The following is a 144,179-nucleotide window of genomic DNA, read 5'->3' on the forward strand; positions in this document are numbered from 1 at the left end:
TTCTATGTCAAATAAATCGAAGATCGAGAAAACTAAATGCTAGACTAACCATTCCATAGGATTGTCAGCATGATATCTAACAGAGGACTGTACGGTCCCTTATCTAAAGGACAAGATTGATTAGATCAGAGTTGACAGCGTCTTTGAGAGCTACGATTGCAAACCGTATTATACTTGTATAGTTACTAGACACATCCAAGTGGGAGACTGTTGGAATAGTGTCTAAGGCTATAACTATATTCGGTGGTGCATGGTCCTTTTGGGTTGCCTTCACCATAGCAACTTGAAGGATGATTTGTTAAGAGAGAGTAAATATTATAAGGAATAATATTTAGCTATTTGATTAATATAAGTCATAAATTAATTGGTATTAATTTGGTGACTTAAAGAGATTAATTAAATAAGAGGGTATAAACTGTCAATTGTTTGATAGTTAGACTTTAGACTATAAATCCATTAGGATGGACTTTGGACGGATTCTAAGAGCTTTAGGGTAGCTCAAAATCGTCCATAAGGATATCTATGGAATGGATTTGGATAGCCTTAAGTGAAGATTATCCAATTAGGGTTTAGGGTGAAACCCTTAAGGAGTCTAAAGGTATAAATAGGCCCTTGGGATGTGGAATTCGTGTACAACCTTTCAGAACCTAAAGCAAGGAACCACTGGTCGAATTCCATCCCCTCTCCTCTCTCCTAAATCATCTTGCTTGCTATTGGTGTTTGTAAGCCATTAGAGGAGTGACAATTGTGACTCTAGAAGCTCCAAGACAAGAAGATCAACAATGAACTCAAAGGTATGATTCTAGATCTATTTTAATGTTGTTGTTTAACCTAATTAGCCATTAGAAGTCTTGGATTCAAAAGCATGTTTATTAGAAATCCTAGATCCGAGCAATAGGGTTTTGCATGCGCACATAGGAAAGTTCTTATGGCTAAAACCCAACACATTTACTAAGAGTACATTGTCGAAAACACTACGAGTACATTTTCGAACATACTAGGAGTACACTGTCAAACACACTAGGGATACATCATCATATAACAAACGTTTCTTTCAAATTTGTTCAGTAAAGAGTCTGTTACTATCATTCGTCATGAATTGGGGTGGTCCTAACCATACTAAGTTCATATGTTTCCATCGCCTCGACCTTCAAGTTCTAGAAGCCTTCGTCATTTGTTTCGACAATATGGCCTAAACCTCAATTTGTCTTTCGTAGTCTAAACCCCGAAGTACTTGTGCGAAGGGTACTTTGTCCTCCGAAGCCTTATCACCGTATGTTCCATCGACCGTCACGAAATACCACTCGTCTAGCAGACTAAGTTCGAGCACAGAGGCTGCGGATGAATACAGCCCACCTATTACTATGTAGTGTATACGCGAGGGTGGTATATAATTATGATTACGCAGATTTAGTGTGTGTGCTTCCGCCCTATCTCCTGCTCCTTGTTTCGTTGTGGACCTAGGGCAGAGTCGCACATCCGACAACCTTACTAATCCTAATTATATGCAACTTGTATACATGAGGTAATGATAGATGGACCGAGTGTGAGTCCTATCATGAACACTAGGGCAAAGTTTCCAGGTCTACGACTGGGTATTCAGCAAATCAGAGGAGCGCAACCCTAGTAGTACTTCTAAGAAAACTAATTTCGGGGAGAAATTCCATCTAACGGGGGGGGGGGGGGGGTGATGTGACAACCCGAAACTTCTATCAAGGTTAAACTCAACTTCGTCACCTTTTAACACCATTTAAGTGTTCTAAGCTTGAGTACAACCAAGGTTGAGATTAGGGATGAGCTATAAAGTTGTAAAGTAGCAAAATTGGGACATACACCATCTTGGGAGGAGTGCGCGGCCGCACACCCACCCCTCAATCATCCACCAAGGGTGGTGGGTCACCCACCCCTATAAATATGAGGAGACCCCCCCCCCCTCATTCATTATTTTCTTCTTTTGGCCGCACTACTACTTTCTCTCTCTAGAATCTTCATTCAAGAACCCTCCAAAGGCATAAAAAAACATAAGTAATTCATCCCTTAGCTTGTTATGCTTGAAAGACCACTTGCTTCTTCGTGTTTTAGGCCTTGTTCTTCATCCTTTGAAGTTGTACGGCCACATACCTTCATAAGGGTGACTGTACACACCTTAAAGCCCCTCCAAAGTGAGAATTTGGCCTATATCTTCTAGTTGGAAATGACCCTAGCCTTGATTCTCCTGAAAAATCGACATTTTGGGCAAGGATGAAGAGTGTATGGCTGTACACACCTCCCAGAACCGTAAACACCCACTTTGATGTTTATATTTGACCTTAAACTTGAAAAAACACTAAGTATGGGACCTAGAACACTCCTTGGATGCTTGTAGAACCTTGGAAACACCTCAAAACACCCATCTTCATGAGTGTACGGTGGTACACTCATGGGCCACACAGCCATGGCCGTACACACCCTAAAGGTGGCCATACACCTCCCTCGCTCAATCAGATCTGATTTTTACACTTAGTTCAAGTGTATCCAAGCCCCTAGATTGGTTTCCTATCACTTCTAGTCATAAAATACCCTAATTTGAATCATATATGTGTCATTACATGTTAAATAGGGTCTAATTGTGCTCAAGGCTTCAGTTGACACTCAGCATCCATACTGATCTTCCGTTCGTATCCTAAGTCAAAACGGTGAGTTCATACCCCTACGTTTTTCTGAGTTTTTCATGTTTTCATTGGGGGGGGGGGGGGATATACAAGTAAAAGTACAAGGAAACTTGTGATCAAAATATATTGTTTTGTCTAAGATAATTATATTTTCAGTGTGCTTTTAATGTGAGAAACTGTTTTACCGAACGATTAAGAAAATCAACTCGTAGAAACAGTTTTCAAAACTAGGGTAACTAACTTGTGAATCGTGTGGTAAATTATACTATTTTATAAGGGATTCATGAAAATCATAAACAGGATTTTCAGTATTATTACTTGTGAATTTGTTAGTCTGAAGTTGGAGACACGTCCTTGGTAACACCCCCACAGAATTTGGGAGTAGGATTAGCACTTGTAACCAGAATCTCTTGTAGGGAGAGCGTGACTGTTGTGTATAGATCTATATGGGACTGACTATCTCGCACCTTACTGCTAGCTATAGTTGGACCGTCAAGACCAGGGGTGACAAAGTCATAAAAAGATACGGGCCCCGTTACGTGCAATATGAAGTCTAAGTACGCTTATGACACTCGCCACCTAGATAACAGTAATTTACTTTTGTAATAATGAAACAAGTGAACTAACCTCAAAGTAATAACTGATTTAATTACTAGAGGGTATTAATAATACATGTAGGATTTAATTCACCACGTATTTATTAGTTTTATTTATGTAATAAGACTAATACACCTCACAGGGAGCAAATAGGGTTTTTCAAGAAAACTACGTCTAACGATATAAGTATGGTAGATACTTGTACACCTCGAACTAGAATAGATAACCAACCATCAACTTTTAAGGAAAATAGAGGATTTCCCCAGGATAACTCAACTTTTCATAAACGGATTGTTTAACAAGTAACTAACAAACTATCATTATTAATTCCATGATTACTTAGTTTATGCATTCAGGTTACGCGTGAAGAATATCCGATAGAATGTGGAATGTGTGGTTTCCGCCTCATTCCCTATTCCTTGTTTAGTTGTGGGTTTAGGGCAGATCCACACAATTAATGGTCTATCCGATGTTGGTTTATACATAACTAGTATGAACTAATTGGTCATAGAAGGAATTGGTTAATCATACCTTTCATAAGAAAATAAGGGATTTTCTTGAGAATCAATAGCATCAGATCAATACCGGATAACGTTGTAAGAACCTAGTGGATACTTCAGGATTATGTACATGAGAATCTGACAACCAGTGGAATGCGTGGACTCTACCTCTTTTCCTGTTCCTTGTTTGGTTGTGGGTTTGGGGCAAAACCACACATTCGATTGTTTGTTCGATTTCAATTGTATATGAATTGTGTACACTAAGTGCTCGCAAGATGAACTAGCAGAAATCGATTTTTACCTAACCTTTACTATATCAGAATATGTAAGGTTTCATGGATAAAAAAATAACGTACCTTTCGAAAGAACAAAGAACAGTTATTTCCAAATCAAAATGCTTATGAACTCACCAACTTTATGCTGATACTCTTTCAAAATCTACTTGTATTCTCAAGTCATTAGTAGGTACGTACGCGCACCGGGTTCAAGAAGATGGAGTTTAGCATCTTCGAGTCTTTACTTGTTATTTACTTTTGGTGTCTATTATGTATCACTTAAATGAAATGTAAACACTATACTACTAATTCAATGGTTGTTGTTGCTTTGATTACTATTATTCAATTGTTGTGATACTACATATGACGTCCTCCACCCCCAAACATTTCCGCCGTTTCGGTTTGGGGTGTGACATCGGGCCATTAACTTATGATATATAGGAAGACCATAGGTAGCCCTTGTCATTAGTATGAAAGACTCGGAGGTGGCTCCTGGAAAACTATATGCAAGACCAGGGATCGAACCCTGGCAAATAGATAGATAGTTTATGTGTATAAATAGTATACTAGTTGTCTTTGTGATGCTTGCATAGAAGACCAGGAGGTGGCTCTTGGTACTTGTCTGTAAGACCCAGGGTTTTGACTCCCGACCTGGCAAGGAAACACCATGATACACCTCATGGCATAATGGAAAGACTATGGTTGGCACATAACATTCTCTATTGTATGTATGGTATGTGGTATTTTGTGAAACTCACTAAGATTTGTGCTTACGACTTATTGTTCATGGTTTCAGGTACTTCCGGTTCAAAAGGGAAGGGGCCAACATGACTGCACTGCATCTACCCATGTTTCCGCATATGATTATTTTGGGATTGTACTTTGATAACCATTTTTTTATAAATTACCTTTGAATATTTAGAAAAAGGATAACGGATGTTGAATAAAAGATAATTAGTGTTTTCCTTCAATTAAAATTGAAAATTTTACCTTATGATTTTCGGGACGTTACACCCAGTTTGTTAGCTTCCGCACAGAGCAGGATTGCCTCAACCAGACCATACCATGTCTACATATACATAATAAATAACATGTATCCAACCAACATAAAATCATATAACTAGTCAAGAGACTAACATGCAGATCTACAAGTCACTACCGCATAGAAACATCTTATACACCTGGATACAGATCTAACAAATCACTACTGCATAACAACACCCTATATACCAGAATACAAAATTCGGTTGGCTGGCATTGAGGCGTTTGACCCAATAGTAAAGTGAGGAAAAGTTACCCGAGTCGAAGAACTCTTACACACTGTGATACAATCCTTTTTTTCTTCACTTCTTGCACCTGTGAATCCACTAACACTGGAACTAGATAAAATCTTAATCAATAGTCCAAAATCCTCAAGTTTGACCCAAAGTCAAACTGGGTCAAAAGTCAACAATCAACGAAAATCAATAACAACCAAAGTCAAAGGCAGTTGAGTACGCCTAACGTATGTGATTCAGGGCCAATATGCGGAGTGTACTCTCAAGTACGCCCGGTGCATGTACGTCATAGATAATTCCTTCCTTTAGTTCTTAATCCCTTAAAACCTTTCGTCTAGAGCTCAGATCTAGGCTCATAACATCAACTTCATTCATAAAGTTTCCACCTTTATGACTTTCCTTGGCTATAAAAGGTTCAAAAGTTAAAACCCTAACTTATTTATCTATTAAGACATCTTAAATATTGCATGGAATGTGTAGAAGGACCAATATCACATTTTTATGGTTCCTAACAGGTCCATAACGAATAAAGTTTCCAACTTTATCCATTACAATGGTCCAAGCAACCAAGATCTAGTCTTTTAAGTTTCAAAGGGACCAAAAGTGCATTTTTTTCAACTTAATCCATTTAGTCCAAGTCTCCAACCTTCAAATCGGAATCAATATGATGTTTAGATGGATAAAGTTTCAACTTTATTCATAACAAGGTCACAAACTTTCAAGATCTAAACTTTGTGCACTAAAGTGACCAAAAACTAATAACACCCAAGACTAGCTAGATCTATCAAGTACGTCATCAAGATTCAACCTTTATACCTTTAGAAGAAAGATCAAGGTGAACAAAGTCTTGATCGACAAACTCCAATACAACCAAAAATTCTCCATAGATCTCCTTCTTCTCCAAGATGCACCAAGAACACTCCAAAGCACTCAAGCACACGTTCTTTTGCTCAAAAGGCCCAAACTAGGGTTTGGATTTTCAAGGGAGAGTGTTGGAGAAGTGGAGGATGAGAGTGGAATGGGTTTAGGGATGTTAATGTAATGCCCCGAATTTCAACCCAAATTTTCAATTAAAATTTTAAGTGTTTATTCAAAGAACAACTACAAAATCTTAAATAGAACCATTTAATCTTAAAATATTTATCGGAGTATCGTCAAAAGTTATCACGTGCACAAGTCTCCCATGGATGTGATGCAGTCGAGCCATAGCCCTCCTTTATTATAATAAAACTTGAAAACATTTAAACCACAAATCGTAAGCACAAAGTTTAGTGAGTTCCCCAAAATACCACACACAACACATCACAAATATATAACTATGGGTTATCAGCAACCCTGGAGACTACCCGAAGTCTCAATAGGAAAAGAACATGCCTTATGGGTTATCAGCAACCTTACAGACTACTCAATGTCTCAGCATACATAGTATCACATAAAATAATAGCAATAAATAAGACACAATAGGTTAGCATGTATATACACATACAATCGTACATACACAAGTTAGTGGGTCAACATTGGTGCCTTCCACACACAAGCGCAGTGAGAAAACTCACCTGAGTTGAAGAACTCTAAAACACTAAGATGCGATCCATTTTCTTCACTGCTTGCACCCACGAATCAACTAACACCAGATCCATATAAACTCCTAATTAATAGCCTAAAATCCTCAAGTTTCACCCACAATCAAAGTTGGTCAAAAGTCAACAGTCAATGAAAATCAAACTTTAGGCTGAGTACGCCTAGCGTACTCAGATCGTACGTATGGCGTACTCACCATCCATAATCGAGACCCCATACGATTACATGCAACATACTCAAAGATACACCCATCATACTTGTCATAACTAGCAAATTAGGGTTAGGATTTCTAGCTTGTGCTCAATAGTTTCTTTGTAAAATCTTGTAACCCTACAATTGGTATAAATCAAAATTCAGTATCATACAACATATGCATCCAAAATTTTTGTTCTAGTCAAAACTTCCTCGTGTAAGCCCAAAATATAACCCAATAAGCTATACTCACTCAACTATGGGCCTTAAACCAAACATTCTTGGTCCAAACCTTCTAGTAGACCAAGACTCTCTTATTGGGCCCTTCATGGGCCAAAAGCCCTAGTTAACCTAATTATGGGCCAAGAACTCATATTTTGGCCATAGTTGGGCCAAAAGTTTAAGTAACTTAATTTTGGGCCTTATTGGGTCGTGAACACTTTTCCTAGATCATTATGTGCCATAATTTGCTATTGGAACTTCTATTGGGCCAAAATATCTAATGGGCCAACCCTTTGGCTGAAAACCTTCTAATGGGCCCTATTGGGTCGAAAACTCTTCCGTGTAACCTTATTAGGCTGAGCTCATTTATTTTGGGCCTAATAATGGACCGAGATCATCCTTGGGCCCGAACCAAGCCCAAAATCGCATAAAACATAAACGGGCCAAGGTGTTCTCGGCTATCCTTCAAGCCCAAGAATCTTTTCTTCCTCCCCTCTCCTATTGGGTCAATCGGATTTAAAAAACAAAAAATAAATAATAGAGGTTGACTTTATGTGCCACCTCAAGTTTGTATAACATACATCTAGGTGGTTACCTAGCATGTATCTAGAAATTGATTTATTGTCAATCATATAACATGGAGCGATCTTCCCTCTCCTTTCCCTACTTTCGGCCGAAACCACCATCACCTCTCTCATTTCTCTTTTCAAACTCACCTACAATTATCTCATTTCCCTCTTAATCCTGAAGAAAATTCTCTCACTCTTCCATTCTTGCTCCCAAAACAGTGGGTTTTCTATGTATGCATCAAGAAGTTTTCTTCATGCCTTACACTCTTGGTATGTTTATATAACATTCAAGTTGTTTTAAATTCCAATTTACACTAAGATCATTCCTTTTACAATACCATTTTTGTGATTATGATCCTAAAACACCAAAACTCCACAAATCTCTTCAAAGAAGCTAGATAAGGTCGAAAACTCACTCCATTCTTCATCTTTAAAACCAAAAAAGCCCAAGGTGAACTTTATACCCCTTTGTTTTCATGATTTTCTATCTTTAGGGGATAATAAAAGCTTAGTTATGTGTAAAATCTTAGTATTTATGCTTGCATGTGTATATTTTCATGTTATGGTGTGTGAAATGTTATGAAATCTTGATAAACACCCATGAACTTGAGATTTCATCCATGTTTTGAAGTTTTTAGGAAAAAAGTTACCTTATGTAACTTCTTAAGAGGGTTGGATATGTTAAACATGTTTATAAATTTACCATGAAACTAAAGAAGATATAAAAAGGGACCATATTTGACAATAGAGATAAAACTGGGCCTTTTATGACATTTTCGGTATTAATGGGTTAAAATGGTTATTTTTGATAAAAATGGGCCTTTTATGACATTTTCGGTATTAATGGGTTAAAATGGTCATTTTTTATAAAAATGGGCCTTTTATGACATTTTCGGTATTAATGGGTTAAAATGGTCACTTTTGATAAAAAAGGGCGTTTTTTGACATTTTCGGTATTAATGAGTTAAAATGGACCTTTTTGATAAAAATTGTCCTTTTAGGACATTTTCGGTATTAATGGGCTAAAATTGACTTTTTAATAAAAATGGACCGTTTATGACATTTCTATTTAAAAAGGGCTGAAAATGAACTATTTAACAAACTTAGGCCAAATGTGCATTTTTATTTAAAATGGGCCGAAAATGGACTATTTACCAAACATGGGCCATTTTTGAACACTTTTGTAAAAATGGGCCTTAAATGAATATTTTAGTAAAAATGGCACATTGTCGACAGTTTTGGCATTTTTGGGCCATTCTCGACATTCATGGTAATAATGGGCCATTAATGACCTTTTGGTTAATGTTGGGCCATTTGTGAACATTTTAGTAAAAACGGGCCACTTATAACAATTTGGGTAAAAATTGGACTGTTCGTGACAATTTTAGAAAAATTGGAACTTTCATGACAATTCCAGTTACAATGTGCTATTTTCGACAACAACAGTAAAAACATGTTACTTTTACGCGTTCGGTAAAAATGATTATATTTTTATTACCTATGGTTTGTAGTATAAAATATACACTCGTAACATTATTTATATCGTTAAATAATGAAATTCAACGTTTGCGTAAATTTCCGTTAAGGCTCTTGTGAGACATTCCTTCACTCGTTCCTACCTAGCGTACATACAAAGTCTTGTAGTTATAAGTAGAGTCTCCTAGAGGGAAAGCGGGAATTGTGTATAGATCTATACGGGGTTGACACCCCACACCTGAGCTGTTCGATACAGCTAGATAGGCCAGTCTACGGTGACAATTACCTTTAGAAACTGACGCCTGAAGAACGTCAAGACAGACGCTCTCGTCATACTAGCATGGTTATAACGACTCACATAGAGAACAACAATACTACCAATTTACGCAATACACATACTCTACTCATGTTCCGAAGTACGAACTATGCATTCACTATTTTTCATTTAATTCAACCACTCGTGTCTTAGGGCTAAGACCACACTTTTTCATAAAGTAGAAAATACAGGATTTTCTGGGAACCACTCTCTATACACTATCAACAAGAATACACATATTCAAATTTTAATTTTTTTTTTCGGTTTGGTTTAAGACTAAACCGAATTGTAAATTTGGTTTTTGGTTCGAGTTTCGGTCTGATGAAGTTTAAATCAAACCGAACCGAAAAACCGAATTTCATAAATCAATTAATTAAAAAATATATTTTATATTTTATATTAAATAAAGTATTAATTATAAAGTAAAACTCTTTTAACCCATTTACTCGTTGGATCATTTTGTATGAAACATTAGATCTTTCTGTTTGTAACTTTAGGTTTCCATGTTAAAAACATTTTAATTTATGTTTGAAATTTTGTTAAGTTAATATTTGGTTGCCTTCGGTTCTCAAACCGAATTAGAATTCGGTTTTTGGTTTGGTCTAGAGAATTTGAATTTGATTTGGTTCGGTTTTCAAACTGGACAAAAAAATAAATAAATAAACCGAGGAAACCAATACAAGGAAACCAAAAAACCAATCTGATTCCCATCCCTAGAAGGAATACAAGGTTCAAGATCACATTTGTATGGATCCTAATAGTTCCATAATGGATAATGTTTCCAACTTTATCCATTAGAATGGTCCAAACCACCAACATCTAGTTTTTAAGTCTCACATGGACCAAAATAGCATCTATTTTAACTTAATCCATTAAGTCTAAGTCTCCACCCTTTAGATTTGAATCAATATGATGTTTAGATGGATTAATTTTTCAACTTTATCAATTACAAGGTCACAAACTTTCAAGATCTAAAATTTAGGCATTAAAGTGACCAAAAGCTCATAACACCCAAGACTAGCTAGATCTATCAAATGCATCATCAAGATTCAAACTATAAACCTCTCGAAGAAAGATCAAGGTGAACAAAGTTTGGATCTACAAGCTTTAATATGACCAACACTTCTACAAAGAGTTCATTCTTCTTCAAGATGCACTAAGAGCACTCCAAAGCACTCAAGATCACATTATTCTACAACCCTATATAATGATTTTTCACTTAAAAACATTGAACCAAAATCCATAATTCATAAAAGAAGTCTAAAACACTACTTTTCCTATTTTACGCTTTGACTCCAAAGCAAAAACCAAACTCTTGGATCACATAGTCTACATTACCTACATCTGAATGGGTCTAAACCCCTATTTCATAAAGCCTGAAGCCTTATGATACTTGATCTTCGGGTAACGGCCCCGGATTATGAAACGATTCCCATACTTAAATTAGATTTTGTCCTCGAAATCATTCCTTACTATCTCCTCTTCCGAACCAAATGATCCTGATTGAACTCCCTGAATCACGAAGATGACTAGGAAAGTCACCTCACTCCGATAACCACCCAACCTTACTACTGTCAAATCCAAAATAACGGATATCACAAGCTCTAATGAAGAATGCACCTGAAATTTGCTCTAAGGCCACAAGTGTCCAATTGCTACGCCTGAAACTAAAAACCTTAATCGATGTCTGACTAATAGGAAGACAAAAACATTCCCACAATGAATCAACCTCATAACCCGAACCGCACAAACCTATCTGTACTGAATAAATTTACGTATACCTGAAACATATACGCCCTGACCACTTACCTGTACCGAAAAATCCTTATTGAAAACAAAATTAGCTCCCGAATCAAAAATTGAACAGGTATAGGGGGTCCTAGTGTATCTGCCAACAAGACTCCATCATTTATTCACTCCTAATGAAGGAAAACTTAACCAACCAATGATCGAAGGATCACCAAGTGCACTTAACCCTAGTGATGGCTACAAATTGAACCGAATACTCACATCACATTTGGCCCAAACGAAGCCTACGATTTCCCAAGTATTAAAAATGTTGAGCCCCAGTCGCAACCCTTTACCCAACCCTGTGATGATCTAAAGCATATTAAAGAATGCCACGAGCCAAGTCATAGACTTCCATCACTGTTACCACCGCCTACCAACCTAGTGAATGTTACGGTTGCTCCACAGTCTTATAACACTTCCACAACCATGTGGTAAAACCTATTATGAGTATATATTAAATTATGTGAAACACTAAAAGAAATTATGATATTTAATTGAATTGTTGCTGAATTAAACAATATAATTGTTTTTTGTAGTGATTACACAACATTTTGTTGGAGTTACCCACTAAGCTCTTGTAGCTTACTTTTATTGCTGTTTGGCTTTCAGGTAGGGATGAGTAGTTTGTCCCAAATCCTGATCCCGTACCAGTACAGTACGTTGTACTGTACTGAATTGGTATCGAACCTTACTTCAAATAAACAAAATTTGGAATTTGGTACCGTCGGTACCTATACTTGTACTGAAAACTGATACCATTCTCGGTACCGGTATCAGTAATGTTAATTCGGTTCGATACTCGGGATTGACTTTTGATCAAATTCGGTTTTCAAGAAATCGGGGATGGTACAGATCAGTGTTGGTTCTGTCACACGCTTATCCGTACTTTTAGGTTTAGGTAAACATGTAGGTTGGTTGTGTCCCACACTTATCCGTACTTTTAGGTTTAGGTAAACATGTAGGTTATAAAGCTGATCGCTAAGAGATAGCAAGACTATAGAAGGATGCTAATGCTTGATTTGGATCTTCGTATTACTATTTTTGTATACGATCATTTTAATAACTTCTTATATTTAACTAGTTAGTATAAGTGCACACCAAGTTGTTTTATAAAATTAAAAAAGTTAGATGTATCTTTTATTGATTTGTTGGGCGTTACATGTCAGCCTTCTTGGCTATTGTTCAAAAGAAAATGTATTCTTAACTTAATTTTTAGACCTCAAACTCTCATAATCCTACCTAGTATGAATACACATATTCATGCAAGAAAAGTTCTTTGTCACGACTTTAGTTTTTGCTTAACTCAAAAATTCTTAAGAAATACATTTCATGAATGCAAAAAGAAGTGCATATAATATAACAAATAGAACACAAAGTTTTACAGAAAGCAAAAACTATTCTCAATACAGCACAAAATCATATATAGGGACCCATATATATGGGTAGAAACTAAACTGATGGTCAACTAAAAGGACAACACTACTTTCTAGTTACGTCGTCTTGCCTTGAAATGTCAAAACCTTTACATTATATCCTCGTTCACCGATTTCTTCTATGAGACCAAACATATAAATTCATATACATATTAAAAATATTATTTCTATTATACCTTAATTTAGTTATTACGCTCATTAATACATATCTTTTTAATTAGTTGGTCCACATAATAAGATCAAACTAAATAGTTACCATCCAGTGAATTTATTAAATTTATTGGTCAACTAAATAAATGATCATGTTAATAAGCCCATATGAATATTCTTATGATATGTTTTATATATTCTCACTATGATGACTAAAAATAAGTTAAATTAGATTCTTTTATAATTTGTACATGGAACATATATTATGGTATCGACTTAGACGTCTACGCACGGATATATGTAGAAAAATTAACATTTAGCAATTATTCAAAGGGCTAATGCCATAAAAGTCCTTAAATTTTTAAGAAATATTTGGTTTTACCCTTTGAGTACTTTTAGGTTCAGTAATGCCTAAAGTTTACATAATTCTTTGCGTTTTCACCCTTTTAGGCGGTTTCCCGGGTTTCCAACCTTTTGTCTGCACATGTGGTGCGCCACATTAGCGCTAGATGGGCTCTTTTCGCTGACATGGTGCTGCCTTGGTGTAACAATTGAGTTTTTGTTAAGTTTACATTTTAGCCTGTTATGCAAAAGGTTTACATTTTGCCCCTTTAGCTAGTACGTGGGGTGTACTCTAGAGTATGTTTGGCGTACTAGCCTAATCTGGATCGGGGGACTCATCCACGTACGTCGGGCATACGTGGTGCAGAGGCAAACCCTAATTTTTATTGTTTGCACCCTATTTATACATCTTAAACCCACCTCTTAAACATTATTGATATGCCTCCATCTCCCTTTACCTTTAAAACGAAACCCTAAGAGCTTTTGGTAAGATTTGAGCTTGAAAGTGATTTGTTAGTGTTTTGTGGTGAAGCAGAAGAAAAGGGAACCTTGGAGGACTAGCTTGAGCTTGTAGATCTAAAATTACCTTCTTATTTGCAAGATTTTTGATGTAAAACCTCCCACCATGATGATCATTTGTGTTAAACCTTTTTATGGAGTCTTGTGTGCGTTTTGAAGTCTTTTGTATTAAACTTGAGCTTTTGATCTACTCCAGAAGCCATGGATGTTAGATCTTAGCTCCAATAAGGCTCATAATTAATACAATGCAAACTTTATGGATGTTATTGTTCCATGCAAGTATTAAGACCTTTATTAAGCTCTTTTTGATCCTTGAGTCCCATTAAGCCATGCATGGGTGTAAAGTTGCCAACTTTACGTGAAAAGTCACCCTTTAGGACCTGATCTGAGAGTTTGGCTTAACCGATTAAGTGCTTAATGGAGTGCGTTGCCAATCTGGAGTGTATGCTAGGCATACCTAGCTGATACGCTGTGCGTACTGACCCCGGAAGGAGCATGCCTTGCATACTCAATAGATGGATTTTGGGCTTGACGTTCTCGATATTGGGCCGTGTTTTGGACTTTGAAGTTTGCACCTTGTTGGGCCATTAGACTTCTGATTTTACGTTGTTGCTAGTATTTTGGGTTCCTTTGGATTTAGGCCCATGATGGGTTTGGGCCGAATTTAGAAGATTGGGCCATATTGGGCCTTGGGTTGCAACTTAGGATTTGGGCCAAGTGAGAAAAAGGGTAAAATGGTCTTTTACCCTGGTTATGGGTTAAGTAGCTTAGATTCTTGGTTGGATCGAGATCCAATTATTAATTGGAGTGGGTTGTCAATTTGGAGAGTACGCTAGGCATACCTAGCTGGTACGCTGCATGTACCGACCCCGGAAGGAGTACGCCTCGCGTAGTCAGCCGATGGATTTTGGGCTTGACGTTTTTGGTATTGGGCCATGTTTTGGAATTTGAAGTTTGCGCCTTGTTGGGCCATTAGACTTCTGATTTTAGGTTGTTGCTAAGATTTTGGGCTCCTTTGGATTTAGGCCCATGATGGGTTTGGGCTTGATTTAGAAGATTGGGCCATATTGGGCCTTGGGTTGCTACTTAGGATTTGGGCCTTGGCTTTGGGCCAAGTGAGAATAAGGGTAAAATGGTCTTTTATCCTGGTTGTGGGTTAAGTAGCTTAGATTCTTGGTTGGGTTGAGATCCAATTATTAATTGGATATTATTTTGATGATGATAGCGTGGGATCTTCCGAACCAGTAGATAGAGATTCATTTGAGTGTTTCTGCAGCTAGAGGTGAGTTTCCTCACTGTTTTTAGTGGGTCCGAAGGCACCAATGTCGGACCATGGTTTGATATGTTAGGATGCTAGTTGTTTGCGTGACTCTTGCATGTGATATGTGTTTATATGTTTACCAGGCAAGGTCGGATGCTGGGCGGGGCCCGATGACCATCCTGTATGCTATTTATCTTTGTGATTATTCCATGTGCTATATGTTTATATGCTTTTATGTTTATATGTATATGGGGCGGGGCTCGATGTCAGGTGGGGCGTGATGACTGACAAATCTATATGTTGGGCGAGGCCCACCAATTACATGAGAAGACATGGATCGAAAAGCAAGTCATGGGTTTTCTCAGTTAAGGTATTGATCACAAAGTAACACAAAAATTGATGAACTCTGCAATAATTTTGCTTTCAGAAAAGACAACTCATGAAGATTATTTGTATCTTTTTCAATTTTGGTTCTTAAGAATGAAAATTAAGAAATGCTATTATCCAAATAACCAATGAAAAAATAGAGATTCAAATGAGGTGTGTATGTTGACAGAGTGTCACCAATTTACAAAGCATTTAGATAATTAGATTGTTTTTGCTAGCTTGCTTCCTCTTCTACGTGCTTTACAGAAGTTCCAGTGACAATCTGTTGTTGATGATATGATTGGAATGGTATGTCATGAAATATTGATTTCATGGCATTATATTTACAAATGCTAATGAAATATGCTTACTAAGTTCCATTTATATATGAAAATTATAATATGGAACTTTTTAACGGATAATAATTGTTATATGAAATCCAAATGTTCTACAAGAAAGTTTAACATGAGTAATTATACAAGGAAACAGCAAAATGTCCAATGAGAAAGGCCTGTGTGTTATATGAACTTATAAAATTGAGTAAGGCTCCGTTTGATAGTGAGCTGATTGGGTCCAATCAGCAATTTTGGCTGACTCCGGCTGGATCCGCTCGTTTGCTAAAGCCCCAAAATGTCCGACTCGGTCAGCAATGATTGACCTACCTCCTTACTCGGTCCACGATTGAAAGAGAGCTGATCGAGTCCGTCCTTCATCTTTCTCATTTATGCCCTTCGCGTTGCTTCCTTCGTACTATGCCAAGAGTTCAAGAACGCAGGTTCCCTTCAATCGATCGCATAGTTTCTCCCATAGTCACCAGGATCGACAAACTACATACACGACCTGGAACGTGAAATGTGTCGATCCCAATTTTGTATCTGATTCAATTTGGCATCGAGAGTTGATCGACTCCGGAACACGAATTGGTCAAATTTGGATCATAAACCGGTATGATTGGAACTCAAATTGGTCTCCGACTGATTTAATTGAAATCCGATTTTCTTCTCTGTGGTGTGATTACGATAATTTGACAAATCGATTGCTTACATATGTGCAGATCGTTGTCCACTGTTTTGAGTTAATGGCTTCAGTTTTTGAAATTCTCGATTTGTTGCTGGGATTTTTTGTTGTTGTTTGTTGTGCTAGTTTACTGTGCTCGTTGCTGTTGATTGTTCAGTTTTTTTTTTTTGTTATTGTTTGTGACAAAAGGTTCCAATGATAATCTCTTGTTGACTATCAATTTGAAAAAGGAAACAAGAGAACAAAAACGATGACGTTGTGTGTCTGTTGTATAATCAAACAGAATCAACAAGTCTTTTCTCTCATTCACATGAACCAAATCAACAAAACAACAAAAGTAATAAAAACAACATTACGACTTATATCATATTCCTTACATATGGTATTAACTAACTAAAAAACCATTCATATTGTTTTCCCCTGTTTTTGGCATTCAAAGATACAACTATCAAAACAAAAACAGAAAAAGATAAATCATTACTAGAGGTGACAACAAGCAAACCAACTTAATTCTTCCAGAAAAAATTAGGATATAACTCACTGAGTTTCAAATTCAGACAGTAATTCAACATCTCCTTCTCAAGCATTTTCATTTGAAGTGTGGGACCTAGAAGATTCCCCCTCGCCCTATGAATAAAGGAAAAGAAAAAAAATTATAAAATCTCACAAAGTATATGCACAATATAATACAAAATGCTATGAAAACGAATACATCAATTTTAAAGCATTAGCTACAGAGTCACTAACTGAAACCCTTGACTTGTGTAGTATGCTTGTTAGCAAGTTGAAAAGGCTTCACGTGAATAAAAAGAGAGAAAAATTTAATTATATGTCTAGTCTAGGAGGTCAAACAGTGAGAATTGTAATCTAAACATCTAAAGATTTTATCAATTTATCAATACATGAGGACGTAACGAAAACTGATTGTTCAAAGTGCAACACAATGTGGTGGATAATTGCCATTGATTAGAGGGAACTCATAGATCTCTAGTAGTTAAATAATAGTTCAACATTATATAAAGTTTATTGGAGGAAATACAAACTATGAAGCAAACCCCAGTGCATTTGTGGCAAATTAACCAGAGATAGAAGCTGAGGAAAGTTGAGTTCCAAAACATGTGATGAAATTTTGGATTTTCTAAAAAAACAAGTTCCACAAATTCATAAAGAATCCAAACAAAGGAAATTATCTTTTAGAAAAGATTAAAAACAACAACCTCCAGCTAACACCTTCCAGAATGCTAGCCCATAGTATAAACCTCCAAATATGAAGATCTATGAAAGCTCAACTGGCCAGTGATGAGGTTGTTAAGTTTCACAGATATGGTAGAGAAAAATACCATTTTTTCAATGATTTCAATGCAAAAAAAAAAGTGGTGAAGCATGGATCATATAAATTCTAGAAATATCAAGAAAAGCTGAGACGAATGAGAAAGTGCAGATGGGAAAAATGTGGTGAAGAAATATCAACTGAAGCGGAGATCTGGTCATCATCTGATGGGAAAAATGTTAACTTCTTCCTTAGGGTCGCTAATCAGATATCAAGAACTCATCAAAGGATCAAGTATTTGATTTTTGATTTTTTCCAACTCTAATATTTCTATTAATGAACTCAAAGAGCATCTTGAAAATGTTCCCTCTAAACAAGTAGAGAAATCGACTCAAATTCAAAAAGTAGAGGAAAATGAATTGGTGGAAGTTCAGAATGAGAAAGAGGCCCTTCAGGCAAAGACTAAGACTGTAGTAATGAAGTACAATAGAGGCAATATTGTATAAGATTTTGAGGGAAGAGAGAACTGAATTAAATAAAAACCAGAAGACCTTGATAACAACCAAAAAAACGGAATTTAGAGCCCTGAATGAAGGAATTAGTTATCCATGGATGGTCTGATGCGTTATCCGGTTGATGGGTAGGCATGGGTGTCAAAAATATGATACATATATATATATATATATATATATATATATATAGATGTGTATGCCTTTATTCATGTGATGAGAGAAAGGTTTGGGTGTCAAAAAAGTATACCTCAGATGCACGACCATGACCAAGTATGTTAGGTTTCCTCTTCCTGGGGGATAAAGCTCTAAACCAACACTTTTCCTTTTGTGCTGAAAACAGATAAACAGTTATGTGTTAATTATTACTCACAAATATCCACTTGGAAAAAGTAGTTTGTACTGGTCTCGATATATTTATGTGACCCAACATATCAAGACTTAACATTGACGCATTCAGACAGATCATTACTTGGGTCGATTCATTTAAAAGTTACAAGTAGAAATTTTATTTTTCATATTTTATTAAAACAAACTCTTATAGTAGAGGTCAATAAAATCAATGTTAAATGGGTCGATTTGGGTTATAAGAAACTCTTATAGTAGACATCATGGGTTACCTTGAAAGTTTGGGCCATCCGGAACGAATTGACGATGATATGGATACAAAATAATCCCATAATAAAAAAATCGCTTGTTGTTTAGGAGGTATTGTCCTGTTGTTGTTTGAAAAGGAGAGAGATCTCCACCAATTATGTGATTCCATGACTTGTAATAACCCAATGCATCTTCTTCTTTTTTTTCTTCCCCTTCATCATACACAAGACTCACCCCACACTCCTTTACAACTTCATTATCTAGATTTGTAACAGTAATGGTAACCAGGTCACCTCCTTCCATCTCATTCATCCCAAACATCCAATGACTTAACACCACCCTATAATTTTGATTTGGACTAAATTCATCCCTGTAACGTTCGTACATCCATATGTAGTTCTTTGTTATATTACTAATTGTGATCATTGGCGTAAGGTTGAATGGAGGCAGCTCATCCAAAACTTGCCTTGTCTGCACAGAGCAGAAGTTGAGTCCTATAAGGAGGTTGTTTGGAGATAATGATGGGATGGTAAATGATATTGATGACCCCAAGCTTCTATGCCTAAACCAACTCGGCATCTCCTCTGCCTCATACCTTGTGCTAAATATTCCAAATTCATAAATCATCACCTGCCAAATACAACCCACCTTAATTAATCACCATAACAATTATACTAGCATAAAGACAGACATTTAAGTTAACTAGACAAAACCTTAATTTCAGATTCTGAAGAATTAGTTACCATGCATCTTTCGTTAAGGAAGTCTAAATTACTCCAGCCCAAGCTATGTAATACCTTTTCCTCAACACTCACCATTGCTTGGATTTTCACCAAGCCTTCAATTTCATAAGAACCAAGTGCGTGAACTATCCAAGATGCGTAACCTATCCATCTTATTGATAACTGGAGTGGGGACATTTCAGGATCAAATACAACTTTTTCTATACGATACAAAACATGATCAGGATTAATAAACAACTCTCTTAGTGTACGTGGAGGATACTCAACTGACTTCAATTTTTTACACTTCCCCATACTAAGTATCTCAAGTCTAGGAAGAGATCTCACACAATTGGGCATGGAATTGATAGGATTGCCATCTAAATATAACTCCTTTAACATGGATAGGCAACTAAAGTCCATGGGAAAGGATTCATTAGACAACTTGTTCTTTGCAAGTGACAAACTTACTAAAGACCTTGGTAAAGACATTGCAATGGACTTCAAATCATGTGGTATAACACCCATAAAGGCATAGAAAGAGGTTCTTCTGTTTATACCAATGTTGTTAACAGTGCAAGTATCCAATAAATCCATATCCATATTCTTGATTCGAGATTCACCAAGATTACAGCCATCTAACAACATTGTTTTAACCTTCTTTAACATGCCTATAATTCTTGGAAGTTTTTCAAGCTTCTTGCAGTAGCTCAGATCAACTAGAACAAGTTTAACACAATGCCCAATTGATTCACAAACATCAAGCAAACCAATGCAATTTCTAAGCATCAACATCTCAAGCGCAGGGAGTTGATCAAAATCACCAACACTATGAAGTTGTTTGCAGTAACTTAAATTAAGAATCTTCAGTGAACCAAATAACATTTTCTCTTTGAAGAAGAATCCATCCAACTTCAAAAAGGAGATAAGTTAGTACAGTATTGAATTTTATCTATCAACTCACATGCATGAATAACAAATGAAGATAAGTTTACCTTTTTCCTCTTCTCAAGTCGTTGTGGATTACTATAACAACTGACAAATGATTCAATATTGCTATATGACATGTCAAGAGCAACAAGATTCTCTATAGGTAAGTTTAAAGGTATAGACATTAAAGGAAACCCATGCATACACAGGCATCTTAATTCCCCTGGAAAGTTCTCATAAGACCCATGCATGTGCACATAATTGAGTTGTAGTAGCATAAGATTATCCATGTTACTCAATGCATCTGTTTTAAGCTCATATGATGCTCCCAACTTCTCTTTCTCAAGCATGCGCATGTCAAGGGAAAGGCCTAGAAGATTTCCCTTACCCTAAGAAGAAACAAAAACAGAATGAAAATAAACAAATTAGGTAATACAAAGTATTTTGGATATGCATGCTACTAAAAGCATAATGGCTTCTTACCTTTTTTTGTTTCAACACTCTAAATGACTCCTTATGACACCATAATTGACTTCTCTTCCATGGCTTGTTAGGTGACTCTTGACCTACTTCAAATCTTCCCATCTCTTGAACCAATTGATGCATCTTCAATTCATTATTCCATCCAATACTAAGAAGACATTTATCAATGAGATTCGTAATTCCGGATCTTGTGTTTATATCACATGCCTCTAATATTGTTTCGCTAACATATCTATCTATTCCAACAAAAAAACAAGCAATATGCTTAAACAAGTCCTTATCGTTTTTAGATGGCAAAGAATCGAAACTCATTCTCAAGACATTATTTACAGGGGAACTAACTTCTTTCTTTAGCCCTTCAATGAACCCTTCCCAGTAAGCCATATCCCGATTATGCAGAGACTTGCCCAAAACTTCAAGAGCCAATGGATGTCCCTGACAATACTTCACAAGCTTATCGAAAACCTCTTCATAACCTGCCTTGGGATGGTTACAAGTGAATGCATGTGAAAACAAAAGTTGTCGTGATTCACTCTCATGTAATCCTTCAAGGAAGTGTTCTACATGCTTGGGTTTAATGTTTGTTTTGAATAGTGCACAACTCTCTGTCAGCCATCTGTCCTTTGTTGTTATTATAACTTTGCTTCCAGGATGAAAACCTTTGCTTCCAAGTAATGCATCCAACTGAACAAGATTACTAATATCATCAAGAACAAGAAACACCCTTTTACGGGCCAATGCATTCTCTATCTTTGAGGTATATATTGAAACATCATGAACTTTAATTGAACTTGCTTTTGAAATGTCATTGCATAGTTGTTCTTGTAAATCAAGCAACCCATTAAACTTTCCATCACATATCCTACTGATATCTTCAATACAACTGCATTTGTGGAATTCACGAGAATATATCTCATAGACGTGTTTTGCTAAAGATGTCTTACCGATCCCTCCTATACCATAAATAGTGAGTATGTCTGCCGTGTGTGAGGATCCATCTTTCAACCATGAGGTGATGAAGTTAATGGAATAGTCCATACCAATAAGTATTGGTCGAACACTCTGTAAGGGTACATGTAATCTACGGTAGATGTCCTTTATAATTTCTTCAATAAACTTCGTCTCAAACCTGAAACTTGATTTAATAAGAACTACAAAACACAATCCACAAAACTAATAAACAAGATTTGTAGATTTCATTTATATAAAGATCCATATAAAAAATATATCACAAGTGCTAGTGTTAGATATATGTAGAATAGAGTTTATTTGCTTATTTGCTTTTCCATTATTACTTTATTTCTCTTTCCTGTTTTAGGTACTAGTTTGTGTATAAATGAGGGCTTAAATGCCTCTTTATCAATGACAAGATAATATTCCAGAAATTTGATTCCTTCACAACAACTATTAGTTTTAAACTTTTAATTAAGTTCTTCACCTCAAACCATATTGTCTTTTCATTTGAACCCTATACATATCTAATGTGTAAGGTCATAAATATTTATGTATAATAAGACCAAAACTACAATGTAATACAAGTTTTCACTAATGGGCCTTGTAACTTCACTGTGTTTCTACAAGACCATCAAACTTAACTACCAATGTTGCGAGTCCTAAAAAAAATGTCAGTAGGTTATCCTTTACTACTTACAACCGAAATTAGTTATCATAAAAGACACTATGATTTGAAGGTAGCATGATATAACTAAGAGTAGATGTATAGCAACCTACTTAAAATTTGGTTTTAATAAAAGGGTTAATTAGTTATTTATGCAACAACATTTTGTCTTTTTTTCCCAATTTATGCAACAATCTTATATTTATACAAAATATACGACAGTTTGTCTTTTTCCCGATTTATGCAACAATGTTATATTTATACAAAATATGTATCTTAGTTATCCTACTGTATCAAATATATGTCTATTTGATAATATTAAAAAAGAACATACCGAAATGTGTAGGGTGAAGATAATATTGACATGTTTCGTATGGGTGAATATGTGGGTACCTGCCATTTACGTCATTTCCTTTTAAATTAGCAACTTCGATAAGTGCTTTATTCCATCTCTCTATCTTTTGAGCCCATTGACTTTTTTTACTTTCATCTGTCTCTTCATCCATTTTCTGTTTATGCTTAGACATTGCATCTCCAAAGCTACTTTGTTGTTTCCTAACATGGGTGGGCTCCACATGATAAAAGATGGGCATGACAATATGGTTTGATGTCACACGCTGCTCAAGGATCAGCACCAATTCATCGAGGCACCATGTTGAAGAAGCGTAATTCTTAGACAAGATGATAATAGAAGCCCGAGATGCCTTAATTGCACTTTCCAATTCTGGTTTCAGATCTTCCCCTGTTTCAATCTCTTCATCATCCAAGAAGGTAGTGATGTTTGCATCAATAAGGGCCTCATAAAGATAATTAGTAAAACTAAGACGAGTGTCAACACCTCTAAAACTTAAAAATACATCATATCTATGATCTTGAGTTGATGAATCATGACCATGAGTTAGTGAACTATGGCCATGAATTGATGAAAGAGACGAAGATCCTTCTGGAAGTTCAGAGAGAACAACCTTTATGAGTTATGTGTTGATGACTCTTTACCCTTCCCACGATTTTGAGTATTTATTTGAACTTAAGGGTGTATCTAAGTAAGCTTTGAAACTCCCCCACAGATTATTGATAATGTAAGTCGGTTTCACTGGCTTTCCTCACTTGTGCTTCAATGTCAGGATCTCAGCACATAATGCCTCTACAAAAAAAATCCAAATTATTAGTATTTACAATATGCAACGTAACTCTCATCAAAGAATTTAAACCTCAATAATGCTAATAGGAATAATAATAATAATAATATTAATACCTTTGAATTCTTCAAAATAACACTTTTAGCTAATTAAAATACAATACATATGCATCTCCAAACTTTTCCTTGTGAACTAATACGCCTAGAAAATGTTTAAATCTCATTATATAAACTCTAATTGTGTTAATATGCCAATATTTTTCCCCAAACCTTGAGTTTAGAGTTGATGTTGGAGCTATATATTGCATAATTTTTATATGTGTTTTTTAAACCTCGATTTAATTTTTTGTGTTCAGAGGCCATTCATAGTTTAATTAGTGCTAAACTCGGTTATTTTGTGTGCATGTTCCTATTTTGATTTAATTAACTCACAAATCAACACAAAATACCATTCTCCATAAAACTACAAGATCCACAATTGCCTCCCATGAAAGGCGTTGCATAAGATATAGGCAATTTCAAGCTTTCACTAAATATCAACAACCAAGTAATTTGAAGATCCAAACGGCAAAAAAAAGCTTTTAGAGATACAGGTCCCCAAAATTAGCAACAACCTTTTTAAATTTAAAATTTTCTATTACTAGATCTAGTATCATCATATTTGAAGGATTTCAACTAAAATTCGTAGGTTTGTTAATATGATATGTTTATGAAACTAACAAAAGGGTTCAATTTCAAACTCTATATTAGATGAAAGTTCAAAGTTAAACACCCATTTTGAAAAATCGAATACTAATTGAAGCTTGTTCATTATGAAGGTCTAGCTTACAATTATGAATCAGATAACATCCTTTAAAAAGAATTAAATGAAAAGAAATTGTGTTTATAAATTAGAAAATATAAAGGAATTTAGGAGGCAATTTTGGAGGGTTGAAGAATTTCCCACTGTGCAAGAACTTTTGTTCATCATTCTGCACTAGTGGAAATTGTCAAACAACATCTGAAACTAACTTATAAGAATGTGCCTTCATAGTTACCTGCCTACAGGAAGAAAAGGAGACCTGAAGCAGCGATGATATATAGAGGATGAACCAACAGTGACGAAGCTGAGAAAGAAGATGACTGAAATCTACAGATCAAGTGGTTTCAGGAATCAGGGGTGTTGCTTTTCCTTTTATTCTTTCGAGTAAACATATTTGGAGAAGAAGTCAATTGAAAAAGCCAGTGCAAATTTTATAATAGGGTTAATATTAAAGGGCAAATTTTATAATAGGGTCAATTGAAAAAGTCTGCAGCATGTCCCGCATAGAAAGTCAAAGTGAGCTGACAGCGACTTAGAGGACGTTGCAGAACCCTGTGATTATCCATCCGCTTACTAACAAATCTAAAAATTATTATGAAAATGTAGGGAAATGTGTTTTTGACTTTTTGTTTTTCTACCAACTATCACAGCTCACATCTGGATTTTATATTTTTTAGCTTAGGTTTTAAATTTTGTTAGGAATCCTCCAAACTTTGAATTATTATTATTATTATTATTTTCCTTTTATTTTTTATGAATATAATCCAAACATTTTTATGTTATAAATTCGCTAATAATTTTTTTTTTTTTTCGCATCTGGGTAACTATATTTTTTTTGTACATATCTAGGTAACAAACTTATTGGAAGTGTTCACATATGACCATTATGACCTGCTATAGCAGGTTAAATCCTAGATGTGAACGTTTTCAACAAGTTCTTTACCTATATGTGTACAAAAAAAATAGTTACCCAAATATGAACAAAACAATAAGTAAAAATTAAATTACACGAATGGTCCCTGTGGTTTGGGGGAATTTTTTTTTTTTTTTGTCTCTATCTTATTTTTTTTAACTTAAATGGTCCCTACTGTTTATTTTTGTTGCGCGTTTGGTTCTGTGTTACTTAAAAAGACTATTTTGCCCTTATTAATTTATTTTTTAATTAATTTTCTTATTTATGTATTTACTTTTTACATATTTAAAAAAATTAATAGACCACACTTATTAGTGTGGTCTATTAATTTTTTTAAATATGTAAAAAGTAAATACATAAATAAGAAAATTAATTAAAAAATAAATTAATAAGGGCATAATAGTCTTTTAGGTAAAACACAGGCCAAACGCACAACAAAAATAAACAGTAGGGACCATCAAAGTTAAAAAAATAAGTTAGGGACTAAAAACACAAATTCCCCCAAACCATAGGGACCATTCATATAATTTAATTTTTACTTTTCGTTTTGTTCATATGTGGGTAATTTTTTTTTGTACACATCTAGGTAACGAACTTGTTGAAAGCGTTCACATCTAGGATTTAATCTGCTATAACAGGTCATAATGGTCATATGTGAACACTTCCAACAAATTTGTTACATAGATGTGTACAAAAAAAGATAGTTACCCAGATGTAAACATACCGAAAAATAATTACCTTAATAAGTCTTATTCCCACTTTTTTATAATCTTCTATTACTTAAAAAAATAAAATATAAAACATCTTTTTATGTTTTTTTCTAAATGTTTTAACACTTTCATACAACTTCCAAATAACTTTTTAAAAATAATTTATTTTAAATATTACATATTCAAAACGTTTATAAACACACCACAATAGAACAGACGTTCACCCACAACCCTATAAGTGGGTAATGGTCTTTACTCATAGATTTTCCCTGAAACCAGATTCGTGCAGCCCTTGGGTAATTTTTTCCCACAGATTACCCTCAGAATTACTCACGGATTATACATGTACATATTAATCAATAGATTTACCAGAGACACTTGACCCACAAAATTACCCATAGTTTATTAATGGACAAGTTACACACAACTTATCCACTACTAGATTACCCACGGAGTATCCACAAAAAGTATTCCCACAACTTTTCAACAGCTCTGTTATTACCACCGACAGTATTTCCACGGATGTTTACCCACAAATTTTCTACATAATTGTTTCCCACGGATCTTACACATATTTTATCCGCAGAATATTACCCACGGATTTCCACAAATATTCTTTTTTGGGTGATTCTGTGGATAGTTTACGGGTAACATAACAGATTTCAAAAATTATATATTTAGAAATTACATATAATCAAAATTTTTGCAGCTAGTTAAAAAAAAAGTATAATATGACCAACAAAGTTTGAACCAAATCCATAAACTTAATCTAGAAAGTTTCAAATATCAAATCCACAAAAGTTTCATTTATCAAATCCATACACTTAATCTACGGGAAGATTCAAATACCAATAACTATAAACATAACCCTAATTGTCTGTCATGAATTTACTCCAAAGTTCTTCCTTACGTTTTTGCATAGTTTCTTGACGTGCTTTGGATTCCTCACGTTGTGTAACATCCGATTCGAGGTATCTTTCATTTTGAGCCTTGGTGTGAATATAGTTTGCAAATTTGGTGTCTAGAGGCATTATTGTAATTTTTGCAAAGGATGCACGTACGTTGGGAGTACTTCTAGTACGCATGACGTACGTGATCAGGGGACAAACCCTAATTTTAGGGTTTGGACTATATTTAAGCAACCTTATGCCCAAGATTTTCTCATTACCAACCTCCTTAGCCTCTTTTGGAGTCCCATTTCGAAACCTTAACCCATTTCAAGAGAGAGTTGATATTTATGGATGTTTTGGTGTGTATTTGGTGTTTCTTCAAGAGAAGAAGCTTGTTGAGGAGGATTGATCAAGGAGGAGCTTGTAGATCCAGATTGCATTCATCATTTTCAGCTTCATAAAGGTTTAAAGCTTTGACCTTGCTCATTCTATGCTTGGATCTAGATCTAGTAGAGTTTTGGCCAGTTTTTGGTCTCATGAATGAGATCTAGTTGGAATTTTCCATTCCATAAGTTATGAGTTGCTCCTCTTGATGTTTCTGAGATGCCTAGTCCATAAAGTTTGCACCTTGATGGTTCAGGATCAACTATGCATGAGTATATGTCCATTTGGTGAAAGTAGGATGTTAAATCTAAGGTTTGAGTCCATTTAAGCCATGTAAAGGCACCAAGTTAGTAACTTTATGGATTAAGACGTTCCCCAAGGCCTGGATCTCAAAAATAGACATTTGGTCTTAAAGCATTAAGTGCTTAATGAGGTTTTGGTGATTAGAGGTGTATGGCGGGCGTACTATAGCATACGCGGATGAGACTTTGTAATTTTGGTCGCAAGATAGTATTTTGCGTGTACTCTGGTTGTATGCTAAGCATACTCAATCTTGGGACTGATGGGCTTTTTTGATTTGGGCCCATATTGAGTCTTGAGTATCTTTTAGGATTTGGGCCATTATTGGGCTTTTTGTGCCTTTGAGTTTGGGCCACAGACATTGGGCCAACTAAGTGAAGGGTAAAACGGTATTTTACCCTGGGAGTTGGGAATAGTTTATTAAAGTCCTAATTATGGTTATGACCTGATTATTAATTAGGGTTTTAGTTGATTGATTAATGTGGGGTTCTCCGATTTAGTAGCCCAAGCATCTATTCGATTGTCAGTGGACTGAGGTGAGTTTGCTCACTATACTATAGGACACTAAGGATTGTATGTGCTTGTAGTCCTTTTGGCTCCTGTTGTATGTGTCGTATGCATGTGTGCCTGTTTGCTATATGTATGTAGGGTGAAATAGACCTAGTATAGCCTAACATATTAGTTGAAATAGACTCGGGGGTGAATTAGAACCAGGGGTGAAATAGACCCGGTATAGCCTTGGGATGATATATGAGTTAAAATAGACTCGTGGCTAAAATAGACCCGGTACAGACTTTAGCTGACATATGTGTATGGTATACGGTATATTGGGGAACTCGCTAAACTTTGTGCTTGTGGTTTTTAGTTTATGTTTCAGGTGCTTCTGGTTCGAAGGGGAAGAGCTCAGGATGATCACATTGCACAAACCATAATTTTCTGCTTTATTGACTCTGACATATTTTTGGAATGTTTATGGATACTCTCTGAATACTTTTGGTTTTGACAAACATGTTTGGTTGATGGTTTATTTAATATAAAAACAAAAATCTTTGGTTCTGAGTTTTGGGACGTTACATGTTCTTTGGGACATAATATATCATCCATAGTTAGCGTTACAAATAAAATTTATGTGTAAAAAATAACACATTCGTATGTCTTATTAAGTACTTGTTTTGTTGGTGATCATATTGACAGTAAAAATAAGTTTCTCATTCTTATTAGTATTTTTTTTTACCAAAACCAGTGCCACTAGCTTTAAACTTGACACTTAACATGATATATATTATGTAGTTGGCATTACAAAATAAAATTTATACATAAAAAATAACATATAAGTATGGTCTCTTGGTCTTTGTTGAAATTAGGGCCTAACTTTTGACCCAAGTAAAATGTAAACAAAGCTTATTAAAAAATTCTTATAAGTCAACGAAGTCTATGCCATAAAACGGATCAGAATACTTATTTCTATTACCGAAACTCCTCCAAACATTCATTCCTCTACATTTTGAGTATTTTAAGTGAATAACACACAACTATATACATATACCACAACCATAACTGAAAACTAAGCTTTAGAAAATCAACTTAACATCCTCCGGTGGCTCTTACAGATCTGGAGATGTAACTCACATCGAAGACTCTAAAATCAACATCGATATGAACAATAAATTGTCAAACGCATGACCTGTTAACTGATCTCCTTGTCCTTGTAAGTTCTAGCAACTGCTAGCATTATCTTCCATCTATAATTCAAAATTCAACTCCTTTTGTGTGTTCAAAAACACCTTTAACTTCTTGGGTAACTGAATGACTTGGAATTGATAATATAACATGTTAGCTTCTTAGGGTTCAAAGGATGTATGTCATTGTTACTATAAGATGTAGGGAAAGGACTATCTTCATTAAAAAGGAAAAAAAATCTTTTGCTATTTGTATGAGTGCTTGAGAAACTAAATACCACGATCTAAATTGGTTGTTGAGTGCAAATTTAGATCTTCCGGAGGTCAATGGTTATGAGCTATGGGTGCTTTTTATATCATGGATTTAGCTGGTTTTGGGTGAGTATTCATAGGTTTGTATACACACTAATGGGTCCCACAACCAAAATAGGGAAGGTAAATCACAAAGTCCCCAAGGCAAGGAATGTGATGCTCAGACTTGAACTTGTGACCTTCTTAACCACTAAGGTTAGCATGTGGAAGTGTTTTATAACAAGTATACACAATAAATTTTGTCTACTTTTACAAACACTTGTGATGTATTTTAGTTTGTGTATTGAACTCATGGTTATTTCTTTATATGTTTAAAAAACACCTATATATATATATATATATATATATATATATATATATATATATATATATATATATAGGGTATCAAGGAGTCAAAGGCATGGTTTTTGTGTAAAACCAAGTGGCACGAAATGACCATAAGGAGGTTGTGACGTAATAGGTTGAAATTGATGAACACATCCAAGAGGGTCTGTCACGACGTGACAAGAGGATGGTTACATTGTGAAGATGGTTACAGCCCAAGCCCTAAAATTTTAGGATATATTCCATATTTAAGGATCTTAAATCATGACCTAAGGTATCCTATCAGCCTCCACTCATTTCTTATGAAACCCTAGCTCCATTAATGAGTTCTTAAGCCTTTGGTGGTATCTAGGTGAATTGAAGGAGAAGGGATTATCTTTGGAGCATAGATTTAGCTTGCAAGCCTCATTAGCATCTTCTAAAAAGTCCTATAGACCTTTGTGAGTATTCAACCTTCAAGTTTTATGGTTTCTTGTTGCTATATCTAGAGTTTTATGCATTATTTTCCATGATTAGATTAGTTAGAGTGTTGTGATTCCATAAAGTTGGGAACTTTATGGGTCCTTAGAATCCCTTGGTGGTTAGTTGTGCTAGATTTGAAGTTTGGTAAAGTTTAATCCCTTGAGGTTTTGACCTCCTTTTTCTTCATTAGTGGCCTAATTTGAGCTCAAAACTTGTAGTGTGCATGTAATACCTTAAATCATCGATTTTTATGGCTTTTGGGGTGCATGGAATCCTTCTGGAGGAGATGAGTTCGTAGCTTAATGGATTAAGGGCTTACGCCAGGAAGCTACCCTTCAGGCAGTTCTCACGGCATGACAAGGTGCATGTAATGTCGTGACGACTAAAGACTTGTGACTATTTTGTCTTTAGATGGCCACGATGTGACCAAGAGATTATTACATCATGAAAAGCTGTTGACCGTTCACTTTTGTTGACTGTTGACCATTGACTTTTTTGACCAGTTTGACTTTGAGTCAAACTTGACGGGTTTGGACTGTTGATTAATATTTTACCATGTTTGGGTGCTAGTAGGTTCATGGGAGCAATCACTGCCGAAAGGGAGCATGTCACAGTGTTTCTAGTTCTTCGATTTAGGTGAGTTTCTTCACTATACCCATGGGCTGAAGGCACTAATGTCGGCCTACTAGATTTGGTTATTTAGCGTTGTGTATAGGATGTTGTTGTGTGTATTAGTAGGCTGGTTATCATCTAGTGAAATGCCCTAGGGGTTGTATGTATTCACATAAGATAGCCTATGAACTCTTGATCTAGGATTTTTTTCATGGTCCTTGGTTGGTTATGGCTCTAGATTAGGATCATCTACTTAGGTGACTATCTCATCTCTGGTTAATATGGCTATGAATTCCTTGGGGATTTGTTGGTAGTGAAGCAGTGTGCTGTGAGGGCCTAGTAGGCGGTAGTGATCTGTTCGACAGGTGGACTCATAGTTGCATGTGGTTATGTGCCTCCTTGATTCTTGTTTTCTTATATTTCGACATATTGTGATGGGTTATGTTGCAGCGATCCTGCTTTGTGCTGTAAACCAAGATCCCAGGTGTTGACCGGTTATAAGACATAGACATGAAGGCTCGAGAGGAGCAGTTGGGTTGAGGCAGCATGCCAACAAACTTGAAATCAATCCAGAATTTATGGATGTGGGCCCAGGGGCAACCTAATATTTGAGATTGTGGGCCCAGTGTGCATGCATTGTATGTGTGTTATGGTGTGTGGTATTTTGGGAGAACTCACTAAGCTTCGTGCTTTCCCAGTTGTTTATGTTTTTCAGGTATCATTAGCTTTCATGGGAAGGTGAAGACATGACTGTACAAATTCATAAGTAGTAATGAATATTTCATGTTTACTATATTACTCTGATTTTAAACAATGTAATTTGGAAAAAATGGTTTTCTTAACATGGGTTCTAAATATGTGAACATTTACCTTTATTAAAAAATGAAAAATTTTGATGTGAAAATGAGACGTTACAAGTTGGTATTAGAGCCTTGGTTTGAGGGATTTGGAGGAACACTTGTGTGAATCCAAACCCAAGCTAGGATCCGAGAATTTTCACAAAACGTTTCGCAAAAGAAGTTCATAATAAAAAGGTTGGGTTAAGGAAATGGGATTGGTCTCTTTTCATGTTCTTGTTTGATTCTTGGCTTGGGATTAGGAACATAGGCCTCTGACTTAACCTTGGTTTTACAGGAATGTGTGATGTGTACAGTCAGACAGATCCCGAACAAGAAAGTGATTTCAAAAATACCCATACTTGTTACATATGCAACACTTGAACTTGGTGATATGTGAACTGTTAGAAATGCATGCTAGTGGATAGGCTAAGGATTTCTTCAGGAACTATATGATAGTATTGCCTGATTCATGTGATGACTTATAGTATAGGAAAGAGCTCATTATATGTCATTTGATTACGTGATTTGCTAGGTGTATGTTGTATAGTTTTATACGGTTAGGATTACATAGCCTGGTGATTGACTTAGCCTTTATTTCTTGTTCCTTGTTTGGTTATGGACTTAGGGTAGAGTAAACTATTCGACAATCTATGTTATCATGTATTGTGTACAATTAGCATGCACAAGCCAACCAACAGAGCGGTATCATAATCGAGGAAAATCCTTGGGAGAGTGCCTAAGAAATTATTTGTTGCTCTTAGGATTAGATGGGTGTTAGTACACCTAGGAATAGTTTAGTTCAATGACTTAGGACTTTGAGATGAATTTTGAATTGACTATGGATAGGTGTGGAAGGTAGTATGGGCTCATACTACTGAAAGCATAAGATACGTATGAAAGTCAAGAGGGATCTCGAGGCAACTAAGGAACTAATAAGTGGAGGCCTGGTGTGCTGAGTAATGTGTTTTGATCTTAACCTTTTCCATTGTATATTTCGGTATGGTGGCTATCAGAGGTTCAGGATCGGATGCTGGAGGCACTGAGAGGATGGCTCCGAGAGATGAGGAGATATACGGGATCATTGTTTCCAAAGTGGCTGTGGTGATCATTGAGGCAATTCTAGAGTTGTTTAGGTCGGTTAAGGTAGCATTGATCATAGAGTTTGATAGGTGTTATTTCGCTATCAGGTAGGCTGCTACTATCGTAGCCACTGCAATCGTCACCGTTGTAGGACTTCAGAGAGGCGAGACGATGCAATACCGGTACTTGAATTATATGAAGCCTCCAAAATGGTGGAGGGAATCTCAGTCATTTTGATTGTTATGAGTTTGACATTGCAAATATGCTAAACCACTTCATAATACTCCCTTGAGAAGTTGGAGTGACCTTGTTGTTTTAGGTTGAGGTATGCTTCTGGTTGTATTGCATCAGATCATGTTTGTTACAAACTTTTTAGGGCTATTTATTTATTTATTATACCATCATACTTTCAGTTTCTTCGTATTGCAACATTGTAGCTTGAAAAACTTATTTGGTTAAAGAGTAATGTAATCCAAATACAAAGCAATCTTCAATTTTGTTATTGGAGATAATTATTATAGTATGACGTCTTAATTAGAAAAGAAAAAATAATACTAAAAGTACTATGCTAAATTTAGGTAGATCTGTCAAATTACAATGCCTGAATAAGAAAAATGAACATACACTGATGTACTAAAATGAGGACAAAGTTAATTAAATGGTCCCTATGGTTTACAAAAATCATAGATTTATTCCATCACTTTTTTCTTCATGCGAATGGCATCTGTTGTATCATTTTCGTGCATCATTGATCCTTGACTAATATAAAGTTACATTTATACCCTTTTTAATTTCATCCACCTTTTTTTAACTAACTTTAATTTAAGGTAGAAAAAATAACAAATAAAACCTCCCAACCTCCACCCCACCCTCCCTTCTTAATCATTGTTCTTCCTCCACCATCTTTCTCTATCTTAGTGGTTTTCCTCCTCTGTTTTTACACCATTACAAATTATTAGGGAACCGTTATGAGAAGATTTTTTTTGGGGCAATAGGCTTCTTGTTACGTAACTTTCATATGTAGAACATTACAAGATGGATTAATTAAAAATGTTAAGGGAAATCATAATGATTTATTATACTAGAAATATATATATATATATATATATATATATATATATATATATATATATATGAGGTAGGTTCAAATGTTTCTCACATCTATTGTGTGCTAGAATGCACCAATAGGAATTTAGTATTAATTATATGTATACTAAATGCTATCCATACTTATAACTCATTTTTATGGAAACTAATTAAATTCGTCATTAATGTCAACAATAATATTCTTTGAGAATGAATTCATATCTGGAAGATTGAGAGTGTATTTCAGCAGAATGAGAGTGTATTCTAGTAGAATACACTCTTGTTCTTCATATTTCATGCAACTTTATTGTATCTTAAGTGAGTGAGTCCTGAAACAAAAGACGAATTCATATATATAAATCTAGATGCGAATTTATTCTGAAAGAATGTTATTGTTGACATTAATGAAGGATTTAATTAGTTTCCATAAAAAGAGAATTATAAATATGGATATCATTTAATATACATATAATTATGGAAATCATTTAATATCTATATTTATTTAATTAAATAATTATTTAATTTTACTAAATTCCTATTGGTGCATTCTAGCACACAATAAATGTAAAAAACAAAATAACCTAGCCCATATATATATATATATATATATATATATATATATATATATATATATATATATATATATGTATATATATATGTATATATATATATATATATATATATATATATATATATATATAACCTTTAAGTGGGATAGATCTTTTCTTCATTAAAAGTAGACAAAATTGCAAGAATGGTCCCTATGTTATGTCATAACTCGCAAGTTTGGTCCAACAAACTTTTAACTCGTGCTAGTTTAGTCAAAAAAATTTAGAACTTTTTATAAAGACACATTTGCCCATGCTATTTTCCCCTTTTCAAATTTTTTTATTATAGAAAGAAAAAAAGAAAAAAAAAATCACCTCTCTCTCACTCTCATGAAGAATGGGGCAGAATATTTGTTATAACATAGTAAACACACACTCAAAAACGCGAGAGAGAGAGAGAGACAGAGAGAGAGAGAGATTTATTTTTAATTGTTTTTAATTATTGTAATAGAAAAAAAGGAAAATAGAATATTAAGGGGTAAATCTGTCATTATAAATTAATTAAAGTTAGATATTAGGGATTTATTTGTAGTTATCTAAGGTGGAAGGTCCGTATTGTAAATATTTGGTAGTTCGTTATTTCTGTTATTCGCTCCTTATCTAGATGGGAGATATAAAATGTAGTTGACTCAGTTTAATCAATTTGACGAATTCATTTCATATCTTTCTTGTTCTTAATATGGTATCAGAGCGTTGATTTTTGCTTCTATGATTTCTTTCCAAATATTTGTCAAATTCATCAATGAATTCATACTCTGTTTCTTTGATTTCGTTAATCATTGCAAATCAAAATGTTGTTTCTCCTCTTGATGAACGTTCTTCTCATTATTTCATCCATCATTTTGATAATCCTGGTTTCAGTGTTATTTCTCAACTATTGAATGGTGAGAATTATCGTTATGGAGTCGATCAATGTTAATTGCTCTTTCTGTTAAAAACAAAATCGGATTCATAGATAGATATATTCATGGGCATGATTCTACTGATACTGTTGATCGTAATCCATGGATGCGAAATAATAAACTCGTAATCTCATGGATTCTCAATTCAATTTCAAAGGAAATCTCCACGAGTATCATGTTCTTTGAATCTGCAAAGGAAATTTGTGAAGATCTTAAACTTCGATATCAACAAACTCGTGATCCAAACGGAGTTTATTTCACCAAGCTCATGCTCATGATCCAAACGCTTAGAGATTGTGAATCTTAGTCAAAATCATGATCCAAACGGAGTTATTAACCCAAACCACAACCTAATCACATCAATGTTAATATGTTCAATGAACAAATCAATTCGGATCATAATTCATCATCCTTTGTTAATGATGAATTGAGAAACATGTTTCGTTGTTTCTCTCCATCTCAGTGTCAATAAGTGATGTTTGCATTATCTAATCATATGATCTACTGAGAATTCTACAATAGGTAAATGCTATTCTTTAACCATTAATAATGGTTTAAAATCATACATGTGGATTTTAGATTGTGGTGCTTCTCAGCATGCATGTATGCCTTGACATTAACATGTTCATCAACAAAAGAAAAGTTTATCATCATACAATCACTCTTCTAAACAAGGTCATTTTACCAGTTCATATGATTGGAGATATTGAGATTGATTATTTGTTCACATTACAAAATGTTCTTTATGTCCGTAATTTTTATCTCAATCTCATATTAGTTAGTGCTCTAACTCTCACCAAAACACAACACCTCATTGTTCAATTTACATGTCATCATGCTTATATCCAGGATATCCACAACAAGAAGATGATTGGCAAGCTGATAATGTGCGAGATCTATATGTGATGAGCAATCCAGTTACGAAAGAAGTGCATAATACAAGAGTTACTGCGGTTTCAGTTGATTTGTGGCATAAAAGATTAGGACACCCTTCAAATAAAGTTCCTACTTCTATTAAGAACATTCTAGGAAATTCTATTGGTCAAAATAGTTATTCTCAACATTGTAATGTTTGCCCTTTGGCCAAACAAAAATAATTTCCATTTGAGTCTTTCAACAATATGTGCAATGAAACTTTTTCATTAGTACAATTTGATATATGGGGTCCTTATCAATCTTTCACTAATACTGGTCATCAATATTTTGCCACCATTGTGGATGATAAGAGCAAATATACTTTGGATTTATATGTTGAAATAAAATTCATATATTCAACTTACAAAGGTCAAGAAAGGAAGCCAAAAAGTTGGATGCTAGGTACCACATGAGGGTTCTTCTAATCGATTCTAGGCACTTCATTCATCGGTTAGTAATTTGTCTAAATGAATATATTCAAAATCGTAAAAGAAGAAGAGAATCAGAAGTGCAACAAGTTTGATTATGAACATCACCAACATAAACATCACCGGACTTTTTTATGAACACTTTAAAAAACAATCTTTTTTACAAAGACTAAAGACATGGAAAAATACTACTTGTTCACATCTTATTCAGCAAACATGGAAAAAGACCTAAGACATGGAAAAATACTACTTGTTCACATCTTATTCAGCAAACATGGAAAAAGACCTAAGACATTTTACCCTCATAAAAAACAAACACCACACAAGACTATAGTAAGAAGTACAACAGTGGCATTATATGAAATTTTGAGGGAAGGGAGAACTGAATTGTGTGATTAAATTCTCAACAACAAGAAAAGATAAATCGACTCGATAGTCTCAAACATTTTAATCGTAAATATTTTGAAACTTATCTTTGTTGATTGAAGAACTTTTTTAATTTGAAAGTTACAACTAGATGTCCTTATAAGGACGGTTCTATTTTGGTAGGTACGCCCAAATTTTTTTAATTCAAAATCAACTAAAAATAATTGACAAAATTGCTTAGGATATCATGTATTTTAGATAAAAACAAACATAAATAAATAAAACCAAAAGACCTTGATAACAACTAAAAACCATTTATTTAGGGCCCTAAATGGAGGAAATAGGGATCCATAATTCCTGACTCTAAGATTAAGTAGGTAGAGAAAATTAGAAAATTTTCCATCATATCAGCCCAACCACATTTTGATATTTCTATTTCCAAGCATCCGTTGCAAGATTATGACTCCTTTTATCTTTTTATATCCTAAACCAAAAAAAGATATGATATATAACATACTTGGATCTGTATGCCCTTTATTCATGTGACGAGAGAAAGGTTTGGGTGTCAAAAAGTATACCTCACATGCACAAGCAGGTATGTCAGCCTTCCCTGGGGATAAAGCTCTGAACCAATACTTTTCCTTTTGTTATGAACACAGATAAAAAGTTATGTGCTAATTATTATTCGCAACCATCAAGTTGGACAAAGTAGTTTGTATTGGGTCCTGATATATTATGTGATCCAACATATCAAGATTTAATTGGTTAACATAGACCCATTCAGACAGATCACTACTTGAGTCGATTCATTTAAAAGGCAGAAGTAGAAATTTTATTATGAAAACACTCTTATAGTGGAGGTCGATAACATCAACGATAAATGGGTGGATTTGAGCATCAAACACTTATTTATCTCCTAAAAAAATGGGTCGTTATCCATCTATTTAAAGAATAATTATCAAAAATTAATCACATCTACCTTAACAGTCAGGGTCGTGTGTAACGAATTTACGAAGATAGGCAAACACTCTAATGTCAGGAAGAAAAAATATGTCGTAGAAATTTTATTTGTCATATTTTGCAAGAACAAACTCTTATAGTGGAGGTCAATATAACCAATAATAAATGGGTGGGTGGGTGGTTTGGGTTATATGAAACCTTTATTTAACTACTAAATATAAATGGGTCATTATCCGTCTTTCTAAAGAAGTTGGGTCATGGGACGAATCATTACACATAAGACATGACAATAAAATATTTTAATAAATGACATCTACCTTGAAGGTAAGGGCCGCCTGGAACGAATGTATGAAGATATGAAGACACTATAACAACATCATCAAAAACGGGAAGTTGGTTAGGATGTATTGTCCTGTTGTTGTTTGAAAAGGAGAGAGGTCTCCACCAATTATGTGATTCCATGACTTGTAATAAGCTAACACATCTTCTTCTTCTCCATCAACATACACAAGACTCACCCCACACTCCTTTACGAGTTCATTATATGAATCAAGTTCATGCCACTGCGGTGTAACAGTGATAGTAATGTGGTCGCCATCCTCTATCTCATTCTTCCCAAACATCCAATGACCTAATATCACCCAACAATTCATAAGACAAGAAATAGCAACGTACTTTTATTTATTTGTTTATTATAGTATTTGTTTTTAATAAAGTTATACAAAGCAATTTTGGAAGCTGTTATCGGAGATTATGGTATAATGTTCTGATATGAAAAGAAAAAATGAAAGTACAATGCTATTATTAGGTAGATCTTTCAAAGTACAACGCCTTAAGTAGAAAAAAATGAAGTACAATGTTGTAATAAAAAAGAAAAAAATTGGATAAATGGTCCCCGTGGTTTACAAAAAATCATAGAGTTAGTCCCTAACCTTTTTCTTGACTTGAATGGTCCCTGTGGTTTCAATTTCTTGCATCTTTGATCCTTGACTCATATAAAATTAAATTTATACCCTTTTTAATTTCATTCACCTTTTCTTAACTAACTTTAATTAAAAAATAAATAAATAACCCCACTTCCCCCACCCTTTCTCCCCTCATCTTCACCATTGTTCTTCTTCTTCTTCACCATCTTTGTCTCTCACATGGTTCTCTTCCTTTGTCTTATCACCATTATGAATATTAAACGAGTGTTTATGAGAAGTTTTTTTTTAGGGTGATAGGATTCTTAATTGTTACATAGCTTTCATCTGTAAAACGTTACATGATGGATTAATTAACAGTGTCAAGGGAAAGCACAATGAGTTTGTATATAAGATTAGAAATATATATCTAACCTTTAAGTGGGACAAGTCTTTTCTCCATTACTTCCAGAAAGGACAACTCATGAAGATTATCTACATCTTTTTCGATTTTGGTTCTCAAGGATAATAAATAAATGAGCTATTCTCCAAATAACCAGTGAAAAAATAGAGACTCAAATAAGGGGTGTGTGTGTGTATCGACACTGTGAAAGGGAAGAGTCAGGTGAGACTTAGAGATGGGTTGAGGTGAGGTCATTAACGGATTTAGGGGAGGTCACCGATGGCACCAACAACCCCTAACTTTTCCGACCGCAATGGAAAATTTTTGAAATTTTTTAAAATTCTTATTTTTTCTACTATCTTGCAGCCCCTAAATTTCTTGTGCAACCCCTACTGTGAAATCATGCGTCTGCCCCTGGGTGAGCTTTGTGTCACCACTTTACAATGTAGATTTTTCTACCTTGCTTCCTGTTCTACGTGCTTTTCAAAAGTTCTAATGACAATCTATTGTTGATGATGCGATAGGAACGGTATGTCATGAAATATTAAGTTCTTGGTCTTATATTACAAATGCTAATGAAATATGTTTACTAAGTAGGTTAATTTCATTCTAGTCCAACTAATTTTCGAGTTTTGTTTTAAATGGTCCGTACCTCACATATTTTTTTTGTACAATAGGTCCTTAAAATTAGAATTGACCAATCAAAAAGGATATTAAATTTCATTTTCCTTGGTTTCACCGGTTAATTCTGGATTATGTGGCAATTTTACTTTTTGAGTAATAAAAAAAAAAAATTCAAACTGTGTGTGTGTTCACTTTCTGCATAATTAACGTATCAAGCTCTGTAGTTAATCTTTGTTTTGTATCATGCTAAATCATGAGTAATGATCTCTCTCCTGTCTTATTTTTTTTTTATCTCTTTCTGTGTTTCTATAACACAGAAAGAACATCAAAAAATTGAGTTTTTGAGCTTTTATGGTTTTACAAACGAACACACACATAACCACTTGCGTTATCCATGGATGACCACAAAGAGGTATGAAGAATTATAGATGAATTTAATGTCATCAAGGTTTATTGGGTTTCTGGGAAGAACATACTCAAATCATAGTCATATTCTTTCTACCCAAACAAAGATGAAAAGCGATGATACAAACTTACCTTCCATAAATGACATTAGGAGCTTATTTTTGGGCCATATTTGAATTATGTTCTTAAAAGAAAACACATCCAAAAAGCTTTACACCAACAAGGATAACAACGGAGTCATGTTTTTTTAGTTTAAAACTGATTTTGGTTTCAAGAGTTGAAAACGGGTTCATGGTGAAGCAAATATTTGAATTTTTTCATTTTCATTCGTGAATCTGGTTCTTGAGTTCCAAAGATGACCATTGGTGAGAGAAACCTATAAGGTCTATGTTTCATAGATTTATCATGGTTCACGTTCTTTTGAAACAACGTTCTATAGAAACAGATCAAGAAATGTTCATGTTTTTGATGACTAGATCTATACCTTCTTGACCATCCTTCTTCTTATCATAATAATAGCCATAATCAACATCATCATTTTTAACATTGTTGGTGATGGTATAGCTTGTTGGAGACGATGAAGCATCAGTGTTGCAATATCTGCGAAAGTTAGGAGCGACGTAGTGGTAGCTTAGGGTGACCGATGCTTGGATTTGGTGGCACCATGTGTACCGGAGCTCTAGGAAGCCATGAAGGGTGATGTAACATCCCAAAATTATGAGCCAAATATTTCATTTTTGATTAAGTAAATTATAAAAATGGTAGTTTGAAAACATCAACAATATCATCCAAATCATATTGCAGAAAATCATAGTGTCATCCAAATCAGAATGCGGAAAATCATAGGACAATCCCTAAAGATCTCATAATGCGAAAAATCATAGTGTGATGCGCAGCGATCATGTCAGCTCCTTTACTTTTGAAGAAGTACGTGAAACCAAAACTGAGAACCATAAGCACGAAGCTTAATGAGTTCCCCAATCATACCACATAACAACACACTACCAGGAATATATGGGTGCTCGGTCTACCCTGTTAGGCATATCTGGGTGCCCGATCTACCCTGCCGAGCATATCTGGGTGCTCGACCTACCTTGTCAGGTATAACTGGGTGCCCGACCTACCCTATGTTTTATTTCAACCGGTTACGGTGTCTATTTCACCCCTACCACTACCACATAAGAACATAGAATAAACATAAATCTCAACAGATAGTGGCATACCAGACAATTATCACAATGACAAACATATCTAATATAAAAAACTTCTAGTGGGCCGACATTAGTGCCTTCGACCCACTAATACAGGGAAGGTAACTCACCTCGAATACAGGAAAGTAGCTAAATAGTCCTCGGTCCCGAATATCAACCCAATTAATTCGCTAAACATAAAAGATTTCCCTAAGTACCATTTCATACTCATAACCCCTTAAGGGTCAACTTTGGTCAAAGTCATAGTCAAAGTCAACGTCAACACCCATGTCAAAGTCAAAGTCAACTCGCCGAGTTATCCTTCTACTCTCCGAGTTTCCATAAATCACAGAATCATGATATCGTGATCCAACTCGTCAAGTTTCCCCTACAACTCGTCGAGTCCCTCCTTTTTCCAATAGAGTCGGGACAATTCCGGACCAAATCGTCGAGTTCTCTCATGAACTCGTTGAGTTCATTAGTCTCTCAACCAAGTTAATGCATTAAGCCATTATTCTTCATACCCAAACCCAATATTCTAGGTCTAGACTGGAAATCCCTTAATAAGGGTAAAGTTTCAAACTTTACCCATTAATCCCCTCCATAAAGGAAATAAGCTCAAAACCTAATCCTAAAAGGCTTAAGTCTTAATCCAAAAACCACCAAGACTTCATGATAAATCATAAGAACATAGATCTGGGCCAGAGATGTTGGAAAAAATTAGGGTTTATGGTAGAGATCTGGATACCAACTTGGATCGTGAGAACACTTTCCGAACTAATATTTCTACCCTATGTCTGGGTTACAAGAAAGTCAGCCTAGGATAATCCAAGTCGACACTTACGATTCAAGGCACAAAAATTGTAAGCCAATATGCTAGAAAGATTCTGTTAAAGTTTGAAGAAAACGAGAGCTAAATCTGATATCCCCCTTCTAAGAAAGAAGAGTCGTTTATATAATAAACGAGATTAGGGTTTCATTAGGGTTGGGCCATATTTAGTTGCTTTGGTAGCAAGTCAAGGTAATCCCGATTTTAATGAGGATTTAGGGTTACCAAACCCCGCGGGGGCGCTGTCCATCGACCCCACCCGCTGACCTAGCAGCGTGACCCTAGTTGGGGGCTCTGTCCCTTGGATCCCGCTAGGGGCGCTGACCCTTGACCCCGCCAAAGGGGCACTGCCCCTTTGGAAACCCCGGACCCAGGGGTGCTGCCCCTAGACCCCCTGACTAGTTGTCGAACCGGCTTCTAATTTGATCTTATACATGTGTGCACTCCACACATACCCATACACATATTAGAGTACAAATTATGAAAGCGCTTTAGCTCACATGCTAATTCTAGTTACATAAAATGACATGGTGACACTAAAATCACCAACAATAGAGACTAAAAGATCACGTAAAGTTTTTAACTTTATCCACATGCATGGCCATTTGGAGCTTGAAAGCAAAAACAAGAGCTTAGGGGTTGCATGGAGCTCCTAAGGCCACAAAGTTGGCACCTTTATGCAATGAAAGCCCCTTAAGACCCTAGATCTGAAAGGGTTTTCCATTTGGGACGTCCATCTCTTAAGAACCACATCATTGGGTCAAAACCAAGCAAAAGACACTAATATGGAAATCTAACCAACTAAAAGCCAAGGTTGAGACTTTCTTACCAGAAAATGCTGAAAATGAAGCAAAGTTTCTAGATCCAACAGTTACTCCTTGTTCCTCCAAACTTCCTTTGCTACCAATGGCAGGAACCGGGAGTTACAGATGAGGATTGTCGGGCCTTTGACTTTTTTTTGCAATGTACATGTCTATTCCATTTACCCTTAGTGTTCTTTGTTTGATTCCTTCCATTGCTTACTCCATGTCCACAAAAGAAGAGGTTGTAGTCTGTGAATGGGGAGCAACAAAAAATCTTAGTGGAAGAAGCAAAAGAAGAGGATGGATGAGTATGTGAGTTGAATTTTAGTTTTATTTTTCTTTTAGTAAAAAAAATCCCCGTTATTAGGAAAACCTGAAATTACAATGCTATGTGGGTGAGATGTGCCCTTCAAATGTAGAGGTAGCATAAGGAACCATTTTTTTTTATAGGTGAAGAGGACCATTTAAACAGGTCAACACCCACTTTGTGACCCTAGAAAGCAAAAAATTAAGTTTAGGGATCATTTAAACCAAAACCAATAACTTGGTTGGGTCATAGTGACATTAACCCTTACTAAGTTCCATTTATATATGAAAATTATAATATCAAACTTTTTAATGGATGATATGTGTTATATGAAATCCAAGTGGTCTACTAGAAAGTTAAAGTTGAGTAATAATAGAAGGAAACGACAAAATGTGCAATGAGAAAGGCTTGTGTGTCACATGCATAAAGTTTATAACTTGAGTAATTATACAAGGAAATGATACTGTTCCAGTGACAATCTCTTATTGACTATCAACTTGAAAAAGGAAACAAGAGAACAAAAAGTTGTATTTGTCTGTTCTATAATCAAATAGTTTCAACAAGCATATGTTATAACCAGCAACACAGCGACACATTATAAAATTGGGGTATTTTATAGCCAAAAGAATAGCAAGCAAATGGACAAAGTTGTGGCTACAGAGTTGACTTTCCCAGTTATATAACTTCAAATTTCACCTTACTGAACAAGTAGCAGCAAAACATTCAACTGTGAGAATCATGACAACTAAGTCTTTTCTCTCAATCACATGAACCAAATCAACAAAATATATAAAGTAATTTAAAACAACATTACGACTTACATCATATTCCTTACATGTGTATTAATTAACTCAAAAATCATTCATATTGTTTTTGGCAATCAAATATACAACTATCAAAACAAAAACTGAAAAGATATATGGTTACTAGAGATGACAACAAGCAAACCGTTTTAATTATTCTGGAAAAAGTTTGGATATAACTCATGGAATTTCATGCAATTGAGTTACAATAGCATTTGGTCACCCATATTTTACTAAATGCATCTATTTTGAATTAGACAGCCTCTCTTTCTCATGCATTTTCATGTCAAGGATGAGATCTTGATGATTCCCCCTTACCCTATGGGTAAAGAAAAAGTACGAAAATTATAAAAATGTCACAAAGTATCTAGTCAATATAATACATAAAGCTATGAAATCAGATAGAAACTTGCAAGTATTTATATTATGTTTCCATGGCCTCTAAGATTCTTGATTAACATCTCTTCCAAACTCTTGAAGCAATCTATGGATTCTGAACATGTTGCTTGTTCTTATCCTAAGAAGGCCTCTATTAGTAAGACTCTTTAAAAACAAGTAACATGCTTAAACAATCCTTTATTGTTTTCTAGAGTGTGGTAGTTTGTTATTAACATGAAAGACCCATAAAAATCTATTATAAGTGATGCATGGAATGGTGAGAACTTGACCCTAGTGACTTTGACACATGATGGCAATACAATACAATACAACAAGATCTCTCTAAGATTGATTGTACATATATGTGAATTAGCTATATAACTGTGGGACATGTTAAAGAATAAAAATCAAAGATCAGAACATTTCCAGAAAAATAGACAACTACAACGCCTAAACGAATATAACAATTTCAAAGCATCAGCTACTGAGTCAGTAACTGAAACCATTGATTTGTATAGTAGGCTTATTAGCAAGTTGCAAAGACTTGAAGTGAAAAAAAGATAAATATTAAATTTATCAATACATGGAGAAGTAGCATAACACGAAAAGCTGATTGGTCAAAGTCCAATACATGTGGACCATTGCCATTGGTTAGAGGGAATTCGATGATGCAATGCAAAAAAAGTGGTGAAGCATGGATCATATTATTTCTAGAATTATCAAGAAGCTGAGATGAATGAGAAAGTGCAGATGGGACAAATGTGGTGGAGAAATATCAACTGAAGTGGACATCTGGTCATCATCGGATGAGGACTCTAATAAACAAGCCTACTTCTTCCTTAGGGTCGCTAATCATAGATAAAGAACTCATCAAAGGATCAAGTATTTGATTTTTCCAACTCTAATATTTCTATTAATGAACTCAAAAAGCATTTTGCAAATGTTGACTCTAAACATATGTAGAGAAATCGATTCAAATTCGAAAAGTGAAGGAAAATGAAATGTAGGGAATGAATTGGTGGAAGTTCAAAATGAGGAGGAGTTCCTTAAGGCAAAGACCAAGACTGTAGTAAAGAAGTACAATAGAGGCTGTTGGATTTTAATCTTGACATCTTGTTTTTAGTAGTAATTTAGTATTTATTTTATTTTAGTGAGTTAAATAAATGGTAGTAGATTGTGAGTTGAATGAGTTGTGTAGGACCGAGTACTAGGGAGTAGTAGAGAGTTGGGTTTCACCTGGAAAAGAGCGAACGTAGGTTTACTGTCTCCTACTAGGGTTAGCATGTATTGGCTATATAAATAGTCACCTATTACATGAATGTATGAAGAAGCTTTTGAGTGAAAAAAGAAGATTCCATCTGTTTTTCTTTGTTATTTGTTAACAGGGTTCACAAGGGGCTGAACCAACAAAGACATCATATGAGATTGAGGGTATAGAGAACTAAATTAAATAAAAACCAAAAGATCTTGATAACAACCAAAAACACTGAATTTAGAGCCCTAATTGATGGAATTTGGAATAGTTTAGGAGTAGTGTAGATTTGCTGTTCCAAAAAATATGGACTTAGGTATCAATCCATCATAACCCATCATATCAACCCCAACTATGTTTAGACGTTGTCTTTCTCAAGCAAGCATCCATTGCAAGGTTATGTTGGAATTAATTAGGTTTAGTTTTTGGATTTAAATTGAATAAGTTTGAGGTCTACGGTTTAATCCATTTTGCATGGCAGGAACTTGAAGAGAAAAAGCATTTGTTGTTAAGTTCATTTAGTAATTTATTTAAATAGTTGGTATTTGCTTTAGTATAGTACCACATGATCTTTAGGTAGAATTTGTCAAATATGATATAGTCCAGTAGGACCTATTATTTTGGCTAGTCTTTTGGTTAGTTGTTTAATAAAAAAAATAGCCTTTTGCGCATCTCACTTCTTTTACCCTCTGTATTCTTTTATCACCCAAATGTGAGAGTGATACTTATTTATTTTACAGTAAATTCATTACGTGAATTTACATAATAAAAAATTGTGAGGCTTTATCTCTAACAATAGGTACCAGAGAGGATATCGATTGAAGTAGGGCTGATTTCAGATCAATAAGTTGTTTTTTTCTGTTCTAGGGATTAAAAGGGTAGCGGAGATGAGTCGTGATTCCGGCCAAAATCAGCAGGCTTGTTAACCCAGTTTGATCGAAGAACATAGGAGGATCAAGAGCAACCAGAAGGTGTTAATCAAAGGGTGTAAATTATGTTAAAGACTGATTCAAAGTCAGTGAAATAAAGTGAAATAAGTGCTCTTGTGTGTGTCTTCATAACTGTTGAAGTCTTTCATATTTCCTGCTTTTACTTTTAGTCTTTTCGTGTTCCAGCATTTACTTTTTCAGTTGTAAGTGCTGCTATATATTGCAGCCTTCTGTTCCTTGTTTTTCACTGAATAATACACGAGAGCTTTTCAGCATTTTGCATTGTTCATTTGTTTTGAACCAACATTGTGGTATCAGAGCTTAGGTTGCATTCCTAAGTCTCTCTGGTTTGTTTTGATGGCACAGAACCTCAACACTATTAGCATGTCTCACCCTCAAATTCCAATCTTTAAGGGAGACTCCTACGAGTTCTGGAGTACCGAAATGAAGACTTTGTTCAAGTCACAAGATTTGTGGGATCTTGTTGAAAATGGGTATGCAGAAGCAAGCACAGATGAGACACGTCAGAAAGAAAATCAAAAGAAAGATGCAAAAGCCTTGTTTTTCATCCAACAAGCTGTTGATGAAACAATCTTTCCCAGAATTGCTGCAGCAGACACATCACGGGATGCCTGGAATATTCTCAAAACTGAATATCAAGGATCAGCAAAGGTGATCACAGTTAAACTCCAGTCCCTAAGAAGGCAGTTCGAGACCTTAAACATGAAACCAAGTGAAACCGTTCAAGAGTATCTTGCAAAAGCATCTTCGATTGTGATTCAGATGCGTGCTTATGGAGATAAAATCTCTGATGAAGTTGTTGTTGAAAAAGTACTGAGGAGTCTACCTTCTAAATTCGACCATGTTGTGGCGGCTATTGAAGAGTCAAAGGATCTTGCAACATTTTCCTTTGATGAACTGATGGGCTCACTACAATCACATGAAGCAAGAATCAACAGATCTCAGACTCAAGATGAAGAACGTGCATTTCAGATCCAAGGAGAACAAGGTAGATATTCCTTTGGTCGAGGAAGAGGCAGAGCATCATCTCGTGGTCGTGGTCGAGGGAGATCACAAGGGTCACTAGTTCAATGTGATCATTGTAAGAAGTTTGGTCATAAAGAAGAAGATTGTTGGACAAAGCAAAACCAAGCAAAGTACACTGAAGAGGAATTTGAAGAGAAGGAAGATTACTTGTTCATGACCCACATTCATCTGGTTGATGTTACAAATGAGATATGGTATATAGACAGTGCATGTTCTAATCATATAACCGGTGTACGTGACAAGTTCAAAAGCCTGAACACGACAGGAAAATCACGTGTTCGTCTCGGCAATGGCCAACCAGTTGCGATAGAAGGAATAGGAGCTGTGACGGTTTGCATCGACGGAAAGGATAAACTCATCAATGATGTTCATTTTGCACCAGGTCTGGCCCACAATCTGATAAGTGTAGGCCAGTTAATTGAAAATGAATTGAAGGTAGAATTTGAAAATGATGCTTGTGTGGTAAAGAAACAAAATGGTGAAGTTCTATTATACTCAAAAATGACTGGAAATAGGATGTTTCCAGTAGATTTTTCACGAAAAGAAGGATATATGATGATGAGTAGCGAGGATGATGAGTCAAGATTATGGCACTATCGATATGGTCATTTGTATGTAAAAGGTCTACAACTATTAACAAGCAAACAAATGGTGAACGGGCTGCCAACCATAAAAGATTCTACCCATGTGTGTGAAGGGTGTGTCTTGGGTAAGCAAACACGAAGATCCTTTCCGAAGGGGCAAGCAAGACGAGCAACAGAAAAACTGGAGATAGTATGTGCAGATATATGTGGTCCAATGAGGACAGAATCACACTTGGGGAGTAAGTACTTCTTGCTTTTTATTGATGATTTCACTCGTATGTGTTGGGTCTACTTCATCAAAGCGAAATCTGAAGCTTTTGAGCACTTCAAAAAATTCAAAGCCCTTGTCGAAAAACAAGGAAGCAATGTAATCAAGATTCTAAGAAAGGATAGAGGCGGTGAATTCATGTCAAAGGAATTTACTGCATTATGTGAAGAAGAAGGAATAAGAAGAGAATTGACAGCTCCTTATACACCTGAGCAAAACGGAATCACAGAGAGGAAGAAGAGGACTATTGTGGAGATGGCTCGATCAATGCTAAAAACAAGTAAGTTGTCTGACTCATTTTGGGCAGAAGCGGTAGCCACAGCTGTGTATCTCCTCAATCTATCACCCACCAAAGCAGTATGGAATAAAACACCTTTCGAAGCCTGGTATGAGTTCAAGCCCACTGTTGATCATTTGCGTGTTTTTGGCTGTTTATGCTATGCATTGGTCACCACAAATAGGCACAAGCTAGAAAGAGAAGTCCAAGAAATACATCTTTGTGGGCTATTGTACAATGTCAAAGGCCTACAGGTTATTCGATCCTATAAATAAGAATATTGTTATCAGCTGTGATGTGATTTTTGAAGAGTATTCAAGTTATGTGGATACATCGGTTCACACAAACTTAATGCCACAGCCAAATTCATTTGAAAATGTAGAAGATGAAGTGCATGATCATCTGATCAATACACCCATGTCTCCTCCATCAAGTCCGACACCGAGCTCTACTCACTTTGAATCATCTTCTGCTACGCCCTCGAAGACCACACCTGGCTCTTCTGATGTGTCGTCTCCAGATACTCCACCACTCAGATATAGGAACTTAAATGACATTTATGATAGCACTCTAGCCTTGTTCGCTGGTGATCCAGTCTCAGCAGATGTGGCACTTCAAGATGTTAACTGGAAGAAAGCAATGGAGGAAGAAATTATGGCGATCGAAAAGAACAAGACATGGGATCTGGTGGAACCTCAAGCTGGTAAGCATCCAATTCCTTTGAAATGGGTTTTTAAAAAAAAGTTCAATGCGGATGGTAGTCTCCAAAAACATAAAGCAAGATTAGTTGCTCGTGGTTTTCGACAAGAACAGGGTGTAGATTTCAATGAAACATTCTCACCGGTGGCAAGAATTGAGACAATAAGGTTAATTCTTGCATTAGCTGCACAACAACAATGGGAAGTTTACCAGTTCGATGTTAAGTCGGAATTCTTAAACGGGGACCTAAAAGAAGAAGTTTTTGTTCAACAACCCGAAGGATTTATTGTTCCTGGGCAAGAAGGGAAGATATATAGGTTGAAGAAGGCATTATATGGGCTTAAACAAGCTCCGCGTGCATGGTATAGCAAGATTGACAACTTCTTTCTCTCCAACGGTTTTCAGAAAAGTCCTAGTGAACCCACCATGTATTTCAGGAAGCAAGGTGATGCAGGGATCATGTTAGTCAGTCTCTATGTTGATGACATGATCTACACAGGGTCGTCTAAAGAGCTCATTTATCAATTTAAAATGGAGATGATGAAGACGTTTGAAATGACAGACCTTGGAAAGCTACATTATTTTCTTGGGATCGAAATAAAGCAAACAAACACTGGTATTTTTATTGCTCAAGAAAAATATGTATCAGACATGCTAAAGGGTCTCGACATGGAGAATATTGAACCAGTCATAACTCCTATGAACACCAATGAAAGGCTAACATGTGAAGATGGCACAGGAATGACAGATCCTCAAAATTACAGGAGCATAGTTGGGAGGTTAATCTACCTCACTCACACAAGACCATACATAAGTTTTGCAGTGGGAGTAGTCTCAAGATTCATGCACAAACCCACAAAACAACACTATGGAGCTGTCAAAAGAATTATTCGTTACTTAGCAGGTACCAAGCACTATGGTATCTGGTATTTGAACTCGAAAAGGTTTGTGCTAAAAGGATACAGTGACAGTGATTGGGCAGGATCACAAGAAGACAGGAAGAGTACAACAGGGAATTGTTTCAGTACTGGGTCTGGAATAATTTCATGGCAGTCAAAGAAGCAAGCAACGGTAGCTTTATCATCAACTGAGGCGGAATATGTGGCGGTCACAATTACCGCGTGTCAAGCTGTGTGGTTACGAAAACTTATGGGTGATCTTATGCAGGAACAAAGGGAACCAACTGTGATTTACTGCGACAATCAATCAACAGTTGCCATGACAAGAAACCCAGTTATGCATGGGCGTACCAAGCATATTGAAATTAGGCACCACTACATTCGAGACTTAGTGGCAGCAGGTGTAATATGGGTGGAGTTTTGTCCTACTGAAGAACAATTGGCCGACATGTTCACTAAGGCTCTTCCGCCTGCACGTTTTCAGCGTCTCCGAGCTTGTATTGGCATTGGAAGCTTTGAATCAAAGGGGGGTGTTAAAGACTGATTCAAAGTCAGTGAAATAAAGTGAAATAAGTGCTCTCGTGTGTGTCTTCATAACTGTTGAAGTCTTTCATATTTCCTGCTTTTACTTTTAGTCTTTTCGTGTTCCAGCATTTACTTTTTCAGTTGTAAGTGCTGCTATATATTGCAGCCTTCTGTTCCTTGTTTTTCACTGAATAATACACGAGAGCTTTTCAGCATTTTGCATTGTTCATTTGTTTTGAACCAACAAATTAAACAGTAGGTGAAAGGCAGCGAAAGGTGTTTGCAGGTAGCTCTTTCAAGCAGTGTTTTTTAGTTGATTATATAACCTTAGGAGTGCAGTAAATTGCAAGAATGGCTCCACCGAAGGATTAAACAGCAACCACAGTCACGGAGAGCAACATAATGTCTCTTCAATGTCCGGTGTTGTCATCAACAAATTACCAAAACGTTTTATTCATATGGTGGCTTCTATAGAATAGGTTGTAGACTTGAAGACCATCGGTTATGATGATGTTGTAGGCCGACTTAAAACTTATGAAGAAAGGATCAAAGTTGAGGAGATCCAACCCGAGCAAAATCAGCTTTTTTTACTTGTAAATTCTGATGAAAAAACAAAAGGAAAAGAGCATAGGTGTGAGCATTGTGTTGTGGAAACTCGAATGGGGAAGACTATGGACGTGGCTGAGGTGGAGGTCGGGGGTCCGAGAAATGTAGAGGAGATGGTCGAGTACAACGGGACAAGAGCCACGTGAAGTGTTACAAGTGTAATGAGACCGGACATTACATATCGGAGTGTCCATTGTGGCAGAAAATTAATAAGCTCAACTTAACCCGGTGCGAAGATGAGGAACTGGCACTGCTCTAAATGAGCAACCTAATTAAGGGGGTGATTGTTGGAATTAATCAGGTTTAGCTTTTGGATTTAAATTGAATGAGCATGGGTTCAAGGGTTTAATCCATTTTGCATGGCAGGAACTTGAAGAGCAAAAGCATTTGTTGTTAGGTTCATTTAGTAATTTATTTAAATAGTTGGTATTTGCTTTGTCAGTATAGTACCACGGGATCTTTACCTAGAATCAGTCAAATATGATATAGTCAAGTAGGACCTATTATTTTGGCTAGTCTTTTGGTTCACACGTTGTCTCTGAAGAGGCTATTTATAGCCATTAGTTGTTTAATAAAAAAAAAATAGCCTTCTGTGCATCTCACTTCTTTTCCCTCTGTATTCTTTTATCACCCAAATGTGAGAGTGATACTTATTTATTTTATAGTAAATTCATTACGTGAATTTACATAATCAAAATTTGTGAGGCTTTATCTCTAACAGGTTAACTTTGTTACATCCTAAACCAATCAAAGGTATGATATATAACATACTTGGATGTGTATGCCCTTTATTCATGTGATGAGAGAAAGGTTTGGGTGTCAAAAAGTATACCTCACATGCATGACCAAGTATGTCAAGATTCCTTGTGGATAAAGCTCTAAACCAACACTTTTCCTTTTGTGCTGAAAACAGATAAACAGTTATGTTAATTATTATTCACAAACATCAAATATATTTATGTGATCCAACATATCAAGACTTAATGAGTGACATAGACCCATTTAGACGGATTACTACTTGGGTAGATTCATTTAGGAGTTAGAAGTAGAAATTTTATTTTTCATATTTTATAAAAACTAACTCTAGTAGTAGAGGTCAATAAAATCAATGATAAATGAGTGGATTGATTTGGGTTAAATATGAAATATTTATTTATCTACTAAAATTAAATAGGTCATTATCCATCTTGCTTTGGGTCATGGGTCAGATCATTAAATAAATGACATCTACCTTGAAATTCAGGGCCATCTGGAACGAATTTACGATGATATGAACACACTCTAACAGCACAATGAAAAAACAGTCCATTGTCTAAAATGTATTGTCCTGTTGTAGTTTGAAAAGGAGAGAGATCTCCACCAATTATGTGATTCCATGACTTGTAATAACCCAACGCATCTTCTTCTTCATCCTTCTTCTCTCCATCTTCATACACAAGACTCACCCCACACTCCTTTATAACCTCACTCTCCTTCATTAGAAGTTCATGTCGTTGCGGTGTAACAGTGATGGTAATGTGGTCACCAGCCTCCATCTCATTCTTCCCAAACATCCAATGACTTAATATTACCCAACAATTCAGAGCTTCACTAAATCTGTCCACATAACGTTCGTATATCCACGTATGGTTTTTTGTTATATTACTAATTGTCATCATTGGTGTCCAAGGGAAAAGATTATCATCTGATAAATCCAACTCCTCATCAACAAGGTTTAATGAGTGCAGAGAGCAGAAGTTGAGCCCTGTAAGGAGGTTGTTTGGAGATGATGATGATGATGATGATGGGATGGTAAATGATATTATTGGCCCCACGCTTCTATGCCGAATCCAACTCGGCATCTCCTCAGCCTCATACAACATGCTGAATATTCCAAATTCATAAAACATCAGCTGCCAAATACAAACCACCATAATAATTACATTATATGTCTTCACATAAACACAGAAAGTTAAGTTAACTAGACAAAACCTGGATTTCAGATTCTGAAGAATTAGTTCTCATGCGCCGTTTGTTGAGGATGTCTAAATTAGTCCAGCCCAAGCTACGTAACACCTTTTCTTCAACAGTCATCATTTCTTGGATTTTGATCACACCTTCAAGTTCGTAATTGTTCAACCAAAGTGAATAAGATGTCCAGTCTAACGGGTCTATTGATAACTGGAGTGGGGACATTTCTGGAACAAATACAACTTTGTCTGTATGATACCCATAAGCAACATCAAGAAACAACTTTTTTAGTGTACGTGGAGGATACTCGACTGACTTCAAATTTTTACACATCTCCATACTAAGTATCTCAAGTCTAGGAAGGGTTCTCACACAACTAGGCATAGATTTGATAGGATTATCATCTAAATATAATTCCTTTAGCATGGATAGGCAACTAAAGTCCACGGGAAAGAATTCATGAGACAGATTATTATTTGCAAGTGACAACGTTACTAAAGATCTCGGTAAAGACATTGCAAAGGACTTCAAATCATGTGGTATAGAACCCACAAAGGCTCTGTTTATGCCAATGTTAGTAACCATGCACATTTCCAGTGAATCCATATCCATATTCTTGATTTGATATTCCCCAAGATTACAACCATCTAGCAACATTGTCTTAACCTTCTCTAACATGCCTATATTTCTTGGAAGTTTTTCAAGCTTCTTGCAGTAACTCAGATCGATGAGGATAAGTTCAACACATTGCCCAATCGATTCACAAACATCAACCAAACCAATGCAATTCCTAAGTATTAAACTTTCAAGTGCAGGGAGTTGGTCAAAGTCACCAACACTATGAAGTTGTTTGCAAAAACATAAAATAAGAATCTTTAGTGAGCCAAACAACCTTTTCTCTTTTAAGCATGATCCATCCACCTACATAAATGGAAATAAGTTAGTATCGTATTGAATTTCATCAACTCACATGCACAAACAATAAATGAAGACAACTTTACCCTTTGCCTCTTCTCAAGTCGTTGTGGATTACTATAACAACCAACAAATGATTCAATATTGCTATATGACATGTCAAGAGCAACAAGATTCTCTATAGGTAAGTTTAAAGGTATAGACTTTGAATGAAATCCATGCATACATAACCATCTTATTTCTTCTGGAAAGTTCTCATAAGACCCATGCATGTGTATATAATTGAGTTGTAGTATCATAAGATTATCCATGTTACTCAAGGTATCTGTTTTCAGCTCATACGATGCTCCTAACTTCTCTTTCTCAAGCATGCGCATGTCAAGGGCAAGGCCTAGAAGATTTCCCTTACCCTAGGAAGAAACAGAAACAGAATGCAAATAAACAAATTAGGCAATACAAAGTATTTTGGACATGCACGCTACAAAAAGCATAATGGTTTCTTACCTTTTTTTGGTTCAACACTCTGAATGACTCTTTATGACACCATAATCGACTTCGCTTCCATGGCTTATCAGGTGATTCTTGATGTATTTCAAATCTTCCCATCTCTTGAATCAACTGATGCATCTTCAATTCATTATTCCGACCAATACTAAGAAGACATCTATCAATGAGATTTGTGATTCCGGATCTCGTGTTTATATCACACGCCTCTAATATTGTTTCACTCACATCTCTATCTATTCCAACAAAAAAACAAGCAATATGCTTAAACAAGTCTTTGTCATTTTTGGATGGCAAAGAGTCGAAGCTCATTCTCAAGACATTGTTTATACGATCATTTGTTTCCTTCTTTAGCCCTTTCATGCACCCTTCCCAATACGCCACACCTCGATTATGAAGAAGTTTTCCCAAAACTTCAAGAGCCAATGGATGTCCTTGACAATACTCCAAAAGCTTACCTGACACCTCTTCATAACCTTCCATGGGATGGTTGCACATGAATGCATGGGAACACAAAAGTTGTTGTGATTCAGTCTCATTTAAGCCATGAAGAAAGTGTTTTGTATGTTTGGGTTTAATGTTTGTTTTGAATAGTGCACAACTCTCTGTCAACCATCTGTCCTTTGTTGTTATTATAACTTTGCTTCCTAGATGAAAGCCTTTGCTTCCAAGTAATGCATCCAACTGATCAATACTATTGATATCATCAAGAACAAGAAACGCCCTTTTTCGAGCTACTGCATTCTCTATCATTGATGTGTATTTTGAAACATCATAAACTTGAATTGGACTTGTTTTTAAAATGTCACCACAAAGTTGTTTTTGTATATCAAGCAGCCCATTATACTTTCCATCATATCTCCTACCAATATCTTCAATAAAGCTGCTTGTTTGGAACTCACGACAATATAACCCGTAAACATGTTTGGCTAAAGATGTCTTCCCGATCCCGCCAATACCCGAAATAGTGAGTATGTTTGTCGTAAGTGAGGATCCATCTTTCAACCATGAAGTGATGAAGTTAATGGAAGTCTTCATCCCAATAAGTAGTGGCTGGAAATTCCGTAATAAGGGTACATGTAATCTACGGTAGATGTCCTTCACAATTTCTTCAATAAACTCTATCTCAAACCTGAAACTTAATGTAGTAAGAATTACAAAATACAATCTAGAAAACTAACAAACCAGATTTGGAGATTTCTTTTATATAAAGATCCAAATAAATATTATGTGACAAGTGTTAGTGTCAGATATATGCATAATAGGATTTATTTGCTTTTAGGTTACTTTATTTGTATTTTATGTTTTAGTTAGACTAGTTGATTTATAAATGAGGATTTAACTTGTTTATCAATGACAATATAATATTCCGGAAATCTATTCCTTCAAAGCAACTATTAGTTTAAAACTTTTAATTAAGTTCTTGGCATCAAAACATATTGTCTTTATTCTAACCATATACATATCTAATTGTAAGCCCATAAATATTTATGTATAATAAGACCAAAACTACCAATATAATACAAGTTTTCATAATGGGCCTTGTAACTTCACTGTGTTTTTACAAGACCATCAAACTTAACTATCAATGATGCGAGTCTTAAAAAAAAGCCTGTAGGTTATCCTTTACTACTTACAACAGAAGTTATTTATCATAAAAGACGCTATGATTTAAAGGTAGTATGGTATAACTAATAGTAGATGTATAGAAACTTATTCAAAATTTGCTTTTAATAAAAGGGTACTATTTATTTATGCAACAACATTTCATCTTTTTCCTAATTTATGCAATAATGTTATATTTATACAAAACATACGACATTTCGTCCTTTTCCAAATTTATGCAACAATGTTATATTTATACAAAATATGCATCTTAGTTATCCTACTGTATCAAATGTATGTCTATTTGATAATATTAAAAAAGAACATACCGAAATGCATAGGGCAAAGATGATATTGACATTTTTCATATAGATGAATATGTGGTTACCTGCCATTTATGTCATTTCCTTTTAAATTAGCAACTTCGGTAAGTGCTTTCTTCCATCGGTCCATCTTTTGAGCCCATTGATTTCTTTTATTTTCATCCATCTCTTCATTCATTTTCTGTTTATGTTTAGTCATTGCCTCTCCAAAGCTACTTTGTTGCTTCTTGACGTGGGTGGGCTCCACATGATAAAATATGGGGATGACAATGTGGTTGGATGTCATACGCTTCTTAAGGATCAGCACCAATTCATCCAGACACCATGTTGAAGAAGCGTAGTTCTTAGACAACACAATAATAGAAGCCCGAGATGCCTTAATTGCACTCTCTAATTCCGGTTTAAGATCTTCCCCTGTTTCAATCTCTTCATCATCCAAGAAGGTATTGATATTGGCATCTATGAGGGCCTCATAAAGATAATTAGTAAAACTATGACGAGTGTCAACACCTCTAAAACTTAAAAATACATCATATCTATGATCTTGAGTTGATGAATTATGATCATGGGTTAGTGAACTATGACCATGAGTTGATGAAAAAGATGAAGATCCTTCTGGAAGTTCAGATAGAACAACCATTATGAGTTATGTGTTGATGATTCTTTGCTCTTCTCACGATTTTTAGTATTTATTTGAGCTTAAGGTTGTATTTAAGTAAGCATTGAAACTCCTCCACAGGTTATTGATGATGTAAGTTGGTTTCACCAGTTTTCCTCACTTGTGCTTCAATGTCAGGATCTAACAATATGCAACATAACTCTCATCAATGAATTTAAACCTAAAAAGATTAATACCTTTGAATTCTTCAAAATTAAACTTTTAAGTAACTTGCATCTCCAAACTTTTCCTTTTGAACTAATACGCCTAGAAAATATTTAAATCTTACTATATGAACTCTAGTTGTGTTAATATCCAATATTTAACCCCAAACTTTGAGTTTAGAGTTGATATTGGAGCTATATATAGCATAACGTTTATAAGTGTGTTTTAACCCTCGATTTCATTTTTTGTGTTCAGAGGCCATTCATAGGTTGTTTTGTGTGCAAGGGACATACGGGAATCAAGCAGAGAGAGTGAGAGAGAGACTGGTCTTATTTGAGTTGAACCAACTAATTCATTTAACCTACAAGATCCCTATTTTGATTTAATTAACCAACAATTCAACACCAAATACCATTCTGGATACAACTACAAGATTCACAATTGCCTCCCATTAAAAGCAGTGCATAAGATATAGGCAATCTCAAGCTTTCACTAAATATCAACAACCAGTAATTTGAAGATCCAAAAGGGAAAAAAAAAAGTTTTCTGACATACAGATCCCCCAAATTAGCAACAACCTTTACATATTTAAACTTTTCTATCACTAGATCTAGTATCATCATATCTGAAGGATTTCAACTAAAATCCATAGGTTTGTTCCATATAATATGTTTACCAAAGTAACAAACGGGTTCAAATTCAAACTCTATACTAGGTGAAATTTCAAATTTAAACACCCATTTTGTAAATCAAATATTGAAGCTTGTTCATTATGCAGGTCTAGCTTACAGTTAAGGATCAGATAACATCCTTTAAAAAGATTTAAATGTAAAAAATCCTGCTTATAAATTAGTAAATACAAAGGAATTGAGGAAACAATTTTGGAGGGTTGAAGAATTTTCAACTGTGCAAGGACTTCTGTTCATCATTCTGGACTAGTGGACGTGTACTATCCTAATGATGTCTAAAATTAAACAAAAGTAATTTAAACAAGCAAAAAAAAAAAAATCCAATCACCTCTTCACGAAATAAACAAATGATTATAATGTTATTTATGATTAATAAGATGAAATTGTCAAACAATATCTGAAACTAACTTATAAGAATGTGCCTTCATACTTACCTGCTAACAGGAAGACAAGGAGACCTGAAGCAGCAATGATATGTAGTGGATGAATCAACAGTGACGAAGCTGAAAAAGAAGATGACTGAAAGCTACAGATCAAGTGGTTTCAGGAATCAGCGGTGTTAGCTTTTCCTTTTATTCTTTCAAGTAAACATATTAGGAGAATAAGTCAATTGAAAAAGCCAGTGCAAATTTTATAATAGGGTTCATATTAAAGGGCTTAAATTGTTTTTGGAGAAAAAGTAAACTGAAAAAGTCTTCAGTTTGTCTCGCATAGAAAGTCCAAGTGAGCAGACAGCGACTTGGACGTTGCAGAACCCTGCGATTATCTATCAGTGTACTAACAAATTTAATTAAAAATTATAAAAATGTAGAGAACTGTGTTTTTGACTCTTTATTAGGAATCCTCGAAACTTTGAATTTTTTTACATCTTTGTTTAGACTTCTTTTCCAATCCTTTTAAAGACTATTTTTAAACTTTTAAAAAAAAATCTTATAGCTTTTTTATAATCTTCTATTACTTTTTACAAAAAAATAATAATAATAATAAAAACATATTTTATATTTTTTAATACAACATTCTAAATTTAGTTTACATTTTTCTAAACGTTTTAAAACATTCATACAACTTCCAAATAACTTTTTAAAAACAATTTTTTTAAATATTACAAATTCAAAACGTCTATGAATACTTTGGCTTAAAAAGTTGTTAAACTTGTTTTATAACTTTTTTCAAACACTTCCTTACACTTTACACTATTTTCATACAAGTTTTTTATATGAAGATGTTTTTAAATATTAGAAGTTTAAAACAATTAGAAATACTTTCATTTAAAAAAAAAAACTTAAAACAATTAGGTGTTACAATTAAATATAAAACATTTATAAATATTTCTTTTTTAAAAAATATTTAGAATCACTTTCGTTGTTTTCAATTGTGGCCCCAAAACTTTCAATATCTTCAGTGTTGGCCCACTTTTTTGTCAAACAAAAAAAAATATGGTTTTTAAAACACCTTTGGTCCCATCACCATTCATTGTTTCCAATTTTAACCCCAATCCTTTCGATACTCTTAATTTTTCGCCCCACCTTTTTTTAACCACATTTTTGAATATTCTTAGTTTTGGCCCGATTGTTATAGTAAACTTTTCTTCATACCATATATCTTTCAATATTTCACACAAGAGATTTGACTCACATCATCTTTTCCATATCGATGTGAGATGGGATGACATTCCTTCATACAACATGTTTTTCAGGATTTCAACAAGCAGGGATACGTTTCTCATTTTTATTAGTATTTTTTTAACAAAATTGGTGCCATTAGGTTTAAATCTGGAATCTAACATAATATATCATCCATAGTTAGCATTACAAATAAAAGTTATGCATAAAAATAAACATAATAGTATGTTTTATTTGGTATTTGTTTTGGTGGTGATCATGTTGATAGTAAAAACAAGTTTTTCATTCTTATTAGTATTTTTTCAATAAAACCAGTGCTACTAGCTTTAAACCCAAAACTTAACATAATATATCATTTGTTGTTAGCATTGCAAAATGAAAGTTATATGTAAAAAATAACATATTAGTATGGGCCCCTCGAGACCATACAAGGTCCGCCCCTAGTTGTTGCTATATATAATTAAATTTAATTCTATTATAAACTATGACATGCCTATTATACATCCATAATGGCAATAATATGTGCCTTTAAGTGGTTTTCTTATGTAAAAACTTACACAATTTATCAATGTTTCGTACAATGACCACAATAGTGGAAAAATATTCACAGGCTCGTTATGTGTGTCATCTCATGTAGTTGTTTCACTCTTTATATTTATTTCTTTTGTTTCTTTAAAAAGCTAACGAATTTTTAATTACTTCCCAAATTTCTTACAATCAAGTTTCTTGTTTTTTGCTTTATAACATGAACATTTGAGATGGTATGTATATGTTACAAGCATAATGAATCCAATCAAAGCCATTTAGGTTGTGTTTAGAATGTTGGGAGCGGTCCCATAGGAACTCATGGAGTGGGACAAAAAGTGTACTTGTACGTCTTCGCAACCAAATTTTTTATTTTTAAATTAGGTAAAACATTGTTTTCATAAAACCAAGTCAAGGAAAAACATGAGTATCAAATACAAGCATCCCAAAATCAAAGTTTCATAACAATCCAGAATCACAAAAAAAAAAAAAAATAAAAATAAAAATAAAAATAAAAATAAATTAAATTAAATTAAATAAAAAAAATTATCGATGAGAGTGTACAGTCAAGTCTTAGCCTTCTCACGATCACCTAAAGTATCTTAAACACATTTAAATCCACAAATGTAAGCGCAAAGCTTAGCAAATTTCCCAAAATATCACATACAACACAACATAATAAACAACTATGAGTTATGAACAACCCTAAGACTATTAGCAATTACACGGATGGTCCCTGTGGTTTAGGGTAATCTGCAAGCTTGATCCCTAACAATTTTTTTTAACTTGGACCGTCACTAATTTATATTTTTGTTGCACGTTTGGTCCCTGTCCGATATAATAAGACTATTTTACCCTTAATAATTTATTATTTATTACTTTACCTTTTTATATTAATAAAATATTTAAAAAATAAAATAAAATAAATCCCAAAAACCCTAAGCAATGTCTCCAATCCCTCATCGGCTCCCTCTTCACCCCTCGTCTTCCATCATCACAATATACCAGTTGCATCACTAATCAGCTGCATCTCCGGTGACTTCAACAACATCACACATGGCTGGTGAGAAAACACTTCATCTCCTTCCCCTCTTCACTCATGGGAGTAACCTGTCTCTCTACTATGCCACTCTTTATTTCATTTGAAAGCAAACGGCGCCTTAAACTCCAATTTCCTCACTCTCGTTTTCGTCTACCATCATCTATTTCCAGCACCACCAGAGAAGGTGGAGGTGATGCAGGCACTTGAATCTGACGAGACAATACAAACTTGAGCATTGGCCTATTTCTTTGTCTCGGATTGGAAAGCATGTTACCGAACCAGAAGTGACAAATACAATAGATTTCATGTTTGATTTCAATTTCGGTGCCCAAATCGACACTACAACACCGATTAGGTTTGATTTCAGGTTCAATTTTCAATTTAAGGTTTGTTCTAGGTTTGAATTAATTTCCGCATTCAATTTTTAGTTTTATTTCATGTTTGATTTCAGTTTCAAGTTTGAATTTAGATTTGATTTTGATTTTTGTGTTTGATTTCAGTTTCAGATTCGATTTTAGTTTCAAATTTAGGTTTGCATATTGGATTAATTTAAGGTTCAGGTTCCATTTGATTTTGTGTTTGATTTCAATATTCGACTGTAGTCGGCGAAGACAGTCGGGGGGGGGGGGGGGTGGAAGTTCAGCCAGAGAAGACATCGTTAATGTGTGAGATTTACGAGCGAGAGGAGTGAGATTTTCCAACGATTGAACACAAGGAGGGAAGGGAGGGGAGGAGGTTTCGGTTGACAAATATATTTTTTTAATTAATAGTTTTTCCATATTTAATTAATATTTTTTTAATTAATTGATAATTTAAAAAACGTAAAGGAAATCATGAAGGGTAAATTAGTCTTTTTAGAATGGTCAGGGACCAAACACGTAATGAAAATATAAATTAGGGAAGGTCCGAGTTAAAAAAATTTCTCAGTGACCAATCTAGCAGATTACCCTAAACCACAGGGACCATCCGTGTAATTTACCCTAGTTATAAGGACTATCACCAATCTAGTGGGCTCATAACAGCCCTATGGGTTATCAGTAACCCTATAGACTATCAACAGTCCTAGAGTTATCAGTAACTCAATAAACACATATAAAAAAAATAACAAATAAGACTCAATTAGTCTAGTATTTCCCTACTATGACATAGGTGATATAGCGAGAAGACTCACCTCGTGAATAACAAACTAACACAACAACTGACAGTGAATACAGGTACTAAGAATCACATATTCATCAGTATAAAAGCTCCCTCTTAGTCTACATTCTAAAACCCTCAAGTTTGCCAAAAGTCAACATTGTAAAAAAAGTCAACGGTGAACGTCAACCCCAACTGACCTTCCACGTCGTAGCAAGCCATAGGCCATGTCATGGCAGCTACACGTACGATAATATTGTTAAGTCTGATAATATGTTGTGTCAAATTCCGAAATGGGTATGTTCATGTTCGAAATCACTGTTAGTATTTGTCTATTTACAGCGTGCATGTAATCTTTTAGGGCTACACTTTTGAGAGGCAAGTACAGAGTAGTTCCTCCTTAAGAACTATTTTATTTTCGTGAATAATAATCATTCGACACTCTATTGATCATCATTGTGTCTCATCTTTAACTCATATTGCAAATATAGAATCTATCAACCTTGATTGTTTTCACAATTGGAATCAGAGCAGAAGATATTGTAATCGATTCACTATTCTTCTTTTGAATAAAGGGTTTTGCATTAGGTTTTAGGATTTTCTCATATCTGTTCTTGTTGTCATAATCTTCTCAATTGATTGTAGATTCCAAATCTAGATCACTAGTTTACCCTTGAACTCGATTCAAGTTTACACATCTGATTATATATCTTGTTTGCTTAAAATCATGTTAATATGCCAAATGACGATCCACACTTGCTTTCATTCAATCTATTAAGCAATATTTGTTCAAAAACAAGGATTCTTATCCTTTTTCCAAAAGATTATGAGGTATGTGCTCTTCACCTTGAAGATTACATTCTTGGAATTGAAGAACATGGTTCTGGAGTATGGCACGCAATGACGGAGGAGACGTACATGCATATGGGTACCAGAAAAGAATTCAAAACTCTGGTTGAATATAATGCTCTCATTATTGAACAAACTAACATTCCACATGATGAGAATGTAACATCCCAATATTTGTGATTTATGGTCCCTGGGGATAAAAGGATGAAGCCATGAAAGTGTAAGGGCTAAATTGCAATTATTGGGATTAGGAGGAGTACGTTCTGCGTACATAAGGGTACACCGAGCGTACTAGGCGCGCCCTTGTAAGCTGGGCGTACACTTGTGTATGTTGGGCGTACTCATGGCAGAAGGAAACCCTAATATTTAGGGTTTGGGGACTATATAAGTAACATTATGAGCACAAGACCTTTCCTTACCCCAGCCTCGACTGTAGTCGTTTTCCCCAAACCCTAGCCATTTCCTTGAGTGTATGAGCTTATTGAGTGTTTCTTGAGTGTTTTAAGAAGAAGGTGTTGCATAAAGGAGTTGGATAAGAAGATCAAGCTTGTAGATCTGAAGTTAGTTTGTGCCCTAGAAGCTCTAGAAGGTAAAAAGCTTCAAACTTTATGCTTGTATGATATAGGTCTAGCCATTCTAGCTTAATGAAACAATTCTTGTCACAAAAGTCCCTAAGTTGGTGCATGTTATGATTTGGACGAAATGAGTTGTCCTTCTAGACTCTTGAAGGGGTTTTGAGTTATAAAAATGAGGTCCCAATGGCTTAAGATGTCCCATTCTTAGAGTAGGAAGGTCTTAATGGATTAATACCAAGTATTAAGAGCTTTTTGGACATCCAAAGTGATAAAGTATGAGACTTTATAGTCGTATGTCACATTTGGTCGATGGATCTGGAGTTTGGACTTAAGTGCTTAAATCATTAAGCACTTATTAGGATTTTGGTGAAACCCCTCGTATGCCCAGCGTAAATCCAGTACACTCAGCATATTGGATCAACCACCCCAATGGTGGTCAACATTTGGACGATTACACCCCGCGTACAAGAGGAGTACGCCCCGCGTATGTCCTCTATTCGGCCTTTGACACTTGGGCTTCAGATTTTGGGCTGTTTATGGACTAGTTGGATTTGGGTCTTTGGTTGACTTTATGAATATAATCTTTTGGGCCAAGTTTTGATGATGGAACTTGGAGTGAGGCCCAATTACGGAGATGGGCCAATAATGGGTTTTGCTTAAGGGCTTTCAAGGTTATAGAATTGTCTTTGGGCCTTGGGCTAACAAAGAGAATGGACATGATGGATTGTGTGGACCCGCTAGTTAAGATTGTTATGTTGTGTAATGACTTGGTATTTATTATTTGGATAGTTCAAGATTTTGGTGAGGCAGCGATTCAAGAGTTTGATTCTTCAGTTCAGATCGGCATTGCGAGGTGAGTTATCCTCACTATATTCAAGGGTCTAAGGCACCAATTGATACTGCTATGATATGTTATTCAGAATTGATACTGCTATGATATGTTAGATCGGTATCCAGGTAGATAGGATGGTTATATGTTGGTATGCTATGATTATATTGGTATCCTAGTAGATAGGATGGTTATATGTTGGTATGCTCTGTTAGATCGGTATCCTGGTAGATAGGATGTGGCTATGCTTAGAGGCATGTATTTGGTATGATTGTCTGTATGTTGGTAGGACATTACCTGTTATATGTGCACATGATTGATTGGTAGTTGAGGGTATTCCATCCCAAGGATGATAGGACTCTAGTATGTTGTCTCTATAGTATGTTATATGATTATCTGATATAGGTGCACATGTTTGATTGGTTATGAGCATTCGAACCCAATGGTTGTGGGCCGTGAGTATTCCATCCCGAGGATGATTGGACTCATAGTATGTGGACATTCCAAACCGATGGTTATGGGTCTAGGGTAGTCCATCCTGATGGATGATTGGACACATAGTATCTGTTATATATGTATTGTGTGTGGGCATTCCAACCCGATGGTTGTGGGCCGAGATTATTCCATCCCGAGGATGATTGGGCTCGTAGCAGGTGGGTATTCCAACCCGATGGTTGTGGGCCTTGGGTATTCCAACCCGATGGTTGATTGGACCCATAGTATGTTGGCATTCCAACCCGATGGTTGAGGGGCCTGGGGTATTCCATCCCGACGGATGATTGGAACCATACTATGGTGTTTGTTATTGTATGTGTATTGTTGTGTGTATGATTATTTTAGGGGTGACTCACTAAGCTTTCGGGTTTACAGTTTCAGTTTACTGTTTCAGGTTCAGCGGATGACTGCGGGAAGGCAAAGGCGTGATCGTACACTTCCTCGATTTATGATTATGATTTCTAAGAACTCTGATGCTTAAACTATTTTGAAAACAAATTGTAATAACTGAATGGTTTTATATGATTTAAAAATTTTTAAATTGGCTCGAATTTTATGGATGTTACAGAGAAGGATAAGCTGATGTGCAATACAAAAGCAATGAGAATCATTCGATTTGCTCTTCCTCGTGACACTTTTCATATTCTTAGTGCATACGATACTACAAAAGGTATTTGGGATGGGTTGAAGGAATTGTATTCTGGAGATGCTGATTTGGAACATCCTTTACAAATGTCTTTATTCTTAGAGTTTGGATCATTTGTACAAAAACCAAAAGAGAAGTTAGATCAGACATTCAATCGCTTTAATCACTTGCTAAGTAGAATGCTTAAGTACAATCTTGAGCGAAGAGTCATTGAACAGAAGGACACGTTCATGAATCGTGTTAGATACGAATGGAAGTCCATTGTTTCAAATGTTAAAGCGCATGAACAATTCAAAAACTATTCGTTGGCAAAACTCGTGAGCATTCTGAAATCCCACGAAGATGAAGTTACAAAAGAAGCGAAGTTACTTTGTGGAGTTGGTTCGTTGGATTTGATGTCAAGATTTGATAACCAAAAGATGTCAGTTGTCGATGATTTCGAATAGGATATTTCGGATGATAAACTCTCAAAAGAAGAAAAAGTTTTGATGGTGTCAAACCCAAAGAAATTCTTCAAGAAGAATTTCTCTCGTTTCAGAAACAAGCACAAGAAGGGTAATTCCAGTTCCAAAAAGGCAAGAGAGGAGAGCTTCAAGAACTCTCAAAACAAAGATGAGAAGAAAGAAAAGAAGTTTTTGGGTGATTCTGGTTATGACTGTAACTATTGTCACGACAAAAATGATTTTGTAGAAGAGCGTATGTTGCGAAGGCGGAATGAGAAGAAAGAGAATGTTAGAGATGAAGCTTACTATGCTCAGAAGATAGAAGATCTTTGGAAGAAAAATTCATCAGCTGCGAAACCAGTTCTAATAGTGCAAAAAGACAATGATGATGGACGACTTGAAGTGTGGTCCACAGACTCAGAGGATGATGAGGTAAGAGAACCCACCCATGGAAAGTGTTTTGTGGTGAAGTCCGAGAAGCAAAAAAAAAAAATGAAGGCAAGTGTTTGATGGTTCACAGTGGCAATTCAGAACCAATGGGATATGCAACTGATTGGGGAAAAGAATCTGAAAGCTGTTGTGCTATGAAGACGATTACGGAGCAGGTGAACGAGTGCGAGAAGGTGATCGATAAGGTACATTCCATTCTTAAATATGTTAATATTCCTTCATCACGATATGATTCTGAATTAGATTATCTACGTTATACGATTTCTGACTTTAGTGATAGCTTAAAAAGGACTCGTATAAGTAATTCTAATTTGAATGATAAACTTAATAGGGTAAATTTTAAGAATGAAGAAAGAAGAATAAAAATAGAAGTGTTGGATGTTGAGCTTACTAGATCACGAGATGACATTATTTTCATTAAGAGAGACAATAGAGCACTTTTGAAACAGAGAAACATTTTTTGTTTGATTGCTAAACGTTTATATTCCAATTTTACTCATCTTCACTTGGATTTTGAAATTGGTAAAGTTTTACATAAAAAGATTTTGCCTTTTCTTGAATTGAAAGAAGATGAAATTGATGTTGATTGCTATAAATGCGAATTGTTTCTTAAGATGATGTTTCTGATTCTTACAGAGTTGGACTTGAGAAAATTAAAGAATACATTAAGTCCAAAGAACATAAAAACATGTTGAAAGAAATTTTAACTGAAAAAGATAAACAAGAAATAAAATTAAGTGCTATGTAGAAATATGAATTATTATGCAAGAAATTAAATTCAGATAATACTCTTGATTCTGAGAATATGTCTAAATTTGATGAAAGTGAAATGAGTTACATATATGTAGGGGACGAAATTGATTATTTTGATTTTGTGAAAATTTTTGATGAACCAAAGAAAAACATAATTTCTGAAAACTCAATCGAGCTTGTTAGAGTTGTTTAAAATAAAGGTTCAAAAGTTTTAAAATAAGAAGCAACCATTTTTCTTAATGTTCAAACTATTCAGAATCAAATTTTTGTAAAGAAAGGATTGAACAAAAATGACACATCTGAATTAACGTCTATGGTTGTTGATGATAATGCGAAAGGGTGTGATGAAGTCTTCTAGTCAAAGCTGATAGACAATGCGGATGAAACAAAAGGTCTCTCAGAAATGACCTCTAGGAAAATAAAAAGGAAATATGTTTTAGAACCATTTATTGTGTAGACTTTTGTTATGATAAGGCAGGAACAAGTGGTAATAAAGATGTTTCAAGTGAAACCTCATCAGAAAAGAATGAAACACCAGCCAGAAAAGAGAAACCTAAAGCAAATATTCATAAATCTGTTGAAGAACTAATTGCAAAGAAAAGATAGGTGAATGCTAGATATAAAAAGAATTTGAGTGAAAGAAAACATTTTTTGAAGAAAATGAATTCCAATCAAAGTAATGTCAGTACAACAAGATTTTCTAATCAAAATAAAGATTCATCTCAAATTCCAAAACAAAAGTTGTCACACCCCCAAACCAGGATGGCAGAAACGTCCGGTGGCGGATCCCTTCATGTATAGTATCATAAGAAATGTGTAATAGTAAAGAAAGCAAACACAACCACCATACATATAACTTAAAAGTTTACTTGGTTGCTTGTATTACATGTTTCCCAATAAATTACACTATGACTACAAAATGAGTATTGAACCAACGCCTTAGCGTCCCGTCCTCAAAAGCCGAAAGTTACCTGTTTACTGATTTCCCGAGGAATACAAGTAGTTTTGAAAGAGTGTCAACCATTAAGTTGTTAAGTTAATAAGATTTTTGTTTGAGAAAAATGTCGTTTTCCTTGTAAAAATAATAGAGTGTGATTCCAGAAAATCCAATATTTTCTAGTAAAATGTATTATAATCTTAGATACCCTAACACCGGAAAATGTATGAATATTCCTGTACTTGAGCGTCTAATGTTACATTTTTAATTTGCTTAAAACCATTTGTATCCATGTTTCCCTGAATTACCAGTTGTTCTATACCAGTAAGTAGTATAATGTATTTCTTGTAGTGTAACCAAGTGTACTTCTAGAAATCCCATAGCTTCCTTCTATAATCCCTTAGTGTATACAAGTTATATAAAATCAAGGTTCAATAGACCGTCAAATGTAATGGGTCTGCCCTAAGCCTACAACCAAACAAGGAACATGACCTAAAGCGGACCCACCAATTCTATGTCTATCGTGTCTAAATTTTATATATAACTCCAATGCATACACTAAGCAATTATAGACAAAATCTAACAATCCAAGATGAAATATTTTTCTAAGTTGACTTAAACCGATGTGTATGAATATTGTAATTGAAAATAGTGTACTATCATTTTATATAAATAAAACCCCTTTTTTGTGATTGTTACCCCTAAACAAAACTCTTATGAACTCACCAACGGAATTTGTGACGGAAGAACTACTATGGAATTTACAACGTAATCCAACTATGGAATTTGCTACAAAATACCATCTACAATGGATTTCATTCTGTTTTCATGTTTGCGAAGGAATTATTGTTTACGTTGCAAGCCTTGGGTTTTTAGGGACGAAAATGGGTCGTTGCAAATTCCATAGCTATTCGTCTTTTGCAACGGAATTTCAGATTTTTTCAACGGATTCCTTCCCTAGCAAATTGTATTTTTCTTGTAGTGCATGCTATGACCCAGTCGTCCTGTAACGACGTTCTTCAGGCATCGGAATGTTATGATATTTGTCACCCCAGACCCGCCGATCTAACCGTAGCTAACAGTTTAGATGTGGGATTTTCTGTCCCGTATAGATCTATACAAAAGTATCACGCTCTTCCTACAAGAGATTTTGGTTAGAATTATAGGACTTTATGCATTACTTTAAAAGTACCGTGAAACTGAATGTCTCACAAATTTATTCATTAAGAGATTTACGTCAAATGAAATGAAAACCCTTTTTGTTGTAAATGTAAGTATTACTGTTTCATAGTGTATATATAGTATGAAAATTATCATAATTTATATAATCATTTCTAAATCCTGAAAGAGTAAAATAGTGTAAATGTTTCCCAAACCATACCTATTATAGTTTATAAATGTATGTTTCGTTGAAATGCAAAACCGTTGTGTTTTAACATACTTTTCATGTAAATGTTTGTATATTTGGTAGTAACGTTGTTTCGCATATTTAGTATTTTCACGTAAAATGGATATAAAAAGGTAAGATAGAATAAATAAGGGTTTTGTATATTAACAAAAGTTTCCTTGTTTTTTGCTTGTATTCCCCCCCCCCCCCCCCCCTAAAATATAGAAAAATCTTTGAAAAGTGTAGGGGTATGAACTCACCTTATGTGCGTTTGTGACTAGATAACGAGATAAAAACGACGACCTTCGAGCTCGAATACGTAAAGGGTGTCATATCCTAATCGTTTGAGCACGTAATATTGTGTTAATTTTAAGGAACTAATCATGAAATTTATTAGTAATAACACTAGATTTAGATGATCTTACCTTTAATTCTAATAACAAATTTTGAAGACAAAACAAGAGTCTCCTGGAACTATCTAATCTTGAGTTGAAAGGAAATGGTTTTTGAACTTGAGAGCAAATGTGAAGTAAAAGTGTTTACGAGAGATGAATTAAAGGAATGACTCCAAAATCGTGTATAAATATGAAGGAATAGTGAAGTGAATTGACAGTGAGTTGATGTTTGCATTGGAATGTGCATTTATCACATTAGGAAGATGAATATCCAATCAAATGGCACCAATTGGCCACCTTTATGGTGATTTCGGCCATGCCATGACCGAAATCACCTTGATTTTGCTTTTGGTGTGATCCCAAGGATTGAGTTTTCGGCCTAGGCATGATCCAAGAAGGGTTTTCGGTCCTAAGTGGTCCAAAGCTTAGAGATTTCGGTCCACACACATGATCTTGGTTCCCACAAAACCGCAAACCATTTGTTTCTAGATTCCAAATACCAAATCTCATATGTAGTGTATTTATTTATGGTTTTCGCTTAACCTTTTGACTTATGTTGACTTATTTAAACTTAAATCAACATGGGTTTCAATATATATATATATATATAAGCATGCCCTTGTGGCTATAGGTGATACAATGCAACAAAGTTACAATGTGGTTTTACTTATGCAGAATACATCTTTTGACTTGGCTTGACTCCAAGTTTTCTAGTTGTCACATCATCCCCCAGTTAGAGGGAATTTTGTCCCGAAATTAGAGTTTTGAATGGGACATCAAGAATTGGTGAAAGAATGTGGGTGGTTTAGTTTCATTTGATCTTCCCATTCCCATGTGTATTCAGGTCCTCGCTTGGCATTCCAGCGAACCTTCACTATTGGTATGCGGCTTTGTTTCGTTCGTTTGACCTCTCTGTCCATGATTTCTATAGGTTTTTCTACAAAGTGCAGAATCTCGTTTACCTCAATTTCATCGAGTGGGATTATAAGAATCTCGTTGGATGGACACTTTTTGAGATTGGATACGTGGAAGCTGGGGTGTACGTTACTAAGTTCCTGTGGCAGTTGAAATTTATATGCCACTGGACCGATTCTCACAAGAATCTTGAATGGTCTGATGTACCTTGGATTTAGTTTCCCATGTTTTCCAAAACGTACCATTCCTTTCCGTTGTAAGAACATTAATAGAACATGGTCACCCACCTGGGATTCCAAGGGTTTGCTTCACTTATCTACGTAGCTCTTTTGTCGATCTTGAGATCCTTTCAGTCTTTCTAGAATTTGGAAGATCTTCTCTGTTGTCTCCCTTATGATCTCAGGGCCGGTGAGAGTCTTGTCCGGAACATGCCCCTTTGCTAGTTGTGTGTCTCTTACCTCAGTCCAGCACAGAGGTAATCTGCACTTGTAGCCATAGAGGACTTTAAATGGCACAACTTTGATGCTAGTGTGGTAACTATTATTTTATGAGAACTCGAAGAGTCGTAAATGGGCATCCCAAACTTTACCAAAGTCTATCACGCAATCTCTCAACATATCTTCCAAAGTTTGGATAGTTCTTTCGCTCTGCCCGTCGGTATGTGGATGGTAGGCGTTACTCATATCCAGCCTAGTACCCAAGGATTTCTGTAGCGATTTCCAAAACCGCAAGGTAAATCGACTATTTTTGTCGGATATAATGGATATTGGCACACCATGTAGTCATATGATTTTCTTAATGTATGTCCTGGTCAGTTTTTCCATCTTGTCAGTCTCTTTTATCAGTGAGAAGTGTACGGATTTGGTTAACCTATCAACAATTACCCAAATGGTATCGAGACCACTCGTTGTCTTGGGAAACTTGGGTATGAAATCCATGGTTATCCTTTCCCACTTCCACTCGGGTATCTCTGGTTGTTGTAGTAATCCCGAGGGCTTCTGGTATTCTACCTTCACCTTGGCCCAAGTCAGGCACTTGCCTATATAGGTAGCAACTACGACTTTCATGTTCGGCCACCAATAAAGCTTTTTGAGGTTCAGGTACATCTTGTCTGAACCAAGATAAATGGAGTATCGATTCTTGTCAGCCTCATTCATAACAACATCTCTGAAATCACCAAACTTTGGTGCCCAGATCCGATTCATGAGATATCGAACTCCATCTCCATTGACTTCTATGTTCTTATCCATTCCTCTTAAGGCTTCACCTGTCACAACTAGAAATTTTTGTGCCTTGTAACTACAACACTTAAGTCAAATTATGAATCAAAGACATAAGAGCATGTATGATGCATACTCTATGACAACAAAATTTCAATCAAACACACCATGCAAGCATTTCAAGTAGTCAATAAGCAATTGGAAACCCTAGAAGTTCTTGTTTAAGTCCATTTTGGACCAGGACTTCCTTATTGGGCCCAATGGACCAATAAGCTTCCAATTTGACCACCTTGGGCTTAGAAATCTTAAATGGGCTCTAATTGGACCCACTTCCATTTATTTCAATATTTTGGGCCATATTGGGCCTAGAATGAAATAAATTAATTATATGAACCATTTTGGGCCATAATTAACCTAATTTAGCCCTAATAGGTCATAAGACTCACATTTATGATTATTTGGACCAAACATCACTTAACATAACCATGAAAAAGGCTTAAGCATACAAGGCCCAAATTCTTTTCTCTTCCTCTCTAATTCTCGGCCCAAGCCCAAAAGGAAAAGAAGAAGTTGACTTTTGCATGGCACCTCATCTTTGCATGGAAGATATCTAGGTTATTACACTTCAAACATCCATGCCATCTCATGTTTTCATGCAACTCACTTCAAAAATCACTCTTCTCTCCTCTCTCTCTTGCACTCGGCCGATTCCAAGCACATAGACACACACACAGCATTTCTCTCACAAATATCTCAAGGAAATTCCCTCCACTCTTCATCAAGTTCTCGAAATTTAGAAGGTTGTTCAAGAAGATATTTCCACAAATTCTTCATCTAAGGTAAGATCATGCTTGGATCTATGATCTAGGTTCTTTGTTTTATCAAAAATCTCTTTCTAATCCATGCAAAATCATGATCACTCTCTTAGAAACCCTCTAAGTTCGAAATCATCAAAGGAAGGCTTGTTAGGGCTAAAAACAATATCAAGCTCCTTCGAATCTTCTTCAAAACCGAGACTACAACTCAAGGTGTGTTTCATACCCCCTTCTTTTTGGTTTTTATGAGTTTTTATGGGGGAGAATACAAGTAAATGTGTAGATCTATGTGTAAATGTATGCTATGTGTGATTTGATACATGTATGTGTGTGATATCTTGTGTTTGTGATGAATATGTTATCCAAAAAGTGTGTAAAAACCGAAATCTAAAACATGAGGAAGGAAATAAACATAACTTAAACTATTTTACACTAATCATGTCAAGAAAAATAGTTTATATGGTTAGGATGTACATACTTGAACATAAAACTCATTTTAGGGCTTAAATTGTCAAAAATACAAAATTTGGGGTTCAAACCGACAAATTATAAATTCTGGAGGGGCAAAAGGGTCCAAATAGTTTTTAAAATAATTTTTCTGAACATCAACATTTTTGAGGGGCTTAAAATGTAAATTTTGAATTTAATGGGCTAAATTTGGGCTTTTCGGCCCAATAAGCTCCAAAGTGCGAAATTTCTAAATTTGAGGGGCTGGAAATGCAAATTTCTATAAAACAGGGGATTTGAAGTGAAACAAAACTATTCCAATGGTTAAAAATGCTTTTCAAATTCAAAAAGGATCGAAAATGTAAAAAAATTCTATTTTGGGCCAAAACTGTCAAAGTTGCGAAATTGAGGGTTTTAACCGAGAAAACATTATTCTGGAAGGACTAAAGCTGTTTACAAAATAAATTTGGGCTACAAATGTCTTTTCTATAAGTTTATGACACAAAAATGTCAAAATAATGTTTTAAGGTCTAAAACGAAATTCTTTTATATAAAGGACTAAAAGTGCTATTTTTATAAAAGAAAGGTTGTGAAAAAGTAAAAATCTTACTTTTAAATGAATCAATTCATTAAGACAAAATACAAGATTCACGACTACCGACGAAGCTTAAGAACAAATACACTCTCAACACCCAATATCGTTACAAAACGAATTGATTCGGTCTCGAATCAATAACCAAACAAAAATCAGTAATTCATAGGATTTCAATAAACACGCGATAACTACGATGGGTCAACATTCAATCTTTGGGCTTGAAAGTTTCGAATCGTGCTTGTTGGGCCTTGCTAGCCCAATAACATGAACTTTGGGCCCGAAGGGAACGCGCTTACATGTTAATGGGCCTTCTATGACCTAGTTTCATGTAAAAGGACTTTCAGTAGCTCTATTATGCTATTGGGCCCTAATGGTCCATTATTACTGCTAGCAAATTCGAGAAGTCAAATGCGAGTCAGGCCAAGTGCCTTTCGCATTCCCGATAGCCTTGAATAACTTGTGGAAATAAAGGAGGCTTCTTACCCTCCTTTCACCTCGGTTGTTGGGCTTACGAGAACTCGAGTAATCATATTTGTGACGTTAAACAAGAGAAGTCAAGGTGGTTGGATTACGTGAGTAGTATGGACGACGCCTCAAGGATCGTTCGTAATTTGTAGTTATAAACTAGTCATTTTCAATAATGCGTGATTGTAACAACTCAGAAACTTTAAGTAATCCAATGTCACCTAGGTAATCAAAAACATTCGCCGTATCGGTATAACAGTAAACAAGTCATGTAATTTGCGTATTGGGAAAACATCGGGTTTTCCCGGAAAGTTCAACATTCTCACCTGCGTGATGTATACAAAGTTCAACAATTATACATGTTTTCAAAATCGACAAGCATATTTACGGATCTTCACACTTTTTATAAACAAATACTCTTTTCAGAAAATATCGGATTTTCTGGGTGTTTCAACTTCACGAAAAATCATTTTTCCATAACATTACTTATGAACGCACCAACATTTCATATGTTGACGTTTTCAAAATAACTTGTATTCTCAGGTAACAGGTAAACAGAAGAATATGTATCAAGTTATGTCATGGTGTTTTGTTTAGATTAATTATCAAACGGTTTATGTTATGGAATTGTAATGTTTAAAACAATGTACTGAATGTAAACAATATCAGTTGTAATATTTCAATGCATGGTGATGAATGATGTTATGATTCATGTATAATCATTGTGATGGTATTCAATTAAGTCACAAGAGCCCTCGGACGTTTCCGCCGTTCGGTTCGGGGGTGTGACATCACCTGTCATATTCTTGGGTTTCAAGGCTTCCAGTTGAGACTCTTTGATTTGTGTGGACAGGTGTGAATGGATCGTCATGGTTAGTGACTTTACTCGGCGGCTTGAGTATTCCTTTATGCTCAGGGTGTCTTCTACTATATTGGCTTTGCTTGGATGATAAGGAATCTCACGTTCTTAATCATTTAGTAGCTCTACCCATCGTCTTTGCCTCATATTGAGCTCTTTTTGGTTGGGGATGTGCTGAAGGGTTTTATGATCGGTGAAGATAGTGCATTTTGTGTCATACAGGTAATGCCTCCAGATCTTCAGAGCAAATACTACTGCTCCCAGTTCGAGGTCGTGAGTGGTGTAGTTGACCTCGTGTGTCTTAAGTTGTCTCAAGGCATAAGCAATGACCTTTCCTCGTTGCATTAGTACACATCCAAGACTCAGGTTTGACGCGTTGCAGTAGACCATGAAATCTTTTGTTTCTTCTCCCAGTTGAAGGTTACACCTTTTTGAGTCACAATCGTGACTGGCTTAGCGATCTTGGAGAAGTTTTGTATAAATCGTCTGTAATAGCCTGTGAGGCCTAAGAATTGACGAATTTCTGTAGGTGTTCTCGATGCTGCCCAATTTTCAATTGCCTTGATTTTGGAGGGGTCCACATGTATCCCATCTTTGCTAACCACATGTCCCAGGAAGTCCACTTCTCGGATCCAGAATTCTCATTTTGAGAACTATGCATACAATTTCTCTACCCTTAATGTCTCCAAAACTAGTCATTGGTGCCGACTGTGCTCTTTTTAGCTTTGCGAATAGACAAGAATGTCTTCGATGAAAACAATCACGAACTTGTCTATGTAGGGTTGGCATACGCAATTCATCAGGTCCATGAACACTATGGGTCCATTTGTTAATCCGAAGGGCATTACTATAAACTCGTAGTGACCATAACGAGTTCTGAATGCAGTGTAGGAAACATCTTCTTCCTGGACTCGTAGTTAATGGTATCCAGATCTTAGGTCGATCTTTGAAAAGTAGCTTTCTCCTTGGAGTTGGTCGAATAGATCATCGACTCGTGGTAGGGGATATTCGTTCTTGATGTTAATTTTATTCAGTTCAAGGTAGTCGATGCACATGCAGAACGATCCATCCTTCTTTTTCACGAACAGGATCGGTGCTCCCCAAGGCGAGAAGCTTGGTCTAATGAATCCTTTCGTTAGTAGTTCTTTCATATGGTTGGATAATTCTTGAATTTCGAATGGTGCTAAACGATATGAGGATTTGGCTATGGGGGTGGCTCCAGGAATTAGGTCGATTCGAAATTCGACTTGTCGTGCAGGTGGTACTCCTGGTAGATCTTCTGGGAATACGTTGATGAAGTTACAGACTTCCGGAATGTCCTTGATGTCTTTTACTTCTTGTTTCTTATCCACCGTGTGGGCTACGAAGGCATGGTATTCCTTGCGGAGATACTTTTGAGCCTTAACGCAACAGATGGTTTGTAAGTTTGCACTGGGTTTGTCGCCATAAATGACGATAGTTTCGCCACTTAGCATATTAAGGTGAACGACCCTTTTGTAACACAAGATATCAGCATGGTGAAGGCTTAAACAATCCATACCGATGATGACATCTAAACTTCTTATAGTGATCGACATTAACTCGATTTGGAAAGACTGTTCATTTAGAGTTAGTGTGCATCCTATGTAAATATATTTAGTGTCTTCAATTTTACCCTTTTGATTTCTACTGTGAATATTTCATTGATTGAGTACTTGCTTAAATTGGTGGCTTACAAACTCCTCTCTGCTCCACTATCTAAAGTATGCATGCATATGAGTTATTAAGGAGAAACGCATCGGTAACCACCGTGGGTTCTTCCCTTGCTTCTCCATGTCCTATGCCCGGGACTCTTCGTACCCCACCGACATCGGTGTTTCCTTCCTTTGGTCACTCTCTTTTGAAATGTACAGTCTCCCCACAGCCTCAACCGGCTTGGCTTGCCCCGACATTAGTATCCAAGGTTGTCTATTGGGTTGGTGCTTTGCAAAAATGCATTGTATGCCCCTTCTTGTTGTAGTTGTTATAATGCATTTCGTGAAAAGCGCCCATGTGGTGAATGTTTTACTTGGGTAGATTCCCATCATATTGTCTCAGGGGTGTTCCAGGAGTAATGGCAGCATGGAGGGCAACTATTTGTTTTTTTGGTGGGATTTTGTGTCGACAGGCTCTTCATTTTGTTCCAGAACTTTCTTTTATTGTTGCTCCCTTTTCTTTGCTCAGGGACTCAGACCATAACGCTTTGGCAGACTCCGTAATCAATAAGTTTTTGGGCGAAGCGTTTGGCACTGTCGAATGTAATTGGGTTGGAAACTATTACGTGCCCTTGAATATGGGGAGATAGTCGCTCGATGTATCTCTCCACCTTTTCCCTTCTGGGATGATCATCATGGGACATAATGTGGCTAAATAACTGAATCTGGAAATATAGGTTGGGATGTCTGAGCCGATCATTTGGAGGTTCCATATCTCATGCTCCATTTTTTGCACTTTTCCCCTTGGGCAATACTCTTCCAACATAAAAATGTTCAAGTCCTCCCAACTCATTGAGTTAGCTACCGGAAGAGTTAATGACTTGACATAGCCGTTCCACCAAGTAAGGGCTCTGTCAGTGAAAATGCAAGCTGCAAATTTGACTTTGCTTGCTTATGGGCATGCACATATTTTGAAGACCGATCAGTTTTCTCAAACCATCGCATTAGAGTGATGACACCTCCTCTCTCATTGAAGGTTTTGAGTTTTCCTTTAGTGAAGTCTTTGTAGGAACATTCCCTTGTGCGTCCCTGACTTTCCCCCTGATTAGAGTTAGTAGCACCATTTCCTGCCCCACTTGTAACGTTGGTGCTGATCTATGACATAGCGGCTGCCACTGTGGCTGCTACAGCCGCCTGGAAAACAACAGGGTCAAATTAAGGTGGTGGTGGCGGTGGTGGAGTTGTTGTCGTGTTGTTGACCTGCCTGATAGATCTACGTGGTGACATCTCTCTGCCACAACGTTTAAAAGTGAAAATACAATAAGTCTTCGATAATGGTTATAAGTCGGTTGTTTATTAAACTACATTAGTTTCTACATGCATCATGTTTCGACTTGTAAAGTATTTTGTGAACAATTCATAATAGAAGTTTATGTAAAAATAAACTTATGAATTCTAATAGTAACACCCTTAACGAAATCACTTGGTGTATACAAGTTGTATGTAATTAAGATCGGATAGACTGTCGAACTTAATGAGTCTGCCCTAAGCCCACAACCAAACAAGGAACAAGACCTAAAGCGGACCCACCATTTCTAAGTCAATAGTATGTTAATCACATATAACTTTAACGTGTACACTAAGTAATCATAGATTACCATGAGTAAAAAATTTGTAATAACGAAGTTAGGAAATTTGTGCTAAGTCCCATTGAAATAAAATGCATGTCAATTTCATTGATATATTTTAGTATATATTGTTTCCGAAAATTTGACCTTGATACAGGTCTACATTACATCAATGTAAGGAAAATTTTGACAGCATTATGATCCCTCGAATAGTGTATTCACTTAATTGTTGGTTCGAATCTATATGTAGAACAGAGTAGTACTAACGAATACTTGTAAACCTAGTCTATATCAAAATGTGAGTAGTGTAAGCACTACTCGCGGCGGGTGTTGTTCTGGAGACCATGGAATGAAGCCATGAAAGTCCGCATCTCTTCTACTCGGTATTCGGCTCTGAACACCCTTGCCTTGAGAGCTCCATTCCTTTCCTGGTACTCCCTGGTTTTCGCTCGGGCGGTGGTGAGGTCTTCCTGAAGATTGTTGATGATTTCTTGTGACTGGTCGAAATCTTGGTCTAATCGTCGGAGTTGTGTGGCCGTGACTTCTACAGGAACACGGGCGATATATGGTTGATTGATAACTTCGGACTCTGCGTCTGAGTCTCCCTCTATCTCTTCCTCTGAGTCCTCTTCGAAATCTTCTTCCTCTAGTTCCTCCTCATGATTGTCTTTGATCCGACCACCATTTCCCTGGTTAAGGAAATAGAGGTCTCCAGGTATATGAAATCCTGCCATTGTATCTATGCGATAATAGGGATACGAGGAATATATGAAAAACTTACGTGTAAAATCTTGTAATAATGTTTGAGGGAAAATAAATCTTTTTTGAAGAAACCTAAACCGGGTTCAATAGGTCGTCAAATTTAATAGGTCATTGAATTTAATGGGTCTGCCCTAAGTCCACAACCAAACAAGGAACACGACCTAAAGCGGGCCCATCAATTCTATTTCGACCGAGTGTTAATTATATATAACCTAGCGTATACACTTTCCAATTACAGATCTACCAGTAAGGGTCCTTCATTTTTATGTGCAGGATTTTATATATTCTAGCGAGATGGCTTCCTTATGAACACTAGTTCTAATAACTACCGAGGCCTTAAAATTTTTGTTAGGATTCTTGTAGTATCATAAAATACTCTTATAGTATTTTTAAACTTTATGTTTGGTTTTAGAATTTCTTGGTATATAGGGTTGGTAAGTTTTAGATTTGTTGCCTACTACGACTATTCCTAGGCATATGCTAGTCACCTCTAGAACAAATATAGTTGATCAGGCTATATTCATCCCAGACCTGATTACATATTCTAAGGCATACTCGTAGTACTCAACGCATCCTTTTACTTTTGTATTGTCCCTACTATGACACTATACTGGCATGTATGCATGTATTTATACTTTATAAAAATATTGTTATATTTATAAGTATAACTCTTGGTTAGAGTGTTTTAGTCCCATTGTATTTATAGTTGTATATCTTATATGGTTCGATATACTTAGTTCACTATAAACAATTCTCTGATACCAATATGTCACACCACCAAACTAGAACGGTGGAAATGTCCGGGGGTGGGTGACTTCATGTATAGTATCATAACAATTGTATAATAGCAAAGAAAGCAGACACAACCATCATATATATAATTTAAAAGGTTACATTGTTTCTTGTATTACATGATTCCCAATAAATTACAATATGATGAAAAAATGAGCTTTGAATTAACGCCTTAGCGTCCAGTCCTCAAAAGCAGAAAGTTACCTGTTTACTGATTTCCTAAGAATACATGTAGTTTTGAAAGAGTGTCAACAATTAAGTTGGTGAGTTCATAAGAGTTTTGTTTGAGAAAAATGTCGTTCTACATGTAAAAATGATAGAGTGTGATTCTAGAAAATCCAATATTTTCTTGTAAAACGTATTGTAATCTTAGATACCCTAAGACCGGAAAATGTATGAATATTCCTCTACTTGAACATAGAATGCTACAGTTTTAATTTGGTTAATACCATTTGTATGCGTGTTTTCTTGAGTTACTAGTTGTACTATACCAGTAAGTAGTATAATGTATTTCTTTTAGTGTAACCAAGTGTACTTCTAGAAATCCCATAGCTTCCTTCTATAATCCCTTAGTGTATACAAGTTATATAAAATCAAGGTTCAATAGACCGTCGAATGTAATGGGTCTACCCTAAGCCCACAACCAAACAAGGAACATGACCTAAAGCAGACCCACCAATTCTAAGTCGATCGAGCCTAAATTTAATTTGTAACTCCAACGCATACACTAAGCAATTATAGACGAAATCTAACAATCCTAGATAAAATGTGTTTCTTAGTTGCCTCAAACCGATGTGTATGAATATTGTACTTGAAAATAGTGTACTGTAGTTTTAAATAAATAAAAACCCTTTTTTGTGATTGTTACCCCCTAAACCATATGTGTTGTTAATACCCCATGTGTGTTATTATAAACATGTTATGACCCAGTTGGCCTGTAACGACGTTTTTCAGGTGTCGGAATGCTATGACATTTGTCACCCCAGACCTGCAGGTCTAACTGTAGCTAACAGTTTAGGTGCATGACTGTCAGTCCCGTATAGATCTATACACAAGTATCACGCTCTCCCTACAAGAGATTCTAGTTACAATTAAAGGACCTTATACAGTACTTTAAAAGTACTGATATGTGCATATTTAGTGTGTATTAAGTATAGTTTTTATTCATATATTAGCTAAATTATCGCATATTATGGACAAAAGGTACTTAAAAGTGTTAAATTATGTTTTTCAGTCCAAAGATGAAGCTCAGAAGCAAAAGGAAGCAGGAGAAGCTGTTAGGAGCTCGAGAATGGAATGAAGAAGAAAAACACTAAAAAAAAGCTTCTACTCGTCGAGTCAGAGAGCCTACTCGATGAGTCCGGTCGAGGAATCAGAAGGATAATGACTCGGAAGTCCAGATAGTTATCGCAATACGGAGAATGTGAGAGGGACTCGACGAGTCACCACGTGACTCCACGAGTCGGATCGCTTATTTAAAGATAACTCCACAAATCGATAAGGGGGAGTTCTGGGACGATTCAGAAGTGTTTTGCTGCGATTAAGAAGCCAAAAGAACCCTAGAAGTCGACAAAGAAAGCTAGAATTCAATTCCGCAAGTAATTAAGGCACAATTTCATCATTCTACTTATTCTTTTGTTTTGTCAATATGATTAAGCAACTTGAACTTGTTTGTTTGCTGTTATTTACTTTAATTATGAACTAAAATCTTTAGACTTCTGTTTGGGAATACAAAGTTGACAATATGGTTTGATTGATTGGTAGGATTAATTCCAAGTTAGTGAATTTTTGTTATTTTAGCTTGCTAAAGAACCTTGTGTATGAATAATAATTAATTTTCTGTTAATAGGAAGATAATTGATTAGCATGAACATCTATTGATTATTGACCTCATATGATATGTGACCACTATACTATATGTCTAGGATTAATGAATATGAAACTAGAATTAATAAGGAAATTGAGTAAATTCATGTGCAAGCTTGTAAGATGACCATCAAACAAGAGGTTAATTAAGAATAATAAATTAATTAGCTATTGCAAGTCTAACTTAACCCGAATAATTAATCTAGTAAATATAATTAAATTAAGCAATTGGCCACTGTTTGAGTTAGTTTATTTGCTAAGGATTAGGGTAGTGAACATGAACCTAATCACTTGAATCGGTAACCAACGAAAGAATTAATCCATTGCATTAATACCTTGAAATCAACCATAGAGTTAACCGAGTTGAACTAAACAGAAGTTCCTTTCCAATTATTGAATCTAGTTAAAATGTTATTTTCTAGTCTTAAATTAGTTATAGTTAGTAAGTTTCTAGTCTTGTAAAACTAGATAAAAACCCTTATTTCTTAATCAACTTAGATAGAATTAGTTTTTAATTTAATTTGCCATTCCCTGTGTTCGATACCCTGCTTATTTAGCTATACCACAATTGATAGGTTCACTGCCTTTTGTGTGTTATTTGATAATTAAAGTAGGTTTAAAACTAAGTGAGTTTTACACACATCAAGTACCGTGAAACCGAATATCTCACAAATTTATTCATTAACAGGTTTACGTCAAATGAAATGAAAACCCTTATTGTTGTAAATGTAAGTATTACATTTTCATTGTGTTTATATAGTATGAAAATTATCATATTTTTATATAATCATTTCTAAATCCCGAAAGAGTAAAATAGCGTAAATGTTTCCCAAACCATACCTATTATAGTTTATAAATGTATGTTTCGTTGAAATGAAAACCGTTACGTTTTAACATATTTTGCATGTAAATGTTTGTAAATTTGGTAGTAACATTGTTTCGCATATTTAGTATTTTCACGTAAAATGCATATAAAACGTAAGATAGCATAAATTAGGGTTTTGTATATTAACAAAAGTTTCCTTATGTTTTGCTTGGTTTCCTTATGTTGAAATGAAAACCGTTACGTTTTAACATATTTTGCATGTAAATGTTTGTAAATTTGGTAGTAACATTGTTTCGCATATTTAGTATTTTCACGTAAAATGCATATAAAACGTAAGATAGCATAAATTAGGGTTTTGTATATTAACAAAAGTTTCCTTATGTTTTGCTTGTACCCCCCTCCCCCTCCCCCCACCCCTCGCCCCCTAAAACATAGAAAAATCTTTGAAAAGTGTAGGGGTATGAACTTACCTTATGTGCATTTGCGACTAGATAACGAGATAAAAATGGTGACCTTCGAGCTAGAATACGTAAAGGGTGTTGTATCGTTATCGTTTGTGTAACATACACATTTAGTTATCGTGTTATGTAATTGTAAAAGTGAATAATATTATGAAATATTATATGAAATTTTAGCATTGAGTTCTAACAAATGGTTTTTACTAGAAATGAAGTAAAACTATGTTTAGAATCAATCGAAAAATATTGGAAGTCTTATGAGATTCCAATCAAAAGATAAATATCGAAACATTGAGGCGAAAACCTCATTGAAATCTCAGTTATAACGAAGAAGTTATGACCAATCGAAGATCCACGACAAAATCGGCGCGACGCCAAATGACGTAAAAAGTGAGTTTTTGATAAACTACTTTTTACCCTTGGTGATCTAAATGAAAGCCGTAGTATTTGTTAAACCGAGAATTTTGATAAAAAGAACGCCAAAATCTGACTTCGTATGAGGAAGTTATTATTTTTTTATGTTTCGAAACACCAGTAGACAGCTAAAAATTCGAAACAAATATCGAGCGATATTTAGCCGACGAAACCTAAAGGACAATCGAAAGTCTCGTCAATAGTAGTACAATGGTAAAAAGACTAACGAAAACGGACGTCGGATAAAGAAGTTATGAATTTTTAACGGATTTTCCTCTCCCGGTCTGTTAAAAATAATAACATCAAAGATAAATTCAAAATTAGCCGACAGAGTCTAAACGAAAGTTGTAAAAGATATTCCCGCCTACGTGTACATTTAAAGAACGTAAAAAACGGAGCTCGTATGCAAAAGTTATGGATTTTAGAAGTTTAGGAACAAAATTCGAGGAATTACGCATGCATGGCTCGGAATTGCCCACGTACAGGCCTCGCATGCGTGCCTCGTATCGGATTGTGATACGACCGAAGGGAGGCCCAACCGAAGCATGCCGCGTGTCGCATTCATTTCGCAACCCTCGCACCCAAGGGCTCGGTCCAATAGCCTACCGACGCGTGTTTGCTGACTCATCGCATCCGAAGTTACCTGTCTCGCCTCGCATCGGACACCTGCCCTTCGCATCTGCTACTACGTGTCCACTTCTAAGCCATCGATCTTCGGTCTCACATCCTATAAATAGGAGAGTGCGAGATCTCCAGGCTAATGTTAGGAAATTAGAACATTTTCACCCCTAAATCCATATTTTTACTATTTCAACTTCCCTCAAAGCCCTGAGATCATACCCAAACCCCGAAATATGTTCCGAAGTGCCCGAAGACCCCCAAAAAAAAATTATCTTTTCAGTTTTGAAGCTCAACCCTCGTAGGGCCCGGTTATCAAGAAAACTCCCAGTTTTCATCGAACAAAGCTAATTATAGTAACGAAGTGCTGCCCAAATTACTATTTTAACCCCCGGTTATTTCACAGTGAGTTCAATATAGAGGAACAATTGTATGGTATGTGTTATATGTGCTATGTGCTTTTCAGTGTAATTATTCCGGGTTATTTTCCCATGTTATTTTTATTTCTGCTATTTATGATAGCAAAGCTATACCTTTGACCATGTGATCAGTGAAAGGACTTAGATTCACAGTTGTACTGGTACATAGCCTCTAGCCATGTAGTTCGAGTAGTAACCCTATACAGAATGCTCATACTTAGTATTTAATAATACTGAGTGACAATTGACTTCTATCACATCCTTATGGAGGTTCCATTATGTGTTAAGCCGACTTTAACATACAGAATTAGGATGGTGAAATAGGTTATTTGGTTGTGAAAAGGCTAAGTAACTTACTTGTCTAAGTAAGGTAGAATGCTTAGTTGAAGAAGCAATACACCCATAGTATAGTATGAGAAGAGATGTTGTAGTTAGGAATGATAGTGAACCAAGTTGAAGCTAGTAGAGCTTGCCGAGATACAACTATAATGCAGGCTTCCTAGGATAGACTCCTATGAAGAAGACTTAAATGATACAACCATGAGAAGAAGACTTACTCATATATCGGAATGACGATGTCATAGAAGGAAATGAAATAAACAAATATGGGACGAGTATGAGTATGTGTGAATAGTAGTAGAGGCCTATACTACTGGAAGCACAAGACTCACACTTGGATCAGGAAAAGTCACAAGGTTACCAAGAAGCTAGAAATTGATTCCGTTTTTTTTTTAGTATTTCATTACCTTCGTTTCGATGATGACTAAGAAGATGATTTTCGTTCAGACCTTAGTGGTAAAAAAGAACTGAGTCTGATTAATATAAATCTACGAAGTGAGTTGATTGGTTTAGAGAACCTTGTTTTGTGTAGTGACGAAACTTCAGTCAGAAGATTGAAGAAGGAGATGATCGAGGTAGTCGATAAAAGTATAACAACCTTCATTTAGGGATAAAGCAACTATTAGCTGGAAATGCTACTAGTTATGAATATATTATATCATATTAGAATAAGAAGGAAAGTTTCTTCTATGATAATGTTCGACTAATAGAAATAAGAGTATGGTTAGTTGTGTGTCTTTTGCATTATGAAATCAAAGGTCATTAGAATATGACCATTCGAATTGTTGTTGTAGCAAAGTAAAGACCTTATCTTGGGTTGAGTCTATAACCAAAATTCAAGAAGGAGTAAGAGTCAGCAATGAGAATTGATTTTTCTCAGAGATTAGAATCGAAGGCCCAATAGAGAATGAAGAGCGAGTGCATATTTGAGCACTACAATCAATTAATAAGTTTGAAGAGTTTGACAATCGTTTAGTTAAAGGCCGTATATTTCAGATTACCATAGAGGAGGCACACGAGGACCCGAATGTTATGACTGATTCATTTCTTGTCAACTCCAGACCTGCTCGTATTTTATTTGATTCTAATGACACATATTCTTTTGTGTCTCATGAAATTACGCATCCTTTTCAAATTGCTTACTTTGTACTCACACAACCGTTTCGTATAGATCCTGCGGCAAGTATATCATTACTTGATGACAAAATCTATAGAGGCTGTGTGTCATAGAAATTGAAGGTTATAGTTTTCTTGCTAACCTGATTCCTATCTCCTTGCCCAACTTTGAAATTATTCTCGGCATGAATTGGTTGTCAAAGAACCACACAGAACTCTTGTATTACGAAAAGATGATATGCATCCCTATCGAAAGGGGAATCCTATTTATCTCTATAGTAAACAAAGAATTCAAATCTTAAAAATAATCTCTTTTATGGAAACCCGTAAACTTATAAGGAGTATTCTACTTATCTATACAGTTGATATCTCAAAAGAGGGGAAGAAGACTGTAAATGATGCTCCTGTTGATAATAAATATCCTGATATATTTCCTCGATAATTTGCCTGAACTACCACGGATAGGCAAATAAAATTATGAACTAGCTTTATGACTAGTGTTGCTCCAATTGCCAAAGACTGCTATACATAATGATAGCATCTGGGTAATAGTTGACCGATTTACTAAGAGTGCATATTTTATTGCCATGTGTGAAACAGAACCAATAGAGAAATACGCACACGGTATACTTCGATGAAACCATTGCGAGACATGGTGTGCCGCTAAAGATTACTACCGATCGTGATAGTAGCTTCACTTCTCATTCATGGAAAAGTATGCAAGGTCAATTGAGATCTCGTGTTACTCTCATCATAGCTTATCATCCCCAGATAGATGGTCAGAAGAAGAGAACAATCCAAATAGTAGAAAATATACTGAAGGTATATGAAGCACTATATGGGCATAAATGTCATACTCCATTATGTTGGCGTGATGTAGGACATAAAGTCCTTAGTGGCCCTGAAATGATTCAAGACACCACTAATAAGATTCAAATTATACGAGAAAGAATGAAAGCGGCCCAGGATCGACATAGGTGATGCGTTTCGAGCATTACATCATTCCTATGGTGTACATGCAAACCCTAATAGCTTTGGATCTAGTTTGTCTAATGAACATGTACTTGATTATCCAAAGCCATAAACCCTAGCTCTAGCATACAATTAATCATATTAACATAAAATAGGGTTTAGATCTAACCTTTGATTGTTATATAGAAATAACAATCAATCCTTGGCTTCAAAAAGCTTAGTGCCTCAAGTGTTGCACCTCTAATGGAGTCACAAACACCACTAAGCAACAAGAATGAAGAGGAAAGAGAGGGGAGACACCAAAAACGGCTAGAAACCCTAATCCAAGTGTTATCCACGTTTTTGGTGCCTAAGGGCTCCTTATATACTTAGGCTATTAGGGTTATCAAGCTAGGAAACCCTAATTTGACTGCTTAAGCCCTAAGCAGCCCATGGACTCCTTCTTTAGAAGCCTTGGATTATTTCTAATGGGTTTCCCCATAGAATTCATCCACTCGTCCTTCTATGGAGTCCATAAGCCCATCTATGTAATTATCTTATAATTACACAATATGTACCTTAAGTTTAATTAATCTCTTTTAACCACATAATTAATTCTTAATTAATTCTTGACTAATATTAATTTAACAATATGATTTCTCCTTTAATATATTATTCGTATCATATATTAATAAATCATAATTAAACCTTTCTCTCCTTAATTCATCCTACTTATTGCTTTGGTGAAGGCAACCCAAAAGGACCATGCTCATAATCGGGTCAAGTACATACCAAAATAGTTATGGACTTAGACACTAATCCAACAGTCTCCCACTTGGAACCTGATCAGCAATCGTAGCTTTCATAAGCCGTTGTCAACTCTGATCTTATCAGATACGCGTGTTCTTTAGATAAGGGATTATATATTCCTCCATTCTCAAGATATCGTAAAGACACAAGACATGAATTTCTATCATTCTCTCTATACTGTTTCCCGATTTCCGATTTATGATGACTAGCAGCAGACTATAATTAAACACATCAACTTAGTCCCGACTTGGCCAAGCGCTTAGGTGTCATCACTAAATCATCGAGGGGCCCACAGATATCGCTTTTATCACACTTTGTGTAAAAGGAATGGATATACCTCAACTCAAATGCTCGCTTGCATTTACTAATCGAATCACACACAACAATAAGTTTTATAACACCAAGTTACTGGTGCGTTTACTTATTATCAATGTGCAACCAACCAACAAATAACAACTCACACATCTCGGTTTCAAGAATATACAATATTATCGACTCACAATCACTCACGATATAATCCATGAAGTGATTCACGTGAGCGTGGGTTTAATCCAATACTCTAATCTTATCAAATCACTCATGAACTCTGCAGCAAACTTTGCTATGTCTAACCTCTTTAGACAATCTACATACTCTTCATGACGGTGTTCCTTCATACCTATTTCCAACGCATGACCGACTGTGGAGGTTCGAATAACCCAGTTATTCTGGAAGTCAAAACATGCAAATTGAAACACAATAATAATACTTAATCCTATATGGCCCCAAACTTGTGGGAGTAAATAAAACACTTTTGTTTAAACACCATATTGATTACTCATTATTCATTGTTTACTATTTCAGAAAATCAACTTATTACTCAAATTACAACAATAGCTATCCCATGCATAAAGCATGCACACTATGGTTCTTATGGTCCTTACTTTGTGAAATAGATCAATTGAAAAACTTTTCAAATGATGCTCATTTCACAATTCCCAATCCTTATCATTAGTGTTAGAACACAAGGTTCTTTCCACTACTAGAATATGCTAGATTCTAACAATTTATGCAACGATCCTTTCGCAAAATCATAGCACAAAAGTCACCAAGACTTGGCCAATGAAATTACAAAGTACTCTATCAGAAATTGTTACAAGAGAATTCCATAGACGTGAAGCCTCACATTCAAAGTACATTCCTTTTAACATCTTTCTTGCATAAAATTTTCTAATCTAGACATAGAATGTCAATATCCAACTCCCAATATGGAAACATTTCTATATTTGACATATGACAACTCATTCTTAATAGAATCTTATCTATTCATAATAATGTCGATATGGTCCATCCAATACCATACTTCCAACTACTCTCAAGCGACCAATCCTCAGCGAACTTTATATTGTCCTTTGATAGTTGTTTACTTATTTTAGTCAAAACCGATTCTAGTCGTTTTTCCCTCTTAATGCGCCAGACATTTGGAAAATCTTAGAATGGTCAAATATGTGACAACTTGAAGTTTGCTCCATCGCCATAACCCGTTTCCGTCCATAAAATTCATCTTTTTCGAATTGTTTCCGTTTAAGTTTTAAATTAAGTCATTATTTTTGAGACTTATATTATGACTTAACTGGTATCCAAACACGTTAATAACTCAAGGAAATGTTCCAAATTATCAATTAGAAAAATTTTAGTTTCGACCATATCAGATAACGACAACTTAATTGGGTACAACCAAAAGCCGCGGTAAACGTCAGTATCGGGTAGAATTCAATCGTGTCCCGAACTTAGGACCTATTTAAAGTTCAAAAGACTTCATTTGAAGCCTTTCCTCTCTCTCACTACTCTCTCTCTAACCTCTCTCCTCAAACTCAAGATTTAGGTCCAAAATCATCAAATTTAAGCTCCAAATCACCAAGGTAACTACCCTAACTCCTAGTATAGCATCTTAGACCTTCAAATTCGTGGTCAAACTTTGGAATAGGACGATTATCATGAGTTTACGGCCCTAGAACAGTCCTAGGCCGTGAACTCATATAAATTGGGTTTTGGAGCCCAAAAACCCTTCCAATCGACCTTTGGAGCTTAGATATGGCTTAATGGCTTAATAGACCGGACTTAGAACACCTTGAACTTAACTTTTGGAGAGTAAACATGAGTTTACTGCCCAAGAACATGCTTGGGCCGTAAACTCCATATCATGGGGAGTAAACTCATTTTAAAGTGTTAAAATGCCATTTAAACACACCAATAGCCTTGGAATAAAGTCTAGAAGCAGCCACAAACGAATTAGAAGCGTTAAACTCAATGAAAACCACTCACTTAGGAGTTCACAGCCGTAAACCCCCCAAGGATGGGTTCCTAGGCCGTAAACTCCTATAACATAATCAAATGATGCCCTAAATTCCATCCAAGGCTTGTAAAATGAGTTTAAATCACATGTGATTGTCCTAACACCACCAAAACACATAAGGAATGGTTATGGGGGATTTTACGGTCATAAACTCCTAGTTTACTGCCGTAAACTCCTTTAAATGGTCCATATGTTGGTAAAATCCATTCCTATGCCTTAGATTTGATCCTAGCCAATTTCCCCAAGTGATATTTGACCATTTAGCACCCTAAAACGCATCATCAATGAGTTCATGGACGTGAACTCATGTGAACATGGTCTTGGGGCCGAAAACTCCATAAGGAGTTTACTCTTGAAGAGTAAACACAATATCCAAGCCATATACGTCCTTAGATGTCACCCGGGTCGCTCCAAACGCTTGATTTGAGGTGTTTTCGCATCCTAGAGTAAATAATCATATCTAATTAGTGAATTAAAGTCTAATTAGATACAAATGTGTATCATTTCACATTACATAGGAACCACACACGTTTCAAGCCTTGAACTGATGTTTAGCATCCAAACCGACACATTCCGCGATTGGTGATTTCATACCCCTACGCCTTTTTCTGTGTTTTTCAATGTTTTCAGGGGGGGGGGGGGGGGAATACAAGAAAAACTACAAATGTTTTCAAAAACCTAAAACTGATGTGTTTCTATAAATATCTGGCTAACCTTTAGATATCTTTACCCCTTATGTATTATGTTGAGCATAAGGGATGTTTTCTCGGCTATAACTACGTGGAATTCAGTAAAGGAAACAAAAAAACCAATTAAATTATTATGGGAATAATTTGGGATCTTTAGTTATTGTTTTACGAATATAGACTTACATAAAGTTAATAGATAAACTATGTCTGATTCAGTTTATCTTTGTATAATTTAGATTATATTGCCAGATCATTTCATTGTATCAAACTGTTTGTATTGTATTATGTTTCTAAACGATTAGTATGTTTGATAACATTCGACAACAGTGAATAACATAATACTAGCTTGTGAGGTTCGTCATCATTATTAGTAAATCCTCCCCGGAAGTGTAACCAGAGTCTCCTGGAGGGAGAGCGTGGAATTTTTGGATAGATCTATTCGGGACTGACAATCCTACACCTAAACTGCTAGCTATAGTTAGGCGGGCACGCCTGGGGTGACAAATTCTGGATATTGTCCGACGTCTGACAAACGTCAATGAGGACTCGTTGTCGTATTAGCATGGTTACCCGACTCATAATACATATTAATATAAGTTTATTCACGGATTGAATTTCATATTTACTTTCTATCTATAGTTCTTATATCTAGTACGAGACGGTAGTCCCATGGTTTTGTGTCTTATATCTAGTATGGGATGGTAGTCCCATGGCTTTCAAACATATCTGATATGGGATAATAGTCCCATGATTTTCAATCTATATCTACCTACAGTTTTGTGTATGTCAAACTACTTTATATCTAGTACGAGATGATAGTCCCATGGTTTTCAATCTATATCTAGTACGGGATGATAGTCCCATGGTTTTCAATCTATATCTAGTACGGGATGATAGTCCCATGGTTTTCAATCTATATATCTAGTACGGGATGATAGTCCCATGGTTTTCAATCTATATCTATCTTTAGTTTTCATGTATTAAGGCTAATCTTATATCTAGTGCGGGATAGTAATCCCATGATTTTTAGTAAATAAGTCTATGTACAAAACTATACAATGGGGTTCTTAACTAAAACATTACTTTTAGGAAAATATAGGATTTTCCTGGGATAACAATGTACATAACCAGAATCGTGTAACAAAACAGTTAACCAAACATTACTTTTAAGAAAATATGGGATTTTCTTGGGTTCATAATCTTTTGGAAAACCAAAGGAAACTTAAACATTTTCAGAAAAACAAACATCTTATGAACTCACCAACTTTATGCTGATTTTCAAACTGCTTGTATTCTCAGGTCCGCGTTAGACAGGTACCCAACGATCCTTTTTGGAGAAGACGGAGCGTACTGAAGATCTCGTCTTAACTTTTGTTCATATATACCTATGTATAACACTTGTAATACATTACTTTGAACAAATGTAAATTCCAATATGTAATGTAATGGTTGTTTACTTTGCTTACTATGTGCATTGGATTTGATACTCAACGTGGAGTCCGCCCCGGAAATGTTTCCACTTTGGTTTTCGGGGTGTGACAAAATATTATAGCATTTGCAATCGATCCTATACCCGAAGCGTATGGGACACGATTCATAATGTCTTACATTAAGATATGATTCTTTATCAATCTTCTGCCATAATATTTTATGTGTCACGTTCTCACAATTCGAACTATGAAGAGGGATGCCATAATCATAATCGAAATTTAAGAACACACTATGTATCCTTTGACTAAATTTATTAAAATTTATCAATCTAAGCTTTAGATTTTGAAACGAAGTATAATATTCGCTCCCTTAATTATAGCAAAAAACAATTTTTCAACCCATGTAACTTTGCAAATTGAATCATTGTTTTTCTATAATTAATATCGCGAACTTGAAATACTTGCCATAATAATCATACAAACATAACACTTATGCTCCCATTATCATGATGATTATTATCATATAAGCATAACACTTATGCTCCCACTAGCTTTGACATGTATTCAGAAAACAGCTGAACTACCAGAAAACAATGCCTATTAACTTTTTGAAGTTCATATTTCTAATACCAGATGCTTCAGTAAGCCTTTATCTAAGATTCTTAAACTTATATACCTTTGCCTTAGATAGCTCATATGTGTGTCTAAACAATTCAGAACTTATATCAATAAGTCCCAATTGTTAGACTAATTGCCAAATCTCACAATTCGAGCAATGGAAAGGGATGCCGTAACCATAATCAAATTTGAGAATACAATTTTCACAATTGCTATCTTCTTAAAATCTCTCTTAGTGAAAGCATTTCCTCACAGTCATTTTCATGAAGGAGGGAATTTTATGACACTTAGATTTTATGGTGTATGAGTTCCTATCCATGTGAATTTGACAAAACCAAGTTTGCGAAAAATCCAAACTCATATGGATTGAACTTTCTTTATTTCTATCCTTATGGTAACACGAGTGCCCACCATGTCTTCCAAGTAGTTTAGCAACTTATCCTTACATATCAATGTACTTTCCATCGATCAAGGACCTTTGTCTTTATGCATTCAAATGAGAACTCATAGAACTCACATACATAATTAACTCAATTGGGATGGCACAGAAACAAAATAATGTCAACACGATAGGTTGTAAACCTTAAGTCGTGTGCTAGTGATGATCGATAAGGTTTATTCTTGATTTGTTCTTGAAACCTTCTTCAAGATCATTAAAACTCCCACTGACCTCTTGGCATATATGATTCTCTTGTCATGAAACTTTCCTATACAAAACAAATATTCAAGAGTTAGTGTAGTTCTTATCAAGACAAAACACCTCAGATAATTGGTCCTAGTTGGTCTTTTTCATATCCAAGACATCACAACTTACCAATTTCAAATGTATAAGAATAAGAAACTTTCTTATTCTACATTTGATAAGTGTTACAAACCTACTTAAGATTTTTCACTCAAGTCACAATCTTGACTCTAAGACTTGATATTGGAACGAAGTATGATTGACTTCTTGATTTAACCATTTCTACAATTCTCGATTCCTCTTCTTAGACATGCAATTGCAATAATATTCACTTAGAGGATCAATTGAGACATGGTTCTTAATCATTAAGACCTATCATAAAACACAATAAAAGTTACTCTCCCTTCTTCTTAGAACAAAGAAAATTTTATCTTTCTACCTTCTTGATTCTAATTATTCGTTCTACCATTCATTGAAACCTTTTCAATTAACTCAGAGTTACACTTAATTTTATAAGTATAATCATATTTACTAAAATTTATTAAATCATGACGAATATCTTTATCACTCTTGTGGTGGACTTGATTGATGCACAACATTATGAACTCGATCTCCTAGTCCTTCACTTGACTCTTTGTCAATGAATTAGTCTTGAATTTCCAATTATAAAGTTTCTCATTCATCACACAACCAAGTTGTATGATTCCAAGTTTCTGTCCAATTGAGACTTGGGCGATGAGAAACTCTCCGTATTTGGCAAATTCTCGACATTTCGACAAATACCATAATTAAGAATCAAATCCATTATTGTTAATAATAGAAACCTTCAACCATTAATTTTTCATACATGCTATTGCAAGGATAAATAAATAAGATAAAATCAAAATTTATTTTATTGCGGAAAAACTTGTCCTTACAATGCAATTCAACTGAAAAACTATGCTATTACATATTTCTTAGCAATCTGCCCTAACTCTAATGTAGCAGCTAAAAAATCCGATCTTTGAATCCATGCGATCAAAATCCATTTCTTCATGATCAAATTCAGCATGCTTCTTCCTTAAGCTTCCTTTCTTTTCTTCGATCCTGCAAAACATCAAAATGTAATCTTATTATGTAACGACCCAATTTTTACGTCCGAAAATTTCATTTTAAAATATTACTTTAGAAAACATTAATAAATAAAAACATTGTTGATCACACCATAACACATCGCTACCATGTTTTAAAAGGTCAAACCATACATCCCATCAAAATATCAGAGTACAATCCCAGTGACTCTCGTAAATGCGGAAGACATAGTGTGTGCATGACGTGCCGCTACCGTGCCGGCTCCTTCCCCTTCGGTGCAGAGGTACCTGAAAACAAAACTGTAAACGTAAGCAAAAAGCTTAGTGAGTTCCCCCAACGTACCACATACCATACAAACACATAACATAAATACTGCCAGGCTATTCTGGGGTGCCTGACTACCCGGTACGGCCATTCTGGGGTGCCGACCTACCCATACGGCCATTCTGGGGTGCCGTCCTACCCGTGTCAAGCCATTCTGGGGTGCTGACTACCCATGTCAAGCCATTCTGGGGTGCTGACTACCCATGTCAAGCCATTATGGGGTGCTGACTACCCATGTCAAGCCATTCTGGGGTGCTGACTACCCATCGGTCCTAACAACCGATCCTCGGGGACTGGTCCCCTCCCGCTACCTCTATCGCATAACATAACAGGCCAACATACAAGCATACCATCACATACAGTCAGATGTTTCTGGGGTGTCTGACTACCCTGCGGTCCTAACAACCGAACTCTACTACTATTGCATATAACATATCATGAGAGCATATAACATAACAGGTAATAGCAAACCTAGATGATATCACAATGACAATCATCTATCATACGTCCCCTACTGGTGGGCCGGCATTCTGGCCTTAGGCCCACCACTACTGGAAGGTAACTCACCTGAACTGCTGAGCCCTACTGATAAATCTCTGGCTGCTACTCGACAATCCCCTGATCCGCTGCTCCTCCAGCTCTCCGATCTATCAATATACATATAACACTTAGTCTGACAGTCAACTAAGTCAACTCTAGTCAAAGTCAACCTTCCAGGTCAACCCTACTCGCTGAGTCTTCCTAAAGACTCGCCGAGTTCATAAGCTCAGGGTCTTTCTTACTCGCGACCCGACTCGCCGAGTCAGTCCATGACTCGCCGAGTCCAACCAGTTCCAATTCCTGTCCTGTCCAACTCGCTAAGTCACCACCCGACTCACTGATTCGGGCCTCGACTCGAAGGGTTCAGGGTTTTCGCGATCTGACTCGCCGAGTCCAAGAATAGACTCGCCGAGTCTTAGACAATCTTCAACCAACTCACCGAGTTGCTCATCCAACTCGCCGAGTCCATGCCTAACTTCATCCTACTCGACGAGTTGTTCATCCTACTCGTCGAGTTCCTCCTCATCTTCAAGCTACTCGCCGAGTCCACTCGAAGGACTCGCCGAGTCCATACAGTTCTACATACATGCAGAGGACCTTTGAGTCATGCATGGACTCCAAACTGTAGATCCACTCTTTTAAGGTCTATTCCTTACGTAAAGTTGCAAACTTTACGTGTAGAGAAGGAGATCTAGGCAAGATACGCCATTAACTAGGGTGTAAGGCCAAGGGACTTCAAAATCAACACAATGACTGATACTTTATGCTTCTCCAGGCCCTAAAACACTTGAATCTGAAGTAGCAACTCCAGATCCGGCTTCTAACCCAAAATAATAACATTATGGCAAAAGAGCCCCAACAACCACACATAGATCTAGGTGCAAAAAGGGTCCAGGAACTAGTTTATTACCTCCAAGTGCTCAAAATGAACTCACAATCCCAGATCTATAGCTCCTTCTTGCTCCTCCAAGTTCCTTCTTCCTTTTCCAAGCTTTAAAGCACCTTCCAAGGCTCAACTAGGAGATATGACGGCTAGGGTTTGATATCCAGGGCTAAAGAGGTAGTAAGGAACCCTGGGAAGAAGATTAAGACATTTATATAGGCCCCAAGTCCCGAATTTAGGGTTTTCCACGCACAGACCAGACTCGCCGAGTCACCCTGGTCGACTCGCCGAGTCGGTCACTTACTCCCCGACCCGGATCCCGCTCGGACTCGCCGAGTCCTTCCTTAGACTCGCCGAGTCGACCCCTAAACTTAGGGTTTTCTTTCCTTTCTTGGTCTTCGAAACCTTGGGTGTTACATATTACATCATGTATTAAGAATAAAAAATAGGAACTTATAGAGCTAGTTAATGGATTTTACCTGAAGTAGAGCCACATGTCTTGACTCTCCCATCTCTTAGATCTCTCAGGTAAACAAGTCAGGTAAACAAGCTCCAAAGGCATGGTCTGAAACTCTAACTCATTTTCTTAAATAGTCTAAATTCAAACCATGATCAGTTGATCCTATTTTCCTTCGAAAGAAGGAAGGTAACCATTTAATGATTGTTCAGATTTATGTTGATGATATTATTTTCGGATCAACTAATCCCATCTTAACTGCTTAATTCTGAAAATTAATGGGATTTTTTTTTAAATGAGTTTTATGGGTAAAATTAACTTTTTCCTTGGTTTAAATATAAGACTGAGTTCAAAAGGTATATTCATCAATCAAGAAGCCTTCACAAAGACGTTACTTGCTAGATTCAGAATGATGGGTGATTCAAAGGTCAAAGTCCCTATTGCGTTCGGAATGAAACTCACACCTTCTCTTGATAAACCTGTAGCGGATATTACTTTATTTCGTCAGATGATCAGATCCTTGTTGTATATAACCTCTAGTCGTCCTGACATTATGTTTGTTGTTTGTTACTGTGTCAGGTTCCAAGCAAATTCTAGAAAACCACACATGTTAGCAGTTAAGAACATATTACAGTATCTGAAGCAAACCACCTCTCTTGGTCTATGGTATCCTTTGAATCCGAGATTCTTTGTGCAAGCTTACTCTGATGCTGACTTAGGAGGATGTGGTCTTGATCGGAACAGTATGTCAGGTGGATGTCAGTTTCTGGATTGCAAGCTTGTTAGTTGGCAATCTAAGAAGCAAACTTGTTTCTCCTTATCCACAATTGAAGTCGAATACATCGCAACAACATCGTGTACTTCTCAAGTGGTGTGGATTCAGAACCAGATAAGAGACTATGGAATCAACATGAAGCGAATTCCTATGTATTGTTATTCAAAAAGTGCTATTAGAATATGCCACAATCCTATGCAACATTCCAAGACTAAGCATATAGCACTGAGATACCATTTTATTAAGGATCATGTTGAATATGGAAATATGAAAGTTCACTTCATTCGTTCTTCAGATCAATTGGCTGATATTCATAAAGGCATTACCAGAAACATCCTTTAATCAGATTCTACAAGGATTAGGAATGATTGAAACCGATTTCGTTCTGAAATCCACTTCGTAATCACCAGACATTGGAAGTTACTGTTCACATTTGGAATGGGCCCGAGTTTTGGAATGGTTCGGAATTCACTATTTACTTCCGACTTGCTCCGATCTTCGGAATGGTTTTGAAGCTACTATACATTAGGATTCCGAAACCTTTTATCTTTGTAAGTTTTTTCCTGTTTTCCTTGCTTTTGTATACTTCTTTGTTTATGTTATGAAATTACTGTTTAATTTCGTTATTTTTAGAAAATGAAAACTCCAAAAATATATTATTTGTTTCTATATTTTTCCTTTTCAAAATTCAAAAATATCAAAAATATTTATTTTATTGTTTTCAAAAATCAAAAACATCAAAAATATTTTCGTTTCTAAGTCTGCAACAAGGAATTGCGATCAACTTAATCACTTCTTTCTACCATATCTCATTAAATCCTTCATGTAGTTTCCTTGATTATTGGAACAAAACCAGTTTTGAGATAGGGCTACAAAACTCAAGTTAATGATCGTAAAATTATTGTCAACATAATTTTTGGTGAAACTCCCAACCATTCAACGACCAATCTCAATTTTTAATCATAACCCTTAAGACTCTCAGGTTTCTCTACTGAAGTTTAGGTTATAAAACATCCGTGTTTATGATCTTGAAATCTTTATTACCATCATTTTAAGTGAAACCCAATAATCCGAAGATACCATTTCTGTATTGACAGTGAACAATTCATTGTTCTAGATTGTTAGCAAAATGAATTGATGGTGAACGAATCATTCTTCTGGTTATATTACCAAGTAAATTGATGGATAAAACTTTTTGGTTTGTACCTTTGTGTGTTTAAAGTCTCATCTTTTATTTTTGAGTGATCTTAATGAATGAAACGCTCTCGACCTAAGACATTTTTTCCCAATAGATCAAGTTTTTTTTTTTTTTGAGATTTCGTAATAAAAATTTTCAATATTTTTAGGTACTCACAAAGAAAATTCCAAGCTTACTTATTCTTATGGCTACACTGGTCAAACAAGTACTTCTTTCATATCTTCGAAATTAAGTTAACTTTTGAAATCTGGTTGAAGCTGAAACCACCCTTTTAGCCTTATAAAAGAAGCCTTTTACAGTTTCTCATTCAACTGATGATCGTAATTCAACGGGAAACCACACAAGCACTTCAGAGTCTCTCTTGAATCGTAAGGAAGAGATCATTATCGGGATCAATCAGACTTAAATGTCAACATTTCTTGATATCACAGAACCCCACATATTATTTGCATTATTTCTTTTTCTTTGGCACACTCTTGTACTAAAATCCTTGTGATTTTACCAAGTTTGGTTTCAATTCTGAATGGATGTTACACATTTGGAAGGTAGAAAGATAATTATGAAAAGACTATTTCAGAAAATGGTGAATCCGAAACGTGTATTTCATGTCTTGTGGATTACTCAAATCTTGGCGCGATTTTTGAATTTCCTGACATGCGTGGTTATTGTAACGGTTTTTGACAGTCGTTGATGAGCGGTCACGGTTTTATTGGCAGATATTTGGCGTGCACGACTATGAAGCGACAATTTCTCTCACCACACATCATATACCATATAAACGTGATTTTCAAATGATTTACTTTCCCTTACCACAAACACAATTCTCAAAGTCTCAAATCAAAAACCCTTTTGCTCTCTACTGTTCATCATCCCTCTCACAACAATAATGGCAGGTTCATCTAAAAATGTTTCGGTCGCCGACCAGTTTGCCTCTGTCATCATTTTCATTATCAAACCTAACCAGAACATGATCATCGACTGCGATGCATAATGCTACAATGAACTGATAAAGCCTATGATTAACTGTCTAAAGTTCTCGCCACTGATGAAGGCGTTAATCATGCCACGAATAGTTCCCGTTGTTCATCTTTTGAAAGCATTCTTAAATGCAATTTACAACAAATCAGATTATGTTATCAAATTTGAAGTTGCAAACCACAAAACATCGATCTCTAAGCCCCACTTCTGCAAACTACTAGAGCTTCCTACGTTATAGGTTAGTGTCGACCCTGAATCGATTCCAACTACCTCCGTGATAGAGATATTCTACCAGATCGGGTAGACCAGTGATATCTCCTTGCTCTCCAAGTTTCGGAAGTCTTTCTTACCCCCAATGTGGAATGGGTTATTTGCCCTACAGTTTAAAGCTTGTTAGAGAGGGTTTCTGGGTCTGACAGTGCTAGCAAGATGTTCTACACACTAATCTCTGGCTTATACCATTGTATCAATCTTGACTTTGGGGTAGTTATTTGGACTCAACCGGTTCAGAGCACCAGTTCCTCCACTTACCACACAGAGACCTAATGTGCCCGATTTTGGTCCATAGTGGTTAACAGGGCTCTTGTTCACTTCAAAGTTCCTCTGATGCAAGATTCCCTAATGGAAGACATTTCGAGACTTCAATCTTCTACTTTTGTGATGTCGGATCCTAGAAACTTCAGCTTTATTGGTTCAATTCCGGTTGAACTGTTGGAAAGGGTTCATCTTGACAATGCTATTGTGAGGGAGTATCGGAAGTTACCTCCTCTGGTGTTCACCGAATGATTGCTGAACTGATAAAGTTGATTGATGAAAGTAAGAAACCTAAGCGTGATGGCAAAAGGAATGCAAAAGTGGCTCCTTCTGAAAGCGTCAGGGTTCCAAAAAAACAAAGAAGCCAGCAAAGAAACCGAGATCTCCATCCTCTCATTTGGCATGTCCAGGATATGCACCCCAACAATGTTAGTGGGACAACAATTGAAAATTTTCATTCCATTCAAAAAGTCAGAACATTAAGATTCTATTGACATCTCACACGTGAAAAAGATGTTAAACCCTCCTCTTCATCCTCATTCAGTCAACCATCTAGTCCTATTTGTCACCCATGGAATAAGAGGACAAGAAAACATTGAGTTGCTATTGACATCTTATAAGTGTACAACTTTTTGTCCGACCTTTTAGGTTAAACAAGAACTTAATCTCAAAATCGTTTGTGCAAAAGACTTGTGAGCCCTTATCATCCTTATCACTAAATAACCCTATCAAAACTTCTCTGGTAGTAACCAAACTATCCTGCATAAAAAAAAACTAATAATAAAGTAAGTTATCTTGCCGACAATTTTTTTGTGCCACCACCATTCCTTCCTGCTATCTGATGACTCCATCTGTTGCCCACCACCTCCCTGCTCCATACACAAGACATGAGATATTGGAACAGTACATATTGGTTTGTATTAGAGCGTTTTTAAGTTCTTGATTTAATCTCAATTATTGGGTTTTTGTGGAATCATTAGGAGATAACTCCTTGAAGAAAGTCACACAAAATGTTCGTAGGTGAGAAGTCTTTTGTTTGTGTGTGTGTGTGTGTGTGTGTGTTGAGTTCTTTCATCCATCTTCTTAAAATCACTTTCCTGATTTTGTTTATGACAAGGTACAAATATAAAATACTTTTCATCGTTCATTTATCAGTAGAATCCAGAATTAGATAAACTCACAATGTATTTAACTTTTTTTAGCAATGATTAAATAAATAATTTGCATCATTCATTTCATATTCATCAGAAAGAAAATAACATGGTAATACTCCTCATATTCAGAGTTCATGAGATATAAGTTTGGTGATGAAAATTAGAATAGTTGAATCGAATTGTATTTATTTATCTATCGCAGATGGTTTTAAGAACTCTTCTCACATGGACCCGACAATGACATGCACTGCTATTATTTTAATTTAAGCAAGTCAAACTTTTAATAGATCATTTCAAATTTGAAGTGTAAAAATCTGTCCCAAACATGTAATCATAATTTGAAGATATCTTAGAACAAAAAACCAAATTTATAAATTAGTTGTGCGCCAAAAATACCCTCATAAAGGCATCAAATTGGCTATTGTGAAATACCAATGTACTTTACTATTCTTACCAATTTGGGCATTGTACTTCCATTTTACCCATAATACCATCACATTTATATCATTTTATCCATAATAGAAACACATGTACATCACTATCCTTGATTTTTTACACCAATTTCTGATATCTTATATTTTATTTTGATTTCATATCCAAATATTGATTTTCAGCTTTGTAGTAGTTAATTTGAATTTAATATTAAGCTTTCCGTGAGTTTTTTAGTAGTTAATTTGCATTATGTATTTACATAGTCTTGTGTTAAGCAGGGGCGGATCCTTTAAGGGGACACGGAGGCCATAGTTGATTAATAAACTAAAGCAAAGGAATTCTTCTTATACCTTATTGATATGTTTCATAGTTGACTAATAGACTAATATCTTTTATTATAATTGACAATAATAAATATATATGTTTGGATTTTTTTAGACTTTTGGTTTCGGCCCCCCTAGTTTTACTTGTGGTGTTCCGCCTCTTGGTTTCGGCCCCCCTAGTTTTACTTGTGGTGTTCCGCCTCTGGTGTTAAGCCAATAGGCCAAGTTAAATGGTCTCACAGACATAGTGTTAATGTTTAACCACTAAAAAATCAAGGAACACATTAAACGTTTACATTCTATTTTTTTTAATAAAACGAATTAAGATGTTTTATAAATTGAAAATACTATTATAATAACAGTTAACTATCTTGATAACCATCATGATAAATTCTTAATATTTAATGTCATGAGGTCCTAATCAACAATAATCTCATGGTTACCATCTCTTTATTGTTTCCAAGGTGTAATATGTTGTAGAACAATGAACAATCCTATAAGTTTATAATGATGTTTTATCCATAATTTGATATTAATATTGGACTTTTGAAGGTATCGTGTTAAAATTTAAAATAACTATTATGCTTTTATGTTGTATTAATTTTCGTTTATATTAAGAATAAACATAATTTTGTTTTAATTGCGGAGACAAAAATAAATTTTATGTGTTCTCAACTATTTAACTTTTCCGTTGATTTCAGCTATATTCTATAGGAAAATATTGTTTCACTCATGGTTGGTTAGTTGAATGTTGTTTTTGAGAATCTTTACTGGAGACTTTTTTAATAACTTATTATTGTTAATTGTTTTTTTTTTAATGGCGGTTTGGTGCTGTGACATTCGATAGATAGTATGTCATAACACCTAACGAATCCGGTTTGATCCCTCTCTGAAAAGATAGCAACAACATCCTTAGCAACACAGTTTCCCATTAAGGGGCTTCACTGCTTTGGACACAGATAGAACTCGACACCATTCCTCCAGAAACGTTCGAAGGGGAAAACTGAAGTGTGCCATCGCTCAGTTGAACTGGACCTCGATGTCATTACTGTTAATTGTTTTAATTGGCCATTCAATATCCTTGAGGATATAGTTTTTTTATTTGCCCTCTTAATTATATTTTAGTTTTATATACTTTTTATTTATTTACTAATTAAATATTTCTATTAAATATTTAACAAAATTCCATTTATGAAATATAAAGTTATAATTATTTTCTTCTTATTTTATAAAATAGAGACCTTATTTGTATTTCTACTTTCATTTGGTAGTGGCATTCAATACTTTGTATTAAAAGAAATGTTAAAAAATAACTAATTAAATGAGGGGTATTTTATAAAACATGTTAGATAAATAAGAATAAATTCGTTAAAAAAAATTCAAAAAATATTAGAATTTAACCATTAGAGTAGTTTAATTAGATGTTAAGGTTAATGAAATGATGAGGTGACAATAGTGTTATGTGATAATATAGATTTATTATTTGAAATGCTCTCGTCGATAGATTAAAGTAGAGAAATATTAAAAATATTGATTGTATATGAGGATTATAGACTTACTAATAGAATATCCAATGTTGTAAACAAAGAAATGTTTGCAAATTTATGATTAATAACTATTTTTTGATTATCTATATTATTGTAATTTGTGAGCTGTGATTTCCATGGATTATAACCTAGTATGGCAATAAATGCCCCAATATGTCAACTGTTTTCATCGACATGTGGAAGTCTTCTCTTTCTTTCACATATCTTTGTATATAAAGAGTAATAAATTAACTTATTCTAAGGATTGTATTGCTTCTCATAATCAAAAAGTTTCATGAACCTTTCAGCCTACCTTTACATATTGGAATCGCCATTTATCTGCTCAATACACAAGTTCAGTGTGCTTTTGTTGCTGGAATCACAATAACTAGCTATTTTGTTAATACCACGTAAAGTCACCTTTCATATTTGTGTCATACATTATAAATTTGTAATCATTTATCAAATCTTAATAAAGTACTAATAATCGCATCTGCAAAAACTAAATGGATTTTTGAGCTAATTGTCAACGCCACGAAAAATATTATGAAGCAAAAGGATAGAAGTTGTATCAGCGATTTCCAAAATCTCTATATTTTTTATAGATTTTTATATGGGTGAAATTAACTGGAATACCACAAGTATCAAGACATGTGTTTTCAAACTCTTCGTGTGAAATTAACTGGAATACCACAAGTATCAAGACATGCGTTTTCAAACTCCTCATTGCCCCCCAAACGTATTGCATATATTTGCGAAGGCCAATATATGCTTCGATTCATACATAGGCAGCTCCCCACAGTGCTTCTGAAAAAAGTGCATCTTCATTCGGGATCAAAGTCATTTCATTAGCATTACCTCACATAAAGCAGAAATAAAATTAAAAAAAAAAAAAAAAAAAAAAAAAAAAAAAAAAACTAACCATCAGACTTACTATGTATTTCAAACACTCCGAGTCATTTGTTAGAGCATCCATAATGGGGGTTTAATGGAAGAGTTGAAATGTTTAATTGTTATTCAATGGATATAACTCTACCATTGTGGAATGCCACCTTGACATTCAATGGAATTGGAGTTTAATGACCATTGAACTCTTCAATGGGAAAAATGAAAGTCTTTGAATCTTTAAATAAATATATTTTTTTAATTTTTTTAATATGTTCCATTGAACTTGTAGAGTTTAATGCATTGTGGGATTAAAATGAATAGAGTTGTATGGAATAATGAATGATGATGTGTCACTCCATTGAACTCTATAAATTTCAATGTATTGTGGATGCCCTTAGAGGCAATGAAGGGCCTCTTTCCCTATAGAGGATTGATTGAGAATCTTCTGCACCAAAGAGAAGCACACCTATCATATTTACTTGAAAATCTGCACGTGCCGACTTTATCAAGATATTCCTTATCTCCTCGAGGTGATTGGCCCTTTCTTGTCCTGAAGACTTCTTGTACTAAACAAATATCAAAACCTTCCATATTTAGTTATAACGTACGACAACACAAAAAAATAAAGAATTTTTTTTTTCAATCCAAAAAAGAGGATGGAAAGGGGATTGCAAAACACGTAAATGTCTTCCTCATCCTTATTAGTCGTATAAAGCTTGTTCCATCCACTCTCATCCAGTATAACAAATATAAAAAATGTGCCTTGAAAACCACACTTACAAAGTACCACGCAAACATTATACCAACATTTTTTTTGAGAAATAGAATATGGAAGCTTGTATGGATCATCCATCTTCTCACCCATCATCTTCCGACCAGTCTTAGCAAGAAGTGATAATTGTCTCAGGGTTGATGGCGTCATATGCTTCGCCCACTTGGTGTCATTTCCCAAATCTTCTATCGGCTCCATGGTTAATGCAAAGTATATGAGAATCATGGCAATCAAAGGGAACAATCACTATTTTGAAAACCAGACCGGACCGGCCGGTTCAACCGGGAACCGGTCAAGGATCCGGTTCTTTATATCCAAAAAACCGTTTGTTTTTAAACCGGTAAAAACCAGACGGTTCAATGAAAACCGGTTAAAACCAGAGTGGTTGAACTGATAAAAACCGGCTCATGTATACCAAAATGGCATCTATATGTTGAAAAATTAACCCGTGTTGGTTCCTTTTAATAAAGGAGGCCAGCCTTAAAACTTTCATTCAAGCGCCGATGTGGGATGAATTCCCTTTCTTCCCTCCTATTATTAAGCCACAGCCCTTTACATTTTTTTTCATGTAATCGATGGTATTAAAACTCATAACAAGAAACAATCACATTGCCACTTTCCAATACTTTCCCTTTGTTTTATTAATTTATTTTGTTTCCTCTTTATTTTTTATTATATATATATATATATATATATATATATATATATATATATATATATATATATATATACACCCAGTTTTTTAAGCCGACCATTTGAGCCATCGAACCTTTAAGACGACCGGTTCGATCTCCGGTCCAGTTTTCAAAACCTTGGGAACAATCGACCACTGCACAAGTCTTTTTATGATTGCCATCGAAATGCTTACACCTGTAAAAGAAAAGAAGCAGGTTGAAGGAATTTCGGAAACTTAAAATATATAACTTATCACCCTAACTTTTTTAGGAAATATTCTATCTACTTTTTACTCCATCTAATAATATTGATGTTGTGATTGTTTGCATCAACAGCTCTCTGAAAATTAGGGTGGTAAGTTATATATATTTAACAATATTATATGGTTAAAAAAGAAATCTGAATTCACGGATATGTGTTTGTATCTTTGGTAGCATTTAACAATATTATTTCTCGATGATAAGTCTCATGTAAATATATATCATTACACATGAATATGAAAAACAACAAATCAATGTAAAACAAAGTTACCTTTCTTCTTTGTGTCAACAGTACGAAGGTAAGAAAAGAAACGTTTGGCTTTTTGAATTCTCCACCCAAAGTCCCCAATACAAAAACGAACAGTGGCAAAGAGTTCTAATTTTTGATGTTATTCCAAAAGAAAACAAGCAAGCTTAGCAATTTATGAAACCAGTATAAAAATCTTTTGTATGTGTTTAAGAAACCTACTTTTCAAATCCGGGGCAATTTCTAAAATACGTTCGACTTGTCTGATGTGTTGTGATTAAATAATTTAATTAATTATATCTTAAATAAATAGATCAGATATTACTTTTAATAACAGTCAATGTAATTAGCACATATATAGGTAAAGAAATTTTGTTATTTCTTGGTATTCCTAATAACAGAACTCTGATTTATTGTAATTCTAAAAAAATAATAATAGATGAAGATGTTTAGCTTTGCAAGGTTTGTTCTTGATAAAAAACAACAATGGCATTGGTAGTGACTGAACAAATTAAAAACGGAAATAGTTTTAATGTTTAATAACAGAACAACTCAGCAAATGTAAATACACATAGGCTGCAAAAGGTAAAACTGACAATAGTTAGTTGCCTATATTAGACATAAACCTAGAATCATTTCATAAGGATCAGCAAGATTTTTTCTACAAAAATTTTGCAGCACGTAAGACCAATTTGGCATATTATTATTTTCTTCGTTTGCTACCTTTTTATTGTAGAATACTACCTAAAAGTTATATATTGAATAATATATGTTAAAAATAGAAGCCTGAAACTCAATTTTTCATGAGATTTTTATGCCTTTTAAAGTTGGATTAGTGTAAGTATGTGGCATTTACAGCATTTAGTAAAACTTGCAGAATACACAGTTTTTACCCTTGTCACGTTTTTACACAGTTTCAACAATATACCACAGGATTCTTTCTCTTTCTTTTTTGAGACGATTCTCTTGAAAAGAAAATTTATGCCTAAACTTTTTTTATTTTATTTTTTGCCACCGGTAGCTAGCCTGGCTCTCGATTTCTTTATTTTATTTTTCACATGATTATTTATACAAGAATCATAGGTTCACTCATTACTAATCAAACTTCAAGTATGTTCTTCATTTGGATTTGCAACCAAAACCAATACACAGTGTGAAAAAAAAAAAAAAAAAAGTCAAAAAAACCCAAAATGCATAACCTGATGTCTATACAACAAGAGCATAACAACAAGATTACCACTTTAAAGACAAATTAATAAGAAACGAATTTAAAATCAATGTAACAGTAATAAAACAAATTGAAACTCAACAAATTCCAATGTGTGATGTTTATACCTAGCTCTGTGAAGTAATTCATAGAAATATACTTTGATAAAAGAGTTGTCGACAAATGCAAGGTACCTTTTGTGTTGCCAAATGGAAAATTATAATTCAAAATAAACCCACTAACAACCATCATTAATAATAACATTCAATTGATATCGGATCTTGTAACAGTCTATGATAAACGAAGAATAGAAGCTTGAGGAAGAAAAACAGAAGAATAATAAAACTTGCCTTGTTGTATACGTGCTGTGTTATTTGATCTCGTTATATAGTTATTTTATGGTAATTATCAAATTATGTAATCTCATTATATCAGGAACGCCTTTTTTTTCATCTTTATTTAGGTAGGATCAAAGATTTCAAATTTCTTTCTTTTGTTTTATGAAAAGTACGAAATTAACCACGCCTTATCAAATCAAGTTTACGATTATCATTATCTTCCCTCGATTACAAGTATCACCTCTCCAATTATCTCGTTTCCGAATATAAATCCTTCAATCGATTATCTTTCTAGCCATTACGATTCTACTACGTACGCTGCACGTCGTTCTCGATTTCTTGCCGTTTTGCTGCTGTGTCATCTTTTTTACCAGGTAAGTTATTCAATCTGTTGTTGTATAGCTTTGATTTTTCTCTTTGTACATTTGCTTTGTTGTATATATCCTAGAAAACCTGCAATCCTTTAAGTGCTTCGTTTTTTGTATTCCTTCAACACACTTATACTCCATAAATCCGTCTTCTTCACTCGACGCATCCAATCTTTTGCCATAATCACCGGAAATCAGCAAATTACAAATACCATTCCGCTCAATCCACCATGCTACACATCCACACCCACCTTATCATAATCATTTTTGGAGAATGATTCAGAACCATCTGATCGATTATCCTTGCAATGTCTAGTTTTTGACACAAGTTGCTCCTTGAAGTCCTACTATTTATATACAATCCACATGTTGGATAATCTTGACATGGATAGGCTGATTTTAATAATGAGTTTGGAGATTAGTCTTTTATTTGTTTTGTTTAGTATTTGAATAAAGGAAATTTGACGGTATACTTGGTCTTATGGTGTCCTATTCTAGTGGCTAGGTTTTAGTTTGGTTTTCTATGTTTCCGTTGTGTATTTGTAGGCTATTTATAGCCCCTCTTTACTTTTGGATTGATGTGTGCAGCCTTTTGAATAGAAATCAGTTTCCTGTTTCCTCTTCTTCTTAATTTCGTGTGCAGCAACAACAAAGAATGCTTCCTTGTTTTCTTTTATTTGTTCAGGGGCTTTAGGGGCTGCTCCAACATTTGGTATCAGAGCCCTAGGCTCAACATGTGGGATCTTTGAAGAGGTTCTATGTGGACCTGAGGTTCTATGTGAACCTGTTGCTGTTGCAGTTTTGTGTGAGCCAAAAGCTCTGTGTGAGCCGAGTTCCAAAGCAAAAAAATCTATGATTGGTTTTTTTTCTTTTTGATATGTGTGAAGAGAAAGTTGTGTGCTGAATTCAAGGTCTGGGTGAAGAAGATAGAACCTGTGTGGTGAAGCTATCTATGTGAAGAAGCTAGTCAAAGTGAGGAAGAAGATCAGAAAACAAAGTTTTGGTGCACCTGCAAGTGTGTCTTGGTGGTTTGAAGAAAGGAAGAAGATCCTAAATAATTCAGATCTGTGTGATCCGTGTGTGTGTGTGATCTGTGTGGTTGGTTGTGTACAAGAAGAAAGGTCAAGTCAAGGAAGATGCCAGCAACAAACCCGGGAGGATCAAGTCAGGTTGTACCCGTGACCACTCAAAGTATCCCGCTGCAATGCCCCAAGTTAACAACTACAAATTATACAAGTTGGTCGATTATGGTGGAGTCGATCTTACAAGCGTACGACTTATGGGAAGCGGTTAATCTGGAAACTGGAAAAGCGATTGAGGCAAAGAAAAATCTGATGGCAAGAGCATTTGTGTTTTAAACTCTACCTGAAGATATATTGCTTCAAGTGGCTAAGCATAAGGATGCAAAAGATGTGTGGGAAGCGCTTCGTGTGCGGTATTTGGGAGCCGGAAGAGTTCAAAAGGCGAGACTGCAAACACTTAGAACCGAGCTAGAGATGTTGAAGATGAAAGAGGGTGACACGATTGATGAGTTTTCGGGGAACTTAGTGAAATTGCATCCAAATTCAAGAGTCTTGGGTCTAGCTTGGAGGATGAGATAGTGGTAAGAAAACTACTAAATTCAGTTCCTAAGAAGTTTTTGCAGATTGTTGCATCGATTGAGCAATACTCCGAGATAGTGGACATGTCACTTGAAGAAGCTGTGGGAAGGTTGAAGGCATATGAAGAGAGAATCAAGGTTCTTGATGAAGATGATAATGATCAAAATAAAAACAAACTTTTATTGTCAAAAGAAGAATGGGAAGAGAGAACCAAGCGTGGTAACTTCAATCAAGATCAATCTGGACAAGGAAGAGGTCGGGGTCAAGGAAGAGGTCGTGGTAGAGGTCGAGATGGTCGGTTCCATGAAGATCGAAGGGAGTAAGGTATGTATCGAGACAAGAGACATATTAAATGCTATAATTGTCAAGAATATGGACATTATGCAACTGAGTGTCCTAAGAAAGAAATAAAAGAAGAAGAAGCTAATATGATTCAAGATGATGATGAGCCAGCACTGCTTTGAGGAATAAGATTACTGTCAAGATTAAGGGGGTGAGTGTTGGATAATCTTGACATGGATAGGATGATTTTAATAATGAGTTTGGAGATTAGTCTTTTATTTGTTTTGTTTAGTATTTGAATAAAGGAAATTTGACGGTATACTTGGTCTTATAGTGTCCTATTCTAGTGGCTAGGTTTTAGTTTGGTTTTCTATGTTTCCGTTGTGTATTTGTAGGCTATTTATAGCCCCTCTTTACTTTTGGATTGATGTGTGCAGCCTTTTGAATAGAAATCAGTTTCTTGTTTCCTCTTCTTCTTAATTTCGTGTGCAGCAACAACAAAGAATACTTCCTTGTTTTCTTCTATTTGTTCAGGGGCTGCTCCAACACCACATATAGTTGCTTTCACCAAAAAAACAAAAAAAAATCAACATATACCGACCTATTAAAATGATTTCTATGTCTCTTATCTTCCTTTTCCTTTCTTTGGAAAACGATTTAGGGGCGAAGTCGACAAAATTTTTGTTCTTAAGCATTTTCTTTATCTTATAGAGAACTGTATCTCTTTGCCACGCGTTGCTGTTGTTTCCCCAATTTTCGGATTTCATTATTAGATTTCATTTATGAGCTAAACCAAGGAAGGCAGGGTAATATTGAAGGGAATTAACACATTTCATATTCTCAGTAAGATCATCTGTTGTTATTTCTGATTTATACGAAGATTCTTCAAGAGTCATTTTTATTTTAATAGTTCATGGTCTAGTTGGTAAACGATTTCATTTTGTGAAATGATATTTTCTCTTTGAAATGTTTGTTAGATTAAAGTGTCTAAGGTCCTAAGTAAATTGGTATACTGTTGATGAATGAAAGTAAAGTTCTTTTTGGGTTGCCCTCATAACCAATAAATTGCCTAGATTGATTTTAGAAAAGAGATAAATGTTTTATTAATACATTATATGACTAATATATTAATTAAAAATAGTTATAATTAATTTAGAATTAATTAGAATTAATATGGAATTAATTTTGAGTTAATTAGAGTTAATTAAAAGTTAAAGGATTATAGTTGTAATTGTTCAAAAGTAGAGCAGATGACAGGTTCTAGAACCCTTCTATGTTGGATGTTTTAGAGGCTCCTCTTGGAGCCTTCTAAAGTCTTCATGTAGTTAATTAAGAAACTAGATAATTCTCCTGCCACGATGTGGAGAGTTCTGCCAAGTTGTGGGAAACCTCTTGTTCAACACAATTTCATTGATAATGAAGATCTTGATTATGATAATTACATTTACAAATATTGTTTTAATTGGATAAAATCTGAATATTTTAAATTGGTAACCTAATCTCCTAGTATCTAGAATGTTTGAATTATCCTCATGATTTAGTTAAATTTAATTATTTGATTAATTAAATGAAAATAATTAATTTTGAAATCATTAATTTATGAACATTATTTTAAATGCTTAAAATAAACCCTTATACTTGTGTATACTAAACGCTTAAAACTATATGTATAATACAAGTCAGTTGAATCAACTGTAGACCTCATTCACGAAGCCATATTCTAAGGGGGGTATATGGAACCGACCTATAAAATGACCATCATTGAGTGTCCACTCTCACCTACCGTTTCCTTGTATGGTGGAGGATCGTTAGTCGAATGGGTACAATAGGACAATAACTTCATTAAGAGTATAATGCTATAAAGTAATAGAATTTTTATAAAATTTCCCACTCTAGTTACTTTAAGGAAATGTAAAAGTGTATGTTAATATATGAAAACGTACATCAATCTTTATGAGTCGTTAGTGGAGTGTGTGTGGTTAAACAACACACTAATTAGGGACTATAAAGTTGAAATGATGGAACAACTAAAAAATTATCATTAATTAATGGAGCGTATGTGGTTTACCGTCATGTTAATTTGAGATGATAAAGACATTGAGGTTGTCAAGCGGCTTTGCATCGTCATTCACATCTTGTTTGTGATCATCGATATCCTAGTCAGAAATTGAAGAGGATAATCGATATTAAGCATGTCATTGATAAGATTCAATGAATCTCAAATGATCTAGGAATTTCATATAAATTGAAATTGGTAAAACGCATTATCTACCTTAAATGAATTCGTGATTAGATTATGGCATCTATTTTCTTAATTTCGAATTACATTGTTGGATCCTGGTCTTGGAATATTAATTTAGGTTAAAATATCAAGGATTAAATCAATTAACTAAAATATTGTCCTTTTTCAGAGAGAGAAAATGTCTTCGGCTGGTGAACATCATCCTCCTCCACCTCCTCTATCAAGCCACAACTTCACTCTACTATCGATCCTTGCAAAGGAAAAACTTGTCGGTCCAAATTACATGTACTGGATGAGAAATTTGAAGATCATGCTTCGCTACGAGGACAGAGAGTATGTTCTTACTACTCCAATTCCAGAAATCGACAAAGAAACTGCCACTCCTAAGGAGATTGCTGATTATGATCAGCATGTGGATGATGCCACCAAGGTCTTTTACATTATGATTGCAACTATGACACCTGATCTTCAAAGGACGTATGAGGATTACATGCCATATGAACTTAACACGACCTTGTCACAAATGTTCCACAAGAAAGCAAGACAAGAGCGTTATGAAGTATTCAAGTCCCTTATGATGTGCAAATTAAAAGAAGGGGAATCTGTGTTCACTCATGTTCAAAAAATGCAGAGGCATGTAGAAAGATTGGAAAAGCTTAATGTGAAATTTGATAAGGACCTTGCCATTGACATAGTCCTCAACCCTCTGCCTATTAGTTACGATCAGTTCATATTGAGCTATCTTTTGAACAATACAGGGAGCACATTGATTGAGCTTCAATATTTATTGCAAATGGCTGAAGCAATAATGAAGAAGTCTCATTCCAACAATTCTATAAGTGCCCCTGTCATGGCTATCCAACAAAGTAAAGGAAAGAAGAGAAAGGCCTCTACCCAATCCAAATGGAATAGGAAGGTCTATCGTGTGGAGTCCAGTGGAACGAAAACAAAGCCCAACTTTATCACTCCTTCTGTTGCTAATCCGAAGGAAGTCGTGTGCTTTCATTGTGGCCGAAAGGGCCATTAGAGAAGAAGCTACCCCAAGTACTTGCAAGAAGTGAAATATGCCAAGGCCAAAGCAGTTGGGTCTTCTTTTGGTACGTATTATGTTCAAATCAATAATACTTGTATTTCAAATTCTTGGGTTCTTCATACAGGATGTGGTTTCCACATTTGTTCTGATATGCAGGGACTAATGGAAAGTGAAGAGGTCGAGCATGGGAAACTGAGCCTGATCATGGGGAATAAGCAAAGGTCGGTTGTTACCAGGATTGAGACTTATGAGCTAATGTTTCATAGTATTAGGTTTGATTCAGATAATTGTTCCTATTCGCCAGGAATGGCTCAAAACATTATTTCTTTTCATGCTTTATTTAGACAAGGATGTCGTTATGTTTCTTGTAATAATTAGGAGAAGCCCCATGCTCCACATGGGGTGAATGGAGTTTTGACATTAACTGGGTTTTGAGTTGACAAAATGGATAAAACACCAAAAAAATGTACCCCAAGTCAAGAGTTGGAAAATTGCTATTTTAGTTTATTTTAGTGGTGCATTTGTTTCAAAGCTTATCCTTGTGATGATGTGTATGAAACTATTGTTTGTGTGAATGAATTAGGCAACAATGTGTATAATTGATGTGGTGCAGACTAGACCTTATCTACCTTTAAATTTATAACCTAACTACTTATCTATTATATTGCACCTTTTAGCCAATATACCTAGTCAGTGTATAGCATAGTAAAGTAAGTTGGGGTCAAACACAGGGAACGGATTTAATTATTTAACCTAATAACTAAAAATTAATCTAAAACAAGCAAAAGTTAAATTGGTTTTTATCTGATTTTGCAAATTCAGACAAACTTAAACTCTTTAACTAACTATTTCAATCAATTACTAAGAACACTTCCATTTAGTTCGAATCCACTTTTCCTCATTGGTTAGCTATTAATTATGAATTATTAATGTTGGTTATCAAATATTATATTATTAGCAATTTAGGTCAAAATTTACTAATGTTTTCACTAATCCCGGTAAAACTATGTATGGTCATATACTAGCAAACACATAATCAATTATAGAATGTAGATAACCTATGTAAGATTTATCCAATTAAATATAATTGTGGTCACAATCCATGGTCTCCGACATAGCTAAATTAGTTATTTTTATCATTTATCTAAGATTGGATCGATCTTCGCTCTAGTAATTTAATAGTCACTAAACTACCATGATGATGAATTTATTCTCCAATCTCTTCCAAGCCTCCTCAAATCGTGAAAGTGAATGAGTATTTATAGTTTTGGGACTTTTCACACTCACGACATGAACTAGGATTTCACGTCGTGTAATTCAGATAAATCCTTATCGTGCAGGGATTCTGACTTCCCGTGCACTTATCTTCTATAACACTCACTCCACATCATGTAAGTGATGGCCACGTCGTGATTTGGGCTTTTTGTAGGGATTTTTCTTCATTTAATTCTTCAATCCTCCAAAGTTCCACTTCTTGTCAATTATGGTCCTTATTCTTCAAGATTGTTCCTTTTGGCTGCAAAATATAAGGACCACATCATGAAAACTGGTCTTCACAGAATGCAGTTTTGCATGAACTCTTCAATGCAAGTGAAATTCCACTAAATGTCTAAATGTATTGAGACCCTTCTAAGACTTTATTATTTTATGGACTCTTCCCTCATGTCTAATTTCTCACGAAATTAACCCCACACTTAGTAAAGATTGTGGGTTTCGACTCTTATGACACGAGTTTACTCGAACGCTTCTATCTCTATTCTCTCATTTTCCAAATCTACAACATAACAAATAAATAGTGGAAAGAAAAAAAAATCCATCCCATAGTTTGGTTACTAGTTCAAAACAAACCAAATAAAAACTTAAAAACTAAAACAAAACACAAAAAAATAAAATAAATACTTAATAGAGGATATAATTAATAATCATCGCCGTCCTCTTGCGCTCCACTTGTCCCGGCTCTATCTCCTTGCCTTGTCCACAACTCCTCCCAAGTTGGAATGTTCGGGTAATGAGGCGTCATTTTCGGAGGTCGCTCCACATTAAGATCCGTAAATAAGATATCAATAGCTTGATTCTGGTAATTGACACCCCCACAGAGATAGTGCAAATAAGTACCGACCCGACTTTGAAGTAGGTTGGTTGGTACCCCACCCTCAAATTGCTGAGGTGGTTGTTCTGTTTGGCCCCTTTCCCTGTGATCTCTAATATTTATATTTCCCCTTTGTCTTGGTTGTTCCTCTTGTTGACGAATGGGTTGCTCAACATCTTTCAAGGGTAATACAAATCCCCCACTCGTGTTCACCACTACCCACATAACATCGAATAATTGAGTCGTCAAATCATTATCCTCGAAACGTGTAAGGATCATAATGAAATTAGATCTAAAAATACCATAAGATCAGGTGAGTCGAGTGATCAATTTTCCACCCGTAGTAGGACTACCAGGCCAAGAATTTGCCACCTTCTTCCCCACAAATCTTGCAAGTATGTAAGTTAAGTCACGGAAAACCCCTAATGTATGATAAGTCTATTTTGTGAATATACGAAATTGTCATAAATCTATTGAATTGATGTATAATTGTCCAAGAATGGCATTACTTTGGTGAGTTGTTGAGCTTCATATGCAGGTCAATATATTGTACTAAAAGTGGGCGGAACCTGCAAGTAAAACGGATTGCTAAAGTAATGAAGAAACGTTGCTGGGAAAATTAACCATGCCTCAATATTTTAGTCATATCTCAAGTTCTTGACCACCAATTCACATGAGTAAAGAAGTTCTGGAAACTACACAAGATTTTCTACAACTTTCTTGTTTTGAGTTTCTGCTAGTTATGTTGTTTTGACCACCAAAACTTACATGGAAGATGAAGGATGCCTCCAGGCATCTAAGACGTCCCCTAGGACACCCAAGTCAAACAGTCAGCATCACATCAAACTTCAGATCAGAAAAGAAGGAAGAACCCCCTTCGGCATCTTACATGGCGTCTAAGATGTCCCCTAGGATGTCCAGGCGTTTTAGGGGCATCTCGTGTTAGAACGACGTGTTTCGGAAAGTTTAGAAATCAAGGCACGACGTCCCAGAAAGCTTCTAAGACGTCCCCTAAGATGTAAAATGTTTTTGACCATTTTTTAGTGTCTTTCAAGGACGATAGAAGGCATGTAAAGACATACAAAGAACATTTGGGCGTTATACACGACGTCTAAGATGTCTCTTGGGACGTCCAATGTCCCACATCGCCTGGTTTCATTAATTTTTGTCACACACTATAAATAGGAACCTATGTATTTGTTTTTAGGGTTACCACCTGCGATTTTCAGAGTTTTTCCTTCGTTTTTAAGGCTTCTAAAACCCTTGGAAACATTTGGAAATACGATTCCATTCCATTTCAATCCAGATTCAATGGAAGATTCGATTCAATTTGTCATCAAGCAACATTTCAAGATCATTCAACCGGTGATTCTAATCAATTCTAGTAATTTTCAGAAACGATTACTTCGTCCTAAGGTTTATTTGTTTCGTATTTTGATAATTAATATGATACATTTGTTTGATGATTCTAAGTTTTATTATGAATTTTCTTACGTATTTCATTTATTTCATCCAAGTTAGAGTTTTTATGAACTCAATGGAAGGCTAAACCATTAGGGTTACTCTCAGGGATGTTTAGGACTTTTTGATGAACATACTTGATGATTACTTGATTCTAGTTAATTTCAATTGTTGTTTTATGCTTCATGTGATGATCTTTGGTAATGATAATTGAAATTGGGTTGTATGAATTGTTTGATGTCATAATTAAGATAGTCTATTGTCAATTCATCATTTGTTCCAAGTTCAAATAGTTTAGGAATAAAGACAAGTGATTATATCAATATATATTATTCCAACTTATGATATTGAATCTTAATATGGTAATAGGTAGTTGGAAGACATTGTATTGTGAGTTTACTAATTTTTCCTAATCCATTTATACATAAGGAGTAAAACAAGTAGTTGAATGAACATATCGTGTGCCCAAAATTATGTGTTACAAGTTAATAAACTCCAATTGCATCTAAGTAACTAAATTAGGATTTAAGGGAAGAAAGTGTGTGAATCTAAATTGTCTGTAACTAAACCGGGAGTACTCTGGTTTTCTCATTGACATTTTTTTTAATTAATAAATTTCCATGGTTTTTATTTGAACATTGATTTAATCTTTTTTGTGACAATTTCCAATAATATATTTTTGTTGACTATTTTCACACAAAGTTTGACCACAAACTCCTCGTGGATTCGACCCTTACTTATCCTAGCTATCTAGTGGTTTTGAGGTTATTTTTGATTGAGACAACGACTTCGATCAAAATTTGGCGCCATTGTCGGGGAGATTGTGCGCTTGAGCTATTGTGTTTAAGTAGTTATAGTGTTTTACTTTCATTTTCAATTCTCATTTGCAGTTCACATTTTGTTTTATTTGTGTTCTGCAGGCACACCGGTGCATGCATACAAGACATAGTGCACGCTCTTCACCACTTGTATTTGATCCAGAAATCGAACGAACATCACGCTCAAATCGGGTCGCCAGAAGGAACATCAACACTATGAATGTAGATAATGTTGTCGTGGAGAATGTGGTTGAGGGGCAATGAGGATGCAGTCAACAATCCTCCACCACTAGTTCCACCACCAGCTCCTCAATTCCCAAACAACAATCGGAACAATGGGAACAACAACAATGTCGGTGCACCAATCATCCAAATAGTACAACCACAACTGAATAGAAACAACCATGGCCAAAATGGTGGGAACAGAGGAAATTGGGCACAAAATATGGGAGGCAATGTAGGAAACCACAACGATGATAATGTTAGAAACCAGAACCAAAATCCTAGAAATGTTGGTCCCCAATTCGGTAATGGTAGTAATGGTGGTAACGAGGATGACTGGGATTTTGATGATGGAAGTCAAAATGGACTTGTTTGGAATCAAAACCACAACGGTGGTAATAGACGGAATCAAGGCAATCGGGGTGGAAACGGGAAATACAACAATAACTGGAACAACAAGAATTTCCCCATTGGTGGCAACAATGACTTCAACGATGGGTTCGGAAATCAAGGCTTTGGGAATCAATACCGAAGGAATCCAAATGGTGGATTTAGCAATGCAAATGGAGGATACTACAATGAAGGTAACCAATTCCCTCATCTTTACTTTCCGCAACCTAATAGACAATCTATGGCATCTCATTTTCAGTTGGGAGAGAATGATGATGCTTCACCTATACTGTTTGCAGAAGGAAACGAGCATCATGTGGAAGTAAGACCAAAACTAATTAGTATCTTACCCGTCTTTAGAGGCAATAAACTAATGATCCATACAATCACCTCTATGAGTTGCTTGCAATTGCTAACGCGAATACTCCACGAGGAACTAACAGAGATTCCTTTAGACTTCACTTATTTCCGTCCAATTTAATAGAAAAATCTAAGTACTTGTTCACTTATCTTGCCCCCCAGAATATTACTACTTGGGAGCAATTAAAAACTAAATTTTTGCAAGCGTTTTACCCTGCTAGTAAAACAAGGGAAATAAGCAAAGCGATACAAGATTTTGCACAAAAACCCAATGAAGAATGTCATGATGCATGTGAAAACCTTAAGGAATTGTTGCGCTTATATCCCCATCATGAATTTCTCCGTTGGCAACTTGTACATTTCTTTTAAGATGGATTCGAAACTGCTAATCAAACTATGATTAATGCCTCGTCTGGCGGCTCTATCATGATGCAAGATAGTGAAGACGTTTGGCGATTCTTGGAGCAGTTGAGTCATGGTTCAAAAACAAATTACTCAGCTAAGAAATGAGACAACCCGGTTTCATCTGTTGCTTCAGTTGGACTAGATAAAAACTAGAAAAATGAAGTCAAATCTGATATTAATTCTTTAAATAAAAAATTTGACATACTACTCTCTAGTCTAGGCAAAGAGAAAGGTGTGTTTTTTTCGCAGGGACAGAAGATATGTGTAAGTTGTGGAGATTCAGGACATATTGCAGATGAGTGCATGAGAAGTCAAGAGGAAATCAATCAAGTGCACGACTATGGTCAATTCCAAAATAATCCACGATCATTCAATTGGAACTACAACCACGGCGGGAACTACAACAACAATGGGAATTTCAACAACAACAAACGTCAAGGGAATTACCAAAATCAAAATCAGCCAAAACAGTTCCAGCAGTCAAACTTTAACCAGGGTGGAACATCAAAGAAGGAAGAAACTGATGGCAACAAGTTGGACAAAATCATGGAGTTCATAATCCAAACATATCAGAAAGCCGACACTAACTCCAAGTCCATAGCTGCTATCGAGAAGCAAATTGCTCAACTGGTAGAGAAAATTGGGAAAAGAGAAGATGGCAAGTTTCCAAGCATCATAACAGTCAACCCATATCACACCTAAAGACCCGAAAAAGAGTATCAAGTGAATGAGGTAATCACCTTGCGTAGTGGGAAAAATGTTGAAAACAAGGTAAGTGCTCCTACCTTAGATAACGACAGTGACACTGAAGTCATCTTTGACGAAAAAGAAGAGTTTGAGAAAGATTTTAAATTTGAAAAACAAAAAACTTCCACGCAAGCTTATGGATCCCAGAGCATGGCGTAGAGGTTAATATCGCACCATACCCTTTGGCTTTAGAGAAACCAACATCCTTCCATTTTGGGAAGTCAGGGCTGAAAATTGAAGACATGTGGGATCTATTTAGTCAAGTTAAAATAAATATCCCGTCAGTCAAACTTATTAAGGAGGTACCTTCTTATGCTAAATTTTTTAAGGATTTGTGTGTTCAAAATTGCAAAATCCAAGCAAACCTCCCTATAAAGATTGACTTAACCGAGCATGCAAGTTCCATAATATCAAATAAACTTCCACGCAAGCTTATGGATCCCAGAGCACCTTTAATTTTTGTTATGCTAGGTAATATTAATATCAAAAAGGCGCTCCTTGATCTTGGAGCTAATGTTAATATAATCTCGGGAAATCTTTTTGATCAACATGAATTAGGCACTTTGGAACAAACTGATATTATTTTGCGATTGGCCGATAAGTCAACCAAAATTTCCCGGGGTATATTATCAGATGTCATCATTAAGGTGGAAGATTTCTATTACCCAGTTGATTTTCTTATGCTTGACACTGAGAGCACTTATAAAGAAAGTCAACCTTCTATTATTTTGGGTCGTCCGTTTTTAGCAACAATAAATGCACAAATTAATTGTAAACGGGTGCAATGGATATCTCTTTCGGAAATAGGAAACTTAGAATTAATATTTTTAGTACGTTTCCTAACTCACCATCAGATTATGAATGTTATCGTGTGGATGTGGTTGATGACGTAGAGCATTAATTCACTCCTAAAATCTTACACCCTTATCCGTTGGAGTTTTTTCTTTCTAATGACAGGGACGAAGTTTTAGAGTTGGATGACATCAAGATGGTTGAGGAGGCATTTGAAAATGCTATTGAGCAAGAGAGGCCACCATGGAGTTATCAAGTTAAAAATTTGCCAACAAGTTTTTCGGACCCACTTAAGACATCTTTGGAGGAGCCACCCACTATTGAACTACTCTTCCTTCACATCTTAAATACTCTTTTTTAGGATCTAACGAGAACTTACCAATTATCATATCTTCTGATTTGATAGGTCCACAGGAGGAAGCATTACTGAAGGTGCTTTCCAAGTACAAGTGAGCAATTGGATGCACCATAGCATATTGAAGGGAATTAGTCCAGCCACATGTATGCATCGAATCATTACTGATGCTGGAGCAAAGCCATCCCAAGATGCACAACAAAGGCTTAACCCAAATCTGTGAGAAGTTGTTAAAAATGAGGTGCAGAAATGGCTTGATGCGTGTATTGTCTACCCAATATCTGATAGTGACTAGGTGAGCCCGACACCGATAGTGCCAAAGAAGTCGGGCAGCACAGTGGTGGATACAGAAGATGGAGAGAAGATCTCAACAAGACCGGTCAACGGATGGAGAGTTTGCATCGAGTTCCGCAAGCTCAATGCTGCAACTTCAAAGGACCATTTCCTTCTCCCTTTTATTGATCAGATTATTGAAAAGTTGTCCGGGAAAAAGTTTTATTGCTTTTCGGATGGATACTCGGGGTATAATCAAATTGCCATCGACCCCGAGGATCAATCCAAAACCACATTCACGTGTCCCTATGGAACCTTTTCTTTCCGAATGATACCATTTGGCTTGTGTAATGCCCCCGCCACATTCCAAAGATGTATGATGGCTATTTTTCAGACGTGGTGGGGGACTCATTAGAAATTTTGATGGATGATTTTTCAATTTTTGGATCTTTTTTTGAGACATGCTTAAACCAACTAGAAAAAGTTTTAGAACGTTGTATTGAGTCTAATTTGGTTTTAAGTTGGGAGAAGAGTCATTTCATGGTAAAGCTGTGAATTGTACTTGGCTATGTTGTCTCCGAGCATAGTTTTGAAGTCGACCGGGCCAAAGTACAAATTATTTCTACTCTTCCCCCACCCACTTCGGTAAAAGGCGTCCGTTCTTTTCTTGGGCATGTTGGCTTTTATCGAAGATTTATCAAGGATTTTAGTGCAATCTTAAAACCTCTTTGTAATTTACTTTTAAAAGACGCACTGTTTTCCTTTGATAAAGCATGTCTCGAATATTTTGCCACATTAAAGAACAAACTCGTTGAAGCCCCTATCTTGCAATCACCCGATTGGACATTACCTTTCGAAATTATGTGTGATGCGAGTGATTACGCGGTAGGGGCAATTTTGGGACAACGGGTGAATAAAAAACCCGTTGCAATTTGATATGAGAGAAAAACTTTTTGAGATGCACAATTGAATTACACTACTACCGAAAAAGAGTTGCTTGTGGCCGTGTTTGCACTAGACAAATTTAGCTCTTACATATGGGGTTTAAAGTTGTAATTTTTACCGACCACAGTGTCATTCGCCACCTTTTGGAAAAGAAGGATGCCAAACCACGTCTCATAAGATAGATCCTTCTTCTTCAATCGTTTGATCTTGAAATTCAGGAAAAAAAGGGTTCCGAAAATGTTGTGGCGGATCATTTATCTAGAATAACTAATAATGATAACTCAACGGAAGTTATTTAAGAAAATTTTCCGGATGAGCATATTCTTGCTGTCAAAACTATACCATGGGTTGATAATTTAGTGAATTACTTTGTGACAGGGGAAACTCCATCATATTGGAATGCTCAACAAAGGAGGTTCTTCCACTCTCAAACAAAATACTACATATGGGAGGACCCGGATCTTTTCAAAATTGGAGCAGATCAAGTGATTAGACGATGTGTACCACATACGGAGCAAGAAGATATTCTCATACATTGTCATTCATATGCATGTAGAGGGCATTTTAGTGCCAAAAAGATAGAGCATCGGGTTCTAAAAAACGGTATTTTTTGGCCCTCTATTTTTAAAGATGCACATACATTCGTTAAACCTTGTATTCATTGCCAACAAGTTGGGGGGATATCACGACGGGATATCATGCCAATCACCCCAATTTTAGTAGTTGAAATTTTGATGTATGGGGGATTGATTTCATGGGTCCGTTCCCCACTTCTTTTGGCAATCTATACATTCTTGTAGCTGTTGATTATGTATCAAAATGGGTCGAAGCCAAGGCTACACATACGAATGACCATAGTGTTGTTTGTATATTTGTTAAGAAGAACATATTTTCTAGACATGGAATCCCTCAAACTATTATTAGTAACGGGGGCACCCATTTTAAAAATTGACATTTTGTAAAGTTACTTAAACACTACGGTGTCACACATAGGATACCTACTCCATATCACCCACAAACAAGTGGACAAGTAGAAGTGTCAAATAGGGAAATAAAATGAATCTTGGAAACGACTGTTCGTCCCGACCGAAAAGATTGGTCATTAAGATTAGATGATGCATTATGGGCATATCGAACAACCTATAAGACGCCCATTTGCATGTCCCCGTATCGGCTTGTTTATGGAAAGCCATGCCATCTCCCAGTGGAGTTGGAACACCGTACCATGTGGGTCATAAAAAATGCTAACCTTGAATTGAGTGATGCAGGTACGGAAAGGAAACTCCAACTTGTTAAATTGGAAGAGATTCGAAAAGAAGTTTACGAAAGCTCAAGGATCTATAAAGAAAAGACGAAGGCATTTCATGACCGACACATTGTCTGAAAACAATTCGTTGAAGGACAATTGATGTGGCTATTAAACTCTCGTATCAAACTCTTTCCCGAAAAGCTTCGGAGTAAATGGAGTGGACCTTTTGTGGTGACAAATGTGGCAGATCATGGTGCCATTGGAATCAAGGACACGAAAGGCGGTGAACCATTCAAGGTAAACGGACAAAGACTCAAACCATACATTCGAATGGTAGATGGCGAAACGAAACTCCTTGAGAAAACAACGCTCGAGGTACCACAATATTCAAAAACAATTTTATCGAGGTAAACGGACCGACTGAAGACGTAAAACTTAGCGCTTTTCGTGAGGCAACCCACAGTTTGGTGTTTTTACTTTTATTTTTCGTTTTGTGTGTTTTAATTTTAATTTTTTTTTTGTATCGAGGACGATCCAGGGTTTAAAGTTGGGGAGGGGGTATTAAACTTTTGTTTAAAATTAAAAATTTCATGAAAAATACCCGAAAAACGTTCCCGAGCAGTCAAAAACGTGAAAATCAACAAAATGTAAAAATAGCAGCTTCATGCATCCTAGAAGACGTCTAAGACGCCTCCTAGAACGCCATCGGGCTGCCTAATTTTTCCCATCGACGAAATCCTATGCGAATTTACCAAAATACCCCTATTTTGTGAGAGGCGTCAAGGATGCGTCTAAGACGTCGCCTATTTTGAGTTGGTTTGCTGCACCTTCTTCACTCTTCTTCTTATTTCACTGCCATGGCTGAAAAGTCCTTATAAAAATCGATTTTTCTTGATTTCTTCCTCAAATCTCAACCAAAACTCTTGATTTTTTTTGCATTTTTCTAGAAATCAAGTAAGAAACATCACATTGCAAGATTTACACACTCTAATCACTTATTTGGGGCCGATTTCAAAACCCCAAAAAAAAAATTAGGGTTTCGTAATTTTGACTTATAATCGGATTTTTGCTTCAAGTTAGTTCTTCTTCTTCACTGGAAACGTCATCTCAACAAGGTATGTGCTTAAAAACTCTATCTTTTAGGCCAATTTCGAAATGTCTCTTGTATGTTCATATATGTTAGAAAATTTGAAATTTTCTTAGAAATATGACATAGAATGGTGTGGAATCTTATGGATAAATGTTTGTTGTTGCTAGATAGATGTTCCAAACAAGTTGCATGTGTCATCTGTGAATTTTTCTAAAAATTGAATTTTTGTTGTTAAAAATACATTCAATGTTGGAAAATGATTCTTAAGTTTATATTTGTGTGTGGATTAAAAATTGAAGTTTTTATAAATTTTTAGAATGACACTGAATTTTGACACTGCATTGATAGTCTGAATATTTACCTGTTACAGTTCTATTATGGTCTTAGTTAGAACTTGTCAGTTTTAGTTAACCTTTGGTTTAGCTGTGTTTTTACTGATTGGATAAATTTTTGAAAAAAAATTAGTTACTAAAAACATAACAGGACTTAAAACAATTATTTATTTAGACTGAATTTATTTTAACTTTGTTTGGAACAACTTGCCAAATGAATATTTGTTTTATTTTTGTGACACTTATGTGTTTAATGGCAAGTTTTGTTTTGTGGTTTTGTGGGTGGTTGATTTTGCATATGCCAGCAAAGAGATCAAGGGTAGCATCATCAAGGAGTGTATCCAGACAACCAGCTAGACAGTCGGAGCCGAATGTACCTGTGGCTTTTAACCCACAGTACCAAACATTGCATGAGCACCCAGATGACATTCGCCTGGAAGTTTGTGAGGCGACTCATCCGATTACTCGTTTTGTTGTGGAGTACATGGTAGAGCGACCAAGCTTCACTAGGTACAATATTGTGGAGACGTTTGATCGCTATGGATGGGGTGGAGTGCTGGACTTCAATCCGATCCAGATGTATGTTGATATAGTGCGGGAATGGATGAGGACACTTCGACATGTCGAGGTGCCTGGTGGTAGGCCAGAGGAGTTGCAGCTTATTGGTACGGTTCGTACTCATGATATAGTGATGACTGTGCAGGGTATTCGGGACATGTTTCATGTAGATACTGGATATCATTTGGATGATCTTGACAATTAGCCGACTGAGTATAGATGTATTGTCACACCCCCGAACTAGACGGCGGAAATGTCCGAGGGCTTATGCGTTACTTCATCTTGAAATATCATTACAGTGAATATAATTGAAGCGTAACATCATCATCATCACACATGTAATATAACAACATTCATTATTTACATCGAGTATTGTATTTGAATATTACCTGCCAAAATAGTAAGAGTATGACGAAACAAAATATAACACAATATCCATTAGTTTGTTTCATTCATCCTGCTTCAACAGTTTCCTGAGAATACAAGTTATTTTGAAAAACGGTCAACATAAAAATGTTGGTGAGTTCATAAGCATGTTTGTGAAAATGATTTGTATAACTTTGAAACCACCAAAAAATCTGATATTTTCTACAAACTGTAGTAAATAATGACAATTTCGCCTATCTTGGCGTTGTTAGACGCCGGTTTTGATTTTTGATTATAAGGTTTTTGTCACCCTAGACTGAGTTAGTCTAAATGTAGCGAACAACTCAGGTGTGGGGTGTCATCCCCGTATAGATCTATACACAAATCCCCGTTCTCCTTCCAAGAGAATCTGGTTATAACTAGCAGGCTACGCTCATATAGGTGCTAACCGACAAAACTCACTAGATCCTTAATCGAATTTACGCGAAGAAAGGTATAATCTCATCCCAGACCCAATGAACAATGTAAGTGAACCACTAAGGCATCGCTAAACATGTACATCATTTAAAAACCCAAATTGGAATGAAATTATATAAGATACACCCGATATATATATATATATATATATATATATATATATATATATATATATATATATATATATATATATATATATATGAAAGGACAACTAAGGCCCATTTCACATGTAAGGTATTCACAGGCCTAAATAGCACACAAATATTATCCAAGGTCCGTCACACATGTTAATGGGTCAATGAGGCCCCAATAACATATAAATAGCATGCATGACCTATCACACGTAAAAATCGGCCACTAAGGCCCAATAATTTACAAAATGATCAAAATAATCTATTTGTTAGTTATCGTTGGTTTTGGTTCAAGTATTTACTAAAATAGCAAAAGAAAGAAGACCACATATAAAACTCATTCCCAGGCCCAATAAACATGTAAGTGGACCACTAAGGCCCAATATATGTGTCTATTATTTCCAGGCTCAAAGGAATAAGAATGTCTATCCTAAGCCCAATATACATGTAAAAGGACATTAAGACCCACTAAACATGTATATTATTTCCAGGTCCGATAAGGATATGAATATCGTTTTTAACCCGTTTGCTATTGTTTTGTTTATTTTAGCTTTATTATTTACAAAGTTGATATAAAAAGCCCACTTTTTGTAAAAATGACGTTCTTGGCCCAATAAGCCAAAAATTTACAACTAAGGCCCAATTTTTGTAAGAATAACACTTTAGTCTCCATTTTGTTCAAAACTTGTGTTGATGACTAGTTGGTGGTAACAATAAAATTTTAAACGCATTTTTGTCAAAATATCATTTTTGGCTTGATTTTTGTGGAAATACACATTTTTCTTGTTTTGGGCTTTGCCGACCTAGTTTTTGGAAAATTTGTAGAAAAATCATCGGAAGTCGAAATTTTGATCCATAAATTCTGGAATCCTGGAAATTTTGTCTACTTTGTTCAAAAGTTTTATAATAATTTTTAATGGCATCTAAAAAGTGTAAAATTGCTTACCTTCACAGACTCGTCCGGAATTATTTCAAATTCGATAGGAAGTTTTGTAAAATTCATCAAAAATTGTAGAAAAATCGTATGAAAACGTGAGAGTAGTCATTTTAAAGTTATAAATCTAAACTTTATCCATGTAAAACATTTTTGAAAAATACTTCCATTAAGAGGGTCAAAACAGTTCGAGATTGGGCTAAAACTTTCCTGTCAAAAGCAGATTTTTTTAGTATAAGTTATAGATCTTGGAGCACAACACTCATTTTTGCTATTTTAAGTGTATAATTCCCAGATCTACAAGTTTATAATTAATATACGTGATAAAACATACTTTTCTCAAGGTTCTTATGAAGATCCAAGTGATAAACTTGAAGTTCTTAACATATTTTTAGATTAATGAAGTAATCAACACATAATCACCAAATAATTCATGGAAAGCACACATAGTCATGCATATACACATAGATCTACACAAATCAACTTGTATTCTCCCCCAAAAACAAGTAAAAACCAAAAACAAGGGGGTATGAACTCACCTTTGCTTTGATGTTTCGGTTTTGAAGAAGAGACGAAGAGATTTTTGGTTCCTAGCAACACCTTGATGAGGATTTCGAGTTTAAGAAGTTTCTAAGGAGTATGATCACCAAAATCTTGTTTAGAAGGAGTAATCTAATATGAGAAAGAAGTTATATAACTTGGATATGTAGAGACTTACCAAGAATGAGGATTTTTGGTGGTGGAAACCTTCTTGAAGATGCTCAAGATCTCGAAAATTAGGGAGGAAGGAAAGAGTGTTCTTGTGAATGTTTGAGAGAGATTTTTGCAATGGAGTGTGTGTGTTTGTGTATCTTTGGACATAAGTAGAAGAGAGAGGGTGAGAAGATTGTGCATGGATATATGGACTTTGCATAGATGTATGTGATGGATTAAGGTTGGTTGTCCTTTAAACAAAAGTGATGTGTCATGGTGTGGATTAATTAGCCATTTCCCAATTTTTTTTATTAAATGGGCCGAGAATTGGGTTTGGAAGGAGGAGGTGAATTGGTTTGGGCCCAATCTTAATCTTCACTCAAAATTATAAAGCTCATAGGAAGGTTTTCGACCCATTGGGCTCATTAAATGGTTCACTAAGGTTAATTAGATTAGTTATGGCCCAATAAGGCCCATTAGAAATAAGATGGATCATTCTAGGCCCAAAGTAGTCAAGTTGAAAGTTTATTGGTTCGTTAGACCCAATAAGAGAATCCTAGTCCATAATAATCTTGAACCGGGATTTCTAAGGTTTCCAACCCTTAGTTGAACATATGAGATGTATTTTAACCAGAATAGAGTATAGGCTTTTACAATGGATGATGCTTACATGGGAATAGAATTCCCTAGCAAAAATCCAGTTGTGACATCATCCCCCCGTTAGAGGGAATTTCGTCTCGAAATTCTTTCGAAGGATAAGATCATGAATGAGAGATTATGTGAGGGTATTCCATCTTTTATCTGGTCCTTGCGTTCCCATGTGAATTCCGGTCCACACTTAACGTTCCATCGAATTTTCACAATCAAAATGCGACTTTGTTTAGTACGCTTCACTTCCCTGCCCATAACTTCAGCCAGTTCTTTGACGGACCAAAGATTCTTGTTTATCTCGATCTCTTCCAAAGGAATGACAAGAGTTTCATCTCCTTAACACTTTTTTCAAATTCGAGATGTGGAACATGGGGTGTACATTACTGAGCTCCGAAGGCATCTGCAACTTATAGGCTATCGGACCAATTTGGGCGAGAGTCTCGAATGGTCCGATGTATCGTGAGTTCAGTTTTCCCGTTTCCCAAAACGAATCATTCCTTTTTAGGGAAATACTTTCGATAGCACCCAACCTCTGATTTGGATATCAAGAGGTTCTCGTCATTTCTCAGTGTAACTCTTTTGTCTGTCTCGTGATGCTTGAATTCGAGTTCTGATTTGGATGATCTTCTCTGTCGTTTCACGAATGGTTTTATGGTCCTATGAGACTACTGACAAGTGATCTGCAGTTACGACCATAAACAGCCTCAAAAGGAGCAACCTTCATGCTCATGTGATTGTCGTTATGGTTTGAGAATTCAATCAAAGGCAACTGGGTATCCCACGACTTTTTGAATTCAAACTCCCAGACTTGGAGCATGACTTCGAGTGGTTGAATGGTCCATTCGCTTTGGCTATTGGTTTGAGGGTGGTAAGCAACGCTCATATCTAGCTATTTTCCCATAGCCTTCTGAAGTGACTGTCAAAGTCTTGAAGTAATCCCATTATCTCCATCCGAGATAGTAGATATCGATATTTCATGGAGTTTCATGATCTCCTTGATATAGATCCCAACTAATCTTTTCGTCTTGTTTGATTTCTATATTAGCAGGAAATGGGCAAATTAGGTTAACCTATCGATGATCACCCAGATAACGCCCAACTCAACTTTTACAATAATAAGCTTCGTCCTTCGACTTCGAGAGTTTTATCCATCCATGTAGTGCTTTCTTCGCGATATTCTCCGGCTTTGATGCTTTCAAGACTAGTCGTAGATGTCGACAGTGTTTTGTTCTTGCTTGGTGAGCAGATGAGTATGTTATCGATTTACTGAAAAGGCTGACTATGAATGGTTGTGAAAACTCGGTATGTAGGTTCCATGAATACTGTAGGAGCATTCATTAGACCAAAGGGTATCATAACGAATTTGAAATGGTCGCGACGAGTTCGGAAAGCAGTTTTTGGAATGTCGTCTTCTCGGACTCGAAATTGATGATAACCGGTCCTTAAGTCTATTTTGGAGAAGCAACTATCCCCTTGAAGCTGGCCAAGTAGGTCGTCAATCCGAGGGAGTGGGTATCATTTTTTTATGGTGAGCTTATTCAATTTCCTAAAATCGTTGCACCTTCTGAAGGATCCGTCTGCTTGAAGAACAAGACCGGAGCTCTCCAGGGTGAGAAGCTTGGTCTAATGGATCCTTTGCTCAAAAAAATTCTTGATTGACTAGATAACTTCTGAATTTCAGCGGGAGTCAACCTATAGGGTGAATTGGCAATTGATGTGGTTCCTAGTATGTGGTTGATTCGAAGTTTGACCTGTCTCTCTAGGGTATCCCCGAAAGTTCTTCAGGAAATACATCCAGAAAATCGCATGCTACTGGAATGCCTTGTATGCTTACTTCTTCCTTGGTCTTGTCCACAACAAGAGCGAGGAAAACGTAGTTCTTTTGGTGCAGGCACTTCTGTGCCTTGATGCACGTGATAGGACGAAGATTGGCACCATGTTTATCACCATGGATTATTAGAGTTTCGTGATTGGGAAGGTGAAGGCAGACGGACTTCTTGCTACACATAGTATTAGCACGGTGGGGGCTTAACCCAACCATGCCGATTATCACATGAAAACTCCTAATATTTATTGGCATTTTTTTTTTTTTGAAATGAATGGTTGTTTATTGTTATGGTGTACCCTACATAAATATCTTTGGTTGATTTGGTTTTTCCCATTAGCCAGGTTCACTGTAAAGGCTTCGTTTGGCTTCTGGGATTGTTGTTTAGTAAGTGCTCGAATTTCTTACTAACGAAGCTTCGCTCAGCTTCACTATGGAATAAGAGGTAAGCGAAAAAGTTGTTAAGTAGGAATGTACCAGTAACAACCTTTGGGTCTTGGACTGCTTCGCCTTGACCCAAGGTCAGGACCATTTCTGATCCTTCTGCTCCTTGATTGTTATCCTTGGGGCAATTGCTCCTGAAGTGACCGGTTCCTCCACACCCATAGCAGGTGTGACTGGTCTCATCATTGGTGTTGTTGTTAGGGTTGTTGCGATTTTTGTTGTTTTCGTTTGGCTGACGATTCTATCGTGGATAAGTTCTACAGTATTTGGTGGTGTGATTCTTTCGGTTGCATTTCTTACAATGCAGCTCCCGGCAGGCTCCCTTATGATGGAAATTGCACTGGTTGCATTTTGGAAGGCTTCCAGCATATGGTCTCGCTGATTTTGGTGTAATAGGGGTCGTGGTTGCATGGGCAGCAACAGCATGTTGCTTCCTCGAGAACCCTTGAGTGGGTTGTCCATTTCTCTTACTTCCAGACTTCCGCTTACTGCTCTTAAGCTTGGGGTTTCGAGTACCTTGATAAGTTGTCACCTATTGGTTTTCGTGCTCGTTCCTTCGGCTGGAGTCGTCGATGTTATTTCCACCTCCATTGGTGTTGTTTGGGTTGATTTGTGCCACAGCAACGGTTATTGCCGTTATTACAGTAGCTTGGAAGGTAGCAGAGTCCATCTGCAGGAGCAGTACCTCGCGGATGCGCTTGTTATTCCTGCAGGATGGCATTTTTGCTGTTACACGTTGATAAGCCAGACCGTAAGTAATGATCGTCATTCCTGGTTGTACTCTATAAATTTCGCGTCTCGTCGTGTGATTCTCATTGTTTCCATCTACATCCCTATGATGTATTTACGGTAGTAGGTACTCACAGATTTGGCACGATCGTTACATCTATCCTTAGAGTATATGGGTTGTTTCGGTTTCGAGATCCTTAAGTATCTAGCAGTGTTGAGGGTTCGGTTGTGCATACAACGGAATTTATGTAGTAATCTGAAATAAAGATAGCACATTATTGTTCCATTGGTAAGTACCATCTTAGTACCTGAAAGAGAGTCATATTGGATAGTAGGGGGGGAGAAATGGTTGATCCTAATTGTGGCGGAAATTGTCTGGTGGTGATGCTGAAGAAGTGGATGCACCTCAGAGATGAGCTACTTGTTGCTCGGTATCTCGTAGTCGTACCTCCTAAACTAACTGACTCGCTCAGGGGTCTCCGTTCACTTCCTGTGTTTGTCTCTCATCTCTCTCAATAGCAAACCGCATTTGTTCAATTCGATTTGGGGTGTTCTGAGCTCAGTTATCAATACCTCGGGTGTGCCAGACCATGACTGGGAGGTCCCGATCAGCTGGTCCTCTATGACTAAGATCGAAGACACCTCGGTTCCTACTGTAGTGTGGTCGTATCCCCTGCTGGTGACTCTATCTCCAAATATCGTGTGCCTAAGGGGGCATGGGTCCACTAAGGCCCACACGATTAGTCGGTACTCTGGACCTACATGGAGGATTGATGATATCAGACTGCATCAGATTCATCATCATCATTGTCCTCTGGCTCTTCCTCTTCGAGGTCCACTATTGAGTCGACGGGTCCATCTGCAAGTTCTACTCCGTGTTCCTCCTCTAAGTCGAGCCACCCTTCTATTCCCTGACTAGAGAGATAGGGGTTTCCTGGCTATTGATACTCGTCTATAGTGTATTGCACGAAGGGGTATAAATACCAGAAACAAATAGCATACCAATTACTCCTATAGTTATTTATTTTTGTTTAGGTTTGGTTCTATAAGCTCTTTAGATAATTAAATGGTAAGTTTTTGATTCATTGTCCATTACAATTACTTTTGAACACATGTTAGTCGTATTTTGAATGAATGTAGTTGATTAGGCTACATTCACCCCCAATATGATTACATAATAGCCCGAGTTTAATAGTGATGTTCAAATCCTCCAAAGACTTTTACTGTTCTTGTTGTGTTATTATTCTAAAATGAACACAAAGGTATGTATTTTAATTATTATGTTCAGAGTTGTTAATTCCCATTGTATTTATAGTTGCATATCATGTATGATTAGATATGCTAGATCACTATAAACAATTCTTTGATACCAATCTGTTAGACCCCCGAACCAGACAACGGAAATGTCTAAGGGCTTGTGCGTGACTTCATCTTGAAATATCATTATAGTGAATATAATTGAAACGTAACATCATCATCATCACACATGTAATATAACAACATTCATTGTTTACATCGAGTATTGTATTTGAATATTACATGCCAAAATAGTAAGAGTATGATGAAACAAAATATAACACAATATCCATTAGTTTGTTTCGTTCATCCTGCTTCAACGGTTTCCTGAGAATACAAGTTATTTTGAAAAATGGTCAACATAAAAATGTTGGTGAGTTCATAAGCATGTTTGTGGAAATGATTTGTATAACTTTGAAACCACAAGAAAATCCGATATTTTCTACAAACTGTTTAGTATGTTTGTGTCAGATCTTGTTTTAATGCATGTATGTTTTTGTTTATTTGACTAAAAGGAGTAAAGAGAATGTATAGGGAATGTAATGAGCATGTAAAGAGAATGTTCCCAGACAACCCGATGTTGCCTGTAAAAGAGAAGGTTGTCGTACCAACCCCCGAGGTTGAGTACCAGTACGAGAATGTTTCCGAGTAAGCCAAAAGAAAAGAGAAGGGTCTTCCATAAACTTCATAACGTTAATTCCTCTAAGTGAGCCATCATAACCATACTAAATAATGACAATTTCGCCTGTCTTAGCGTTGTTAGATGCCGGTTTTGATTTTTGATTATAAGGTTTTCGTCACCCTAGACTATAACGAACAGCTCAGGTGTGGGATGTCATCCCCATATAGATTTATACACAAATCCCCGTTCTCCCTCCAAGAGACTTTGGTTATAACTACAGGCTACGATCGTACACTTAATAGGTGCCAACCGACAAAACTCACTAGACCCTTAATCGAATTTACACGAAGAAAGGTATAATCTCATTCCAGACCCAATGAACCATGTAAGTGAACCACTAAGGCATCGCTAAACATGTACATCATTTAAAGACCCAAATTGGAATGAAATTATATAACATAGGCCCGATATATATATATATATATATATATATATATATATATATATATATATATATATATGAAAGGAAAACTAATGCCCATCTCACATGTAACGTATTCACAGGCCTAAATAGTATACAAATAGTATCCAAGGTCCGTCGCACATGTTAATGGGTCATTAAGGCCCAAATAACATATAAATAGTATACATGACCTATCACACATAAAAATGGGCCACTAAGGCCCAATAACCTAGAAAATGATCAAAATAATTTGTTTGTTAGTTATCGTTGGTTTTGGTTCAACTATTTACTAAAATAGCAAAAGAAAGAAGAACACATATAAAACTAATTCCTAGGCCCAATAAACATGTAAGTGGACCACAAAGGCCCAGTATATGTGTCTATTATTTCCAGGCTCAAAGGAATAAGAATGTCTATCCTAAGCCCAATATACATGTAAAAGGACACTAAGGCCCACTAAATATGTATATTATTTCCAAGTCCGATAAGGATATGAATATCGTTTTTAACCCGTTTGCTATTGTTTTGTTTATTTTAGCTTTATTATTTACAAAGTTGATACAAAAAGCCCACTTTTTGTAAAAATGACGTTCTTGGCCCAATAAGCCAAAAATTTACAATTAAGGCCTAGTTTTTGTAAGAATAACACTTTAGTCTCCATTTTGTTCAAAACTTGTGTTGATGACTAGTTTGTGGTAACAATAACATTTTAAACCCATTTTTGTCAAAATAAGCATGGAAGAACTTGAAAACCAAAAATACTTCATCTTTAGAATGCATGAAATAAATCCATGTGAAACGATTGTAATCGTCTATAAAGGTAAGTAAGTATTTATAATTTGCATGAAAAGTAACAGGTACCGTACCCGAAACATCACTATGTATCTAATCAAAAGTCTGAGTTACGTTAGATGAGTGAGTGGGAAAAGGAAAAGTTTTACTTTTCTGAGTTTACAAGAACTACATTCAAATTGAATATTCTCAAAAGATGAAGATTTTTTATCCTAGCAAACCATATTTCAATAAATAAATAAATAAAAACTTTTTTATTTGGATGTCCAAGCGCTTGTGCCATACTTTGTAATCAACACGTGCAAAATTACAAACAAAAAAAGGCAGCCTTGGATATGAAGAAAAAAGAGAATCAAGAGGAAAAAGACTTCTAAATTTAGGCAACCTCACAGTCATCTTTCCCAGCTGTTGATCATGCACAATACAACCAAGCTTAGAAAATTAGACTTTGTGTAACGTCCTGAAAATCGTGACATAAAAATATATTTTTTTAGATTAATAAATCGTTAATTGATGTCTTTCCCGTAAAACCAAAGTAATTAAGTTTTAGCAAAACATCGAAAAATCAGAGTAATTCACCAAAAGCAAAATCATGTGGTGTGTGCTCTGCAATCATCCCGAGCCCTTCTATTTGAAAATTAGACAACCAAAAACATAAACTAAAAATCGTAAGCAAAAAGCTTAGTGAGTTCCCCAAAATACCATACAACATACAACCACATGTTATCATTCCACATACAAATAGTTGCCATGGGCTCCCCCTCCCCCCCCCCCCCCCCCCCATGGTCTTTATCGAAAATGCTATGGGCTCCCCCATGGTCTTTATCTGGAATACCATGGGCTCTCCCTATGGTCTGATATCCAAATGCCACGGGCTCCCCTCGAGGTCCTCCATGCAAGTATCACAGAGACGACTAGCATAGCACCTAACATGTAATGGGCTGACATTGGTGCCTTCAACCCATGGATATAGTGAGAAGACTCACCTCAAACGCTACGCGAATAATCCTATACTGCCGTTGTTGTTGCGAACCGGCTCTCGATCTAAGCCAAACAACCCAACACCATAGTCAATAACTAAACAAGTCTAAACCCCAGAACTAGGCCCAAAGATGGCCCAACTAACCAGGCCTACTAATGGACCAAACCCATTGGGCCCACCAAGGCCCAAAATCAAATGATCCATAAAGGCCCACTATTGGCCCAATTTTTGAAATTGGGCCTAACACCCAGATGGGCCTTTATCCTTAAGCCCAATATTTCCTTAGTCCCAAAAGTTGATCTCAGATGGCCCAAAATACCCAAAGCAACAAGATGGCGCAAATATACGAAGTACAAAAACATAAAAAGCCCAACCCTAGCTGAATGTTGTATGCGGGGAGTATGTTCAGCTACGTTGGGCGTACTCAACGAAACTGGTCCCGACCAATTCAAGGTACGTTGGGCGTACATCTAGTTACGCGGGGTGTAACCTGACTAATTCCAAGACTCGATTTCTGACTTAAACACTTAAGCAATTTGCACCCAAACTTTAGAGAACCTCAAAATAAAGCTCCTAATGCATAAAGTAGGCACCTTTAAGCATTTTCATGAGTTATTGATACCCAAAAACCTTATTTATCCATTAAGATCCATTCAAAGCCAACTAAAACATGCATGGACCAAAAGAAATGATCAAGATACTAATTTTAAGAACTTATAAGCTCAAAAAGGGCAAGAGCTAGCACTCTTAGCTCCTAGAGTGACTTATACTCACAAGGAGGATTTAAAACCCATAAATAAGCACAAATCTAGCCCTAAACCCATAAAACATAACAAGAAGCCAAGGTATGAACTTGACACCTTAAATGACCTGGAAACGAACTCAAGAGTCTGGATTTACAAGCCTTCCTTTGAACCACAAGCTAGCACCAAGCACCCTTTACTTAAAAATGAGAAAAGCACACCCAAAATACACACTTAGATCTCTCAAACACTCAATGGGAGGTTAGGGTTTCCAAAATGAGGCTACAATTCATTGGAGGCTGAGAAATAATAGAGCCTTGAGCTCATAAGGATTCTTAAATAGTGCCCAAACACTAAAAATTAGGGTCTGGCGCTCTGCTCATTACACTGGGCGTACTCACCCAGGAACGTGCCACCTATCATGCACGCTTGGGACTGCTTTTCCATTCTTTTCCATTAGAGGATATTTCTACCAATAACATCAAATTACCATAACTTCCTCATCTTAGGTCCAATTCCAACAAACCCTATATCCACGGAAAGGTGGAAAGAAGACCTTTTTGGATTTTGAGCACTATAACATCCCTATGGTGCACATACAACCAAGGTTTCTCAACTTATACATGCAGTAAAATTATCCAAAGCATGAAACCTATAACTAGCATACAACATCGATATTTGAAACATAAAAAGTAGTTAGATAAATACCTCTTTGTTGTAGCTTGTAGAACTTGACCTTTCAAGAGCTTAGCACCTCAAATGTGATGCATCTAATGTGTCACAAACACCAAAAGCAAATGGAGGATCATGAGAATGAGGCTAGGAGGTACACAAAACCAGCAAGGGTTCTTCTTGGAACTCTTCAACCTTTTTGGTGAAGCTAGGGGTTACATTTATAGTGTAGAATTCCTAGGGTGTCACTTGTAAACCCTAATTCACTTCCTTGGGCCTTTAATCCTATAATCCATATGATAAGCCCTTTGGACTACCTATTCATGGACTCCCACATAAAATTAGTCCATCCTAATCAACATGGATCATTACCCAAACTATATGTATTACTAATTTACTAAATCAGTCCTCGTTAATTTAATCAGCCTCTTTTGATCACCAAATTAATTCTAGATCAATACCAATTAAATAATATGATTTCTCAATTAATATATTATTCTTATAATATATTAATAAATCACAAATAACCTCTTTCTCAAATATCAATCCTATCAAATTGCTCTGATGAAGGCAACCCAAAAGGACCATGCTACTATCGGGTCAAGTACATACCAATTATAGGTATGGGATTAGACACCTAATCCAATAGACCTATGCTTCTAACAACTCACCGTCACCTTAAAACTTCCCGAAAAAACCCAAAATTCATAAAAGACCGAATTATTAAATTAGCATTATACCCTTGGCCTCCGAAGACTCCCTTGAACACTTGTATTACTTAAACCATAACACCCACATCCGAAAAGACCAAAAGATTTCTTCCCCATGGCCTTAAGCCTCATGAAAACTGAAGATTGATCCGCAACCCTGAATAATGAAGCAAATAGGAAACCGAGTGTTAAAACTCTCCCCTGCTTAAACTAGATTTCGTCCTTGAAATCGCTCCTTACTAACACTCAAATCATACCAAACAACCAGAGAAATGCAACTGAAAATTTTGAGCATAAGACGATCTTCCCAAGACAACCGCACCCAAATAGAAAAATTAAACCCGAAGAATAACAAACCCTTAGCTCCTGCATAGAACCACTTTTATCTTTCTGAAACCTGAAATCTAAATTAGTCTGACTTTCCGACAGATCGCCTACGCTGAAACATCACCATCCTAATTCCTTATCAAATACATACCAACCATAACACTTCCAACCATGATTATATTTATGTTACCAATGAAAACAAAGTCACTGACCATAAATACCTAGAGAACATTTATGCTTTACAGAAGTCTCAGATAATCCTTCTAGTAGAAGATTCATCCCTTCAACGATTTGACTCATATGAGAGCTATGCAAAAGGGTCAAATCATTTACTTTGACATTATTTAATCCAAATTGCAAGTGACTTAGCATTTTCCAAACACCAAGCTACTCTACACATATGAATCTTAAATCACTAATATTGCCCGAAACATCACGCTACCTCCTAGCTGCTTTCCAAAAGAAACTGTGACCTCCTTAGTCCTAACTTGTTTGCCAACCATCTAAAATATCGGATTCCTACCCGGAAACTGAGTCAAAGTCACTCACATAGTCTCCCCAAACAACTTTTGGACGAAAGCCTCAACTGGCAGTAAAACCCGAACTATATCACCACCAAATCCACTGCTAAAAGAATTCTATATGACCAACTGTAGAATCATATCATACCCGGTCTCCAACGACCTACCATTTCATGTTCCAAACATGTTGTAGCTCTCCCACAGATAGAACCATCCCAAGACGTAAACACATTGGCTTTCTCTATCATCAAAACTAAATCCATTCATTACCCTTCAACTCTGCGATACTCGACTTGAGATCTTACCAGAAAAACAACTCGATAAACAACTCATAACCCGAGATCCAAAAATTTACACATGCAATTCACACCAATACCTTGTGATTCCTGGCGACCCCTCGCTTGACCAATATAAATGTTCCCAAACCAACACTGAGACTACCAGTCTCGCACCTAGTCTAACCACCAGATTCCTAAGAGTCCAAACAACAAGGCGGCCTAGCCATTAAATCCCTCTGCGACACACAGTGACCACCCACTTGATCATGCAACTCAAGATCCAAGACCTTGACCCAATGGTATCTATAAGATCCAACTTATGTTGCCATAAACACACAGGGCCGCACCCACGACCCCACCCATTGAGGGCTATTCAATCCTGACTCTGCATCGACCCCAATGGTCATCAATCTTAAATAGAGAATACCCCTCGACAATCATGGCTGGCATGCCCAAGGGACAAATTGATATCCCTTTTGCCCTCAAGACCACCTCCAACGATAATCTTGTAACACCGAAAATTTTCAAAACAATTTTTTTTTTTTAAATTTTTATAAAATATAATTCCATTGATATTCATAAAACAACCATTTTGATTATCCAAACAAGACAATACAAAATCCCAAGATCATGATGTCAAGCTCCGAATGTGTGTGTGTACGGATCAAGCCGGTGCCTTCCCGCGGTCGTCACTAGTACCTGAAACAATAACATCAACACTGTAAGCACAAGGCTTAGTGAGTTCCCCAAAATACTACATATAACACATATTAGCCACTCGAGGCTATAACTCTGTGGGTCCGTGCACCCAAACTCTGTGAACCCTCAGGTTCTAACTCTGTGAACCTTCCGGTTCTAACTCTGTAAACATGCACAACATCAATCACATAGAAGTAATGCAGTACAACACATAACATACATAGCATACAAATACTCTATCACATAACTCTGGTTACCTACTCAAGGTAAAGTATAGTGAGAAGACTCACCTCGCGTGTCTCGGTAAATCGTAAACCTGAAATCGCTAATCACTCGACCTGTCGAGCTGTCGTCCCCCTATAGCACAATACACCTCTAATTAACACTTTCCCAACTAGGGTTGACCACACTATAACAAGTCAATCTAGGTCAACGATGGTCAACGGTCAACGGTCAACTTTGACCGGACTCGGTGAGTGCACTATAGCGACTCGGCGAGTCTGAGCGTATGCACCAATTTCCTGGAACCCTCCCCTAACACGTCGAGCATTCACTCATCTCGACGAGTTCCACCTGGTTACGAGTTGTGGGGCCACCACGACTCAACTCGCCGAGTCTCAAGAACAACTCGGCGAGTCCAGTTAGACTCAGTCCACCTGTCCATTCTGACTCCCCCTTGACTCACTGAGTCCACCTTTCCCAACTCGGCGAGGCCACTCGCAGAGTGGTCGGGCAACATTCATGCTACTCGCCGAGTCTGTTCTTCGGACTCGGCGAGTCCATGCCATGCACTGACTCAATCTTGCTCTAAAGGTCAGATCCAGTCCATTAATCCATAGATCCAGTCCCTCCAAGCTCATTTAGCACGTAAAGTTACAATCTTGATGCACATACAACCTCTATATGACCATATATGATGTTTTTGACTCAAATACTACAACACAAGGTCAAAGACTCCATTGTCACCCATAAAGCTTGATGAGTGAGGCGCTCTGGGCCTCTATGGATCCAGATCCATAACCTCAACTCAAGGAGGGAACCAATGGGCATCAAATCCTCCTATAAATGACCATCATAAGCCCTAAATTGCATAATACTTCACTAAACAGAAAATGGTCCGAGATAATACCTCTAGAGTGATGATCTAAGCTCCAAATCCACGAAATAGCAACCTCCTTTGCTTCCTCCTGCCTAGAGTCTCCTTCTTCTTGCTAAATAACACACACAAGGTCAAGAAATGCCCCTTTCTCTTCACAAATCGCTCAAGAACACAAGGGTCACTCACTGAGGGTTGGGTGAGCACAAATGACGGCCATAAGGCCCTTTAAATAGGCCTCAAACCCGGAGATTTAGGGTTTCATTACCCAGCGCAGACTCGCCGAGTCCATATCCTGGACTCGCCGAGTACAGACGCGCTCCATTGTCCAAATCCGCGCCCCTACTCGGCGAGTCTGAGCTCCAACTTGCCGAGTCCCCCCTCACAAAACAACAAAATTAGATTTACAAGATACCTGGTAAAATCCGGATGTTACAAATCTACCTCGAACTGGCGGATGATATGATCCCATCGCAGTCTTACAATACCTATAACCAACCATGTCCTTGCCTCACCCTATCGAACACCACTCCATGCATCCTCAGTTGCAACCTGCATCCAACAGCTTCCCAACGGATGTTCGGGACATACTTCGAATCCTGAAGTCCTCACCCTGGACTCAACCAAAAGACTACTATGCATAATAAAGGATACGCCAATCCACGGTTGGAGGTTTCCTGAAACCCCATCGACACCACCTCAATATGATCAGCCACTTGAGTCACCTCACTCCTCCTGACCAGGATATGAAACTTGCCATAGTTCCATGACCTACCTAACTTTCGGGAATCCTGATTGATTCTCCCCCACTAGGATTTGACGAATCTCACTCTCTGAAAGACCCCAACTTTCGTATTTTTGAAAGACCCAAACTTTCATATTTCACATTATCATTACTCCAAAACATGCTATTTGCATATTCATAAATGCAATATTTTACATTGATATAAAGGATTTACAAACTATTGGATACAAACCTTCTATTACAAAGTGATATAGATATTACATAACTACCTAGGATATTGTAATTTATACAAACATAAAAAGTAGTACAAAAGTACTATTACAAACTATTTTACATCTTTCAATAATATGTAAACATACTAGTTATTTTTCACCCGCAATTGTTAAACATTGATAGGGTAAGCGGTGATGCTTAGTGAGTTCAAAAATAGATACAATATAATGTTATGCCATATATATAATTCAATGTGGCAAAGCAAAGAGGAACAATAAGATATATGTGAGATCATGTGACAAACGTTTGATATCAATCAAAGACATTATTCAAAGATATTCTTTTCAATTTTTGATATACATCAATAAAGCTTTGGCCCAAATGGCATAGATGACATGCAATTTCTGATTAACCTCTTTTTAGATTTCAGGCTTATAGTCCTGTCTAACCATTTGCCAATGCCATAGAATAGAAGTCATTCTCTTACGGAGACATGCTCTACATGGCCAGAGGCTACGTACCAGTACCAATGTGAATCTAAGTCCTTTAATTGATCACATGGTCAAAGGTCTTACAATTGCTATAAACATAGCGAATAACACGAGAAAATAACTCAGAATGATAATATTGAAAAGCACATAGCACATATACACATAACATACAATTGTTCCTATATATTGAACTCACCTTAAGTTAACCGGGGGTTAAAATACTAATTTGGACAGCACTTCGGCTTTAAATACGTCTTTCTATGTTGAAAATCGGGAGCTTGATTGAAAACCGGGCTCTGCGAAGGTAGGGCTTCAAAACCGAAAAGATAAAATTTCCGGGCTTCT

At 35.9% G+C, this 144,179-nt stretch overlaps 2 protein-coding genes across 7 annotated transcripts; both read right to left on the bottom strand.

Moving 5' to 3' along the window:
- Positions 1–16,876: 16,876 nt before the first annotated feature.
- Positions 16,877–24,994, bottom strand: LOC145041432 (disease resistance protein RUN1-like). Of its 3 annotated transcripts, none has more exons than XM_078989507.1 (9): positions 24,840–24,994; positions 23,058–23,808; positions 21,047–22,175; positions 20,629–20,952; positions 19,625–20,545; positions 18,935–19,541; positions 18,565–18,647; positions 17,077–17,162; positions 16,877–16,980 (listed from the first exon to the last, which is right to left on the bottom strand). In XM_078989507.1, the coding sequence occupies exons 2-8, from the start codon at positions 23,255–23,257 to the stop codon at positions 17,115–17,117; spliced, it is 3,312 nt and encodes a 1,103-aa protein (XP_078845633.1). In that variant the 5' UTR covers positions 23,258–23,808; positions 24,840–24,994; the 3' UTR covers positions 16,877–16,980; positions 17,077–17,114. The 3 variants fall into 3 exon arrangements, with proteins under 3 accessions (XP_078845633.1, XP_078845627.1, XP_078845641.1); XM_078989501.1 differs by lacking the exon at positions 16,877–16,980 and having other exon boundaries at positions 16,991–17,162; positions 23,058–23,418; positions 23,503–23,808; XM_078989515.1 differs by lacking the exon at positions 16,877–16,980 and having other exon boundaries at positions 16,991–17,162; positions 19,655–20,545.
- Positions 24,995–38,548: 13,554 nt separating this feature from the next.
- Positions 38,549–59,530, bottom strand: LOC145041452 (disease resistance protein RUN1-like). Of its 4 annotated transcripts, XR_013680214.1 has the most exons (9): positions 59,348–59,530; positions 57,467–58,200; positions 55,474–56,605; positions 55,056–55,379; positions 54,076–54,975; positions 53,336–53,996; positions 52,937–53,007; positions 43,557–43,779; positions 38,549–39,005 (listed from the first exon to the last, which is right to left on the bottom strand). XR_013680214.1 is itself a non-coding variant. In XM_078989524.1 (8 exons), the coding sequence occupies exons 2-8, from the start codon at positions 58,039–58,041 to the stop codon at positions 38,976–38,978; spliced, it is 3,693 nt and encodes a 1,230-aa protein (XP_078845650.1). In that variant the 5' UTR covers positions 58,042–58,200; positions 59,348–59,530; the 3' UTR covers positions 38,549–38,975. The 4 variants fall into 4 exon arrangements, 3 of the variants coding, with proteins under 3 accessions (XP_078845650.1, XP_078845657.1, XP_078845649.1); XM_078989524.1 differs by lacking the exon at positions 43,557–43,779; XM_078989531.1 differs by lacking the exons at positions 38,549–39,005; positions 43,557–43,779 and adding an exon at positions 44,420–44,537.
- Positions 59,531–144,179: the final 84,649 nt, after the last annotated feature.

Source organism: Lactuca saligna, chromosome 1 (genome assembly GCF_052625555.1).
Source record: "Lactuca saligna cultivar CGN05327 chromosome 1, ASM5262555v1, whole genome shotgun sequence".
Taxonomy (NCBI): domain Eukaryota; kingdom Viridiplantae; phylum Streptophyta; class Magnoliopsida; order Asterales; family Asteraceae; genus Lactuca; species Lactuca saligna.

Bases quoted from the DNA above. Each gene is read 5' to 3' on its own strand.
- LOC145041432 (XM_078989507.1), bottom strand. From the start codon at position 23,257: ATGCCCATCTTTTATCATGTGGAGCCCACCCATGTTAGGAAACAACAA. The intron at 20,546-20,628 runs GTAAACTTATCT...TCCTTTTTGAAG, and splicing joins GACTTGAGAAGAGGAAAAAG to TTGGATGGATTCTTCTTCAA. The intron at 19,542-19,624 runs GTTTTGTCTAGT...TGTATTTGGCAG, and splicing joins CTTCAGAATCTGAAATTAAG to GTGATGATTTATGAATTTGG.
- LOC145041452 (XM_078989523.1), bottom strand. From the start codon at position 58,041: ATGGTTGTTCTATCTGAACTTCCAGAAGGATCTTCATCTTTTTCATCA. The intron at 55,380-55,473 runs GTAAGAAACCAT...GTTTCTTCCTAG, and splicing joins GAGTGTTGAACCAAAAAAAG to GGTAAGGGAAATCTTCTAGG. The intron at 53,997-54,075 runs GTTTTGTCTAGT...TGTATTTGGCAG, and splicing joins CTTCAGAATCTGAAATCCAG to CTGATGTTTTATGAATTTGG.